Source organism: Primulina eburnea, chromosome 18 (genome assembly GCF_022965805.1).
Source record: "Primulina eburnea isolate SZY01 chromosome 18, ASM2296580v1, whole genome shotgun sequence".
NCBI lineage: Eukaryota > Viridiplantae > Streptophyta > Magnoliopsida > Lamiales > Gesneriaceae > Primulina > Primulina eburnea.
This window is the reverse complement of record NC_133118.1, coordinates 29,669,367-29,810,796: the sequence shown is the minus strand read 5'-3', so window position 1 is coordinate 29,810,796 and position 141,430 is coordinate 29,669,367. Positions and strand designations below refer to the sequence as shown.

The following is a 141,430-nucleotide window of genomic DNA, read 5'->3' as shown; positions in this document are numbered from 1 at the left end:
CCAGTGACTTCAAGACTTTCAGTATTTTGTAGGAGCACGAGAGCTTACGAGCATACATAAAACGGTTCAGCGTTGTGGTCATGAAATGCCATCTCCCACGTCTGGATAGACAAGTACGTTATTCTAGAAGAATTCCAGCTCGCGTGAGCTCATCAGCAGAAGGATCCAACAAACAACCCAGAGGACCACCGATCGTTGTACGAAAATTTTGCACTCCTCCACCAGTACCCGGACCCCATCAAGTGTCAATTCTGCCTTACCCCTCTAATAGGATTGACCCAACAGTGTGAAAGCCTGCTTCGGCCCAGTGACATCAAAATTTTTCAGGATTTTGCAGGAGCACGAGAGCTTACGAGCATACACATACAATGGTTTAGCGTTGTGGTCCTTGAAGTTGCATCTGCCACGTTCAACCTATTGATAAGTGCATTAGTTCAGGGGATCACTTTTGAGGTAATAAAAAGCCAGTAAATACTTATGATGAACTACATGCCCATATTGACAAGTACGTTTCTGGAAGAAGTCCGCCTTGCTCGAGCTCATAAGCGGAAGGATCCAACCAACAGCCCCTGAGGACCACCGATCGCGGTTCGAAATTGTTGCACTCCTCCACCAGTACCTGGACCCTGTCAAGTGTCTAGTTTTCCTTACAACTCTAATAAGATCAGCACAACAGTGGTTAAACCTGCTTCGCCCCTGTGACTTCAAGACTTTTCAGTATTTTGCAGGAGCACGTGAGTTTATGAGCATACATACAACGGGCCAGCATAGGTTCAACTTCCTTCGGCCCTGTGACATCAAGACTTTTCAGTATTTTGCATGAGCATGATTGCTAAAGAGCATACATAAAACCGTTCAGCGTTGTGGTCATTGTAGTGCCATCTGACACGTCCGACCTATTGATAAGTGCATTCGTTCCGGGCTCACTATGGAGAATTTCATGAAATCATTAATAAAAAGCCAACATATACTTATGATGAACTACATGCCCGAACAAACAAGTACGTTATTTTGAAGAAGTCCAGCTCACTCGAGCTCATCAGCATAAGGATCCAACTAACAGCCCCAAAGGACCACCGATCGCGGTTCGAAAATGTTGCACTCCACCAGTTCCTAGACCCCGTCAAGTTTCAAGAACACCAAGCGATAAAACTATTTTTTTATGGACGGGAAAAACTCATTTGAAAAATAAAGAAAGAATATTCTTCTTTTTTTTATTTTTTTTAGTAATATTTTATACAATTTTTCCATATCGTTCACCTATACCTATTCTTTTTTTATAAAAAAAAATATTTTTTAAAAAGAAAATAAATCTATAATGAATTAGGAAAGTCTTCCTTATAACTCTAATAGGATCAGCACACTAGTGGTTCAACCTCTTTCGGCCTGGGTAAAATCAAGACTTTTCAGGATTTTGTAGGAGCACTGAAAGCTTACGAGCATACATATAACCCGGAATGACAAGTACGTTATTTTGAAAAGGTTCAGCTCACCCGAGCTCATCAACGGAAGGATCCAACCAACAGCCCCAAAGACCACCAATCACGGTTCAAATATGTTGCACTCCTCCACCATTACTCAGACCCCATCAAATGTCGAGTCTTCCTTACAACTCTAATATGATCGGGCCATCAGTTGTTCAACTTGCTTAGGCCCAGTGATATCAAGACTTTTCAGGATTTTGCAGGAGCACGATTGGTAACGAGCATACATACAGTGGTTCAACATTGTGGTCATTGAAGTGTCATCTGCCACGTCCGACCTATTGTAAATTGAATGCGTTCAGTGCACACTATGGAGGATTTCTTGAAATCATTAATAAAAAGCAAGCATATACTTATGATGAATTACCTGCTAGGATAGACAAATACGCTATTCCTGAAGAAGTCCAGCTCGCCCGAGCTCATTAGCGGAAGGATCCAACCAACAGACTCAGAGGACCACCCATCGCGGTTCGAAAATGTTGCACTCCTCCACCAGTACCCGGACCCCGTCCAGTGTCGAGTCTGCCTTAAAACTCTAATAGGATTGGCCCTTTCAACATACTTCGGCCCGGTGACATCAAGACTTTTCAGGATTTTGCAGGAGCACGAGATTTTACGAGCATACATACAACGGTTCAGCGTAGTGGTCATTGAAGTGAAATCGGCCACGTCAGACCTATTGATAAGTGCATTCGTTCAAGGCTCACTATGGAGGATTTCTTGAAATCATTAACAAAAAGCCATCAAATATTTATGATAAACTACAGTCCCGGACAGACAAGCACGTTATTCTTGAAGAAGTCCAGCTCGACCGAGCTCAACAGCGGAAAGATGCAACCAACAAATTTTATACCAATACCGTACCGACATTTTTTGTATACCAAAAATCAGTATATATAAAATTTCGGTACATATAACTAGTATACCGATTATACCGAAATTGTACGATATACTGAAATTTCGGTCCCGTATCGGAATATATCGTTTTATAGCGAAAATATCTTACATCTTCTAAATTTTATAAATTATTGTTTTAAAATATTATATATTTTAAAAATTTATATATTTTTTCGGTGTTTCGGTATTCCAATATATATCCAAATTTTCAAATTTCATACCGTTAATGTACCGAAAAATTCGGTATAGTTACCGTACCTTACCGAAATTTTTTTCAAAAATATCTTATTTTAATATTTCACTTCTCCAAAATATTATTATAGACCTTCTTAAATCTCCACTTTACCTTTATTCTTAAATCTGCACTTTATCAATTTGTTTTTTTATCGAATTAATTTAAAATTAAGATTTTGTTATATCTTTTTATTAAGATATTATAAGTTGTAGCCAAATATCTTCAAAATCTAATATACCATGATAATTAATATTTTTTAATCAAATATAAAAATGTATAAATCATGAAGATAAAGAAATATACCAAATTCAAATAATACCCCTCCGGAAACAATTAAATATTGAAAATCATCGAAAGAAACATTCAACAACGATAGAGTAAGTCTCTTGTGAGACGGTCTTACGAATCTTTATATGTGAGACGGGTCAACTCTACCGACATTCACAATAAAAAATAATATTCTTAGCATAAAAAGTAATACTTTTTCATCGATAGCCAAATAAGATATTTCACGCACGATATTGATATGTGAGACTATCTCACAAGAGTTTTGTGGCAACGATATTATTCAAGTACAGCAATATTATACTTAAATTAAAAATTCGTACTTTATTATTGTTTTTTTAAAAAATTAGTTTTAATCGTCCAATAATATTCAATAAATGAACAAAATATTAATAAAATAATATTTGCAGCCATTGAATATATATGTATATATACATAAGAATTGCATGCAACTTATTATGATTAGGCGTTGATGATAACAAAAATATATACGTCCATCTATAGTGCTGGCATCCCTTTCACATCTACCCTTAATTATGGGGTATTTTATTTTTTAATCTTGGTCGATTATTTAATTAAAAAAATGACATCTTCATGTGTATTCAATTAAATAATTGATCGAAATTATTTTACAAATTTTCCCGATTATACAATGAGTCACTGTCAAAACAAATTACGATAATTAATAATAAATATGGTCATATATATGTATGTATGCGTGTGTGAAATAAAATAAATACGAAAATTTGAAATTAAACAGAGTAACATTATTCAAATTTATGACAGTCATCAGTCACAATTTTCTTTATCTTACATAACTTTATATATAATATATATATATATATATATATATATGTGTGTGTGTGTGTGTGTGTGTGAGAGAGAGAGAGAGATAAACTGTATTTTTGGTCATGTATGTTTGTTTTTTGCGATTTCGATCTCCTATATTATCAAAATTTATTCTTAGTGATGTTTCTTCTATTTTGACACTTTTTGCATTTTTAAATGGTAGTGTTAATATGTCACTACATACGTCAGTGTCAACCAATACGATTGACCGATTTTTGTCTATTTGGGAAAAAAATTTACTTTGACCCTGTTAGGTATTTGTAAAAAAAATAAAATAAAATAAAATTCAATAATTTTCCATTATATAAAATGGTAATTCCCAAATAAAATATTTATACTAGCTCTTCTTTAATTTTCATGTAGGAATTATTTAGCTACAAAAGATCGAAATATACAGGTCAATCATCATACAGTATTCCTAGAATTAAAAACAAAGGACAGAAATTGCAAAATTCATATAATTATTGTACAAATTAAAATTGCAATTTTCCCAAAAATTATATAGAACAAGAATTTTTCAAAAAAATTAAAAAGAGAGAAGCACATGCATGCAAACTAAACGATGTGATCCCTGTCTGGAGAGTTTGATTTACTCTGAGAGTGTGTGAATGGAAATGAAGGCGAAAGAAATCTCAAACTTCCAGGCTGGGAACTCGTCGAGTTATTTACACTCGATGTAGTCGGATAGCTCGATAGAATCGGAAAAGAGTCGCTACTCTTGATATTCTGGCTAGATTTTTCACTTCCATTTTGGTTTCCTGACGAGCTGGAGCCGGCTAAACCCGAACCGATTAGTGAAGTAAGTGCAGCAGCTAAGGCAGATTGGAAACTAGGGTCGGATGCAAGAGCTTTTGTAGCAGCTGCAATGGTGTCTGGTGCGTGATCCGATTGTTGAACATTAGGGTTTCGAATATTCTTTTGCATGAATGAATGGTAAAGGGTTTCATTATTTTGTGTTCCGAAGCTCAAAGAGTTTGGGGTAGTTTGAATGATCTGGTTTCCATATCCAAGTGTTCCATTATTCCAAGAAACTGGTAGAGAGTTTGATTCCAAAGAGCTGAAATTTAGATTTGTGGATGAGAATCTTGGAGGAATGTTGTTGGCTAGTCGGTTTAAATGTGGCGAGGAGGTTGAGGATGGAGATGTGAGATCGATGGTGATGGTTGGATATGAAGGGGAAGATGAGATTGATGTACTTGGAAGGTAAAAGGGTTTTGATCTCGAGTTATTTGGGAGATAGAAGTTTAGTCCGTTGAGATTCGCTGTCGATGTGGTGGTGGTGATGGACGACGAGCTTGACCCTAAACCCGAGGTTGACGAGCCGGACAGTAGCATGGAGACTGCTGCTGAGGTGGTGGAAGCCATGGCAGTTGCGGAGATAGGGAGGGGATGGTTGTGTGTTCCTTCGTATGTCGTGGTCAAGATGGACATGTCCTCGACGCATCTTTGCACCTTCAGGTTGAACACAAATGGTATATTTTAAATTTACAGTCATAAATCTTAGAATAAACAAGTAACTCACATTGTGATAGGACATGGAGCTGAGATATATTGTCGGCAAAGGTGTATGGTGGAATTAAACGAGGTGTGTGGGAGTTTTTAGGGGTTTTCTACGTAAATTTTGATATCTAATTTTATACTTTATTTTCATATTATTATCTCAAGATGTTGCATCTGGTACAAACATAAGATCACTTGACAAACTTGCATTAATATACCTGTTTTCTCACGGGACAAGATTGTGCAACCGTGCAACGATAATATGCTCGCGGGCATGGGTTCCCTTTCGAAATCTTTTGTCCATATTTTCTCCATTGGCATCCATCATTCATCTACATGCCATGATTCGAATGTATATTTCATATATCCACAACACATGTAACTGAAAAAACCATATTTAATCTTACTGTTGGCGTGTCGCATCTGTATCGAACAGAAACCCTAGCTCGTTTAGCATGATTTTGCTGCAAAAGCTCATCATCTCCACCATCTGATCTCGAGTTCTTCATGGACTTATTAGGCGACCACGTCGTCGTGTCACCTGTTTCTTTCCTCACTTCCTCCAAGCTATTCTCAGGGCTAGGATATTCGACTTGTGATGACGTTTTAGGAACTTCAAACTTGCATTCCAGTCCCAGTGCCAGTCCTTCTTTATCACCTTCACTATCCTCCTGGTGTATTCTTTCATTGATTGGCATTTTACGGGGACCATCTTTCGTCGCTTCGCTCGAACTTCTTCCCAGGGAAAGTGATACAAATTCAGATTCTTCCAGCTGATCATTACTTGCAATTGAATCTGCATTAGCACTTTTTTTAGCCTCTTGCTGATCAATGGCTTCTTTGTATTGGTTCTGTAAAGTCTTGTAATCCTTCAGAATTCGATCCAAGTACATTCGGAGCCGTTGATTCTCTTCCATAACTTCATCCATCTCAGCTTTGGCTAACTGAAGTTGCTCCATCTGCTACCATAATTTCAAATTAATATTTTGCTCTCAATTCTGAAAATATGATATTACACACTTAAAGAATTCTGCAGCTATCTATATATATATAACCTGTTCACTTTTGACTGATGAAGCTGTTCTTGATTCAGATTTACCAGGTGATGATCTCTCCTTTTTAGTTTCACCCTGCAATAGTTTAATATTTCGTTAGAAACTCGAAATCTTCCTTGCATAAATTGCTACGAAACTTGCTTTTTTCTTCTTTTATATTTGGTTTCTTTTTGGTTCACTAGTTATCTTTATTTTTTTTGTAATCTTGATAATTTGTTTTGCAAGTTTAGTTTTGCCAATAAAAGTATTAACTTTGCATTTCACACGTCAACACCACATATAAAATGATTAAAATTATCAAAAAAATAAATATAATAGATTAAAATTGAAATTTATTAACATACAGAGAAGACTAAAATCACAAAAAGACAAATATATATTACAATTTGCGATTTTTCCTAATTATCCTCCACAATTGACAAAAGATTTCATCAAACACCCAAAAAAGAAAACTAACAATAAATAAATAAAATAACATTCTTAAATGATTTGTAAAAACTTGTAGCCAACCACTTAATAAATCAATTTAAATTATATAAGAAAATGTAGTATATATTATTAGTCTTATGAGAAGCCAGCTTCGAGTAGTTCCTATCATAATTAATGAAGTCTCCAAGTCTAAATATTAATTATCAAGTTGCATCTGATATTTATTAAATGGTCAAAGGTGCATACTGGAAGTTTCAAATAAAATAAATTGACTTGGAAATTTTGATTAAATGATGTCAAATTTAATAGTAAATATCAATTTAATTATCTGTTTTAACTTAATAATTCATGTATTTTTTTGTGAAAACATCATTGTTTATAAATTTGGCATGACTGGTGGTCTACCCCTGGATGCTAATATGCCTCATATTAAGCTTCGCCGACGACTCGAAAAGTTCGACGTCGAACTCGACATATTAAACACAAGTTTTCTTGAAATTATTCACCGCACCGGCTTCACATTATATTCTTTCATGAAATATCAGAAGTTATAATCATAATCGGTTCCCGCAATTTTATCGAATATTTATGAAACGAATCGAAAAAAATACATTATGCAAATCTGTTATGTGTTCTTTAAAAATATAATTTAGCATCAAAGTAAATATATATAGGTTCTATATCTGTATATGAATACATATTGTTATATATATAATATAGTTGCTTTCTTACCTGCTTGCTGTGATTTAAATTCATGAGATTAGGTGATTCTGGCTTTAATCCATCGTCATTTTGAACCCTTTTTCCAGCTTCAACCTAATATATACACGTAATTTATGGCAGATATATGTAAGATGAAATAATAAATAAAACTTACATATATCTTTTAAATTTCTGTGTCTCTCTTGAATCAAAATCTTTTTGAATTAACTTCAAAAAAAATATAAATGTATATATTATTACATATCTTGTCCTTAGATTTGTTTAACCATCCGAATTTCCAATTTGCTATATGTAACAGATCAAAGATGCAAAAACATATATAAGAACTCATGCATCAAACTCGATCTGATTAATCCGCAACCGAATAAACAATTGAAAACCCTCTTTTTTTGAATCTGTATGCATCCAACAAATCTGATCACAAGGAAAAACAACAAAAACACATGATTTAAGCGTTTAGATTCATCGAAAGTACCTGATCATGAAGAACGGTATCGTCTCGAAAACTTTCATCATCAGTACTGCTAGAAGCTGCTTTGTTCTTCTCCTCTTCCTTCACCACAGTTAACTGATCAAGAAGAGATTTATTATGCAGAGAAGTCTCCATTCTAATCGCACCGCGCGCGGTGAGTGTTTTTTCTTTTTCCAATTTGTGTGATCTGAAGAAGAACAGCAATAATCTTGTTTTTTTATATAGGGTGGCTGCAGTATTTGACTTGCAAATTCAAACTAAATGGCTTCATCCACCACACTTGTACAAAATGTCAATCAAATTTAAATAATTTACCATTCACTGTCAAACTCGTACACACTTTTAAAAATACAACTTGAAGAATTCAACTTCAACGTTTAAGTCTTTAAGACAACATGTCAATTTATATAAATAAAATAGATATATAATTAAATCATAATGGTAATTAAAGAAATATATACATTTATATATATACCACTAGATCAGTGATTAATTAGTATAATAATTTCTAGTTTAATCGTCGATTAACGTAAACACGTCCTAATCAGGCTCGTATTTGAGCTGATTTCTTCGTAACAAGCAATACAGTGTGCATTCAGATTTTTCTAGTTAATGAAAGTTTTTCAAAACAAAATTGTAAACGACAATGAATTATAATATTCGAAAAACTTTTGATGTAATCAAATAATAAATATAAAACATATTCTAAATAAAAAAAAATTAAATAGTAATACTTGTCTTGCCATAAGAGGCCAAAAGTATTAGTTAAGTTTTTTTATTAATTAGTTAAGTATTAGTTAAGTTTGCATAATCAAGATGTTTAAGTATTAGGTCTAACACCGATTCGAAGCTCGATTAAGATCTAATATTATGTTTAACAAAATGTTAAAATCTTTTGGGGGCTGTTAGAATTAGGTCTAATATGCAGAAATATATGCATTGCTATAACATTTACATAGTGATCAAGGGGAACCTTAAAAAATCATGGCGTGCTGAATTAAATTTTTTAAACAGGTACGACTTAACTACGTACGTTGATCTAATTTTTTTCATCGAAACTTCGGGCTTGGCCACGAAAGGTCGCCCCCCACCGCCGTGTAGGGTGGTTGAATAGTTCGAAAAACTCGCAAAAGTCGGTCAAAATTGTCCTCCCATCGCCGGAGGGAAAATGGTATTAGGGCTGATTTGTTCTTGTGACAAGTCAAACGTTGTATTGTCTTGATGAGGGGTTCGTTGTCCCCATTGGTTAATTTCTAAGCATTGACCTTAATTTATAGGTATATATTTTCCCAACAATTACAGAGTTACTTGTTGAACTTATCTTAAAGTATTGACTGCGGGGCCTCAAATGTGAATATATTTTTTAAGATTTTTTTAAAAAAAAAATCATTTTTTAATTATAAAATCATTATGTCAGCAAGAAAGACTAATTATGGTAAATGTAAGGGTTTCTCCATTAATTATCTTGTTGAATATTTAATTAAGATGAATTATTAATGTTGTTATATAATCGCGATACGCAATTAAGTTTGACTAATTACATTCGAATGAGTTTATAACTTTATATATGAAAATGTAATTCACAGATAAAATTGGGTGTTGAGGTTTTAATAAATAATTAAAGAGTAATCATGATCTGTGTAAAAGTTTTCCCCTCCATACTTTATGGAGATTAGATCTTCAAATTATTAACATGACCCATGTGATAGATGGTATAAATGATTTAAGTTAGAGAAATTTGCATTTTTGGTTTCATATGTTTGTTTTTTTACGATTTTTATCATCTGTGTTGTCGAATAGTCTTAATTCACTAATATTTTTATTTTGAAATTTTAATTTTTTTTATGACATGATGTTGAACTGTTAATTCATGTAGAACTGAAAGGTTGTTATTTTATCAAAAGTTATAGCTGGTGATAATGATGCAATTTCAATCTTTTAAACTGCATAGCAGCCAAACATAATAGTTCGATCGCTCTACCTAATAGAAACAATTAATGCACCTCAATTATCTCTCTCCCAATAACTGCAATCAATAGGAATTGAACTCATAGCCTTGACTCTGATACCAATTGTAGGATCGAGCGCTAGCCGTTTTACTAAAAATTATAACTTGTGGTAATTTTGTAACTCAAATCTTTTAAACTGCGCAGTAGTCTAAGCATCATAGTTCAATCGCTCCAATTATTGCACCTCAACAATGTGTATAATGTCACATCAACACTTCGTCTCCCGAGTAAATTGACTAAAATAGTCAAAATTGAAAGATATTTGATTAAGACTCAAATTTGATAATATAGAAGAGTAAAATCACAAAAAAAAAAAAAACATACATATAGGAATAAAAATGTGAATTTTTCTTTAAATTATAACAAAAAAATACATGTATATAATTCATATTTTAAATATTTTTTAATATAAGTTGACATTTAAAGTAAAATATATCATACTTATTATAATTTTCAAACATGCTATGATAATTGCATGACTAGGGAGAATAATTGATATATATACAAGGAATTTCAACACCTATGATATGGAAATAAGATAAATGTCTCTTAACAATGTCATTTGTAAAAAAACAAAAAAAATTAAAAAAACACTCTCACGAGTCAATTTTGTGAGACATATCTCATATTTATGTCATCCATGAAAAATATTATTTTTTATGCCAAAAGTATGAGTTATTATTGTAAATATGTGCATTGTTAACTCGTCTCACATATAAAAATTCGTGAGACCGTATCATACTATAAATAAATAACTTCAATTTGCAATAAACATGGATTAGTAATTACTCCGTGAATGGAATTAAAACATAATTTACGATTGAATCACCTTGAAATTCTGGATAATGAATAACTAATTCGTGCAACCCTTGGAAGTTAGGAAGTACCAAATTTAATATTTTGTCATTTATTATTCCTTAATCGCATCAATTAATCATCATAAATTAATATATATTATACGCAACATGTGAACGTGTGACATTCAAGGCTTCAAAACCAATGCAATCTAACAAGAAAAACTCAAAAGAAAATATTAGAAGATAATTAACAAAAATTATTATTCATTAAATATACATTATATTAACAAATTAAAAAAATATGCTTAGAAATTTGTCGATAATATATCGCATTTTGCAAATGTCAACGACAATACGATTTATTGTTTTTCACTGGCAACAAACATCTCACTTTTAGATTGAAAATATATTTTATCTGATCATAGTTGATTAGTTGTTCTTATATGTATACTGCAATTATGATAGATTATATTTATCTCCTTGCGATTTATGTTCGTTATATGTGTTGTATAAAAAATTTATGAGTCTTAGTTCACTATTTTTATTTTTAAAAAAAATTGGTTATTTCTCCGATGTGGATGTGGAGTTTGAGTAGGTATTTTTGAGACGGTCTCACGAATCTTTATATGTGAGACGGGTCAACCCTACTGATATTCACAATAAAAATTAATACTCTTAGCGTAAAAAATAATAATTTTTCATGGATGATCCAAATAAGATATCTGTCTCACAAAATACGACACATTAGACCGTCTCACACAAGTTTTTGTCGTCGAGGTTTCATGTATAGTGACGTATAACATTTCTAGTTTGAAAAAAATTTGAATTGTCGAAAATTGAAAGTTACTCGGCGAAGACCAAATTTTGACAATTTAGATGATCAAACTTATAAATAAACATAAATAGATCACCGAAATTACAAAAGAATTATATATTCTCCGATGAAATTAATCACTCTATGATAGATCATGGACATGTAACTCGTGTCACGTCATCAGTACTCACATAAATGTGTATAGTTGTGTGCAACATTTAAATATATATATATATATATATATATATATATATATATATATATATATATAAATTTATGATGCATTAAATAATTTTTTTCAATTGATTGGACTAAAATTTGTGGCGTGGCGGCGCTTAACGAATATATCTATGGAGTTGAAAAGGTGCGGCTGAAATAGTCAACAAGTCTGAAGAATTAAACTAAATGAACCATGTGAAGATAGATAGAGGTACTAATATTCAATTTTTCAACTTTCATTCAATATAATATAATATTATATCATTATGCATAACATTGTCAAAATTATAAATAAATGTACAAAATCGGTTTCCAATTAAAAATAGGAAATATACACTTGTTTCTTATAGAAAATAAGTTTATATATATATATATATATATATATATATATATATATATATATAACGCTGATACGCTACTACCTTTATTCCCAACTCTCCGGCCACCATCGGCACCGATGGTCGACACCGTAGGTTTTCTGAGGTATCGGAGTTTTATAAAGATCAAAGTAAACAAATAAAGAAAAAAAAGGAAAAAAGAGAATACTATTTTATGAAAAAGAATAATAAATAATTAAGGAAAACAATGAGGACGAGAAAAAATAACGATACTATTCTTTTCAAGGATTTTAACATTTTCACCGATATTTCAGTTTTTTTAGTGGGAAAATTGATTGTTATAATTAGATCTCGAATATGTGAAATCTTGATATCAGATAAGATATCAGATGAGCTACAAAATCATTAGAACTGTCCATTTTTCTTACTATAAATTCATAGACATGATAATACCGGCACTATATGATATCATATTTGAGTTTAGTGGGTTGCTCGGGATCGAACCCGGAAATAGTCGGATGGAGTAGATAATTTCTTTGTTATATTAGATAAAAAATTGTACAATTTATACATTTTTCTAAATAAACTCAACTCAATTTTTTATTCATCCCAAGTAATATTTTTAAGCTTCTGTATAATAATAAACTCAGAGTTGTCCACCAGCCTTATTTGACAACACATTAAAAGATGAGAAATTCGAATAATATAATTAGTATATATAACTAACTCGATTTGGGTAAATAAACTGGTGAGAGCTTGGTTGTGTTTATATATGTAGAAGTGGCATTCACATAATACATCAACAAATTCTCTTGGAAACTGCTTATTATTTTAGCATACCAAGTATCAATTGCATGTGGGGTCAAAAAACTCGTGAAAATTACATTTTTTGTCGTATAATTTGCGAGTTTTTCATTTTTGGCCTTATTATTGGTCAATTCATAAATTTAGTTTATTAATTTATACTTTTCTTTTTTTTTTCCTCTAATTTTAGTCTTTTTTTTCACTGAATTCTAATGTATCTAAGATGTTCATTGGCCTGTTGTCAATTTTTGGCGTTATTTCATCATTTTTCAACACCGCGTTAGTACTCCGACAAAAAATGACTAAAAAAACAATGAACCAAACTATTTGTGAGCTATTCGAAGCTCGATTTGATAAAAGCTCATTTGAGCTCGTTTAATGAGGCTCGTTAAGATAAACAAATCAAGCTCGAGCTTTACAATATTCGGCTCGTTAGCTCGTGGAGATGTTCGTTGGTAAGTTCATGAGTCATCTCTTAAATGAAAATAATAATAGTTTTTATACTTGATTTATTGATTTTGCACATTACTTATGAAATATATATATATATATGATATGATCCGGGTAAAATGGATGAGCAAGGTCGGGTGCTCCACCGGGTCAAACCAAGAATTTATAGTGTTGTTTAGGAAAATGAGCAAGGTAGATGGCTTCGATCGTGACCTGCAAACAATGAAAGGAACTCGTGAATGGGCGCCGGAAGGGTGTCCGGCGTGACCACTCCGATGCTTAAGTCAGCAGGGTTGTCGAGAGGGAAACTTAAAGCAATATATATGGATGCTTGAGAGTGAAGAAATTTCAGACCTGTAATATGTCAACGATACCTGCTATTTGAAGAGAAGCTAGGGTTACCTTGATGCGCGTGCTCACCTACTACTTGTACCCTCGGACGTTGACGGCCTGTCGGGTCCCTTTCTACCCGATAGCTTCGTGGGTACTCCAATAATAAGGGACGTTGACTGCATGTCCAGTCCCTTTCTTCTCCATATTTTCGGGGATACGTTCAGGCAAAAGACGTTGACTTCCCGCCCAGTCGCTTTCTTCCCTACAATCTATAAGATCTTCTAAGTAAGTTACTCGAGTATTGAGCCCTCGGCTTTAGCATGAAAACCCGGTCCCTAGTTGCCCGGGAGGTAAGTAAATACCCGGTCATGCATGAAGCGCCCAGTCGCGTGGGTAACAATCGCCCTCCCGGTTTCTATATGGGCTACTCAATGAAACTTCCCGGGTCCTCCATGACCCGGGCCTTATAGGGGTATCACCACCCATCCCTAAAATAGTCGGGCTAGAGTCTCACTCGCTGTCCCGATTGGTGTGAAATAATTCACGGTGTATAATAGCATCGGAGCCTTTAAATATCCCGTAGAAGAGATGTCACGCCTGGATAATTTGTCTCCTGGACCCGAATGAATTGTTATCCAGCCTCCCTGGATATTGCATTCGTTATAATGAGATGCACCCACAATTAATTCCTACTAGGAAACGCTCCACATCTCGAGAGATGGATAAGTCTGACACCTCGACAGCTGTGCACGTCTTTTCACCTCCCGGCACAATTTCCAAAACTTATCTCAACCGTTCAGGCATCTTGAAGATCAACGGTCATTATTAATTTGTCCTTATTATAAATAGTGCCTTACCGATCCGCCATCATACCAGCAAAGTGTTGTTAGGAAGATACAATGGCAGGTGCTAGCAATCCCAGCGTCCCTGATCTGGCGGAAGAGTTCATGAATGCATCTACGGAGAGGCATAAGACGGAAATAGAGGAGGAGGTCTTTCACAAGATTCTTGCCTTCTGGGAGGCACTGCAGGAGTTACAGCTTCTCTACTACTGCGGTGAGGCTAATACTCCTCGGCTTCTGGCGAAATTGGAGAAGTATCGGGAGTATCTAAATATTTCCGAGTTGGGGGATCCTTTTGAAGAGGACCGCATGTACGAACTGATGCTTCGAAAAGAGAGGAACACTCTCAACGATATCACTGACACCAAGGGCTATGAAGGAAGGGCTACACGAGAAGTGAGACGTTGGATGTTCCTGTGGAAAGCCTTCGTAGAGGAGGCATATTTCGATGTAATCCGAAGTAATTTCGTTAAATAAAATTATTATCCGAGTTTACTGTCTTTGCACCACTTTATCTGATGCATATCCCACGGGCTGCATAACTCGACTGACAAGATTAACTAATAATAAGTAACGAACGGAGACGTGAGGATTTCGTATTTAAAGCAAAAAGGGCGCCCAAGCTCCGCATCTCTCGGGTTTGCAATAATATGCCGGGACCTCGAATCTCCCGGTCTGAAGATAAAATGCCGGGGCCTTAAACCTCCCGGACTCAATACAAATATTTCCCCGCTTACCCGGATGTCCCGATTGTTATGATAACAGGTGTAAGCCTTAACTCCTTCCTGGAGACGCTTCGTATTTCGGGAAAGAAATAAGTCTAACGCCTCGATAATCACGTGTGTCCTTTCCTCTTCTGACGATTAATACTTTAGTACCTCGATATTCGTAACAGTCTCTTCGCCTACCTCGATAATAAATGCTATGTGCCTATAAATACAGGAAGGTAATGGAAGGTAAGAGATAACATCTTCGACATGGCAAGTTCGAGCGAATCTACGGTCTGCAGTGGCATCTACGTTCCAGCGCCCAATACCCTACCTCCTCATATGGAGGATCTGAAGAGGACCATTGAGGAGTTGGTCCTGTCGAAGGTGATGTCCACTTGGCATAAGATTCAAGATCTTAATGCCACGCTCCGAGAGGGTTTGGCCTTCACTCGGGCACAAAGAGCGGTGGCGAGGAGGTATAAACGAGAGCTCGAAGTCAACCATGTTGCCGAGCTAGCTACTGATGAAGTCCTGCTTCCTGCGATGCTGCTGAAGGAAGGGCATCAACTGGAAAAGATTTCCTCCTCTGAGTCCTTTAACATCGCCCAGTCTCCTGAACTAACCCACTGCATCCATGAGTGGCAGCATGTTGTAGGTGTACTAATAATTGGTGCTAGACATGAGCGATTTCTTTATGAATAAAATCTATTTACTTGTTTCATTCTCTTCTTCTCATGTTAATCCATAATAAATCGAGTATAATTCGTAAATACGCGATTGAATCACCCAGAACAAAAATCTCACCTACTTTAAACAAAGCATTAGAGCTTTGTTTGGAAGAAAATGTCGGGGCCTCGAATTTTTCGGACTGAAAATAACGTGCCGGAGTCTTAAACCTCCCGAACTTAGAATAATATGCCGGGGCCTCAAACCTCCCGGACTTAGAATAATATGCCGGAATAATATGCCGGGGCCTCAAACCTCCCGGACTTAGAATAATATGCCGGGGCCTCAAACCTCCCGGACTTAGAATAATATGCCGGGGCCTCAAACCTCCCAGACTATTCACGTGGTATCCGGATGATATACAACTCATCATTAAAACCTTCACCGAATGAGAGCGTTCCGTATTCCTAGATGTATCAGTCGGGCGTCTTGGTAACCGTCAATGCCCCCTTCACCTTCTTAGCACAATTTCCAAGGAATATCCTGACCGCCCATGTGTTTAGATTCGATGGCTTCGATTAACTTTTTCCTTTGACTCATAGAGGGGACGATTCCGCTGGCTGGGACCCTTGTATTTCCTCCACATTTAAAAACGTTCACCGCTGGCTTGGATTATACCTACCGCAATCGCTTGGCCACTACTCGAGCGCAAAGAGCCAGAGCGAGGAAGTATATCCGAGAATTCGTAGTTGACCGGGTGACCGATCTGGTTGACGATGAAGTTCTGCTGCACATGATGCTGTGGAAAGAGTGGCATGCCCTGGAGAAGATAATGAAGCATGAATCCTTCATTGACCTCCGCATTCACGAATTAACTAATTGGATAACGGAGTGGCAGGATTCTGTATCTAACATAATGGATCCCATAACTTTTCGCCGCTACTTTATGTAATAGAAATTTTATCGACTCCTATTGCTTTATTCTTCTGCAAATAAATCTTATGCCAATTTATGCGGACCGAATCAATAGACTTACAGTTATTTGTAATAACCCGATCCCCCTGAACTTAAAATATAATCCCGGGCTATGAAACAAACTTGCCGGGTTCTCCCGAACCTCCCGGCCTATCCATACGTCATTACAACGACACGTGTTCATCTATCCCAACGGCTAGTAATGTTTCGTATTCCGAGGAGATAAAACATCATGACATCTCTTCTGTGTAACTGTCTTTTCGTTCTGCCCGTCGCGACTTTCGAGGCGCATCGAAACCGCACACGTGTTCACTCAATCGACGGTCCCGACCATTCTCCCATCTCCTATATATAGCGACCCTAGGTTTCTCGAAAAGTACTCTCAAATCACCATTGTCGGCGAAGCCCTTGCCAATTCTTCTCTTGCAGTTTCCGGCGCTTGAAGCCTCCCTATTCCGACGATCTTCTGCCACTTCCGCCCTAAATACTCGTAAGTTTTCTCTTTTCCTTATGTCTAATTCTACTTCTTCTACTTCCGGGGCCAATGCCCGAGGTTCGTCAGGGTATGAATCCGCCGCCCTTCGTTCTGATTCGTCTCCTTCTCCTACTTCTCGTCGCCCTTCTACCCAGACTGTCCGAGAACCTATAAGCTTAAAACCCCAATCTTCTTCGAGACCTTCTAAACCTTCTTCTTCGGGCATATCCCGGATCCCCAAAAAGGATAAGGGTAAGGGTAAAGCCCGGGCTTCCGACCACCCTTTAACCGAGGTCCCCGAGATTCCCTGGTTCTCATCTCTGAAAAGCTCCTTGCGACCCGGAGCAGAGAAAGAACTTCGAACCTTAGGGGTCATTCCCTCTTCTTATCCTATCCTCATACCCGGATCTTCTGACCGGGCAGATCAACCCCCCTCGGGTTATATTACCTTTTTTCGGGACCAGCTTCGCAATGGTCTCCGATTTCCCATTGCCCCGTTCTACATCGAGGTTGCAAAATTCTTTGGTGTACCTATTAATCCATTTCATCCCAATTCTTTCCGGATCATGGCTTCGGTTTTTGTTCTCTTCCGTACGCATGATCTGGTAATAAATTCCAAAGTTCTGCATTACTTCTTTATTTGTAGATTAGGAGATAATGCCTTTTCCCTTTCTGCCCGGCTTAATGCCCGCTTTCTTGATGACATCCCTTCCTCTCAAAAGGGGTGGAAAGGAAGATATTTTTTCATTCGTCTCCCGGGTTCTCTCGATTGTCCAACCGAGTTCCTCTCTTCTCTTCCCCCTCAGCCAGAACTTCCTCAGACGTACAAATCTGAAGAGTTTTACATCCGAAGCCTCGCCCTGGTAGAGGGTAGAAAGTTTTCTTCCTCCGTCCTTATTGCCCAAGAACAATTGGTTACTTATCATTTAAGTGCCCGGGTTGAGGACCCGATTGACCAAGTGATTGACGAAGTTGCTGGCTCGGGCCTTCAACCCGGTAACTTTCCTTTATATGTTATGCGATTCTTCCCTGGCTTTGTATTTGCATTTGGATTTTACCCTTTCCTGCTCTTTATGCAGATTTAATGGAAGAGGCTTTTGCCAAAAGATGGGCAGCCGAGAAGGCGGCCAAAGAAAGGAGGATGGCGGCTCGGAAGGCTGCAGCAGAAAAAAGGGCTGAGGAGGTGGCAGCTCGGACAAAGAAGGTGTCTCGGGCAGAAGTTGAACAGAAGAGAGCGGCGCCCGCCTCTCGGGAAGAAGAAAAGGACCTCCTGCCCCTCCGCCAGAGACAGAAAAGAGTTGCGACCACCCCGGTTGTGACTCTTTGCGAAGATGAGCAAGTGGGAGACCAGGCTTTCTCCCAAACGAATCAAGCGTTTTCTCTTCCGCCTACTGATCAGGCGCCCCTCCATAAGCCCTCCCAGGAGTCCTCCCAGGAGCTTCTTCCAGAATCCTTCCAAGGGCCCTTGCCAGGGCCCCTCCTCCCTTCGCAGCCCAGCGGGTCTGTCTTCTTCGCTGAAGGAGCCTCCCGGGTCGGGGCGGACTTCCTTAAGCAAATGCTCCTTCCTACTGATCAAGCCTTCCTGAAGAGCATGCCGCCAACCCCTCGATGCCTGGATGGTTTGAACAAGCTTCTGGCTGTAAGCTTCTTTCTTCCCCTCTCTTCTCTCTCTTTTTTTTTTTTTTACCTTGCCAACCCTGCCTTCTCTTTGAAAAATAGGGTGCACATATGTTAATGTCAGCCTATGAAGAGGTGTCCTCCTTAGCTAACCACCAGGCTCCCCAACTCCGGGTCTTCCAAGAGACGCACGAGCTTATTCAAGCGGAGCTTGCTCAATTGAAGGGATTCCATTCAGAGACAGTGGCAACCCTTCAAGGCTCTGTGGAGTCTGCTCAGGCGGAGCTGGCCAAAGCCCGGGAAGAATTAAATGAAAGTCATATCAGGGAGGAAACTCTTCAAAGGCATCAATCGATTCTTGATCGCAAGAACGCCTCCCTGATAGATGCCATAGAAGAACAAATGTCCCGGGCTGAAAGAGCCGAGAAGGCTCTAGCCGAGTCTGAGCGCCAAAAAGAGCAACTGCGGACTTCCTTCCTGGAATCCTCAGAATTCAAGGCGGCCGTTGAGGATCGAGCTTATCCTTTCTTTAAGACCGATTTCAAAAGATGCCTTCAACAATTCCAGGAAGCCGAGCTTATCCCCAAGGATAGAGCCAACTTTCCAGACTTCGGGCTAGCCATTGCATCCCTTGCAGGAGCCGGGGTGGGAGACAATGAAGGTACATCCGAAGAGGAGGAAGGGGAGGAAGAAGAAAAACCTGGGGAGGGGGAAGCAGAGCAAATAGAGAAGCCGACAGAGGAGGAGAAAAAGCCAGAAACCAGCCCTGTGGCTATAGAATAGGCTTGTAATCTTTTTATTTTTAAGTTCATTCTCTGTCTTTGGGCTTCGTAGTAATGCGATTTTTTCCTTTCCTTTTATCCTTCTTCGCAATATTTATAAAAATTCAGCACTCGATCCTTATATGATCAGGATATTCTTGTTCTAGCAAATCTCACAATTTTACAAGTGTTGAGAACTAACCAAGATACCAAATTATGTGAACGGGTGTTAGCCTTCCACACTTTAAATGGATATCTGTGATGTAAATGCTTGAAACGAACGGACGCTTAACAGGATGTAGTGCCCTGGGTTTATGAAGAGCCAAGGTGCGGAACCTTAGGCCGGGGAACAGGTCCCGGGACTTTGGAATGGTCGAGGTACGGAGCCCCGAGCCAGGGAGTAGAACCCTGGGCTTATGTAACACTAAGGTGCGGAACCTTAGGCCGGGGAACAGGTCCCGGGACTTTGGAATGGTCGAGGTACGGAGCCCCGAGCCAGGGAGTAGAACCCTGGGCTTATGTAACACTAAGGTGCGGAACCTTAGGCCGGGGAACAGGTCCCGGGACTTTGGAATGGTCGAGGTACGGAGCCCCGAGCCAAGGAGTAGAACCCTGGGCTTATGTAACACTAAGGTGCGGAACCTTAGGCCGGGGAACAGGTCCCGGGACTTTGGAATGGTCGAGGTACGGAGCCCCGAGCCAGGGAGTAGAACCCTGGGCTTATGTAACACTAAGGTGCGGAACCTTAGGCCGGGGAACAGGTCCCGGGACTTTGGAATGGTCGAGGTACGGAGCCCCGAGCCAGGGAGTAGAACCCTGGGCTTATGTCTCCTCAGTTTTACGCAATATCACTTATAGTAGGCAAAAGTATGAGGAAAATGATCCTTTATTATTTCTTCAAAGTGAAAATTACAGCTGTACATTGGCTAAGCATAATATTTCTTCAAATGAAGTACATTCCAAGGTCTCTTAAGAAGTTTACCCTGAGCATCTTCTAGGTAAAAGGATCCTGAACTGACTCTCTTAATGATTTTGTAAGGCCCCTCCCATCGAGCTTCGAGCTTGCCCACGTCCCCAGCTGGATTAACCTTCTTCATCACCAAGTCCCCTATCTGCAAGTCTCGAACTCGGACCTTTTTGTTGTAGGATTTCATGACCCGGTTTCGATATGCCTCCATCCGGATCATGGCTTGGTCCCTCTTTTCTTCTAATAGATCCAGTTCCAATGCACGGCTACCCTCATTGTTGCTCGGGTAAGATTCTACCCGGGCAGATGTTTGACCGATCTCAACAGGAAGGATGGCCTCAGATCCATACACCAAGCTGAACGGAGTTTCTTGAGTAGGTTCCCAGAGATGTAGTCATGTATGCCCATAGTACACTGGGTAATTCTTCTACCCAGTCCTTCCCTTTGCCTTGCAGTCTGGTCTTTAAAGCCTGCACAATGATTCTGTTTACAACTTCTGTCTGCACATTGGCCTGAGGGTACGCAACAGAAGTGAAAGACTGGGTGATCTTCATTTCCTGGCACCAAGACGTTATTTCTTTTCCTTGAAACTGTCTCCCATTATCCGAGATCAATCGCCGGGGTATGCCGAAGCGACATACTATATTCTTCCATAAGAATTTCAAAACCTCTTGCTCGGTGATTTTAGCCAAGGGCTCGGCTTCCACCCATTTGGAGAAGTAATCCACAGCCACCAACAGGAATTTTTTCTGGGCCCGAGCAACTGGAAATGGGCCGACTATATCCATACCCCACTGATCAAAAGGACAAGATGCCCAAATAGGCTTCATAGGAGTGGCTGGGCTGTGCTAAAAGTTGGAATGATGTTGACAGCTTTCACAAGTCCGAACCACTCGAGCCGAATCATGGTGAAGAGTCAGCCACCAGAACCCGGCTAGCATCGCTTTCCGAGCTAAAGATGTTCACCCCAAATGCTCACCACAGCATCCTTCATGAATCTCTTGAAGAACATAAATCTCTTCCTTCCCGCTCAAACACTTCAACAATGGTCCCTGGAATGATCTCCTGTATAAGATATTATTTAAGAGAACAAACCTGGGGGCTTGTCTTTTTATTTTCTGTGCTCGAGCTCTCTCCTCGGGCAATTCATTGTCCCGAATGAATTTGATCAGAGGGGTCATCCAAGAATCCTCGGGTATTGTCAACATTTCTTCTTCTTCAATAGTTAAAACTGCTCGGGAAACAAATAAAACCTCCCGGGTGCTGTCTTCCGACAAAGAAGCAGTCATTTTTGCTAGGGCATCAGCCTCTCCATTTTCTTCTCGGGGTATCTGTTCGATGCTCCAATCCACAAATACGACTGCCTGGGCTTTGATGAGATGCAAATATTTGAGCATTTTGTCGTCCTTGACCTCATACATGCCCTTGATCTGCTGAGTAATCAACTGTGAATCGGAATACAATATAATCCTAGCCGCTCCAATTTCTCGGGCAGCCCGGATGCCGGCTAGAACAGCCTCATATTCTGCTTCATTATTTGTTACCCGGGAACCAATTTTGACTGCCAATTTAATCTTCTCTCCCGATGGGGAGATTATCACGACTCCTACTCCACATCCAACCAGGCAAGAAGCCCCGTCTACAAACACCCTCCATCTCTCTTCCTCAGCAGGTTGAATCATCTCAGATAGGAAATCGGATAAAGCCTGCGCTTTTATGGCCAACCGGGGCTTATACTCAATATCGTATTCCCCCAATTCCACATTCCATTTGATCATCCGCCCGGATACTTCAGAGTGAGTCATAATTCTTCCAAGCGGGCTGTTAGTAAGAACGATAATAGGATGTGATAGAAAATAAGGCCGCAATTTCCGGACAGTCACAACTAAAGCCAGGGCCATCTTCTCCACTTCACTATACCGCAGCTCGGGACCTCTTAGGGCGTGACTGACATAATAAACAGGCTTTTGATCCGAGCCTTCTTCCTTTATTAAGACAGAGCTGACAGCATATTCAGTAGTGGATAAATAGACAAACAATTTATCCCCGGGCTCAGGCTTTACCAGAACTGGAAGCTCGGCTAGATGCTTTTTAAGATCTTGGAAAGCCTGCTCGCACTTGTCATCCCATCCGAACTTTTGGGCTTTTCTGAGAACCTGAAAGAAAGGATAACTCCTGTGGGCTGACCGAGATATAAACCGAGATAGAGAGGCAATCCTCCCGGTCAACTTCTGCACTTCTTTGACAGATCGGGGAGAAGGCATACATAAGACGGACTTCACTTTTTCTTGGTTGACCTCGATCCCCCGCTCTGTCACTATAAAGCCCAAGAACTTACCACTCTTGACTCCGAAAATACATTTAGCAGGATTGAGCTTGACTCCATAAGACGTCAGAGTGGTAAAGGTTTCTTCCAAATCAGCAATAAAATCCATCACCTCTTTTGACTTTCCCAGAATATCTATCCACATAAACCTCCAGATTCCTTCCCAGCTGCTTCTCAAAGACTTTATCCATTAAACGCTGATATGTGGCCCCTGCATTTTTTAACCCGAAAGGCATCACAACATAACAAAATGTACCTCCCGAGGTGATAAAACTGGCCTTGTCTTGATCATTTTTTGCCAAGGGAATTTGATGATATCCCTGATAGGCATCCATGAAACTGAGCAGCTCGAAGCCTGAGGTGGAATCCACCAACTGGTCAATCCGGGGCAGTGGGTAATGATCCTTGGGACAAGCTTTATTGAGGTCTCGAAAATCGACACACATCCTCCATTTCCCGGCGGCTTTGGGTACCAGCACCACATTCGAGAGCCATGTAGAGAAATTGTATCTCCCGGATGTGGCCGGCTTGCAGCAACTCTTTCACCTGTTCATCAATAACTTTGTCTTTCTCGGGACCAAAGTGTCTCTTCTTCTGTTTGATCGGGTGAGCTCCCGGGAGAGTGTTTAATTGATGCTCAGATATCAGGGGTGAAATCCCTGTTAGTTCCTGCTGGGACCAGGCAAACACATGAATATTAGTCTTTAAACATTTAAGTAAACTGACCCGGGTGGATATATCGAGGTCTCGGGCCACCCGAATCTGTTGGCCTGGTCCTATCTCCACAGCTTCCTGCTCTTCCTCTGCCACAAAGTGAACTTCTCCTTTCTCCACTCCACCCTTCCAAACTTCCTCCACCCTGGGTTTCTTCCCCTCCTTTTTCGACTTGCCCTGATCTGCCCGGATACCTTCCACATAACATTTTCGGGAAGAGGGTTGATCTCCACGAACTTCTCCCACCTGGCTTCCCACTGGAAATTTGATCTTTTGATGATAAGTAGATGCTACTGCCCTCAACTCATTCATGGCCGGTCTCCCCAGAATGATATTGTAAGATGATGGGCAGTCCACCACTGTGAAGATGGTCATGACCGTTTTCTTGATGTCCCGGGAGCCTAGAGTGAGTGGCAGAACAATTTCTCCCTCCGGATAAACTGCATGTCCAGCAAAACCAAAAAGGGCAGTCTCCACAGCTTCCAACTTAAACCCTTGCAAGTCCATCTGCATTAAGGCATCTTTGAAAATCACATTGACTGAACTGCCGGAATCCACGAAGACTCTTAGAATGTCGTAATTGGCCACCCGAGCTTGGATAACCAAAACGTCATTGTGGGGCATGTTTATTCCCTTCAGGTCCTCCGGGCCAAAGCTGATCACGGCCTCGTTCCTCCTAGATCCTTCCACCTCCAGACACTCCCGCCTACTTCTTGATTTCCTGGCCCGATTTGAATCTCCATCGGTGGATCCTCCCGATATCATCTTAATCAATCCAGCAACAGGGGACGAAGGGCTCCTCTTCTCAGGTTCTGGCTCCCTCCTCCTACCCATATGGTTTCCCGGGTTGTTTCTTGAGTCTACTCGAGCATGAGATACTGGCGGCCGGGGGGTCCAAGGTGGACCTCTCGACCTTTTGGTGTACTGGTCGTGCCCCTGATTGGTGGGTGGGACATAACTTCTTTTCAAAGCCTTACAATTCTCGGTGCTATGCTGACACACACCATGCCTGGTGCAAAATCCATTTTTCCCGGGTTGGGACAGCTGATGACTGGGAACCGGATCCCTACTGCATTCCTGCACTTCTCTTTCACGGATAATTTTCAAAGGCACATGCGGGGAAAAGTGCCCTGGATTACCCCGCCGTGGTCCCCTCTCCTCGGGCTTAGGTGCCCGGTCCCCTCTTTCCTTCCTGATGGCTTCCCTCTTTTGTTTCTGGGCTTCTTCCATATTGATATACTTCTCTGCCCGAGACAGCAAATCCTCAAAATCTTCAGGCACTTTTTTCGTTAATGACTTGAAAAACCCACTCTCTTTTAGGCCTTGAGTGAAGACAGTAGTTTTTGTCTCTGCAGCACAAGTTGGCACATCCAAAGCCACTTTGTTAAACCTCTTGATATACATCCTCAAACTTTCCTCCGGTCCCTGTCTCACTTCGAACAAACTGAAAGCAGTTTTCTTATACTTCTTACTGCTGCTGAAATGGTGTAAGAAGGCTTTCCGAAAATCCTCAAATGATTTAATATTCAATGGAGCCAATCCATCAAACCATCTCTGAGCTGAGTCCACCAGCGTGGTTAAAAACACTTTACACTTGATCCTATCAGTGTAACAGTGCAGCATAGCCATATTCTCGAACCTGGCCAGGTGTTCTTCCGGGTCCTCGTTTCCATCATACGCCCTTACTTTAGCAGATTTAAAGTTTCCAGGAAGAGGTTCCCGGATGATAGCCTCAGCAAACGGGCGTCCTTTGACAGACGCTCGAGAAGTTCCACGATTTTCCAGCTGTCCTTCCAAGACTTTCATTTTCTGTTTTAACTCCAGCATCTCCTCGGCTATCGTGTGACTTAGAACCAGCAGAGGATTCCTCCACTTCTCCCCTCTTCTCCTCCTCCCTCAATTCCTGCTGCTGCTCCTGCTCTTTTTCTGGTTCCTTCTCGAGTGGTATATCATGGTGGGAAGCTTCCCGCCTAGCCATAGCTCTCTCTACGGCTTCATTAATGCATTTATCAAACTCCGCTGGAGTCATAGTGATAAGATCGGGAGGAGCGTCCTCTTGTCTTGAATGGTTCGCGTCAACTCCCTGGACCCGGGAAGTGTTCTGGTTAGTTTTCCTCGTGTGAGCTATATCAACGCCTTAGTCTCAATTTCCCACAGACGGCGCCAATGATATGATCCGGGTAAAATGGATGAGCAGGGTCGGGTGCTCCACCGGGTCAAACCAAGAATTTATAGTGTTGTTTAGGAAAATGAGCAAGGTAGATGGCTTCGATCGTGACCTGCAAACAATGAAAGGAACTCGTGAATGGGCGCCGGAAGGGTGTCCGGCGTGACCACTCCGATGCTTAAGTCAGCAGGGTTGTCGAGAAGGAAACTTAAAGCAATATATATGGATGCTTGAGAGTGAAGAAATTTCAGACCTGTAATATGTCAACGATACCTGCTATTTGAAGAGAAGCTAGGGTTACCTTGATGCGCGTGCTCACCTACTACTTGTACCCTCGGACGTTGACGGCCTGTCGGGTCCCTTTCTACCCGATAGCTTCGTGGGTACTCCAAGAATAAGGGACGTTGACTGCATGTCCAGTCCCTTTCTTCTCCATATTTTCGGGGATACGTTCAGGCGAAAGACGTTGACTTCCCGCCCAGTCGCTTTTTTCCCTACAATCTATAAGATCTTCTAAGTAAGTTACTCGAGTATTGAGCCCTCGGCTTTAGCATGAAAACCCGGTCCCTAGTTGCCTGGGAGGTAAGTAAATACCCGGTCATGCATGAAGCGCCCAGTCGCGTGGGTAACAATCGCCCTCCCGGTTTCTATATGGGCTACTCAATGAAACTTCCCGGGTCCTCCATGACCCGGGCCCTTATAGAGGTATCAATATAATATATATATATATATATATATATATATATATATATATATATATATATATATATATCTATATATATAGTTTTGATACGTTGCACACCCACAATGCATACTTATGTGAGCACCGATGAGGTGACACTCATATATCTGATGTAATGGAAAATATCAAAATTGTACATTTAATAAATATGTGATACCTCATCGGCGCTCGTATAAAATATATACGGTGTAGGTGTGTAACATATCAAAAGTCTGTATATATAATTATATGTTTTGTAATAAAACATGGAAGCAACAAATTGTCTTGACCATAGGTATCAGTGCACAATTAATTCATTAATCAGGTCAATCTTCCTTTTTAATTAAGAGAGAACGGATACCTTGGAGGCACTATCGATCTCATCTAGCTAATTTTCAAGATTATCTACATATAATAACAATCAAGGATATACTAAGGAATTTTGACAAAAATTGCCGACTTAAATAAGCTGGACTATTAATATTCAAATAAAAAATGCTAAAATTCGAACATTTTATTTTTTTAAAAAAAAGAACATTTTTAAAAAAATTACATATATTATACTATAGGATCAATGTCTGTAAAATCGAGCGCTTATTCATTCAATACCACGGTCTGATGACTCTCCTGGTAGAGGCAATATAATTATGGCATCACAACAATGATCTCTCTAATAATAATTACACTCTTTACAATTCATGAGAATCAAGCCCGTAACCTGACTCTGATACCAATTATAAGATCAAATGTTTTTCGTTTTACCAAAAGTTATAGCTGGTGATGATAAACTAACGGTACAATTTTAATCTTTTAAACTGTACAATAGCTCAAACTCCATTATTCGATCACTCTCCTAACAAAGACAATTATTATACTCAACATCGTCTCTACATATTCGTAACTTTATAATGTTCAAATACTTTTAGAAACAACTCATCACAGTGCAATTAATTGAAAACTGAAATATAAATTGTCTTAAAAATTTAATGTACCACATGATGAGGAGTCATTAAATAGTTGGACTTTCCCCTAGATTCTTGGCAATTATGTATGAATCGAGTGGGGTAACGTTGCTATTATATTGAAGGGGGTCAAAGGTATAGATTTTACTAGAACCACGATGTAAGAAATCCAAATAATTGATATGAGTTGTATCTATGTGGAAATAAATTATTGTAAAAACTTGCTTGAGACGGTTTCGCGAGTCGTATTTTGTGAGATAGATCTCTTATTTGGATCATCCATGAAAAAATATTACTTTTTATGTTAAGAGCATTACTTTTTATTATGAAAATCGGTAGGGTTGACCCGTCTCACTAATAAAGATTCGTGAGACTGTCTCACAAGAGATCTACTCATAAATTATCTTGCGAAATATTTTTTTTATGATGTCTCATATTTTGTTTTTCGAAAACAAATGTGTGTGTAATATTCGAAATATTTTATATGTAACAATTTACATGATCATTTATTGATATATCTTGTTAAGATTACATTTGAATTATCATTATGGCCATTTTAGCTATAGTTGTAAAGAATTTTCCTTCTTGGTCAATATGGTCACACAAATTAAGTTTGTCTTATGCAGTTTACCTGATTAACGTAATTTACGAGTTATTATGTTAGCTCGTATGTTTACCTAGTGTACATCAAATGATAACAGCGAGTGTGGGTTCTTCGACATAAAAAAGAAGAACTTTTTAGAAGTAACTCAAAGTTTGTTGTCTCAAAAAAGTTTATAGAATGTGGTGAAAATATGAAACTTGTGTAGATTTTCTCATTTGACATTTCTTTATCAGAAAATTGAAGGGAAGTTAATTTTTTGGCATGTAATTTGAATGTTTTCATTTTGGTTATGTTGACGATCAATTCACGCTACTTTTCCGCCAGAAAATGCTACAACATTTTTTTGTGTGACGGTCGTCATTTTTCGGTGTTAAATCATAATTTTCTGGTGCCACTTCATTATTCCGGTGAAAAAAGAGAAAATACAAATTATTGGACGAAGGCCGTAAATTGACCGAAAATATGACTGAAATTAATTATATTTGAGTAAAGTCACCGCCATTCAAATGTCAAATGCAACTCGTTATACATTGATTCCTTTAATTACTTACAGTTGGATTGCACGTTACCTAAGTCAAAATTAATTATATTTGAATATTTATGATGACCTCATTTAATTTAAAATTGCTAATTTTAATATATCCAAATATGATTATAAGAAAAAACAATTATGGGAAGTATAGCCTTGGAAAAATAATGTTTTTTCCATATGATTTATATATATATATATATATATATATATATATATATATATAAACTGACCTTCAAACATTTAATAAAAATAAATATCAAACAAAGATTAAAATTCGAAAAGTTTATATATTGAAATATTAATCAAATGGAGGCTAAATTTTAAATCTTTTCCAGAAATGTGATGCATCCAATTTAATTTTACATAAAAAAAAAGATTTAATTTCTGTTTATTTTTACCTGTTTAAAAATAAAACTTTGACGATAAAAAGTCTACTAATTTTCTGCTGAAATCATTAAATCTTCTATAAAAACAAGAGTAGGTCTCTTGTGATATAGTCTCACGAATCTTTATCTGTGATATGAGTTAACTCTACCGATATTCACAATAAAAGTACTACTTTTAGCATAAAAAATTATGTTTTTTCATTGATGACACAAATAAGAGATTTGTCTCACAAAATATGACTCGTGAGACCGTCCCACACAAGTTTTTGCCTATAAACAAATGAATATGACGTAATAAATAAGAATTGATTCATGCCCTTCTTTTTTATTATTTGTTTCATTATTATAATTACTCTACTTGAAGGTTTGATTTGGTTAATAATAATAATAATTATTATTATTATTATTATTATTATTATTATAATAAGATTTGATCAGATACAAGTCCACCTTCAATTTGTCATGATACATGTAACACATTAATATATTTTCACTTACATTGACTTTCTTCAGATTTGTACCTTTCCAATTTGCAAATTGTGAATGTGTACGCATATGAATAATATGTTCGTTAACATATATTTTGGTTCCTCCTAAGTTCGTCACATCTGGACGGATCCAAACATATTTCAAAATAAGCCGTAACTCTATAAGAGTCAGACCCTATCATTAGGCAAGGACACGACTACCAAGCACAACCATACGAGTACGAGAATGAGCCCATGAATCCTCAATAGAGCCGATCCCCTCAGCCCGCATCTACTAGAGGCCCGAGCCTTGACGCGATTAGGAGATCTGAATATATTCTCATTAATGGATAAGGCGTCCCGTTAAATGTGGGATTCGGTTATACAATTTTAATCTTAATCGGCTTGTATATTTCAGATTTAAGAAATTTTTATCGTTTTTTTACGGAAGCGTTGATGTGACACGACATACATCGGAGTCATGTAGAAACCACATAAGCGCCGTATAAGTGTCACCCCAACGATACATGGGCAAAACAACCAGAATTGAAAAAAATAATAAAAAAATATCATAATGTTGAAATTTGATAACATAGATGTAAATATAAAATATTAATATAGTATTTTTCAGTGTATAAATACTTGTTTTTATATAATTTACTTGAATATATTTTGTGTTAAATAAAGGGCAATTTGGAGAAAAATACATCTGCACATGATTTACTTAAGATTCAGTACCTATCAGTTTTTTTTTCTATTTTAGTACCTAACAAAAGACCAACTTAGTTTTTACTACATGTTTCATGCATTTTTACTTTTTACCCTTGTAATTAATAAAAAAATTTATATAAATACCTATTTTTGTTGGTTATCTACTCTTTCCACTCATCACTGATGCATTTGGATGATATGTATATTTAATTTAAATATTTTTTATTTTAAAAAAATAAATTCGTAACTAAGGATTGAACTTTTTGAAATACTTAGTTTTACTTACGAAATACTTAATTTCAATTTTAAAATACTTGATTTAGTAAATGAAATACTCAGAATGTGTATTAAAATAATGGATATTCGAATATGCAACACAAGTTAACCAAATGATCTCATTTCCATCCAAGATGCATTTGGATGACACGTTCATTTCATTTAATGATTTTTTTTATTGTTAAAAAACAGATTGCAACTAAGCATTAAAGTTTTTCAAGTACTTAGTTTTACTTGCGAAATACCTAATTTCAGTTTTAAAATACTTGATTTGGTAAATAAGATACTCAGAATGTATATTAAAATACTAGATATTTGAATATACAACGTAAGTTCACCAAATACTCGCATTTCCATCCAATATGCATTTGGATGACATGTTCATTTCATTTAATTATTTTCTTTATTTAAAAAACAAAAAAAAAATTCGCAACTAAATATTGAACATTTAGAAGTATTTACTTTTATTTGCGAAATACCTAATTTCAATTTTAAAATACTTGATTTGATAATTGAGATACCTATAAAAGTTAATAAAATACTGGATATTTTAGTAGGCAATGTAAGTTCACAAAGTGATCACATTTTCATTCAAGATGCATTTGGATGACATGTACATTTCATTTAAATATTTTTTTATTTAAAAAAAAAACAAATTCGCAACTAAGCATTTAATTATTTTCAAGTACTTAGTTTTACTTGCGAAATACTTAATTTCAATTTTAAAATATTTGATTTGGTAAATGAAATACTCAGAATAAGTATTAAAATACTGGATATTAAAATATGCGATGTAAGTTCACCAAATGCTCACATTTTCATCCAAGATGCATTTGGATGATATGTTCGTTTCATTTAATTATTTTTTTATTGTTAAAAAAACAAATTTGTAACTAAGCTTTGAACTTTTTCAAGTACTTAGTTTTACTTGCGAAATACCTAATTTCAATTTTAAAATACTTGATTTGGCAAATGAGATACTCAGAATAGGTATTAAAATACTGGATATTCGAATATGCAACGTAAGTTCACCAAGTGCTCGCATTTCCATCCAAGATGCATTTGGATGACATGTTCATTTCATTTAATTATTTTCTTTATTTAAAAAAAGCGCAACTAAGTATAGAACATTTTGAAGTACTTACTTTTATTTACGAAATACCTAATTTCAATTTTAAAATACTTGATTTGGTAAATGAGATACTCAGAATGTATATTAAAATACCGAATATTCGAATATGTAACGTAAGTTCACCAAATGCTCGCATTTCCATCCAAGCTACATTTGGATAGCATGTTCGTTTAAGTTAATTGCTTTTTTATTGTAAAAAAATAAATAAAAAATCAACTAAGCATTGAACATTTTCAAGTATTTAGTTTTACTTACGAAATACGTAATTTCAGTTTTAAAATACTTGATTTAGTAAATGAGATACTCATAATGAGTATTAAAATACTGGATATTCGAATATGCAACGTAAGTTCACCAAGTGCTCGGATTTCTTTCTAAGATGCATTTGGATGACATGTTCCAGGACTTTTCAGCAGCTATAAAGCTTTGAAAGAGAAAAATAGGTTTGAAACGAATATTTGACGATTTCCAGACAATGTTCTTCGAGAGAATAGCCTCTGATAGGAACGAGTAGCATAATCCGTGGATTTACAATTTACATAGAAATATGAAGTCGGATACCCGTCGATAGTCATAGTCCAGTAGGCCGAAATAAAATGACATGCAATTCACCCTTGATAAACAATTAAAGAGATTTAATTACTTCATTGAGTTGAATTAGTTTGACATAGCTTGAGAGGGCATGTTCAATTGGATAGGAAATCTCTTCTAGATCATTGTCGAACGAATTAAGTAGATTAGCAAGAGGTAAGTGAACCGAGATTCTCCAACAAATTCATTTATCATTGAACTTTAATCAATCATTCTAGCTTATTTATTTTATCATTTAATCCTTGAACCATTTCATTGAGTTTTTATTTAATAATTATAGTAGTAAACAATCATCTGAAGTATCGGTGCTAAAAACTGAATAACTGAGAATAATAATTGAGAAATACAGTCCTTAAAGGAACGATATTCATACTTTTGTACACTATATTATTACTTGATATCGTGCACTTGCGATTATTTCGAGCTTGAATATTATTAATTTTTACTAAAAAATTTACAATGCAAGTTTTGTTCGATCACTAAGCATTGAACAATTTGAAATACTTACATTTACTTGCGAAATACCTAATTTTAATTTTAAAATACTTGATTTGCTAAATGAGATACTCATAATATGTGATATAATACTGATATTTGAATATGCAACTTAAATTCAGTCATGGTTGGTTTTTCCAACTAAGATTTATTAGAATACTTATTCATGTCATTTAAAGAAATGAACACAGTTCATTACTGATCGTGGAGTAAGAGTAAGTTGTTTGTAGATCAAAATAAGCACTTACTTTTAATAATAGTAGCATACTTGTCCCGGAGTAAAAGTAAGTTCTTTCTTTGTATACCGAAATAAATTTTTATTTTTATTTCATGAGGAGTGATGAACAATATATTTGTTAAAATTTCAATTGCATTGAAATTGCATCATGATGCATATTAGAAATATCCAGTATTTTATTACCTATTCTGAGCATCTCATTTATGAAATCAAGTATTTTGAAAATGAAATTAAGTACTTATCAAGTAAACTAAGTACTTTAAAAATTTCATGCTTAGTTGGGAATCTGATATTTTTTTTACAAAATAGATATTACATGAGAAGGATATGTCGTCCAAATGCATCTTTCAAGAAAAGACAAACATTTGGTAAACTTACGTTTCATATTTGAAAATCCAGTATTTTAATACCTATTATGAGTATCTCATTTATCAAATCAAGTATTTTAAAATTGAAATTAGGTATTTCTCAAGTAAAAGTAAATATTTGAAAAAATTCAATGCTTAGTTACAAATTTGTTTTTTGTTTGTTACAAAATAGATATCACATGAGAATGATATGTCATCCAAATGCATCTTTCAAGGAAAGACCAACACTTGGTGAACTTACGTTGCATATTCGAATATCCAGTATTTTAATACCCATTATGACTATCTCATTTATCAAATCAAGTATTTTAAAATTGAAATTAGGTATTTAGCAAGTAAAAGTAAGTTTTTAAAAAAATTCAATGCTTAGTTACTAATTTGTTTTTTTTTTACAATAAAAAAATAATGAAATGAACATGTCATCCAAATGCATCTTGAATGGAAATGCGAGCATTTTGTGAACTTACGTTGCATATTCGAATATTCAGTATTTTAATATTCATTATGAGTATTTCATTTACCAAATCATGTATTTTAAAATTGAAATTAAGTATTTCGCAAGTAAAAATAAGTACTTCAAAAAGTTCAATGCTTAGTTGTGGATTTTTTTTTTCTTTATAAAAATAAAAAAAATATTTAAATGAAATGTACATGTCATCCAAATGCATCTTGGATGGAAATGCGAGCATTTGGTGAACTTACATTGCATACTAGAATATCTAGTATTTTATTAACTTTTATGAGTATCTCAATCACCAAATCAAGTATTTTAAAACTGAAATTAGATATTTCGCAAATAAAATTAAGTACTTGAAAAAGTTCAATGCTTAATTGCGATTTTTTTTAAGAATAAAAAAATAATTAAATTAAATGAACATGTCATCCAAATGCATCTTGGATGAAAATACGAGCACTTGGTGAACTTGAATTGCATATTCGAATATCCAGTATTTTAATACCTATTCGGAGTATCTCATTTACCAAATCAAGTATTTTAAAACTGAAATTAGGTATTTTGCAAGTAAAACTAAGTACTTGAAAAAGTTCAATGCTTAGTTGCAAATTTGTGTTTTTAAAAATAAAAAAATAATTAAATGAACTGAACATTTTATCCAAATTGATCTTGGATGGAAATACGAGCACTTGGTGAACTTGCGTTACATTTTCGAATATCCAGTATTTTAATACCAATTCCGAGTATGTCATTTACTAAATCAAGTATTTTAAAATTCAAATTTAGTATTTCCAAGTAAAACAAAGTATTTCAAAAAGTTCAATGCTTAATTGTGAATTTTTTTTAAATACAAAAATATTTTAATTCAATGTACATGTCATCCAAATGTATTCGGGAATGATGAGTGGAAAATGGAAATAGAAGGACCAACAAAAATAAGAATTTATATAATTTTTTATTAGTTAAAAAGGGTATAAAGGTAAAAATGCTTGAAACATGTAGTAAAAATTAAGTTGATCTTGTGTCAGGTATTAAAATACAAAAAAAAACTTATGAGTACTGAATTTTAAGTAAATGATTGACAGATGCATTTTTCTCTAAATTACCGTTAAATAAATTTGGCTTATTTTTATATTCATTATTTTTTATTTTTTTATTTGGTAGCAGATAATATTTTTTAGGATTTAACAGTGACATTTTTGGAAAACAACATTGTTGCCACTTTGACATAAAATTAAATTAATGGGTTTATGCTTATTATATAATAATAATAATAATAATAATAATAATAATAATAATAATAATAATAATAATAATAATAATAATAATAATAATAATAATAATAATAATAATAATATGCCATAATTAAAATATGAAATTACTAAATTCACCCTTCTTACACACGTAAATCGTTATGGATAATGGTTCAAATCCGGCCCAATTTAATTTTGAACTCAAATCTCATATAAATGGGCTCTCCTTAAGGGGCCCAAAACGAACGAGGCCCATAACTTATTTGGCGATGGGAAATGAAACTAACGAACTGCCACTTATTGGGAGAGCTGAATTGGAAAAAACATTCATCCATATCCAATTTTGTCGTAAAATAATCAAATTAAATCATAAAGTGTGGTGCCCAAAATTCCTGTTCCGTTCAACTCGAATTAGAAAACATGTATGGATCACGGGGTTTCAGGATTTTGAAAAGCGAAGCGCCCCAACATGCTTTCAGGAATTGGTTCGGCACGTGTAATTCTTCGAGGTACTTCAAGAGACTGTGTTTTATAGTGTTTTTTTTTTGTTGGATTTTCGTCTGTGGAATTTGGTGGAAAGATGAAGTTTTTATGGGTTCTTGTTGTATTTTAAGAAATGGGATTGCAGGTTTAGATGTTATGAATGAGAGAGCAATGTATTGATCCATTGTTAAGTTGATACTTGGTAAGTTTCGACAATATTCGTTTGCTATTATTTTTCTAACTTCGGGTTTATCAGCTTAAACGAAGGCACCCACGGAAAATTTGAAGTATTCTGGTGGCACTGGCAAATGCTATTGTTGTGTGGTAGCGACAATTATTCTTTTGTTGGATGACAACAAAATAGAAAAAGAGGATTGAATCTATAGATGATGTGGGATGGTGAAGTATGGAAATGTATGGAGGGCAATGCTGATTTACGTGGTTACGCTAAGTTTCTTGGTCGTGTTGGACTAATCTTCGTGTTCTTATGAGTTATTGTGATTTTGTATAACCTGTAACAGGTTCTTTGATTATTTTAAATCTTACATACGCAATATACTTTATTTTTAACTCTGTAAGTTTTTGTCTGGTTAAATTCTTAGTTTGTGAAGAAACTTCATGCTATCTTATGTACAATGCAGATTCGTTCATACTTTAAGTTTTGTTTGCAAGAAACTTCATGCTATCTTATGTACAATGCAGATTCGTTCATACTTTAAGTTTTGCCACCGTGAAGGTTGAGGAGATATCAGGTGCTCGGCCGGCAGAAGTGATGAATTTAGGTATGTAACACGAGTTCCAAAGCAGGGCTCATTTAGTTGTGAGTGCGAATTTCTTTTGATGACACAAACAAATTTGTGCACCAAAAAGCAATTACATACATTTATATCATCCTTTAGTGAATTGCATTTTCAACCACTATTTGATTAAAGTAGGTATTGTTCTCGATAAATGAACCAAGTAAATTCCAGCTTGCTGTCAATTACAAAACAACATGACCTTACTGGTTCTTGGATTTTTAGCGCAGGGGAGTTGGACTAGAACTTCTAATTGGAAAACTATTGTGGATCCGTTGAACGGCGAATCTTTTATTAAAGTTGCCGAAGTAGATGAAAAGGGTATACTTGTAAGTCCCTTGGTGCCAAATGTCATTGCATTCCTTTTTCTTGTTTTAACACATCAGAATTTATGCAGCCTTTTGTGGAGAGCTTGTCCCGGTGCCCCAAGCATGGTTTACACAATCCTTTTAAAGCACCAGAAAGGTTGCGTAAGATGATTTTCCCCTCTTCTGTACTTTTTTTTCTTCATTTGTCTTAATCAAAATTGCTTGAACTTCTAGACTACTGCCTCTCTTGTTTAGTGGCATGATCTTGTAGGATGTTATAAAGTGCTATATTTATATTTGATTTCAATTGAAATAATTCCAATTTCCCCACGCCCCAGGTATCTCATGCTTGGAGAAGTAACAGCAAAAGCAGCCAACAAGCTCTCTCTTCCAGAGGTAAACTACTTCTATCTTAGAAAAATCATGTGTTGTTCCCAATTATAGGTTAAACTTTTGAGATTTTACCTTTACTAGATCGTTAGTCTTGTTTTGCTCCTAGGTTTCGGACTTCTTTGCTAAGTTGATACAAAGAGTGGCTCCGAAAAGTTACCAGCAAGCCCTTGGTGAAGTTGTAGTTACTCAGAAGTTTTTCGAAAATTTCTGTGGTGATCAGGTAATATGGTACATTATAACTTTATAGTGTAATTTAATCTTGAGGAAAATGTACGACCACTTCTGTTTAATTTAGTTTTACTTATTTACTTTTGATTGTTCGTGTAGATGTTGTGGAGCATTTAATCGATCGTTGTATGAATGTTTTTATCTATTTACTTTGATTTAGATTCCCAGTGGCATTTTATGACATTTTTTTCTTTTGCTTTCTAGATTTTCTGAATTCATTAATACTTTGAGATTAAAAAAGAGTATTTTAGATTGGAGAAGCTTAAGAATTATTTGCAGTGAAAATTATAAATCAGCACTAAGATAATTCTTACTAAAACATGTAAGTAACCTTGTGTTCGATTCATCTTGCAGGTTCGTTTCCTAGCTAGATCATTTTCGGTACCTGGAAACCATCTTGGTCAGCACAGCCATGGTTTTCGGTGGCCTTATGGTCCTGTAAGTCAGTTTTCATGGAAATATTCTCGAGATTCAACTGAATGGATGAGAAAATGTCACCACACAGTGTGTACTGATCAAATAAAAAAAACATGTGGCACTCTTAGAATCGAGTTTTCGTAGACCTTCAATGGATCAGCTCACTTTCTATTTTTCTGAAAGCCCATTTCTTGATAAGTGGTCATTTGAAAGTTCTTATGCATCAGGTTGCAATTATTACTCCCTTCAATTTTCCTTTAGAAATTCCTGTGCTTCAGCTGATGGGTGCACTTTACATGGGGAACAAGCCTCTGCTTAAAGTCGATAGCAAGGTAAGCCTGATTCTGCTTTTACAAATTTTAACATATTTGGTATTCTTATTTTCTATTTGATGATGCATACTTGTTCTGCTGTTAATATGGTATTATTTTTTATATACTTGTCTCAAAGGTCTGCATAGTTATGGAACAAATGATTCGACTACTCCATGATTGTGGATTGCCTATGGAGGATGTTGATTTTATAAATTCTGATGGGAATACAATGAACAAACTCCTCATGGAGGTTAGCTCATCATATGGCCAAATCAGTGTGGTTCAATATTTACATTTTTATATGAGCAGCTAACTGTTTGACATTGGTTGGTTTGTCGGATGAGATGATAAATGATTTATGACATGAGGATAATAAATTGAAAGTTATGGATTATATAATTATTTTAAAATACTTCTATAATTGTAAAACTCGATCTAAACGATGATGAATCAAGGATGTACAATCTTCTCCTTCATGCTAAATTGTGCCTTCATGTATCATTTTTAAATTAATTAGAACATAATTTGCATGAGCCATAAAATATGTGCTATTCAACTATCTCTTCTCTGAACTAAAATCAACCGAATCAAGGGGAAAAAATCAACAGAGTCTGGAATATAAATATTTCACAAATCAAAATACAATAGAAAAAATTGAAATGTCCAGATTGTGCTTATCATCACGAATTGTAAACGATAATTACATGCCATAATTTGAAATCTTAGGTGTTCATTTTAGCCTTACATTTCCGATGACATACATTCCCTTTTTTTCTCCCAACTAAAGCACTAATTGAATAATATATCATCAGGCGAAGCCACGGATGACTCTCTTCACCGGCAGTTCAAGGGTGGCCGAGAAATTGGCTATTGACCTCAAGGGTCGTATCAGGTTGGAAGATGCTGGCTTCGACTGGAAGGTTCTTGCCCTGATGTTCAGGAGGTTCATGACTTTTACCTTCTTTTTTCTTTTGAAAAAGTTCCATATGTTTCTTCACAGAGCAGCCAATTTTAAGATTTTTGTTTTCACATTTTATGTGTTGGATCTCTTTTATCCACAGGAAGATTACGTTGCGTGGGTTTGTGATCAAGATGCATATGCCTGTAGCGGTCAAAAATGCTCTGCACAGTCCATGTTGTTCATGCATGAGGTAACCTCAATCAATCTGATGTTTTTCGCTTCTTATCGATGATTAGATAATTTAATGCCTCTCTTGTTATCTAATAGTTTATTTTGTTGTTTGTTTCTTATCAAAAAAAAAATAGTTTATTTTGTTGAACTCGATGCCTTAATTAAATTGGATATACTTCTTTGTTGAATCATGCAGAACTGGTCTAAAAGTACATTGGTTGATAAATTGACTGATCTTGCTGCTAGAAGGAAACTCGAAGATTTAACAATTGGTCCTGTCCTTACTGTAAGTTTCTATGTTTTTCCTTTTTGTTTTTTATTGAGTTCAAAAACTTTGCATAAGACAACACGGTATCTTCTTTTTCATCTCAGTTCACAACAGAAGCAATGCTCGATCATACAAACAAATTGCTTAAGATAAAGGGATCGAAGCTTTTATTCGGTGGTGAAGCTTTACAAAACCATTCTATTCCAGCAGTATATGGTGCCATCAAACCCACCGCCGTATTTATTCCACTCACAGAAATATTGAAGGACGACAATTATGAGTTGGTAACAAAAGAAATATTTGGTCCGTTCCAGGTAAGCATTTACAGTGTTACATCCAAATTCTTGAGCATTTTTACTTTAGTTTTATCATGCGGAAATTCCGCCAAGACAATGTCTCACGAGTTGGCCAACAAATCTGGTTGATGCGTTATTATTTTGTAGATTCTCACGGAATACAAACAAGACCAACTTCCTCTGGTATTGGACATTCTTGAAAGAATGCACGCGCATTTAACAGCTGCGGTAGTTTCAAATGATCCTCTGTTCTTACAAGTAACGCCAAGCCCCTGGGTTCTGATGACAATTTATATTTTTCTTTAGAAAAGTTGTTTTTGTTATGATATAATTTTTGGACTAGTTTATCAAACCTTATTGCCAAACTAGTATGGTTACAACTTTTTTGTGCTACTAGAGTTGATCCTGTAAAAGGAGAGCGGTTCCTAGAACTGCAAAGTTCTCTTGGGTCTGTCCCTATCTACAGTTATCTCTGATGGTTGATGTTAAACTATGATTAAGCGATTTACGTATTCAAATCCTTCTCGTTCGACGCTGTCACACCCACTTTTTATCCACTGTTCTCATTGTTATCATAATCCAACTGTCAACCTAGCATAATCAGTCTGATAACTTAACCTTTGAATCACATGCAATATCAAGTATATTTGACTTGTAACTGTACAGGAAGTCATAGGTCATTCGGTTAATGGAACTACTTATGCTGGTTTGAGGGCAAGAACAACTGGGGCTCCTCAAAATCACTGGTTAGTAAAAAACCGAGTGCGAAATTTTCAGTTGTGTCAACTCATGTTTTCACATCGTGAGGATCATAAAAACGAGGATATTTTGCAGGTTTGGTCCGGCCGGTGATCCTAGGGGTGCAGGGATAGGGACTCCAGAAGCTATAAAGCTCGTTTGGTCGTGCCACCGGGAAGTCATATACGACTTCGGCCCTTTGCCAGAAAAATGGGAAACTCCGAAGGCAACTTGAAGGAAGATGGAGTAGATTTGAATTTCTATGTTTTTGGGTGAATTTTTTTTGGGATTGTGTATGTTTTAGTTTACTTGTCACTGATACAGAATTAGTGGGACAGAACATGTGCACAAAATTTGAAGTTTCGAGAAATTAAACACAAACTTTAATGAATATATTATGATTTGATTATTTATTTCTAAAAGTAATTTCATGAACTATTAAATCCTAAAAAAATCATTTAAAATTATAAAATTCAACTATATTGAAGCCATAAGTGCACCTAAACGTATAACATATAATTTTTAAAATCTAAGCTAAATTAGTTTATTTTTTAAAAAGAAATTGATATATTTTCTTCAATAATTTATAATTATTAGATATTAGTTTTGTTTGGATCAAAATAATTTAATTAGAAGTTCAATTTGATTATTTAATTAGAAGTCAAATTCAATTAGAAGTTAATTAGAAGTCTATCAAGTGCATCAGATTAATTTTTAAAAAAACTGATCACAAAGTGCTAAAAAAAAAAATATCATGGGAGGAGAGGTTGAGATCGTGGCATGAAAAGCGATGAACATGGATTATTGGGGGAGTGAAGAAGAACCGCACATGTGCTGAGAAGAAAAAGGACATCAGCAAGCACAAAAAAAGGACAATTCTACTCACAAAAATATGCAAATACTATATACTGATTTTCAAGATTCAAACGTTAGTTTCTAAGCATTTTAGTATATTTTCTAGCATTATAGGTCTTATTATTTCAGATTTCAGCAACTTTATATGTTAGATTTTTATGTCTTGTAAATCCTTATCGTTTATTGAAAATATAAAAAATGTTAGGTGTTTATTCTTCAAATTCCTAGTAGTTTTTTTTTTTTGTTTTGGCGTCATATTTGTTTAGGAGATTAGAACCGACGGTCGAATTTAGAAGTCACTTTCATTTGATAATTTAGAAGTTAGATATTTCATTGTTTTTATACAAATCGGTGCATTTTTACACTTGAGTCGTCTGCAAATCTCAAATATTGTGTAGACAAGTTTATAACAATTTTTTAATTAAAAATATATTGCATCACTAATTTAAATAAATTTATCGTCTCATTCTAGGTTGTATTTCTTAGCTCAACGTTAGAGCAACAGATTCACTTCAAACCTAGAACGCCGCCGCCAACGCCGCCGCAGTTCATCTCTGAATCATACGAAATCTTCTTTAGTTCTATCCATTTTCTTTCGAATATGTCTTTGTTGGAGTTAATTACAAAAGCTTCGTCGGCTAGCACTACAATGTCGGAGCAAGAGTTAAGCTATCCAATTATTCTTAATCCGGACCCTATTATTCTCAGCTTAAAGCCAGAATCTGAGGACCCGAAATCTAAACGCCCTATAAAAAAGATGACGGGTTGGGAAATTTCTCAGACAGATAAGGAACTTATCGAATCAGGGGAAAAATTCTGTAAGCAACTGAGAAGGAAGTTGAAGAATGCGAACCATCATGGTAAAGATGAGTTCTTGGAGCTCGTCACTTCTTATTTAATGAAAATTGGGGAGAAATTTGGGATTTCGATTAAACTGGATCAGTTGGAGGAAGGGTATGCCTGTAGGTTGATCGAGAAATTGGGGCGATCAATGGGTAGAGATGTGAGGAGTTTGATTCTGGAGGCTTGTGTTGTTTTCGAGGTTTGGGGTGTTTTGGAGAGTTTGGTAACTAATGGCCTTGTGGAACATTCTTGTACTTCAAATTTGGTTAATAATTTGATTGAAAAACGAAAGTCGAATTTGATTGATTTGTGTGTGAAGCATTTATCAGGTATACAGGCTTATGAGTTGATGTGTATTTTGAAGTATTTTTTGCTGCTGCCTGATGACGGGTACGAGAGTTTGGTCTCAGTGAGGAAGGATTGGGAGAGTCAGGCACTGCTAGCAATTGAGAAAGCAAGTGGTAATGGAGTTAGTGGCAAACAGAAGAGCTTGGCGAAGGATGCTTCGCTTCTGGTCATGCTGGCACATGATGGATTTTCGGTTGCAGAATTGTGCTTGCATAGTTTATTTTCGTCTCGGAATTTGGATGAGGTAATCTTTTCAGCTTGTATTGGCAAGTTGAATGGTGAGGAGTTGAAGGCTTTGATTCGATACTTGGGGAAATGGCTTAGGAAATATGACAGATTTCCTCAAGTGGTCCCTTGTCCGAAGGCATCGTCAGCATTGGGCTTAAAGGTTTGTGATTGGATCCCGACGTTGGAAAATATCATAAAAGGTCTTAGCTTGGTTGTGGATGAGCATTTTTCTTCACTGGCTTTGCAATCCGAGTTTCGTGAGGAGTTGAGATCTTTTGAGGGAGTTGTTAATTCATTAGCTTCTGAAGCAAGGCTTTGTGGTACTTTGGCAATTTTAACTGAAAGATTATGATTTGAACGGTATGTTTTCGAAAATTGCTTTACTTTTAAAAGCCTCTATTTCTGCTTTAGTTCTAAGCTCGTACATTAAGCACTATTGTTTTTTGTTTATTATATTTGAGTTCTGTTTTAGTGTCTTAATCACCTCCATTTTGTACTCTGTAAGTTTGATATCTTCTTGCAATGATTTTGGTGCAAACTTTTTAGTTTATATAAAACAGAGTAATTGTGAACGCAATGTTTGATTTTGATGTTCTTTGTTGTTTGAAAAACTTTAGTATTGAAATAAATGCACATATTCTCAATCCGCTGGTTGAATGTTAGAACCTATTTATTGATGAGTATATTGTGAGATACATCTTATGCATAAACTAATTGGAAGAGCTAAAAAAGGCTAGACATGCTTATGTTTTATTTGGTCCCAGTTTCCCAGATCAATAAGGAACCAAAACATTTGATCTAGTTTGCATCTATCTAATGGCATAATTGAATTCGGGTTGTAAGCCATTCTCTATGTTAAGAACTCGAACCAATTTGTATTTGGACCTTTAGCACCGGTTAGTTAAAAATTTGGACCATTTGCAATGTGGTCCCTCGAGAACTAAAACTGGATCAAAGAGTTCATGTAACCAAACATCAATTGTCTCGTCAGGAGTCCTTTTACATCATCTTTCTATACAAGTACCATCTTGAAAAGAAATATACACGGAATGAAGCCAGGAAAAAATTCTTTTCATCTGGAGTTCACTTTCTCATCTTCCCATACAATTATCATCTTGAAAAAGAGGTATACGTGGAATTAAGCCAGGAAAGAAAAAGAAAAAGAAAAAGCAACTTATTAATTGTAATGAGCTAGAGAAGATTCAGTGCAGAAGTGATGCTAAGGGAGATAGTTAGATAAAATCCATAAGATGTCTATAAGTTAGTGACTGCAAACTAATGAAGCCAGTGAGTGCAACTAATAAGGATGAAATTCACTTGCAGGTTCTCTAATTTGCTTTGCAGCATCATGAAACAGAACTAAATTTCTAGTGCTGCAAAGTTGGCAGATGTTATATAGTATTTACATGAAAATAACTTGGTCATAGAAAAGTTTTCTTGCTCAATATCTACCTCGGTCCATATAGAATTATTTGGAAAGGAACGGGGCATCATTCTTAATGACAAAACCATCTTCTGCCTGATGCTGCGAAGAGTCTAACCGGAAATTGTTTTATGCTTAGAGAACTCAATCTGCGATCTCTATCCAGTATTCTTACTAGCAAATCCTTTGAACAAAATTTTCCTTCTTTTCTTGCTGAAACCGAATAATCTTTTTCCAAAGATGTTATCTTGTAGTAACTTTTCACCCTTTGTTTTATATGTTCATCTAATATGTAAATTGTTTTCTTGTCAATGCATCGACTGTTTTTTAATATTTGGCTATGTTGACCTCATTTTGCAGTCTAGAAGCATCATCCATGCAGATTTTGGCTTTCTAATTCTAACAACTTTGATATCCACAACTGCAGCATTTGATTCATCAGAAAGCTGATATCAAGGAATGACAGAGAGAAACTGAGACGAGAGCTCGTAATCAGTTGTCCGAATATCAAAATGCGGAGGACCCGAACCCATTTTTTCTCCTAGTTTTTGGGATAGTAGTTCAGTTCATCGTAATCCTTTGCGTTTGTGTTCCATACAGTTTGTGAAAATTGGCTTGTGCTATCAAAAATCAAATTTCCCCAAAAAAATTTACCATTACTAGTCATAGCTGAGTGGGTAACTATGTAGTTTTAGTTTGAACATGTATTTTTGTAGCTGGTTGTTTCGGATGTTAGCCGGGCTTAACATTCCATCCAAAATGCATTAATCCATCATTTTTAACTGTAGGTGCATATCCTAAATGGTATGTACATTTTAGTTGGCTCTTGCGCTAGAATCATTGCATGAAGATGCCAAACTCGTTCAGTACAAAAACCGAGGTTAGTAAGAATGACATCGAAACACAGCAGACCAGAAACAGAATTCAAATACAAGAAAGAACACATCCCTTTGCTTAATGTACTATGCTTAAAACTAAATCCAGAACAGAGCCAGTCTTGTAAAAGCAAGCAGTTTTCAATCACTTTCCAATGTGCCAGCACCACAGCGTATCTCTCTCTGTTCAAAAGAACCACACGAAGCCTTGTTTCAGAAGCTAAGCTACTACCTAGGCGAAATCCGCATTAACCGAAGAACACAAGGCAATTGCAAACCTTCAAGCTCAAAGCTGATGATGCCTTTAGCCATTTCCCAAGTATTGGATCGAAGCCTTGACTCGTCACCATTCGACTTGCCGATACAATCTCAAAATATCACCTCATCCAAAACCGAAGATGCAAGCACAACTATGTAATCGAAGATCCATCATGTGCCAGCAGCAGCCAGCAAGACCAAAAGCGACGGCTCCTTCGCCAATTCCATTTAATCTGAACTTCATTTATCAATCAAATTATGAACTGATTGAACTACAAGAATGTTCCGGTGAGACCATTGATCATGAAACTCTCCAAAAACACCCTCAAACCTCAGAAACAATGTGCCCACAAGTAATGAAACATGATAAAGATATGCACATGTATATACAACCAGCTCGAATGAAGACTTCGACATATAACATATGAACAATGAATCAATCAAATGAACAGACAAAGAAAGAGCAAGAGAGTAATTGTGTGACAATGTATTTTAGGTAGCACGAACAGTTGGAAAAACAACTAAACAATATTTGTACGAGTACATACGGTATATATCACTAATAATACTGAATCCAAGCTATCTATTGTACAGTCATCAAGCTAAAATCTGGTATTGTGTCGAACTTGATCACAATCACCATTGATACCCTTACACTAAAATGCATAAAAAAAATCACACTATATATATTGCCATCTATCCATCTAGCTGTGTATCATCATCACCCTGATCTGGAATTAAAGTCGTAAACTTAAATCCAAATACGGATGACGAAAGCCGGCCGAATCTATAGAAGAGTAGGATGAAGCATATTCTTGATCTTCACCATCCACAGCTGGAAAATTCAAATCAAAACCTCCGGACTCCTCCTCAGCGGCGGCCTTCTCCCAATGACATCTCTTGTGTCCACCCAAGGCTTGGCCACTCGAGAAGACCCGCATACAGATGCCGCATTTGTGCCCTGCAATCATCTGATTAGTATCATGAGTGCTGTCACCTTCTATGCTGTGTTCCTGATCATCGACATTATTCATCGCGATCGCGTAGCATCCCTTCACGTTCTTGTGGCTTGCTCTATGCCCCCCCAAAGCCTGGTGAGAGACAAACACCTTCTTGCAACTAGAACACTCGAACCCTCGATCATTATTGTTGTTGTTGTTGTTATTAGTATTATTGTCCAAATTGTAATAATAATAAAAATCGAAATGCTGCTGCGGCGACGTCCCTTGGTTAACAGTGCAAGCAGTAGAACGAGACTCGTGATCATCATCTCCGTTAGCCAGAAGCAGAAGACACGAGGCCACCTCATGATCCTCCTCAGTCACTGCGGAGGAATCTTCACTGTCATGATGGCGGCGGAAGTATGGCGGTGGGTTGATCCCCCTCCACTCTCTTTCCGGATGGCAGCGCATGTGCCCGAAAAGGGCCTTCCACGACCAAAACCTCTTACCGCACTCAGTGCATGGCCTCGTGATCTTCGGGGCTGCGGGGTCGGGCTTTCTTATGGACTTGGAGACTCTGGAAGCTGCTCCGCCGGCCATAATCTTGGACCGTTTATTTCTAGGGTTTTGTTTGGCGAGACCAGTGGGTACTTTTCGTAGAGGAGACAAAGAAAACATCGTCGTCGGTGGATGGAAATCGGAGATACGGTTATCCATGATGCTCTGTGGAGTGGCGTTGTGGAGGTGGAAAAATGGTGTAAGAATGGAGGAGCGGGGCGGTTATTGTTGTTCTTCCTGCAGGGTAGTTACGATGTTACCGTTAATGGTTGTAAAATTCTATCCTCAAACTTCGTCTTAATCCGTAATTAACCAAATTCGAAATTAATCCCATTTAAATAAAACTAAATTTCCCATATTATAGAATTTATATATTTTTATTCATTAAAAATTAAAATAATATTAATTATGTGTAGTGTTACCCCATACTAATTATTATGTTAGTTCGGGCATAACAAATTTGTTCCGATGCAACTATTGTCTCCACAAATCTAGGGGTGGGTACGGTACAATGTACATCGTACCGAATTACGGTACTGTATACCGTACGGTAAATATCGATATAGAATTTTTCCATATCGATACCGATACCGGAAATTCTTTCGATATGAAAAAAGTCATACCGGATACTGTATCGACACCGAAAATTTTGTCAGTATACCAGAAAAATGTCGGTATACCGCAAACATTTTCGGTATACCGATATTTTTTCGGTATATCGAACTTAAATTTTAAAAAAAATAATAAAAAAATTATTTTCGGTACGATATCCCGAAAATTTAGTACGGAATGATATCGTACATTTTTTCGGTAATTTTCGGTATTTTTTCAGTTCGATTTTTTGGTATTTCGGTATTTTTTCTCACCCTCGAGTTTTTAGTTTAAATGTATTTTTAGTTTAAAGATTAGGAGCTCGGGATAGGCCGAGGAGACAAATGCTATATAATGACGAGGTTAAGTTTTTGTCGATTTTTCGCTAATTATTTAATAAAATTAGAGAAAGTAGAAAAATATTAATGTTTAGAACATAAACTTTGTGAATAGCCTATAGGAAATATTTTATCCTAGTATTTTTTTACCCATAATTAATGTAGAATATTAGCAAATTCATGTTAACTCAACTCCAAGTGAACAAAATATTTTTATAATTAAATCAGTGTTCTAAAAAGCGTTATGATATAAGCGAGAGGTCACTAACAACCTAACACTTAGGCGATTTTTTGCTTCAAGCATAAATGTCTAATTATTCTTGTTATCTCTGTATTTATGCAACACTTTTTTTTGCATCAAATTCAAACTCAAAATACATGACATATTCCTTTATTTCATCCTATACAATTTCTTCTTCGTGAAGTTCTATTACAAAATAGAGAATTAGTGATGTACAAATAATGTAATATATATGTATGTGTGTGTGTTATCCGCTTAGGCGGTCATAGGAGGATTTCAAATCGACTAGGCGGTGGCAGTCTATTAATGCGGAACAACCCAGAGGAGTCTCGTCTTTGGAAAAATTGGGATGGTGGATGATCGTCTAACGCAAATGCGGTCATAGATGACGCTTTTTAGAACACTTAATTAAATAAACGACCATAAAAGAAATTATTAATTGGATAAAAAAAATTTGTAAATGAATTATTATATTAAACTATGTAAGGTCGTGTTTTGATTGGAAGATTTGGATTTGGGAAAGTACATGGAGAGGTGATTTGAAATAACTCGTATAGAAGTGAATTTGAAATTCACCTCAAAGTTTGGATTTGAAATTCATTGTGAAGCGGATTTTGCCAAACAATTCAATGAATTTGTTATTATGGATTTGAAATTCATAATTGCATATTAATTAATCCAAATGCAACGTAAAGTTATGTTTGTATCGATGAATTTGGATTTGTGGGAGAACGTATCTAAAATAACTATGTTGATGAGTTGATTTGTGAATTTTAGCAAAAAAATGTACTTAACTTACATAAGATATTTCAAACCAATCATTCTAATATTGAACTGAATAAATACAATGAATTCGGGGCGTAGAGTTGAAATAAAATCATTCAATTCAAACACAACATAAAGGAATTGTGATAATTTCTGAAATTGATTGGCCTTTGTTTTCAAAAAATTGGGGGAAAATTAATAGGTTTACAGAGAAGCAAATAGAGCTCATTGCTTAGTTCTTAAAAACAGTTTTGTTCCTCATGGAAACTGTCAAACATGGACAGTTTTCTTTTGTGTTTTGTCCATGGATAAGGTTAATAGCTCAAATTGTAGGTTGTAACTCGAAAATGTTTTCGATCGTTGATTCTCCTTGCATGCTTGTCTTATTCTCCACAGCAACATGCGTTCTTAAATTGCACTAGTAGTTGACGCAAAAGAAGTTTTCTTTCTCCATAAGACGAAATTGTTATGTATCAATGTACTTACAGTTTCATGGCAATCGTCCATAAGATACAACGACTAAAAATCTAGATATTGCAGCACTAGAATCTCTAGATATCAACAAACTGAGTATGTTGAGAACTTTCAAATCATATAAATAATAAAGAAACAACATGAAATCAAAAGAGAAAAAATCATCCATAAAAAACAAACTGTGTATGTTGAGAACTTTCAAATCAGATAAATAATAAAGAAACAACATGAAATCAAAAGAGAAAAAATCATCCATCAAACGAATACATACATACATGGATTATTTATACCAATCCAATAGTTGGAATGAAGAATCACAATATATGGAGGAAGCTATAGCCAAATGACATGTTCATTCAACTTATGTGGTGTCTATGGAACCAAAAGACTTGATTGAATCATCAAGAGATACCATATAGATGACAACTCGAAAAATCGGACACAACTTTTCATGAAACAGCACGTCGGAGGTTGAGACACCATTGCGCCCATCTCATTGTCTAGAAAATCCAGGTAGTTCGGTGTTTGGTTTCGAGTTTTCTTTATTAGGACTAGTGCACTTACGCACGCAACAACATTGTATAATATTTCTTATAAGAAATAGTGAGGGACTACACTGTAATTTTGATATATAAATTAAAAAATAAATTGAAAAATAAAATAATAAAAAATGATCTCGGTGAGAATCGACTATAACCTAAACACAAAAAAACAACGACTCTATCCACTGAACTATATGTAACTTACATTAAAATTTTAACATTTTATTAATATATATAATTATTAAAACAGACCATGATACCAAAATTAGTTATTCTAAGTTAGGGGTGAAAACGAATCGAATCGAGCCGAATAATAGTAAAAAAATCAAGCTCGAATTCGGCTCGAAATAGGTATATTCGAGTTCGAGCTCGATTCGAAGTTCGATAATTTCAAATATTTGGGCTCGAGCTCGGCTCGAAATGAAGTTCGAGTTCGAGTTCGGCTCGAAATATTCGAATATATTCGTGAACTATTCGAATTATTGCTCGGATATTAAGGTTTGAAAGCTCGAAATGCTCGAAATATTCGAAATGTATATATATATATATATATATATATAATTATATTATATTAATAAAATATTAAGGCTCGCGAACTATTCGCGAGCTATCGAACAAAATAATTTGGGCTCGAGTTCGGCTCGAAAAAAAGTTCGAACGTGTTCGAGTTCGGCTCAAATTCGATAAGTTCGAATACGAATCGAATATTTATCGAGCCGGCTCGAAAAACTCGCGAACATGTTCGGTTCGTTTGCAGCCCTATTCTAAGTGTCTCAAATTTAATAAATAATAAATTAGTATAGATATAAAATAAATGATAAAGTTCAAATTTTTAAAAGATTTGTGCCTTTTTTTAATTTTTTTTTAGATTAACCTGAAATTTTAATTCATCTGCCCGTGTGTAATACTCACCGGCCGCGAGATGTTTTCTGCAACGGTACTATAAATAAGTTCCCCAGAAATCTAGCAAATGGAAAAAGGTGCGGCCTTTTCAATTTCCATTTCCCAGAATCCAAATCCAAGAGAAATTCTAGGTCAAAAGGTTTGAGCAATTCTGGCCATCCATTCTGATTCACAGAAATTGATGGAGTCTGCTGAAAGAAATGCTTCGGAATCGGCAGATTTGCAGAAGCCCAGTGATGGAAAGCTGAAATTGAAGCGGAAGAAAAAGGAAGATGAAGAGTTGCTGATAGAGGGATACGCCATTGATGGATTATCAATTGCAGGGCACGAGACTTGCGTGATTTTCCCCAGTCTCAGCTTGGCGTTTGACATTGGCAAGTGCCCGCAGCGCGCCATTTCCCAGAAGTTCCTCTTCATCTCCCATGGGCACATGGATCACATAGTAATTTCTCTGTTCATTCCTCTTTTTCATAGTTTTTTTTCTTGTTTAATTTTTCTTATGCTATTGTCAATTCACTATAAATTTTTCCCAAGTTCCTTAGGTTCTGGGCATTAAGAATTTTAGCCAGTTTATGGGTTTTGGCTTTTGTATGATTGTGTCTTGAGGATCTTAGGGTGCAGTTGAGCTCTTGAAGTTGAATTAACTGGTTCAATAATATATTACTTGTTTGTGAGTTGAGATTATATAGCTATGGGTTGAAAGATTTTGAAATGAATTTGAAATTTGTACTGTAGTTTGTTAGATAGATAAAACGAAGTTATCAATTTTAAATCTTTTGGCTGCCCAAGCGATTCTATATTTCAAATTCTATAGTATGTTGTTTTGAGATTTGAATTTCGAGATTGTTTGCAAAATCCATCATTCCAGCGGCTCGTAAATCTTTTAAGTAATTCTCGTTTGTTAATGCGTATGGAATGTACTGTAGTTACTGTACTGTGTGTGGTCAAGGGATATATTATCACCCAATATTTAATTCAGCAGGATTCTATTTAGTTTATCATTTTTACGGAGGAGAGAGCTTATTGTTATTGTCACTTTGTTTTAGGGAGGACTGCCAATGTATGTTGCGACTCGTGGCTTATACCGAATGGCTCCCCCAACTATTTTTGTGCCAAAAGTTATTAAGGAGAATGTGGAAAAGATTTTTGAAGCTCACAGGGCTATGGACCAGTCTGAGCTTAATCATACTCTAATTGGTGTGGATGTGGGTAATGCGGCACTACTAATATGATGTTTTGTTCCTTTTTAACTTTCCCTATGCAGATACATTATTTTTAACTCTAATTTACAGGGGAAGAGTTTTATTTAAGACGAGACCTTAAAGTGAAAGCATTTAGGACTTATCACGTCATTCCAAGCCAGGTTTTCCTCAAGTCCCTCTGGCTGATTTGTAGTAGATACTCAAAATTGTTTAGAAATTCCAGGGTACTTATTGGATTGATTTTGGTCTTTGGCAGGGCTATATAGTTTATTCTGTGAGACAGAAACTTAAGTTGGAATTTGTTGGGCTTCCAGGAGAGGAGATAAAGAAACTGAAGCAATCAGGTGTGGAGGTTCGTCTTGATAATTGTGTGCGGTTTAAATTTATGATAAAAATACTCGTCACAGAGACCATAATCATTATACGAAAGCTTTTAGACTATAAGTTGTTCAGTTATTACTCACATGGTCTCATTTTCAAATTTTATGTTTGCTGGTTAGATTCTTTTTTTTGCGTCAAACCTTATTTTACCCTTTTTTTCCTGCAAAGTTCAAGCATGATGCATCAAGCTTAAGTTAAGAAGCTTTCTTTCTAATCAAATTCTTTTGTAAATGTTGAAATAATTTTCTCGAAGATCTGATTTTTTTCCTCTTGAGAAATTCAAACGATAATACTCTTTCTTTTAAATTACTCTCCACCACTCACGTTCAATGTGAACTATGTTGTGCTCGTTGCCTTTTTTAAATATAATTAAATCTGAAATGTTGTTTTGTATTCGAAAATCCAGTTTAAATTACTTCTGCAAAAATTTTAGTGCTTGCTTATGTTACCTGTTCTGAAAGTATGCATCCTTTTGATGAATTTTGAATTGATCTTGTTTGACTCCGTTAGCACTGTTTATTGGCAGATTACAGATACATATACATCACCCGAGATCGCATTCACTGGAGACACTATGTCAGACTTCATCATTGATCCTGACAATATTGATGTTTTGCGGGCAAAGATTCTTGTTGTGGAGGTACTAATTTTCAACTGCCCACAGATATCTGCGATTTGAATCATCCAAGTGTTATATTCTAAAAGTAGAATATAACTATACCGTCTTATCTCGTTTGGTTCGACGATTTTGTTGCTTCTGGAGTTTAAGGTTTCAGTCCAAAAGTGTTCAATACAGCTGCCAGAGATGTGAAGATGGCTGGACAATTAATTGCCTTCCGCATCGCATGCCCTTAGGTTTTTCAATACGGTTATGCTAATTAAATTGCTCACCCAAATATTGAGGAAGAACAAGATCAAGAAAAGTAAAAGAGACTAAAATCTTTGAATCTGTGCTATATTTATATAAATTTCGGATTAATTTTGTGCATTTTCCTTGAAACAATGTACAGTCATAAGTTATGAACGTCGAAAGGATGTGAGTTAGCTATTGACAGAAAACTTCTAAAAAGAAATTGTACCGGTAAAATATTCATTTGAAATTTCAGTGGAGAAAGTATAGGGTATTATTTCCCATAACTTAATGGAAGTGAGTCACCAAATCTACGGCTTTGTACTTTAACAATTCTTTTCAAGATTCCGTCGATTTAGCTGTAATAATGGATTTTAATTCATTTTTTTATGTCTCCGAAACTATCTTGTAGAGCACCTTTGTTGAGGATTCTACCACAGTGGAGGGTGCAAGAGAATATGGACACACTCATTTATCTGAGGTTAATCTTTTTCACTTCCTTTGTTTCATAGCCCAAGTTACTTTGATATTTCATCAAATGTCTGACTGGAATTCCGTTGCTCGTTTATTATTGCGCTACTAGATAATCAAGCACGCAGATCAATTCCAGAACAAAGCCATTCTCTTAATCCACTTTTCAGCTCGCTATCAATTGAACGTAAGTGTCTACAACAGTCATGAATTGCACTCTCTTGATGATTCTAGTAGCAATCGGCACAACCTGTGTACATATAAAGACTACATGTTCAAGTGCTGCTTAAAATCTGGGTCAATTACATTGTTGGTTTCGCATTGATTTCCAAAAAATATGGCTTCTCAGGTCATCGAAGAAGCTATCGCTTCATTGCCGCCCCCTTTGGCAGGACGAGTTTTCGCCTTAACAAAAGGTTTCTGAACTACAAGAAAAAGGTTCTCCAAAACTAGCATTTCTGGTATGATTATTCCTTAAAATATAGATATTATTTTCTTGTATTAGTCATCAGAAAATACAAGTTTTTGTCCACATATAAATCTTATTTCACTTATTCATGAATCCTTGTATTTTCTTCTTGCTTGTTTGCTTCAGTTGACAGAGTCGAGCTTTTGACCATGTTTTCATGCCCCAAGAAACCCTCGTATTGCATTATCTCATTTGTCACAACATGGTACATTGGTTATAAATATTACAGTTATGTGAACTTTTTTTAATTTTTTTATTATATGTATTTGTATAAATTTTACTATTTGAATTTTAAATGTATTATAATTTATTTTTATACAATTTTAAAAACTGACTTTTCTAACAACAACAAAAAACAAGTAGGCTTTATGTCAGACGAATGGACTCGCTCCATAATTAGAAGAAAAAAAATACTTTGGACATAACAAATCATATTTTTTTATGATTTCGTTCGGGTAAGAAATTTGACTCATAAAATTAATTCGTGAAACAGATTCATATAAATTTTCGTGTAAAAAAATTGTTTTGATAATAAAACGGTGTCGCTCTTGAGCTGAATATTTAATGTGGTTGATTAGAATTTTAGGCCATCTCCAACCCATAAATTTATTTCGGTGCAGTTTCTGCACTAAAATAGTGCAGTTTCTGCACCAAATATAACATTCATCTCCAACTCATTTACTTCACATCTTACATTAAAACGTATATTCCTAGAAATTCTTTTTGTTTACCTGTTTATTTATAAATTTAACAATATAATTATAATTAATGTTAATATTAGTATTAATTATTAAAATCAGGAAATCAGAAAAGAAAATTGTGGTTCTTAAACGATTGATAAGTAGATAACGACCGTACGAGATCTCGAATTCGAGACCCAAAGTTGTGATCCCCTCCCTAAAAGGTTTATATATTTTTTTTAAAATTCAATAAATAATTTTTCTAAGGTTCCAGTGCCAAATTAATCCAAAAAATTTTGTGCTAAAAGTCTAAAATAATTACAATTTTTTTTTAAAAAATTCAATAAATAATATTTAATTATCATTGCCGCGTGAGAGAAGCACAATGCCTATTAGTTATTATAAATAGGAAGGATGTGTATTTCAAGAAACACACTCAAATTCACATGGCTTCGAGTGCTTCCAACTCTTTCATCGCTCGTTACATGGATATCGAGCCCGCGAACCATTCATCGTCGTCTCCGACTACAGCCGCAAAACAAGCGATTCGATTCGCCAATCATGTACAAGCACGATGTTTTCTTGATCTTTTAGCTTGAGAATCATGATATATTTTATAATGTCACTATGTGTATATGTACATTTTTTGTTTTTTGGTAGAAATATCAAGAGTTTGGCTTATTGTCTATGAACGGGTGTGGGGGAGATCATCCTATAACTCCCATTGCTACTATCGAAACTCGAACATATCCGGAGGCCGTGACACCGGCGATGGCCACCCACTGCCTCAACTCCGCCATATTCGACCTGAAATCGAACCCTCCTCCCTTTGATTCCGGAATTATCCGCCTCCAGGTGTGTATTTGTCCACACTGAGAACAAATTCTTGAGGTTTTTTTTATGCGTAGTATCATATGCAGTTCATACGTAGGATATTCAAGAGTTGGGGTTGGATTCATTTTTGTGGGTTACATGCCACGTGGTTGGTTCAGATTGGATGATTCATAATCCAATCCTGTTCCTTATCCGACACCAACTGCCTATTCCAATGGATTCTAATCATCAAATCTATGATGCAGTTTCTGTTGTAGAAAATTGTTGATTAATGTGGTGAAATTTGAACTTTTGGATAATCGATCTGATGTTAGTTTTCACTAAAATACGAGAGACTCACATGTTATAATTATATTAAGATACAAAGATAATGACTTCAAATGTAACATAGATTAAGTCGGTTCGTCCTATCAGTGGACATGTTTGTTTCAAGTTTGTGATTGTTTTCATTGAAACCTTATTGTCTTGAACTTGGGATTGTTGTCAAATGATCAGATTTAGCATTAGACTCGGTGAGAAGATATTGTTGTTTTATGTAAATTTTATTTTTGATTAATTATTAAAATTCTATGTAATTTTAGAGGGAAATTTCTTGAACCAACTACATTAAGAAAATTATTTATTTTAAATTTTTTTATTTGAGAAAATATTTTATTTAAACCCATGTTATCTACTAGAAAAATAAAATTATAAATAAATAATATACAATTATATAATAATTCCAAGCTGGTTTGGGCTTATTGTCGAAATCGCCATACGATTCTCTGATCCACTGGGCCTCTATGCTCTTGGCCCATTATTTGCCTCTGGGCTGAGCTGTGCTTTACTGGCTGTGGCTGCGTAAAGGTGCCAATCCAGCAGCAAATTGGGGCGCTTGATTGGCTTCGATCCCAGACGCAAACCCTTCTTCCCCGCTGTTTTTTCTCCGGTCGTGATTCCAGCAGCGTCCCACAAATAGATCACCCGTCCAATGGAAATGGCCATGCTGAGCAAAATCATGAACAAAAGCTGATCAGTGTTGCTGGGTTGGGTTCTGCGGTGTTCTTCCACAATCTGGATCCATTCTCTTTGGATCATTGGCGTTCCATTAAAAGGTGAATGCCCATTTTAGTTTCTTCTTTTATGAGCAAAGTTGCATTGTGTTGGCGCATAAGCGGAGTTAGCCTGATACCTTCGAGGTTCATTTAGTTAATGAGGAAACAATTATACAAATTCTGAAGTAGCCATCATCGTCCATTATAAGTTTAGGGATATTCAAATATGTCTTGAGTTGGCCGCCGAATTGGATTTTAATGTATTCATGGTTACCAGTGAACTTATGAATTGAGTAATAGTAAGTTAGTAACGTTTTACCATGCTGGACAGTATATTTCTGACTCCAATTGGAAAAAGGGTCAAAAACAATCTTTATTAACAAAATTTACATCCATATAATATATAATAGCTAGCTACGTGGGAATCAATAAAAGGTACACTAATTCCCTTTTGAAACAGTGGCATAATGGACGAATCTGATGTTCAGCGGAGAAATTTTGAGAGCTTCAAGTAGTTGGAAAATTTAGTATTAGAATTAGCTTAATCGAACAGAAGTGACAAATTTGTAAAAGATTGAAAATCTACATAAATTATATTGTTTTATCTTCCAGCTCCCGAATTTTAATTGTGTTTATATTTCTCTGAAGGTTCTTATCCAAAAAATCTCCACTAATTCGTGCTTATGGTGCAATTCGATTTGACGCAAGATCTAATATATCCTATGAGTGGAAGGCTTTTGGTTCTTTTTATTTCATGGTCCCTCAGGTATATCAAGTTCTTTTCTTTATGGAAAATTACTTGTTTCAGTATATTGTCAATGAATGGAAAGTTTGTGCAAGAATGTAGGTTGAGTTTGATGAGTTTGAAGGAAATTCAATGATTGCGGCAACTATTGCATGGGACAATGACTTGTCAAGGACATGTAGAGAAGCGATTGTCGCACTTGAGGCAACCATGTGTCAGGTTCGACCTATTCTTCCTTCTTTTTATTTGATCTTGGTTATTGTTTCGTAGGTCCAAGGTATCATTTCTAATTATTCTTTTGCAGGTTTCCTCCACTGTCCAGAGATTAAATGGTGATACTCCTCTTACTGTTGTACTCCACCAGACTCATGTTCCTAACAAAACATATTGGGATTCAGCTGTTAAGCGAGCGTTGGACAAGATAAATGGGAAAAGTTCATCACTAGTTAAGGTTGTAGATTGTAATATTCATAAAGTTTTCGACAATAAAACTTTTGTGTAAATTATGTTTATGAGTTCTAAATTTCTTCCTGGAAGTTGTGACATTGGTTCTCTCTTCTACCATCATTTATTGACCTAACTTCGTTTTCTATACATGGTTCAGCATTGATTGGTTCACACATTCATCTTGAACATACAGGTTGTTCTTGCACGTAGCAGCAGAATACTGACTACATCAGAAATTGACCCCTTAATGTGGTTGACTTGCTTACAGGTGTTGTTTATGTGTCTGATGCAATTTATTGTAGTGTGGCCGGATAAAATACAGATAGAAGTAATGCTTAGTACGGATGCATAACGAGTGTAGGTTGAAGGAGATAATGCGTATCAGTTTTATCTGCAGCCTCCTGAGTCACCTGCTTTCATTGGAAACACTGTGAGTAATATTACACTCTTATTTCTTTAAAAAGTAAGGTCCCTTTTTCATTTTGATTTATCCATGCCCCTGTCGATCTCAACTATTAGTTGATATATGAGACATTGACTGATTTTAATGAGTTTTTAGCTTTACAATTGTACTGGATATGACTGCAAAATTGGATAACTGAATCATTTCAGGTAGTTCTTGGCTCAAAGATCAGTGGATTATAGTGAGATATTATCGTAATATTTTCATGGTTTAAATAACTTCTTGACAGATATTTAGTATAAAATATTTGTTCTTGTTTACTGTTTTTTTCATACACGTGGGAACAAATGGCAAGAACCAAGAAGATTAAAGCATGTTCCTATTTCTTTTACAGTACTAGAGAAAATGCTGATTTATGGCCTTGAAATGTTAATTTTCAGCTTTAATAATATAGGGAAAAGGTTTTTGAAATGTCTATCACCGGACTAGCAAGTTTCAATCCTGGTTGAATACCTAGCACTTAAGTAATTGTTGCAACATGTAGATGCTCAAAAAAGTTCCAGGATTTTCATTTACTTACTTCTTTGTGCACCACATGAAAAGAGTCGAATGAATTGTGAAGCCAGGCATTGGACTTCTTACATTACTTATGCACTTCTTGAATAGCCAGAGCAACTATTTTATCGACACCGGCTTAGCATTTGCAGTGAGGCTTTGGCTGCAACGCGAGCTAGAGGTAGATCAGAGTCCCTAGATTTACAAGCAGGACTTGATTTACTTTCCAGGTTTTTCTCATCTTAATCTCCACTGAACCAGGTGTAATCATGTAATTTTTTTGCTCTGATTGTCTAAAACTTTAGGTTAACCAAATCTCAATTTCTCTATTGGTATGTAGCCCGAAAGACCATCGTGAATTTGCAGTGGTGCGAGAGTGTATAAGAAGAAAACTAGAGGTAAGTGATGCATGTACCATTTGCGCATCTCCATAGTGTAACACTTCTGTGAGTTGATTTGCTCTTCCCTCTTGAATTCTTATTTTTATATTTAACATTGTTTTATTTCACAATCATGCATTCTAGACTGTATGTTCCAGCACCATAATAGAACCAAAAAAAGCTTTACGGAAGCTTCGACGAGTTCAGCATCTTTATGCTCGATTGACTGGCACACTACGGAAAGAAGATGATGAAGTATGAACTTTTAGTTCCACATTCTCACATCTCTAAATAATTCTAGGTGACAGATGACCGGCTGTTTCATATGTTTAGAAAATCTTTTCCTCTTCTTTGAGCAGGACTTGAGACTGCTATTTTTTGTTTTCAGTTTCAGATTTTGTCTTCTCTTCACCCAACGCCTGCTGTTTGTGGGCATCCTATGGAAGAGGCACGAGTTTTAATATCAGAAACTGGTACCTTTATAGCTATACCACTGATGCTTTTTGACTAGCTTTCGATATTCTCCTTTCTGATTCTTTCTCATTCCTCTTGTTTGCGTTTATCATGTTTTTGTGCTCAAGAATCTAAGATACAATAGTTTCCGATCAAAAACTAAAAAAGAATCTAAGATACAGACATTGGATATTAGAGGCATTAAGAATATTATGTCATGCAGAAATGTTTGATCGAGGGATGTACGCAGGCCCTGTTGGATGGTTTGGGGGTTCAGAGAGTGAGTTTGCTGTGGGTATAAGGTCTGCCTTAGTTGGCAAGGTGAGCATATCTGCCACTGTTCCATTGATTGCTGTATCCTTTATAAATTTTCAAATCCTCAACCATGATGCCATTTCTATAATCTAAAAAACCTTCCCTGAGATTATTCTTATTTCAGCGCAACAGGTCCACTAGCATCTTGTTATAGTTCACATATTCTTAGGTCCATTCATCGACTAAATCACAATATTAATTTATATCACAAGGGTGTTGGTGCATTACTGTATGCTGGAACTGGGATAGTAGATGGAAGCAATTCGACCCTGGAATGGCAGGAACTGGACCTGAAGACCTCACAGGTTTGTTTTGAGAAACTACACCATGATTTCCTAGTGATGTTTCTATAATCTTTTTACGAGTAAACTCATTCTGTAGTATTGAAAACTATTTAATTTTCTGTAGTTCACCAAATTGATGAATTTTGAGGCTCCTCTTATAGCAGCAATAAGGGAGAAAATAGAGCTGTAATGCAAACGGTTAGTAACTTCAAAGTACCTGTCTTCACCATATAGTTAGTGACATTGATCGTTATCTTAGTTTTCAATCTTTCATCAGCAGCTCAAGTGCTTCTGAACTTTCAAAAGTTAGTGATTACAATATTTGAGTCAAATGAACATATTTTTCCGATACTTTGTTGATTACAGATATCAGTCCTGGAGAGGATATCATTGTCTTGAAATGAAACTTCTTTAACCAGCAAGCAACACTTGCTCACGAAAATCGGCTCTGTTTTTCATTCTTTTTTACCTTTCGTGCATATTATTGTTTTTTGTTTGCTGCTGTTACTTGATGAGTAACGAGGCACGCATCCATGTATATAGAGAACAAGAACGATGGAAATGATATGTTATGATCAATACACCGTTTATTGATTCTTGTACAGTTTTACAATTATTGATTCTTGTACAGTTTTACAAGGTTGAGCTGTAACAGAGCCTATATGCAGCTTCCAATTTGGATGGTTAAAATTCTTTCCATACACCAAATTTGCTGTTTCATGGTTGAGTCCCATTCCATTTTAATAAACGGCCCTCGACCAAGTTAAATCCGGTACCCGAAACTTTGTTTCCAACTTAAATTCCAAGCACTCCAATCCAAGTATCCGGGAAGTATCTGCTAAATATTAGTAACATATAAGCATTTGACATGATATATCTTTGTGTTTGTAAGTATCCATACATCATTTCTCTGGTTCATTGTGGTACTTGGACGAGGTCATAAATCCCAGGTTCAAGACGCAACAATCGTAAATCACACGATTCTACCCACTGTCTGAAGAATGAATATCCTATCAAAATAAGCATCAGAACAAACATTTTTATATCTTTTACCCATCTTTTATCTAAGAAGGATCTGATTCCAAAAGAAGCCCACCAAAATTAATAAAAGGTGAAATGCCTCACAAGATCCATCTGTTCATCTTCTTGTTAGTGCTGTGCACTAAACTGGAAATAAAACCAAACATGCACAAATCGTAAGAATTGTGTGCTTCAAGCAAAAAAAACGAATCAAGGAATAGGAAAAACTCCTATGATATTAGTTCTACTCACAAACCATAATCCTAGCATCAACTAAAAACGATGCTATTAGGATTGCCAAGAAAAATAATAATCAATTCTAAAACGAAGGACGTCCTTCGTTTTATTACGCGCGGTTTGTTACCGAGTTTTCATCTTTCCCATGGTTCATCGATTTCAAAAAACTTATTTTTTAGCTCGAACTTGGTTTCACATTTGAGGTATTGACAATGGATGTTTGAAAGAATAAGAACCAAAATGGACAAAGTGGATGCTCTGTGCAACTTTTGACAAAAAGGGGCGTTGTGTTGGCCATGGTTGACGAGAGCCGAATCGAGTTCTTAAATTGTAAAGTGTATATATCACTATTTTACATAGGGATAGGATATATGCTCCAAGATCTAGGAAAATTAATTATTAATAATAACTCTAATTTAGTGTATTTTTAGTTACATGTGATACACTTTCAATGAAAATCTTGAGTTTTCGTTTATAAAATTTAATATTTAAAAAGAAATCACAATAAAATACTATATATATGCAAATTGATATCTTATTGTTTACATGTATCAAGATCTTAAGTTTGAGACGAGTATCGGATTCAAGATATTAAATTTAGAGTATGTCTCTTGTGAGACGGTCTCGTGAATCTTTATCTGTGAGACGGGTCAACCCTACCGATATTCATTATAAAATTTAATATTTTTTCATAGATAACCCAAACAAGATATTTGTCTCACAAACTACGATCCGTGAGGGTGTCTCACACAAGTTTTTGCCTTAAATTTATACAATAATAAAAAAATCATACAATATATCACACATTTATTGCAAAATTTGTACTCAATTCTCCAATTCCTCATATTATATATATAAATAATGTGAAATTATTTTTAAGATTTAATAAATTAATTAAGAAAACTTGAGAAGAGAGAATAGAATCCAATCTCCCTTTCCCTCTCTCTCTCTCTCTCCAAATAAGCATTGTTCAACCAAAATCTCACTAAAAACATTTTCTCATTGCATACAACTGCCGTAACAACTTCCATAACAACAAGGGATGAAATGAACCATGGTGACGCCGGCCGACAACCATCAGCCGCCGCCTTCTGACCATCCTAAACCACCCTCCCCCGTCAGGAAGCTTGTGGTGGAAGTAGTTGAGGCGAGAGACCTTCTGCCCAAAGATGGCCAGGGGAGCTCGAGTTCTTATGTTGTCGTTGATTTCGATGGCCAAAAGAAGAGAACTTCTACGGTGCAAAGAGACCTCAATCCGGTTTGGAATGAGGTGTTGGATTTCATTGTAACAGATCCGAATGGAATGGAGTTTGAAGAGCTTAACGTTGAGGTGTTTAATGATAAGAAGCTGAGCAATGGGAATGCGAGGAAGAATCATTTCCTGGGGAGGGTGAAATTATATGGGACTCAGTTTGTGAGGAGAGGGGAGGAGGGATTGGTGTATTTTTCGTTGGAGAAGAAGAGTGTTTTTAGCTGGATAAGAGGTGAGTTGGGTTTGAAGATTTATTATTATGATGAGATTCCGGAGGAGGAGCCGCAGGGACCACCTCAAGAGCAGGAGCCTCCGCAGCAGGAGCCTCCGCAGCCGGTGGACGAAGTGATGAAGAAGCCTGTGGTAGTGGTATACGAGGAGCTGCCTCCGATGCCATATCCGGGTCATGTACCTATGGAGGGGCGTGGGCATTCCCCGCCATTGGTCAGAGTTCACGAGGCTCCCCCGGAAAGCAGACCGCCGATGGATAATGGGCCTCCGATGGTATTCCCGCCGGACATGAAGAGAATGCAGATGGGAGACGGGGCCGTCGGGCCTATGTCAGGAGAGAGGATAAAGGTACTTCGGAGACCTGCTAATGGTGATCACTCCCCGAAGATTATTGACGGGAAGCTCGCCGGAGACACTTCCGGCAGAATCCCGGCGTATGATTTAGTCGAGCCCATGCAATACTTATTCGTAAGAATAGTGAAAGCCCGCGGGCTCTCCCCGAACGAAAATCCACACGTGAAAATCCGAACGTCGGGCCATTCTGTCGTGTCTAAGCCCGCAATCACTCGGCCCGGCGGCGGCGATCAATCTGCCAAGTCCGGAGTGGCAGCAGGTGTTTGCTCTTGGCTACAACAAGGATGCCCCAGCGAACTCCACGCTTGAAATTTCCGTTTGGGACGGAGCATCAGATAAATTCCTTGGCGGGGTGTGCTTCGATTTGTCTGACGTTCCAGTGCGGGACCCACCGGACAGCTCACTGGCCCCACAATGGTACCACCTCGAAGGCGGCACCGCCGCCGATGATCAGAATAGAGTTACCGGTGACTTGCAGCTCTCCGTTTGGATTGGCACGCAGGCTGATGATGCATTCCCAGAATCTTGGAGCTCAGACGCGCCGCAACCCTTCGTGTCGTACACTCGAGCAAAGGTATATCAATCTCCTAAGCTATGGTATCTAAGAGTGACTGTAATTGAAGCTCAAGACCTTCACATAATTCCAAATTTGCCCCCATTGACTGCCCCTGAGATTCGGGTCAAGGGTCAGCTCGGGTTTCAGTCAGGTCCGAACCCGAAGAGGGTCAATGAGCCACAACACCTCCACATTTCACTGGAACGAAGATTTAATCTTTGTTGCAGGTGAGCCCCTCGAAGATAGTCTCATCTTGCTAATGGAAGACCGCACAGGCCAAGATCCGGTGCTTCTGGGGCACGTCTTAATCCCTGTGGGGTCAATTGAGCAACGAACAGACGAGCGCCACTTGCCTGCCAAATGGTTCGGATTGGAAGGTGGTCCGGGAGGGAGTGGTTCCTACTGTGGAAGGCTGCATTTAAGGATGTGTTTGGAAGGAGGATACCATGTATTGGATGAAGCAGCCCATGTTTGTAGTGATTATAGACCCACAGCGAAACAGTTATGGAAGCCCGCAGTTGGGATTTTGGAGCTTGGAATTCTTGGTGCCCGAGGATTGCTGCCTATGAAATCCAAGGGCAATGGTAAAGGATCCACTGATGCTTTTTGTGTGGCCAAGTATGGCAAGAAATGGGTCCGAACTAAGACCGTTGTGGATAGCTTTGATCCGAGATGGAATGAGCAGTATACTTGGCAGGTATATGACCCATGTACGGTCCTCACAGTCGCGGTGTTCGACAACTGGCGTATGTTTACTGAAGGTGGGGAGGAGAAGCCCGATTATCGAGTTGGAAAGGTGAGAATTAGGGTGTCTACTCTAGAGAGCAATAAAGTGTACATGAATTCATATCCCTTGATGGTGTTGTTAAGAACAGGGTTAAAGAAAATGGGGGAGATTGAGTTAGCAGTTCGGTTTGCTTGCCCTTCATTGCTACCGGACACTTGTGGAGTATACGGACAACCACTGCTGCCACGAATGCACTACCTCCGCCCACTTGGGGTGGCTCAGCAAGAGGCATTGCGTGGCGCTGCCACGAAAATGGTGGCTGCTTGGTTGGCTCGGTCAGAACCACCACTAGGACCGGAGGTCGTAAGGTATATGTTGGATGCAGATTCTCATAGTTGGAGCATGAGGAAAAGTAAGGCGAACTGGTTTCGGATAGTTGGAGTACTTTCTTGGGCAGTGGGGTTAGCAAAATGGCTGGATCACATCCGGAGGTGGAGGAATCCGGTGACAACTATCTTGGTTCATGTTCTTTACTTGGTTCTAGTTTGGTACCCAGATTTGGTTGTCCCTACCGGTTTCCTATACATATTCTTGATAGGTGTCTGGTACTATCGGTTCAGGCCAAAAGTCCCAGCCGGCATGGATATACAGCTGTCTCAAGCCGGGACAGTTGATCCAGATGAACTGGATGAGGAGTTCGATACATTTCCCAGTTCAAGATCACCTGATGTCATCAGGGCTCGTTACGATAGGTTACGGATCTTGGCTGCAAGAGTTCAAACAGTTTTGGGTGATTTTGCTACACAAGGTGAAAGGGTCCAAGCATTGGTTAGCTGGAGGGATCCCAGAGCATCAAAGTTGTTTCTTGGCGTATGCCTTGCAATTACGATAATATTGTATGTTGTGCCGCCTAAAATGGTGACAGTGGCCCTCGGGTTCTTCTTCCTCCGCCACCCCATGTTCCGGGATCCTATGCCTCCGGCTAGTTTGAGTTTTTTCCGGAGGCTTCCTAGTTTGTCCGATAGGTTACTTTAGCATAGTTTGAAAGCAATCCCCAAAATTGATTTTAGGCCGCAGAATTTGTGGAAGTGGTGGGGAAGTATTGCAGGTGTGGAACAGCTTGTTTAGGCACTTTCTTGAAAAGGGTTTTGATTAATAACCTCGGAGGAAGTGAAAAGGCTGAGGAATTTATTGACTAAAATAGTTGAATAAAGGAAAAGGGGTCGGAAAGTTGGGAGTGGGAAGAAAATTGGGATGCAATTGTGCGAGATTAATGGAGGGATATGATACGGCTCAGTTTTTTATGTAATTATGTCCCCCAAAAGTATTGGCATTTGTTTTATTCTAACAATTTGTTCATATTCCGTGATTTGAGGACCATCAAACAAAATATTATTTGACTTGTGCTTGTTTAAAAACAATCGAGTTACATTATCATAATTCTTTACTCGCCATGCACGGCTAATGGTCGGATTTGATAAAAGCTAAATTTCCAAGGGAAAAAGTTCAAGTTTTTCCTGCCATTGAGCATTGGAGTTGCAAGTTCTATTCAAATGATGAAATTTCATCTGTTTCTTTACTTCAATTACATGGCTCAGTACCCAGCAAGCAAGTAATCGTGATTCAATCATATGTATACTAGCGATTTTGGCACACGATGCACGCAGCCTAGCTCCCAGTAAGTCTATACTTCATCGTTAGTGTGCAGGAGGAACTTATCACAATTTGAACGCATAATGTGACTACTAGTTGGAAATGTATATGCAAATTATCGTCAAGGAACATAAGAAGGTGACGAAACAAAGGAACAGAGATCGGAAATCTACATATATTTGACAGGATCATAAAAAACAACTGCCTATATGTACTGGAAGGGAGCATACCTTAATGTAATGAGATGTCATTTATCAACAAATGAATCAGAAAACAACCTAGCTTTCTCTCCCACCAAAACATGATTTGAAATGGAGCTTATTATACAGTTCAATGGGGCAGCAGCAACACAGGTAACCTGAAATCACATTTATGCACATTTTCTCTACTGTAAACAAGGTATTCATTGGATACCATGGATACTTTCAAGCATCCATGAATTTAAAAAGCCAACCCCATACAAATGAAAAAATAAACGTACTAAAGCGTGTTATAATATGGATATTGTGAAACCTGCCGTTCATATACAATTCTTTAGACGGGACGGAATAGTACTACTACCAAAGCAAACAAACATTGCAACAGAATGTTAATAACGACCTAAAAAAACATCTCAACACTAGAAAGAGTAGAAACTACTTTAAGAAAGCATATTTCAATAAAAAAATTTCTCGAAACATCAGAAGTAAAATGTTTATGGCATATTATGATGGGAAGCCTGAAGAAGTCCATCACGGATCTGAGTAGCTACATCACGAACAGCACCAGGTCCATGAGGAATGAATACAGCAGAAGACTTGGAACTAGCACCTATTTCTTTCATCGTGTCAAAGTATTGGGTGACAAGTACCATATCCATAACATCCTTCGCAGTGGTACCAGGAACGTTAACCGAGAAACCGAGCACGCTGTCTCTTAATCCGTCGACAATTGCTTGACGCTGGCGAGCAATACCTAAACCAGCGAGATATTTAGCTTCTGCTTCACCTTCCGCTTTCTTGATTTGCAGAATCTTTTCAGCCTCCGCTTTCTCATTAGCAGCCACCCTCATCCTAGAAGCTGTAAATAGTGAAAATAATTTTTTATCTTGTTTCAGAGAATATAATGATGTCCACATATGATAAGAATAATGAACAGACAAGCAGGCTTTTATCCAAATAACAGATCTTATAGTCGACCTGCATTGATCTCGTTCATCGCCCGCTTAACACGCTCATCAGGTTCTATGTCGACGATCAGCGTCTGAACGATTTCATACCCATAAGCAGACATCGCCTGCAAGCAACCATCGCAAAGATTAGTCTCTCAATTTCAAGAATTACATTCAACCATATCAATTAGCATCATTGAAAAAGTGGCCTCACCTTTTCAAGTTCATCTTCAACAGCCCTAGCAATATCAGTTTTCTGCTCGAAAGCATCATCCAGATTGAGTTTTGGAACACTTGCTCTAATTACTGGATAACAAGACAAACACGATCTCTTGATATTGGTCAACTTATACTTTAACAAACATGTAAATAATAATCAAAATGAATACCGGTAATCATAACTATTAGCAAGGGCAGAACAGAGCAGTACCATCAAAGACATAAGCCTGAATTTGACTTTTTGTGTTGCTGAGTTTGTAAAAAGCATCACTTGCCTTATCTGCAAGTGCGCGGTACTGTATTGATGCCACCACATTCACAAACACATTGTCCTAATGGCCAATTAATATTTAGACAAATCAGTATTGCCATAATCTTGGTTTTGGTAGCATCGAAACTTGCTTTTAAATTTATCGCCAAAAGGTTTGATACAGCAAACAGACCTTTGTCTTGGTCTCACACTTCACATCTAATTGCTGCAGCCGGAGCGTGAGATGCCCAGCCAGCTGGCTTCCAAGAAACCAAGGCAGACAATGGCACCCTGGCTCTAAGACTTCATCAAACTTTCCAAATGTCTCCTTAATAGCAACAGTAGATTGGTCCACTTGAATGCAACAAAATAAATTTCCCATTACCTGCATACAGTAACAAATTGATGATGCAAAATTCTGGCTCCTCCAAAAAAAAATTCCAAACGATTGCTAGCTCATGACAAGATAATAATTTTATTGAAACAACTCATTACACAATTTATTTTACAACGAATTCCAACCCTTGTGTGTTGATAATTCTCCCTATGGATCAATACAATTCTTGCTTATATAAACCAACAATCAAACAATATCAAGAAAAGCGCTGATTGAGAAATGAATCGTAAGTGTCATACATAATGTGTACACGTATCATGGCATCAAATATGTCGAGATCAACCTCACACACATGTAACAAAAAAAGATTGGTAAACGAATAACGTAAATCTTTATCACTTGAATTTCAAGTGTCAAAATAGAACAACCACATCTGCATGATCACAAAACAATCAAGAACTCAAAATTGGTTAAGCAAGAACAGCAGAAATTTCACCCACAACACACATCAAATAAAACAAGAACCCAATTACCACGGAGTCTCAGGATTTTGACTGACCTAAAAATCACTCCAGAGTACAAATTAATCATGATACCACAAGAGAGAAACGTAAAGATAGTAGACTAACAGATGTTTGAAGAAAAGAGGGGCCACAGAAACTACCAGAAAAAAAAAGTGGGCTTCACGAAATATCTGCGAGTAATCGCTAAGCACCGCGTTTGGCACCTCTTTAATAGAAATTCTCAGTGAAATTCCGTAAAATTTGGTCAAGAAAATTATATAAGTTTCAAAAATGGTAAATATTAGTCACAAAAATTGAACTCATAACTATAAGTCAAAGGTAAAAATTTGTGTGTGACAGTCTCACGGGTCGTATTTTATAAAACAGATCTCTTATTTGGTTCATCCATGAAAAGTAACACTTTTTATGCTAAAAGTATTGTTTTTTATTGTGAATATCGGTAGGATTGACCCGTTTCACAGATAAAGATTCGTGAGACCGTCTCATAAGAAACATATTCTAATCAAATACTCAAATATTTTACAAATCTGGAACATTTACAAGCTTCTTTCCTTATTTGTTTCATATATTTTTATTTGGAAATCTTCGATCATGGGCTCCAAAAAATGAGTTCATTTTTGTCACATTTATCGTCGGATCAAAAGTTAAAACCACTATTTTTAAAACTCTTTCCCACGATCATAAACTCCAAAAAAAAACTAACTTTTTTTTTTCTGGATACCAATATCCAATCACACATTCAATTAAAAAAATGAACCAAGATCTTAGTTTTGAAAGTTACCCCAAGAATAAACCCTCCCATTGTAGGTGCTTTTAGTCTATTTACATCACACTAAAGTCAAGATAATGGAATAAAATATTTTGGATTAGAGGACACTAAATAATAAATATGTATAAATAAAATTATACATAATATTTAAACAAATAGGAGAAAAAAACTCATTCAGTGCTGACCTATTTTTAATAAATTAGGTATATTTCAAATTTTACCAAAAATTTTAATATATATATATATATATATATATGAAGGCAAAAACTTGTGTGAGACGGTCTCACGAGTCATATTTTGTGAGACGGATATCTTATTTTGGTCATCCATGAAAAAGTATTGTTTTTTATGCTAAGAATATTACTTTTTATTGTGAATATCGATAGGTTGACCCGTCTTTCAAATAAATGAATGTTTATTGTAACTACTCTTATATGAATGTTTATTGTGAATATCGATAGGGTTGACCATCTCACAAAAGACCTACTCATATATGAATGTTTATTGTAACTACTCTTTTTTTGGATGTCCCAAATTCAAATCCCTCAAAAATCTTCTATTCTTGAACTTGTTATCTAGCTCTCAAGTTTGCAGTTTACTACAAATATCATATACATGTGTTTACTCAGTACATACACGAAAAACCGTGGTTTCTCGTCATAAAAAAAAAAAAAAAAAGAAAGATGTTATCATATTAAACTCTAGTTTAACATAAAATATAGTAATAGTGCTAACCAAGAAATTAAAATTTTATTTACTGGGAAGCTTATGCAGGAACTTTTATTCCAGTGACAAGCACCATATCCATAACACAATCAAAGACTTGGAATAATTAATATTTTTTTCTGATATACTTGTTTCCAATATAACTATAATATGATTTTTGATAAATAAAAAATACATTTCTTCTCAAATTACAAAAATTCTTTATTTTTTATGTGATGGGAGAGTCAATGATCACCGCTCATCGAGTATTCATTGGATAAAACATCGAATTTAACACGATATTATGCAAATTACGTCAATCGATCGAACCACATTAAAAAAATCCATATTGACAGATTCGGAAGAGAAAATGTTGGTAAAAAAATCGATATCGTGAGTATTTGATCTTGCGATCACCTACTCGGCCACCTCATTGAGGCAAAACAAATATGTTTTTAACTTAATAAAAATAATACAAATCTAATTTAATAAATTTGTATATTCTATCATTACCATATCCTAATAGACTAATAAAAAAAAAATATCTTACCATTGTTGACTTGTGTAACTTTTTTTATATTTTATTTAAATAATATCACTGAACTAAATTGTTTCAGGACCATCTTTTACATAACTATGTTATCAAGGCACACACCACAGTTATTATAATACATTGATACGTACAGTACAGTACAGTACAGTACAGTACAGTACAGTACAGCATAAACTAGGCCATTGCAATGGCAGTTCAATGTAGAGTAAAAACATATCATGTCATATTCAGAACCTTTTTATCGTATCATAATTAACAAGTCCGTGTTCGTAAGGGGTCGGCTTCATAGCGTGGCATCAAGTGAAGCATAGGCAGTGCCATATGGAGAGATCACGTTACGCGATGAAGGCATACCTGCGACCACATCTTCCTCGATGCCACACTCATTTGTTCCTCGCCTGATCTTGAAGTATCCGTCCTGCGTATTAGTTTCAATCATCAAAACTTGTATCATGTTCGACAAAGAAAATGCATGTGTAATACGTCTTCCAATATATCCTTGGATTCAAAGACAGAATCTATTGAGTCTTTAGGTATGATAGAAGATTCATTAAGTACAAACTAATATATGAGAGCTTTTATTCTGTTAAAGCGACTAAATAAAGATCTCAAGGGTTCGATGGAGATAACTTACATCACCCCAGCTTCTGTTCCACTGGTTTGCTAAGAGCTACATAAACAAGCGAAAAGTAAGCATAGCATCCATGTGTAACTTGCAATTAGAACGTAGATGTTGGAAAAAAATAAGACAGTAAGTACCCAGTAGTCCTCGCCATCGTCTGTAGTTCCCCATCCTATTAGCTTCACAGCATGGCCACCCATCTCATCACCTGTCACATGTTTGTAAACTCCTGACTTGTAATGAGCGAAATCCTGCAATTAACGAAATTTAGCGAGACCAAATATAATTTTGCAAGGGAGAAAAAGGAAACTAGGAAAAGAAACTTATGCTTTAGAGGATGCATGAAAACACAAATCATTGTTGAAGAATTTTCTTCAGTTCAACACAGAAGAGAAAAAATAAAACTCAATGTTTATACACTAGGATCTTAGGTGTATATGATCAAGCTTGAATCAAGGTTTTATTTCCCATGATACACACTTAAACTTTCAGACTCTGGTTATTGCGTAGACAGCAAAGAATAACAAATAAATTATCCAAGAAATGGATCGTTTGAACAAAAAGAAACAGATTTTTCATTCTTTTACCTCATAGACAGTGAAAGAAACTTCAACTGGTCCATTCTTGTACACTTCCGTCATTATACTATGAGGGTCGGAATTTATCCTATATGCACTGACACTGAAGTGTTTTGACTTTTTCCAGAGTAGATTCTCTTTCTTGCACTTCTTCTCGCATTTGGGGGTGGGATATGCAGGTTCGCAACCAGGATGGGAGCATCCAGTATTGTCAAAGTAAGGGTCACACTGCCAAAAATACCTCATTAAGTGTTCGAGCAGACAAGTATGCCATATGTAAAAATTAATATTGATAGCAAGAGGAGACTATGCATGAGATACAAACAGAGAGCCACCGCTGAAAGACATAATTCAAATACATATTCAACACAATCGTTAAAGGCACGAGCCAAGGCACACGCATTATTAAAGCCTGGTACACTAAAGCATAATGTTCTAGACATACACATCATGAAACATCTAATATTTATAGACATCATGAAACATCTAATATTTATTTCACAAAAAACGAATATTTATTAGCTTAAAAGCAAAGTTTGGGTTAAATATGGGACTCAGATTATAGTGTATCGTGAGCACTTATGGCATGCAAGCTTCACGGAAGAGAGATGCTTTGGACTATGCCTTTGGAGCAAGGGCTGCTCCTTGCTGTGTCCTGCCCTGGGCACTTCTAACAGCTATATGTTCAAGTAATCTGAGACTATTTTGAACACTGTGACTCACTCTCTCACAAGAAACATACCTCTGAAGTCACCACACCAGAATGGACTAAATATCGCCATGCTGATATGGGGTAGCCTCCATCACAACCATCACCACACAGAAAGCCACAGCATGATAAGAGATCATTGACTGAGAGTGTAATGTTCTACAAAACATAGAATGACCACAACAGATGTTATTGCTACTATTTGATAAATTATAATAACATCAGATGTACATAAGAGAAGAAGCTAGAGGGCTCGTCAATAACCATGTCAAACTGAATGCAGAAGCGATCAGAGAGAGATTCAACAGCACCAAAAGCCCAACATGAACCGCAATGCCCCTAAGTAAATAAAAAACCAAAAATTACTAGAATATGCATGCACCACAGGATAAATAAACAAGCAAAAACTTATCAAAAAATAGAAACAGGTTACCTGATCTTTGATTTCAGATATTTGCATGGGCACAAACAAAGAAGAGGTGGCAAAGTGACAAAGTAACAAAAAAGGTTAGCGACTAGTAAATGAAACACAACTAAATAGGCGTCAAGCAACTAACCAAGAATGTCTGCAATTGTGCTACATTGAGGCCAAGCTGTGCGCGCATCAAACATTGTCGGCAACTTCAGAACTCTTTCGTGAGTAACAACTGGAACACTTTTCAAATAACCTTCTGGCGTTGGTTTAACCCCGAGAAGGTGCATAAATTCACTAACCTGGAGATCAAAATGATAATATCATCAGCTTAGTCTCTCATCATCTCAATATCCTTTCATTTTAGACAGTGAATAGGTCAATTTTCTGAAAATTAAATAGATTAGAGTAACCAAATTCTTCATCCAATGCTTCAACACTGAAACTCACAGTATAATTGGCTAGTCGAGGATTCATAGAAGCTTTCCATCCAGCATGAGCATCCTCGTTAATTCGTTGAACAATAGAGTCCTGAAAGGGAAATTTGCAGCTCAAAACTGAATGCAAAATGACAAACATTTCCCCTTATGCGAGTAGAAAATTACCTGAAGAATCTTATGGTGAAGTTTCAGCTGAGGAATTGGCTTCCCTGCAATGACCTGCTGTAGCAGAGTTCAGGAGAGAAATTCAAAGGAATTTTAAGGCTAATTTTCGACACATCAGGGCTCATTGCCAAGACAGATGCACGTATCCTATGCACAAAAAATTTGTATTTGCAACATGTACAAAAATCACGAACAAGTAATGCTGTACGAGGCAGCTTTTAGAGCTAGCTCAAGCTCGTGGCAGAACCCAAAGGGAACAGCAGAAAATCATCAACTCTTGACAAAGAGAAAGATAAATAAGAATAAACAAACGCCATTCTTCAGGATCTCGGTTCATGCTCAACCAAAAACCACAAACTTTACATGAATCAACGGGAGGGACAGAAAGTAAAAAACCTCATTAATCAGACTATTTACAGCAGTGTCAGCCACCCCTGCAAGCGGAACTAACAGCCCCATCACGTCAAAGAATCATTCTTTTTTTCCAAAATTTACATTTAATTCTTCTAAATAATGATATACAGTAACCAGTCCCAAACTCCAACTCAGTAAATTTCCAAGTCCTGAACACAACATGGCCTTTAAAAACGAATCTTAAACATGGAATCACGGAAAGCAATCGAAAAATAGCTGAGAAACATAGAAAACCGAATATTAAAAGTACCTGAACAGCTAAAAGAACCCCCACAAGCAGCCGCAACAAGCAGCTTATCCTAGCACCGATCATCGCCGCCATCGATCCTTTCTAAAGCAGTAATAACAAAGCCTCTGAGCCCACAAAAAATCTGGGGAAATGAATGACTCCAGATGCAGATTGGGCACCTCTCTATTTATGGATTAGTCTCCGGTGACTTAAAGGGCACTGCACAGAAGGATCGAGCTGATTGGCCCAATGCCCAAGGCAAATTTCCAATATTATTTTCAAGATTATTATATTAATATTATAATTTGGATGCTTTTGAAAAACTCTCTTCAAGAATAAACTATGTTTTCCAAGATACCGAGGGAATCGAATCCATATCCACACCAGTCTTGCTCTTATCGGAGTAGCTCTCCTTAGAAAACACAATGAAAGTTAATAATTTTTGTAAAGTAATATTTTTTTACTAGTTGAAATAGAAATCTGTTTCACTAAATTTATGCAAAGAAATCACGTAAAAATTTTGTGATCTATATAAATTATTTGATTCTCAAAAAAAATAAGAAATGATGTTAAATACGAGCAACCTCAATCTCCAGCATAATAAGATGATACGATAATGTTTAGTTCATGGAATGAGACGATAGATGATGTTAATACATAGACGATAAATTATATATACCAATAATATAATGATTTATAACTTTAATTATTTTTCAAACTTGAGTTAATTGTAAGAACGAAAATATATTTAATTTTAATATATTATGTGATTATATATAAGATAAGAAAATATAATCATACTATAGTAACTTTTGCTTTGTAATTTTGTGTTAAACTTTTCCTTGTCACGTTTTCTCATTACAATAAGAATGATGGGAAAATATATATATATTTTGAACAGATTTTAATATATAATTAAAAACAAATATAATTTGTGTAGAGATCTTTAGTTTTATTTATTTATTTATTTTGATTACGTGAAAATTCGCATTCCTTGTTTTTCGGTATGCACTTAATAAATCTATTTTAACGCATTTTATTTATTTATTTTGATTACGTGAAAACTCGCAGTTCTTGTTTTTCGGTATGCACTTAATAATCTATTTTAACGCAATATCTTGCAAACCGCGTTGATGGCAAATTTATAATGAACATCTATGGTACATGGGAAACGAAAAGGGGAAAGCCTTCGTCTCATTTAATTCTGAACAAATACTTCTGAGACAATCACTGCAAGTAAACAAACTAACGATAATGGTAGGCAGCACTGGTAGAGAAGCGGATAGGTAGAAACCGGGGCTTGGATGCAATCTTAGCCCGTCGTCTGTATCAGCAATCAAGCATTCTTGCTATCTCCGTATTACACGCTGTCTTTCTCGTTTTCGAAACCGCTCCAGCATGAGCTCATCGGTGGCAGCTTGTCTTCGAACCACAGCATCTGGAGCTGGATCAGGGTGTTTGGATTCCACACCGCCGTCATCTTTACTTTTGTCCTTGTGCGACTTCGGATTATCTGAGAAAAAAATTGAGTAATGGTGTTATTACAGACTCGTACACCCTGAGCATCCATCTTTTCTGATTAATGTTACTATAAACATAGCTATTGTATCAGGTACGCAACATCGAAATGAACTTGTCCTTTTCGGGACCAGATTTTGCTACCAAGCGATTGCCAGCAAGGCTAATATATTAAAACTCAACCGATATACTAGATATTTGAACAAACGGTCAACAACAGTATTCAAGCGGAAAAGGAAGTTCCGAATCATAGTGAAAACACACAGGTAAACGTTGCGGGTGATGAATCTGTCTGTACATGCTTCTGCATAATGAGTGATGTGAGGAAACTTGAAATTCACCTTTTCTAAGTTTTTCAGCATAGTCCTTGCCTCGTTGAGAAAAGTCAGCACTGAAACTTGAGGGGATGCTAGACTCTACTTTAGAACGACCTGCAAGCCTCTTCTCCTGTAAGAGCTTTTTGGCAGCCTCTGTTTCCTCGATATTTTTCAATTTGTATCTGCAAAGAAGTGACAAGTATGAGCAAACAGCCAAACACCCAATATCAACAACTGATTGAGCAAAGATCGAAGAGTGCGTGCTGAGGTTAACATTTGTTTCTCTCCTTTTGAAGACCCAAGCACTTCTAAAATGGGAAAACACCGTAAAAACAAAATTTCAAATTTTCAATGGTTGATGGTAAAGTCCCTTCATCAGCCAAGTCTGCCTGCCAAATGTTTTTCCCAATTAGAATAAAGGTTTATTGAAGGTCAATTTTTCACACGTTTGGTGGTACTTCCTAATCAGTGTCTCGGTTTAGAATGACACCAAAAGTGCAACCAACACCATAATTTTTTTATAAAATTGGAAGATATGCTCGATTGCATGGGAAATATATGGCAACCAAGGAAAGCTTCCCCGGTGGTTTTTTCGTGTGCTTCTCTCTTTCTAGGGGGGGCTAAAGGATTTATCCCAAAAAAAATTCTTCAGAATATCCACGTGAAGAGAAATAATTTGACTCTGGCCACGAATCAAGAAGCGTACTCAATGGAAAGCTGAATTTCAGCAATTCCCGTGGTCCACTGAGTAGAGCTTTCTCCCGAATTTCGCCTCTTCACCTGAGAAAAGTTGAGAATACATGATGTTTGAATATAATCCACAGCGTGTGATTACACAAAAATATTGAAAAGGAGGACAGAGGTTTCTATTTCACGAGGGTATGAGTAGGGAAAGAAATTTCTTCAACTGGTACAGTTACAAAGAGATGCACAGTGCTTTCTCCTCAGGCTTGAAATTACGTAATCTAAAGTTCAATGTCGACTTTTAATATGGGCCCCCTAACAAAGTAAACGCCAGAAGCAGACAGAAATGGTAGCTTAACATATTGCTACTACTTTCTCAAATTAACAAACCCGCTGAAGCAAAAGGTTAAAATACAATGTATAAGCCAGACAAACTGCTAAATTGCCAGCGGACAAACAAGTCAAGAACTGAGATGCCTACAGGCATTGGCCATTGAGTTACATGACCAGACTCGGTCTCCTAGGGGTACTTCTATGTGGAATAAAAAATTATGGCACCCAGAACACAGATAATTTTTCGTAAGTGAAAATAGGAACCTGGACTCATTTAAGGTTCCCACCAACTCGGATATTCTTCTATCACGTCTTCTTGCCACCTTAGATCAGACTGCTAACATTGTATACGATCAAGTCCATCAACCATAGAGAGATGATCAACTATATCCTAGAATCGCTTTTAGCTTTTAGAGTAATCAGGCTCATGCCAAACAGACTCAGAATTTTACCGTTCACCCCCTTGTAATACCTTCTGCCCAACAAACACACCACTACCTAGCCATCCCGTCTCTAGCTTGATGAGAAACATACTTTTAACTTAGCTATACGTTGAGTTTCTATCCAATTTTGGCACAAATTTCTTTAAACTTTAAAAATGAATCAGCAAAGATTCACAATCCCAAACAATGCAACAACAAAATTTCTAACTAATGATATCCAAAGAAGATGACTAGATCGTCTTATTTGTAAAATGAAATGGAATTAACAGGACAGCAAGATAAATATTCCACTCACTTCAGAATAAGGTTTGGTAATGGAGTCATGAAAAGAGAATATTCATACGGGTAGCGAGCTCTAAGCTTCATAATGCAGAAATCTTGCTGATAACCACTATATGAAAAAATCCAGAGAGAAAAGCACATCCACAGGAACATATAAATATAATCCACCAAGGACAACAGGGTTTGTAGTGAGAGCAAAGTTGCAATTAACCAAAGACTACAAGTGATGATCCAATAACTTGTGTTAGCAACAAATGTTCATTGGTGCATGAGAGATGAGTAGACAATCAGTCTGATACTAAAACAAATAGAAGAATGGGGCAAGCAAACTTGTCAAGTCACTTACTTTAAGATGCTCTGGGATATCATATAATTCATCCTCTGCACGCTTAACTTCATTTTCGGCAGGATTTTCCAAGTCAACATTATTTCCCTTTTTCTTTGCCAATTCTTGTTCCACATATCTCAACCTGCATATTAGATTCAGAGCAATAAAATTGAACAAAAGTAAATACACTGGATATCACATCAGAAACACTGGATTGATTGTTTTATAAATAATTAAAAGATCACAAATTTTTTTAGAAAATTGGAAAATTTCAATTTCAGAGTTAATATTTTTATATTCCATACATATTCTTCTCACCAAATTTAAAGTATTAAATTCCAACTTCATTCTCATATAACTAATGAACAAGCCATGTGTTATAACTTGGTCCGAATTACTTGAAATCAAAACAACATTCACTGTCTTACACGGAAACACATAGCATGACCCTTAGATAGTGAATATTTGCCACATTAGAATACAAGATAGCTGCTGCTGCACCACCCTATGTATCCTTGAAAACAATGAAAAGTAATTACCATGTTGATTCACTAGTATCTCCGTCAAAATTTGATAAGTAGAAAAAGGAAAATGAATTTCCTCACTTTCATGGGCAAAAAGGGTTTCAATGGTTTGTGACTTTGTACAAATCCATTTTTATAATCTTCACATATGCAGCCTCAATTGCTCTTATCATCCATGCAGAGAATATGCTCATTAAGCTTTTTTCCTCTTTAAGTGTAAAAAATGAACTTCGTGGCTTTGCCACCTAGAGCAAAAACCATTCTTCATAAAAAGCCATTATTTCGTCCCATACTCGTTACAAACTATTCAAATTGCAAATCAAAACAAATTATTGTTGCTTCAGAAAGAACATGATAAAAGGCAAAGTAATTGAAATCATAAAGCAATTGCATTGTATAAAAACGCTTAATGCCTTAAACCCCGTAAGAAGTTCAAAGAGTACACGAGGAGAAAATACATACATATTGGGGTCCTCCTCCATGACAGCAGTTTCCTGAGCAAAGGTGTCCTGCAAAACCAAATCATCCTTCTCTCCATCACCTTCACTCTTATCATTTACTTTGTGAACCAAACCACCGGCACTGCTGTTGGAAGCCACACCACTTGCAGCCACAGACGTTGCAGGGATGGGCAATGCGGGTATTCCAGATTTCTTCTCCCTTTGCTTCTGCAGGTATTTTACCTCCTCCAGCGCCAAAGCTAATCTAATTGAATAACCATCCATCAATCAATACTCTAAGCGTGAATAAAGCAGACAATTTATGGTTTCATTCCATTTTGGGCCATTTTCCAAAAGAATGTAAACTTTATTTAATAAATCCCTGGGTTAAGTCTGTTAAAGGCGTAGTTTTGAGGCAGTCCACACCTTCTGCGGCATCAGCTACATTACTTGGAAGATGTGGCCGACACATGACAAGTTAAAGAACCCATGGCAAAGACATGTTCGGGGCAAATAACAACCAAATATCCAATCACTTGGAGACAATGTACTAGAGACGTAAGCTCGGGGCAAATCGCAACAAATAACCCTGATATGAAACTATTTTATAAAAAATAGCACCTTTTTTCATGGTCGGGATCTTCATCTTCGACCTCTAGACTTCTTTTCCGAAAGTTCTTTGCTTTCATATCTTTCAGTTGCAAAGACGCCACAAAATCAATTTCCGTGCTCTCCCCCGATTCGTATGTATTCCGCCTTGCCAAATCAAGCGACTCCTGTTCGATCAATACCGGGTAGCATATGCCATGAGCCGCCGCCAGAGTACCTAGAAAACTCACCCCGCTGCTCAAATCAAGAAAGAGACCCCGAAGAGAGCGTGGACAGAGGAAATAAATTTGAGCTGGCTTTTATTTGTGTTTCAGATGGGCCTTGATCTATTGGGTCTTCTGTATTGGGCTTTTACTTCTATATTTTAAACACTAATTAATATATAATCATGAACGGGCTCGATTCGAAGATTTTTTTCACAAAATTAATATATAAAACTATCTTATAAAAAAATTATTTGTTATTAAAATACATTTATTTTAATATAAGGGTTTTGCTTTTATTTTTATATTCCATATGAACTATAAATATAAACATTTTTTTAATGTGTTTTTGAATCCCATTTCGGTCGGTTTTGGAGTTTTTGAATATCGGTTTCGGTTCTCGGTTTTGTGTACTGGAATCCGAATACCAACCGACCGCATTTATGAATTTATTAGTTAGTCCCTATGTTCCGCTTTATAGTTTTAGTCGCAAACTGTATTATATATGAATTATTACATATCTAACATTTCAAAATTAAACTAGCGGCCCTAGCGTAGCTAATCTTTGCACAGAAAATCAGCGCTTTCTTCCTCTCTCTGAGTTTGACGGTTTTGTGTTCTATTTGACAGACTTATGATTTTTCGATTTTATGTTTCTTTTTTTGGATATGAATGGAGATCGCCTGTGGTGTGGTTGTAGTCAAATTGAGTTTAGGGTTTTTTTTGGGGCTCAACTTATTTTAGCTTTTTATGTTTTGATTGTTTGAATTGCATTTGAATATGTATTAGATTGCGACACTCATCAAGCATGCTATGATTTGAATTTGAATATGTTTATAATTAATAAGTTGAAAGATTAGTTTTTTTACTTTTATATATATTAATTAACCGAACAACGAACATCAACGGTCCATTATATACCAAACGAAACGACCGAATACAATGTTCGGTTTGGATACATTCAAAAGTCACCGAACGAAATAGATAAATTAAAACAAACGACGATGAACCCCTAGTTCGAGTCATGGAAATAATGCAGTGGTAAGACTGAATTTGAATTCAATTCCATTAGATCCCCTCGTTCATTTTGCTATACACGTGACATATCGCTAGTCGCAACATTGAGCTGAGTAAAAACAATTAATATTATCTGTAACACGTAACAGTAACCACGTTGGTTAAGTCTGTACGAATCTCGTTCAGCAATGTAAAAATCAAATTCTGAAATATTCGGTATGTCTTTTGTTACGTTTCAGACTTTATATGAGAGGGCAAAGTACATATATTTAAAAAATTATCAGCATGAAGTAATATTTTTCCAATGACCCAATAAGATATATGTCTCACAAAATACGACATGTGAGATCGTTCTTACACAAGTTTTTTATCTATTCAAACACCACCAACTCCAATAATTTGACCACTCGTTAAGAACAATAACTGCAATTTTATCCACGGACCACAAAGAGATATAAAGTCATGACAACAGAAAGTGGAAGAATACAAGTTGTCTCGTCTCATTCATGTATTTTTCAAACAATTCTACACACCTAAAAAATGTCTTCTAATTTTCACCATCTTCTCTAAAAACAGATCAATCCGACTCATACCCGATTCGGGTTCGGCCTCATTTCGATCGAAAGATGAACTAAAACCAAACGGGTGCAGCTAAGAATCGGGAATGACCTTGTCTATAGTGAGTCGGATTAAATTTTATAGTTGGAATAAATCAATTATTTGTAATATCGAACGTCGCTATCATTTTCAAGGAGTGATATATAATGTAAGCAAACACGAACATGGCCACCATTACTATTTATGTTTAAAATTGAACATAGCTGTCTTTATATTTATATAGACACTACGCCTTGTTTGGTGAAACAAATTAATGTCCAAAAAAGGATGCCAATTTATGTAATATTTTATGTATTTTTCATTTTGCCAAACAATGATGTTAAGAGCCGATTATACCTTGTGTATTTGTGTAGTAGAAAATACTATAAATTAAAATTGGACCATACGATAAAAACAGGCCAAAACTGGTCACGAACCGGTCCGACCGATCCCCAAATTTTAATTTAAAAAAATCGTTTTTTTCCTTTAAAAAATATTTTTTTTTATTTTTTGATTATATATATATATATATTATTTTGATTTTGAGCATTATTAAAAATATTATTTTAGTAACATTAGATCTTATTTTTATTTATTTATTTTTAATATATATATGTGTGTGTGTTGTGTGTGATAAAGTAGATAAATCGAAACATGATAACTTGAGCTGGTATACCGTTTAAAAAATTTGAGTGGCATAATTATAACTAAATTCACTCTAAATATCGAGTACTAGGATTATTATTATTATTATTATTAATTTTTCTTTTTTTGCAAGATGATGTAATCGTGGATCTCTTGTTAATACCATTAATTATTTTTTTAATTCTTTATTTTTGGAAATTATAGAAATTAATTTAGAAGGAAAAGAAAACACTTTTCGAGTCAAAACTGAATGGGTCAATACATAATTTGCTAGGTGTGTAATGGATGAGTTTGGGATGGTGGTGCACGCAAAAGCCACTAACTTGTTAATATTATCAAAAAAATTATAAATGCACTTTGACTTTTTAAACTTTTCCTTCGTCGTATAATTAGGTGTTATTATTTTGTCATCGGTTAATTTTTAGATACGTGAAATCCTTTCAAAAAAAATTTATTTTTAATTATTTTATTGTCGGTTATTTTGTTTTTCGAATAAAAATCCATAAAACTGATTAAAAATAGTGTTTTAAAAAACACGTTTAAACTCCGTTTAAACACGTTTAAGTTTGAAACTCGACAAAAACATCCAACTTCAGAGCGTTTGAGATAATTATAATTACATTAAAGATAAAAACATTTTTAATGTTTAAACATGTGTGAATCTCGCTTAAGTTTGAAAAAATTGGAGCTCGACATCCACGTTTCATGACTTTTAACGATTTTTTAGAACCTGATTAAAAAAAACATGGAATATTAAGTCTCGTAAAGGCTAACGTCAGATATCATCAGCCACACACTTTCTTGCCATTATATTCGTCTTTTGTCTTCTTCTTCTGGAGCACCATCTCATCTCTCGCGCCGGTAGTTCTTTGGAATTTTGCGAAAAAAAATTATAATATCAAACAGGAAACGCGAATTCGATCTTCTCTTTTGGATAATAAACGTCAAATCTTCGTTCTTTTCCACCCAGAAAGAAGTGAAGAATTATGATACCTTACTAGATATTCTCCTTCAGAACCGCCGGTGGATTTTTCCTTGTTCAGAATTTGAAATTCTGGACATCTACAAAAATTTCGGAAGAAAAAGTGAATTTTTGCTGAATAAAGTGTAGAAAGATGGAGGATGTCACGAGCAGCCGTTGTTCGCACACTTCCCATATCACAGAGATCATCATCACCAGCTTCTTTCGTCATAAAATTTGATTCCCATTTCTCGAAATCCACAGCGGGAAAAGGGTTTGTTGTAGAGATTCAAGGGAAAGATATAAATTAGAAAAAAGTAGTTGTTTTCGTGCCGGTTCTTGGAAATCTCATTATCGTTATACTGCTTGAAGTCAATTTAATCGGCCATGGCGGATTGGATCACCAGTGATACAAAGAAGCAGACGCAGAAACGCAAGAGGCCTTGTTGCGATCGGCCTCTCGATCCAATCCTCGCTAAATCAGGTGCAAACTCGTCTTCCGGTATTTGATTTCTTTGTTTTTTTTTGTCTCCTTTCTTGAATTAACTCGCTTTGACTTATTTATTCTATTTTTTGAGAATCTTCATTTTTGTTGAAGGTGTTCTTCGATCCAATACTCAGTACTCACGGTGTTTGCAATTCTCAACGACTAACCATTTTGTTGACTTTTTTTTTTTTAAAAAAAAAGAACCATTTTGCTTCTGTAATAGCCTATCGAAAACGACTGTAATATTTCTCGAATTTTTGTTTGAAGCTATGTTGTGAATGGTTTGTTAGCTTCAGTCAAGTCTAGTATCATTGTCTGATGTATTTCGAGTCTGCTTTGTGGCCAGGATCCGGTACCATGGTTAGTTTTGGAGCTGTTGGGGTGAACAAATCAAGAAACTCATATCTTTACTCCTGTGACCAAGAAGAGATCGTAGACGAAGTTTTTGATGAGTATTTTAACGAAACGGAAAAAAGGAGTCGCCTCTCAATCGATCAAATCCAGTTTCTTGAGAGGAGTTTTGAAGTAGATAATAAACTCGAACCAGAAAGAAAGATCCAGCTAGCAAAAGAGCTCGGCGTGCAGCCTCGACAGATTGCAGTATGGTTTCAGAACCGTCGAGCACGTTGCAAGACAAAGCAGCTGGAAACAGATTATGAGATATTACTTGCAAGCTATGATAGCCTGAAAACTGACTATGATAATCTTCTCAATGTCAACGATAAACTAAAAATGGAGGTGGTGATTAGTTACTCTCGAGTTTTACGTTCTTATATCATATGACATGTTTTCTAATGTTTGTTTTTTCTTATAGGTTCTACACCTTAAAGATAACAAGTTTGTTTTATGTAATGAGAAGCAAAACTCACAAATTTGTGATGCTGAAGAGTTTTCTGGAATTCTGCTGGAAAGACACCAAGAATCCAATGTGTCAGTAGTTGGTGATAAGAACAAGAACCATAGCTCGGCCAGAAGTAATGTAACTGATACAATTAGTCCATGTTTCTCGAATATGATAAATTCACCTCTCACGGAATCTGGTGATTCTTCACATGCTTTTGAGCTTGATGGATCAGAGTTTTCTCCAAGCGAGTACTGCCTGTCACCTGCAAATTCCAATTACCTTTTGTTTCCAGCTGAGGAACATGGCTTTAGTTTCTGGTACTGAGCTCCATAAGGTGCACTTCCGGGACTTCTCTGTCATCTGTTTTCACGTGTAGCATATTCATTACAGCATACAAAGTATGAATAATATCCCATCTTTAGGACTCAGAAAGTTGTGTTCCTGTCCTATGTTAGAAATGGCTCCTTTCATTGTGTTCTTTTGTTGTGTTGTGATTTTGACTAGTTTTCTATATGGTTTAGTGACAATCTTTATAAACGCCTTTGGATTATGTCGTCGTGCAATTGAATGCTAGAACGATTTATGTTGATGTGGCCTCTTCATTCCTTGATTTCTTTGATACATATCTTTGTTACGTGTAGGAATGACCACAATTTCGAAATCGACAGTTCAGAACCAATGCTTCCAGTTTGGAGCGGAAACCATATTGCTCAGAGACGTCAACTCCAATTTGCAAATGTTCCAATTCCAATTCTTGTCAAAATCTATAAAACGTTCAAGAAAAATTCAGTTTCTTTCATTTTCTTTTGGAAATAAATTAAGTTGTGAAACTCTGTATATTTAATCATACAATAACTTTACAGAAGGTTGATTTGGATCTTTCATTTTCTTTTGGAAATAAATTCAATATTGTTTGACAGTGATTTGAAGTACACTGTTGTTATCCATGTTTGAACGGTTTTGATTGTGATTTCACAGGATGATGTTCTATTTCATTTCTTGGAAAATTTTAAGAAATGATCTGATTTCATTTCAAATCAGTGCCAACAGTACAACTTAATTCCATGAATGATCAAAACTGGTTTCTTCCATCCAAAACATTAGATACAATACAAAACAAAAATAATCTACAAGGCAATGTGAGTACCAAAGAGAAAATGCACATTCAACTTGAATGTGCGAATACAACTCAGTCCGATGAACACGAGAATCATAATCATAATACCCACGAGACAATGGGTATCAGGAAAAAAAAAAATCATTGGTTTAGCATGCTTCTAAAACGATAGGTTAACTGATAATTAGCAATCAATCAAGATTTATCGGATGGAGACTCCACAAATTCACTCATACAAGGTGACATGACCTCTTGCTCCAAAAACTGAAGTACTTGTTGCATCGAGGGGCGGTCATCTGGATTAGCATCAGTGCATTCTGCTGCTATATCTACGATTGCCTCTACCGTCTCTACATCTGCATCAGCGCACCTTTTATCCAACATGTCCTCCAATCGATTCTCTCTCAAAAGGGTGTTCATCTGTACATCATTTTAATGTGAAATGATTAAGCTTTTCTACCACAATACAGTTATACAGCCACTAACAGTCTGATTTTGCTGCTTCTGATTTTATACATTTGCTGGTAACAAGATTGAAAAAAGGTTGGCTTGACATACCCAACCAACAACATTTAATCCACGCCTGACAAAGGTCGGATCAGTGGGGCGTTTTCCGGTTATGAGTTCTAGCAGTAAGACGCCAAAGCTGTAGACATCCGACTTCTCTGTGGCTCTTCCACTCTGCAGATATTCTGTTCCACGTTTAAATAAAGAACATGATAAGTTTTGTTATTGATGAGGATTTCGGGAAGGGTTTTGAATTTTCTTCAAGCAAACATAGTACCATAACACCGTTTCTTTTTAAAAAAAAACTTTTGTAGAGCAATCGATGATCGCTAGTCATGAGACTCAGAAATCTTAGTGCATTAAACACGTAGAACAAACCTGGAGCCAGGTAACCAAATGTTCCTGCAACAACAGTTGTGACATGAGCATCCTCGTCAACCAACAGTTTGGCAAGACCGAAGTCCGAAACATGAGGCTCAAGGTTCTCGTCGAGTAGTATATTGCTAGACTTTATATCACGATGAACTATTTTAGGGCAGCAATCATGATGTAGGTAAGCTAATCCTCTCGCAGAACCGGTGGCGATCCTTAATCGAGCAGCCCAATTCAAGGATCTGTTCTCTACCCAATATTCTTCTAAAAGCCACGCAAAAAGTCAATGAATAGCATATAATCTTTCTTACAAGTAACTATTTGACTTAAAGTTAGTGGTTCGAGGAGAAAAGTTGAAAGCATACCATGCAAGAAATCGTCTAAGCTACCCATGGATAAATAGTCATAGATCAAGAGCTTTGCCGTGGGAAGCCTACAGTAACCTCTGAGGTTGACTAGATTAATATGCTTGACGCTACCTAAGATTTCCAGCTCCCTCTCGAAAACTTGATCTGAACCTTCTCGTGTACGATCGACTTTCTTGACAGCAAACGTTCCACAATCGTTCATAACCATTCTGTACACAGTCCCAAATCCTCCAGCACCAACGATATCCTCTTCGTTAAGGGATTCAATTTTTTCTACTAGCTCACAAGAAGGGTATGGAAGATCACCATGGAAAGTGATAAGCTTGGCACCTAGAAAAATAAAAAGAAAAACAAACCATGAAAGACCAACTAGAAGATTAAAAATTTTGCAAGATTATTATAGGAATCTTTTTTACTTGGTTCTTTGTAGACTTGCTTCTTCACTTCGGTATATCTCTTAATAGCCCTTTCTTTCTTTGACAGCAACCAAATCCAGAGAAAGCCAGAAAGCAAAATAAACGCAAGGCCTAACGCGGATATTGCACCAATCACAGCTCCTTTGATGAAGTGGGAGGATCGTCCCTCAGGCACTGGATAGAGAAGCATATTCTCAAAATGGGAACCTTAGAACTTCAGTTTAAAGTCAATAATTAGGTTGCAATCACATTGTCAAATGATGATGTTAATACCTACTGCTTCATCGCTGGCAGCATGAGGCAATACAGCAGGGAATCCTAGTGAGGTTCGGCATGGCTTGCCTGCTTGTCGGCCACAGAGATCTAAGTTACCAGTAAACCTGTGCACGAGCATAGATATGCAGATCAGTGTCAAAATCTTCAACTTTACCTAAGGATGACAAAATAAGAAAGTTCTTGTTGGTGAAAACCAACGAACATAAGAAAAACAATCTGGTTGCTCATGAATTTGATGATCCAATAATAATTTGCCATAATATTTCATTTTCAACTTACGGTAAAAAGGGACTTACGACGAGTTTCCAAACTTGCTTAGCACTCCAACTTCGGGGATTTCACCTGACAAGAAGTTTGTAGACAAGTTCCTGAAGAAATTAATTAACAGTGTCAAAAATTCATAGCTTTACCTTAACAAATTTGCCTAAAAAATAAAAGCACATAAATGATGAAAGCAGTACCAGTCAACTTACAGATATTTCAATCTGGTTAATCGTCCTAACGAAGAGGGTATGGCACCTCTAAGTGTATTGCTAGACAAATCCCTGTATAACGATAATTAATATCGATCACTCGAACACTTTAATCAAACAACAGGGCTTGTGATTAACAGATGAAACGATACAAGGTTCTTACAATATAGTCAACATAGAAAGGTTTCCAATATTTGAGGGTATGCCTCCTTGAAAATAGTTAGCCCGAAGATACCTACATTAACAGTTTTAATTTCAAGAAAATGGGTAAAAAGACAAATTGAAAAATATACAAAACATAACTAAGAAAATGAAAAAGGGGGACGCTTTTCCACTTACAGAGCTCTTAGTTCGGAACAATTTGCAATTTCATAGGGAATGAAACCATGAAGACTATTCTGATGAAGTGCCCTATGTTAATGAATCAATGAAAATATAATCAAAATACGCAGTAGCACCAACCTTTGAATAAAAACATATAATAATAATTATGGAACTTACAATCTCTGTAACCGATTGAGTTTACCAATGATAGGAGATATAATCCCCTCAAACTGCATATATGGCAAGTTTCTACAAGTAATCACACGGAACTTTAAGCAAGATTGGAACAACCCCATAGGACAAAAGATTAAAAAAAAAGGAAAGAAAAGAAAAAGAAAGGCTTGAACACTGATAAAAGAGCCACACACATAGATATTACTCTTGAATCTTGAGTGCCACAAGAAATACCAATCCATTTACAAGGAGAATCATCAGAATCGTTCCAGTTTCTCAGAAAATTCTTGCTGTCATTCAAACTGTTCTTCACTTCCAACAATGCAATCCCTAAGAAAAACAAAAAATAAAAAAAAAATTAAAATGGGAACAAACCCATCAAGATTTACCCTTTTTAAAGAGAAACTGCACCAAAGATTCGATTTTTCCTTCAAAAAAGGTAATAAAACGAAGTATCATACCATCTGGAGAGAGAGCTAAAGAGCATTCACGCAAAAGGGTTGCTGCCAAAGCAGCTGAGAAGAGCAAAACGAAATAACACACTTTCATTTCTCAGATTCAAAATGTGAGTTTCCTGTGAATCTGCACCTCAAGACAAGGTCTGAACTATGTTCTGAGCAATTTTACTCCAATATTTTTCTTTCAAATTTTAGTTTTAAATGGAGAAGAAATGCGACAAAGAAATGAAGAATGATAAAAAGCAAAAATAATGATAGGTTTTTGGAAGTGGGCAAAGGTATAATTACACTGCGTTTACTAGTAAAAATCTATAATGATTAGGCACAAGTCTAGATAAGATTTTAAGTTGAAGAATCAAACACGGTAAACAAATCGAACATATTTACAATTTTTTCGAGTTTTGTATTTGAATTTATTGAGCTCGAGCTAAACTCGAACAAGTTCGAACTTTTTTCGAACAGAATTCGAGCCAAAATTATTTAGTTTGATAGTTCACGAGTAGCTCAAGAACTTCAATATTTTATTAATATACTATAATATATGTATATTCCGAGTCTTTCGAACTTTTCGAGCTTTCGAACCATCATTCTCGAACCTTTATGTTTGGGAAATAGTTCTAATGGCTTGCAGATATATTCGAATATTTCGAGCCGAACTCGAAGAAAAAAATTTAAAATTTTCGAGTTTCAAATCGAGCTCGAACTATAATATACTTCATTTGAATCTTAAATGTTTACTAATATTCAACTTGATTCGTGTACACATCTAATTATTCAAACATCGTTATGGCTTTCTTTGATGTTGATTTTTGGGTTCAAGATTTTGAGATACTAATAATTCTCTTTTTTATATAATTTTTAAACGTTATAAGTTTTTCTCAATTAAAGAAAAATTCATTATAATTATTCTTTTCATCTTAAATTTGATATTTTCATACTTAAATAAATTGTCATGGCCAATATTATGACATACTTATGTGTTCATATTTTTGATAATTTCAAAGCCTTTTTTATAGGATATATCTTAAAAATATTAATTTTACTAAAATATGTACAAAAAATTTTAAAAAAAAATTAGAGAAAATTTGTAAAATAACATCGATCAACTATTTAATTAAAAAAATGATCTTTTTATATGTATATCAAATACGCATAAAGAAAATATTTTCTTAATTAAATAATCGGTCGAAATTAAATTAAAAATAAAATACACAAAAAGTTATCCCCCAAAATACAAACCAAATATCAAGCAAAAGCCTCCAATTTTCTGTACATTTTTTAAATTTTTATTGATATTTGAGCCATGAGACATACATAGCCGTTGCCGTTCAGTTGAGTGGAATTTAACAAACAATCGCGCTAGATTCTACGTGAACTACACTGCCTCTCTATGGTAAGATCCATGTAAAACAACCAATGGATAAAAGTGTGTCTGGCATTCGAAATGATGGCGCGTGAGATTGTTTATTAATATTATTACAAAAATAAAATCCAAGCTGCAGTTCCCCAGCCAAGCAAAATTTTGAATGGAAGAAATAGTTTTAATAAAAACAACTCACGCGCGCAAATGGTTGCGTTCGGTCTTCGGGGGAATAATTTTGAAATTTTACCTTTAGAAATATATTCAGAAGAAATTTTCTAATATTTTATTAGTAAAAACTTGTGTGAGACGGTCTTACGGATCTTATTTTGTGAGACGGATCTTTATTTGGATAATCCATGAGAAAGTATTACTTTTTATGCTGAGAGTATTATTTTTTATTGTGAATATGCGTATGGTTGACCCGTCTCACAGATTGAGATCCGTGAGACGGTCTCATATAAGACCTACTCTGTTTTATTTGACATAACAAGTTATTTTATGTGAGAAAATTATAATTATGTTTGTAGATATCAAATTTGAATATAAAAAATGTCTAAGTAATTATTTTTAAAATTATTATATTTTAGATTTTATAAGATAACCATATAATATAATGATAGAATAATCAATGAAATTATGAAAAGTTCGTGCCATGTTGGTTTTTTAGGGAATAGTTTTGTATCCTATAATAAACTTTTTTCCCTTCCTAATATAAACCAAAAATCCATTCATCATTTGATACATTTAAAAAAAAGACTCAATTTAAAAAATATATACATCGAAATCGGAAACAAAATCAAATATAAATGTTTATTATTGAGATGAAAATAGTATATCGGAACAAAACGAAGTGTGTGTTTATACACACACACATATATGTATTATTGATGTCTCCTAAAATCGTTGGGGATCCAAGCACATCTCTGAAATTGGCTTAACTCGTTAAGGGTTATGCATCGTATGGACCAGAGTTCTTAAAAGTCAGAGCTCGTATTCTCTTCAAAAAAAGACCGAGCTCAAGAACATATCAAAGCGGCCAAGCCCGTGGAAATTCTGACAAGACCGAGCCCACGGACCATTCCTTAATAATATGCTCTTTAATTCATTTTTTAGTAGTTTATTTATTTATTTATGATACTTATACAAATTTTATAATTCTTTTTAGTAGTTTGAAAAAACATCATTGAAGATCTTTGAACAGCCTCGAAATGTCTTTGTATTATCTTTCCACCATTCCAAAACATTGAAACTTGAGCTGAATTTTACAAAAGGATCAGATAAGTATTTTTTCCACTTTATTGGTTATTTCAACTTGATTATGAGCTTTTTTTTACTCGAGTAATTTTCAAATTAGTAGTTCAGTTTAATCGGTTCATTATTATATATTTACATCAATATATCGGTTATCTAAAATATAATAATTTATCATTTTAAAAATAATTACTTCAATATTTTTTATATTCAAATTTGGTATCTACAAACATGATTAAAATTTTCTTACATAAAATTATTAAATAAAGAGCTGTCAAAATATGTTAAGTAAGGCGGATTTACAGACCTTGCCGCATAAAAGATGTTGGTTTTAGGGGTGGGATCGGGTAGAGACCCGTCCCGTAATTATCATAGCCAATCCCCGTCCCGATAAAAATTGGGAATCTTTTTTTTCCACAATCCCGTACCCGACAAGTGTAGGGACCCGAATGTTCGGGTTCCCGAACATTCGGGATCCTGTTGGGTAGGGATGTGATATCCCGAATTTTTTTTTTTGAAATCTCTCGAGACCTTGAGATGGAAGATTCTTGGGTTTTCTTCTCTATGCCTTGCAACGCCGCTGATGCGTGCAACGTGAAAGATCAATGTGAATTATAGGGTTGATTATTCAATTTAAATATATTGTGGATGATATTCAAGCCCAAACCCAAAATTAAATATTCATTTAACTTAATTGTTAATGATACTTATAAAAGGACTCATAATTAGTTATAAGATAATACCAAATCATATTCATGATTTATTTGTTTTTAAATTATTGTCTAAAAATTAGACTTATATTATTTAACATAAATATATCACTAAATTTTATTTTACGAATACTTAGTTGTTAATTGGGGTGTTACAATGTTAATTATAACTATATTATTAATTAAAAATAATATAAAATTTAATAATATTTTTTCGGGTCGGGACGAAAATCCCGTCGGGAGGAGATTATATACCCTACCCTTCTCCCAAAATAAATCGGGACGGGAAAAATCCCGAACCTGTGGGTCAGGAAATTTGCGGGAAGGGAATGGGATGGGAATCGGGTAGGGTCGGGAATTTCGGGTTTTTAGCCAGCCCTGGTTGGTTTGGTTGGCAAAATCACGACCAACCAAAATACGGGCCGACCAATCTTGTACTTAAAAATTCAATGCAAAATTAGAAAATCTCATCGAGTCAGCACACCCCATGACATAAAATAGGTCACATGCCCAAATGGTGAGCCAATCCACCTATCCCACCTAATAGCGAGTTGTGATAGTTCATCAATCGGCTCGAGTAATTGATTTGTTTTGACCATTCTAAATGCACATGACATTCTTCCGAATATATTTCTAAAGGCAAAATTATTCCCCCGAAGACCAAACACAACCATTGTAATGTCCGAAAATTAATCACTGTTCATTAACGATTATTGACTTATAATTTAACGTGATTATTGAAGGGTCAACGAAGACACGATTTAAGATAATGTACGGCCATTTATTCTGAATTTTTGAATGTGTTGCCGAAGCAACACCGCACCCGCGCTCATGGTTAGACCGCACTCGCGGTCGTGCTACTGGAATTTTGGGAATTGATACAGTAGGGTCACCGCACCCGCGGTAAGAAACAAGACCGCACCCGCGGTGCCAACAAGACCGCACCCGCGGTCGTAGTTTCTGAAAATGGATGTGGATCAGTACGCTGATCGCACCAGCGGTCCGGAATGTAGCGCACCTGCGGTGCGACATGTTTTGCAAAGATGAGGCCACCTCGACGTATGCATGCATGGATATATACATAGTAGGATTCCTTCGAAAATTCAGTATGAAATCGAGAAAGGGTCGAGGGAAGTTTAAGAAAAATCCTTACGCCTTTTGTGAGAAATCCGTCCGTCTGATTTTGAATCCGACTTTGGTATTGAGTTCCTATCGACGTAGGCTACAACTGGACGTAAGTTTTACTACGTTTTGACATGTTTTAGAATTATGATACTGTCAGAATTGAATGGAACTCATATATGTTGTTCTTGACATATTAGACATCATAGAATCGAAGTCAGATTAAGAAACGGATTGATTATGGAATTCTTATGAATTTTTAGGGTATATTGATTTATATCAGACAGATTTGAATTGTGATTGGATCACGAATTGTATTGGATATGGATTATGGATTGTAACTGTGATCTGAGGATTTGGTATTGACGGGAATATTGAAATTGTACCGTTATGCCGTTGATTTTGAATTAAATCAAGATTGATCAGATTGTTATTGATTTGAAATGTATATTGACATGAGATTATTGATATTGTCATTGCCAGACAGACTGTGAATTCAGGACTTCGACTGAGCCAGAAACCGATGAAAGAAAGTTATAAGTCAATGTGGTACTGGGAGATCGACTTGAGTCGGTTTAGACTTGAGTTTCCCTAAATCACATACTTTACTTTATTGTATTGATATTTGCATTGATTTGACTGATGTACTTGTTCTCTGGAATTATAAATAGCAGGTATCAGATGAGTAATCTTGTGACAGAAGTTCCTGATAGTGGTGGGATCGCCACGGGAACATTGCACGATGTCACAAGATAGTATAGAAATCTTGGGACGGAAGTGTCTGACAGTGGTGGGATCGCCACGGGCACATTGCACGATGTCTCAAGATAAGGATATTAGCGATAGAGCTACAGTCCATGACGGTTAGGTCAGGACACCGGATGTTGGTTATCGAGTAAATAGGATTGGAATTCTTCTATTACGGAATTCGATATAGGAACACCATATTTGGTTATATCGAGTAATAGGATCAGAGTTCCTTCTATTACGGAATTCGATATAGGAACACCACATTTGGAAACCGGGATCCCTAGACTAGGATTGAGTCTAATCTGAATTGTAGAATTGTAATTATGTTTCAGATTTTGATACATATTACTGTTACCTGATTACATGCTTTATATTTGTTTATATGATTGCATGTTTCGTTGATTTATACTGGGATTTATTCTCACCGGAGTTATCCGGCTGTTCTTGTCTGTATGTGTACATGACAACAGGTGGGACAGGTTCAGGGTCCAGGAGATGAGGAAAGATCGTGATTAGAGTGGAGGCTCCGGACTTGGATTAGAGATAGGGTCGGACACTTGACATTAGCTGTTTAAACCTTAGTTGAATAAATGTATGTGGTACAGGATTTGTACTTTTATATACTGAGAAGTGTATATGTATGTTTTATGTCACTACGTTCCGCATTTTAAAAGAAAAAAATTTTAGACCATGTTTTATAATTGATTAATTAGTCCCAATGATGATTAAGAACTTGATTAGCGTCCGGGTCCCCACAACCATTTGCGCGCAGGTTATTTTTATTAAAACCGAACACAACCATTTGCGCGCAAGTTATTTTTATTAAAACTATTTATTCCAAAAAATACACCTATGCAATCCGCCGCCAAAAAATTTTGCTTGACTCGAAAACTGCAGCTTCGATTTTATTTTGTAATACTTTTAATCTCGCGCGCCATCATTTCGAATGTCGTTCACACTCTCATCCATTGGTTTTTTTTATATTGATCTTACCATATAGAGGGAGTGTATATCACGCAGAGTCTAGCGCGAGAGTTTATTAAATTCCACTCACTGAAGACAACAGTTAATGAGATCCTATCTATGTGGGCACTACACTCTCTTCATTTCAACGGGTAAGATCTTGCCATACATAAAATTTCAAAAAAAAAAGTGGGTCCTATATATGCATTGACAAATCTGGCCATCCATCCTATCATGAGGACAATACCCACATGGGTAAGATGAAATAAACGAAGACAATGGCTATGTATGTCTCATGGCTCAAATATCAATAAAAATTTAAAATTGTAGATAAAATTGGAGGCTTTTGCTTGATATTTGGTTTGTATTTTGGAGATAAAAAAAAGTTTTTGTACATATTTTAGTAAAATTAATATTTTTTTTAGTATATCCTATAAGAAAGGCCTTTGAAATTATCAAAATATGAACACATAAGTATGTCATAATATTGGCCATGCCAGTTTATTTATGTATAAAAATCTCAAATGAGAAGATTAATTATAACAATATTTTTCTTTAATTGAAAAAAACTTATAAAGGTTAAAAATTATATAAAATATAATTATTATTATCTCAAAATCTTGAACCCAAAAATCAACACCAAGGAAAGACATAAGGATGTTTGAATAATTAGAGGTGTAAATGAATCGATTTGGATATTAATAAAAATTTAAGACTCGAATGAAGTATATTATAGTTCGATCTCGACCCGAAACTCGAAAATTTTAAATTTTTTTGATCGATTTCGGCTCGAAATGTTCGAATATATTTGCAAGCCATTCGAACTATTTCCCAGACATAAAAGTTCAAGAATGATGGTTTGAAAGCTCAAAAAGTTCGAAAGACTCGGAATATACATATATTATATTATGTTATATTAATAAACTATTAAAATTCGTGAGCTACTCGTGAATTATCAAATAAAATAATTTTGGCTCGAGTTCGATTCGAAAAATTTTTGAAATTGTTCGAGTTTAGCTCGAGCTCGATAAATTCAAATACAAATAAAAAATTATCGAACTGTCTCAAAAAACTTATAAATACACTGGATTCATTTACAATCCATGCTCGATTCTTCTTATCTAGACTTGTGCCTAGTCATTATATACCTTTGCCCACTTCCGAAAACTGATAATTGTTTTTGCTTTTTATCATTCTTCATTTCTTTGTCGCATTTCTTCTCCATTTAAAAGACAAAAATATTGGAGTAAAATTGCTCAGAACATAGTTCAGACCTTGTCTTGATGTGCAGATTCACAGGAAACTCACATTTTGAATCTGAGAAATGAAAGTGTGTTCTTTCGTTTTGCTCTTCTCAGCTGCTTTGGCAGCAACCCTTTTGCGTGAATGCTCTTTAGCTCTCTCTCCAGATGGTATGGTACTTCTTTTTATTACCTTTTTTGAAGGAAAAATCGAATCTTTGGTGCAGTTTCTCTTTAAAATGGGTAAATCTTGGTGGGTTTGTTCAAATTTTAAATTTTTTTTTTTCTTTTTTGTTTTTCTTAGTGATGCGATCCTAGTGAAATGGGTGAGCTGGGTCGGGTGCTCCACCGGATCGAATCAATAATTTATAATGTTGTTCAGGAAAATAAGCAAAGTAGATGAACTTGTGAGCTATAGCTTCCACTATGACCTGAAGAGAAGGAGAGGAACTCGTGAATGGGCGCCGGAGGGGTGTCCGGCGTGACCACTCCGATGCTTAAGTCAGCAGAGTACTCAAGCAATAAAACCAATGTAGCCAAGTGATGGCTGTGATATTGGTGTGAATGAATGAATGAATGTAAATGTAAAGAGAGAACCTGCTATTTATAGTAGAAAAAGTAATGATGACCTCGTTCTCCGTGCTACCTACTAATTATAGTAGGGCGGCTGACTGTACCCTATATCCTGATACGTCAATTCATATACTAGTCATATCTCGTCTATCTGATTTTGTCAACCCATCGGCCTGGTGTCAGAGATAGGGCAGTCACCCACACCCTATTCTGCTAGTATACTCGAGTGCGGTGCTCATATCGAGGTGGCCCGGGTAGAAAGTTCCCGGGAGATTACAAGAGCCCGGGCCTGTGACTGCCCGGAGAGTAGAGTATGGGCCTTCACCTGCCCGGCTCCAGAAGAATCCATCTGCAGACTCACTCGGATTTGGGAATCCATTTGATATTCCGGGTCATCCATGACCCAGGCTCTTACAGGGGTATCATCACACATCCCTTAAATAGTCGGGCTAGAGTCATACTCGCTGTCCCGATCAGTCATGCTTGGATTCCCAAAGAGATAATCAATCTTGTTCTATAAAAGCATCGGGGGCTTCATGTCTCCTAGAAATGAGATGAAATGTCGGAGTCTCGTATCTCATGGACTTGAGATAAGATGACAGAGTCTCGGGTCTCATGGACTTTAAAATAGATTGTCGGAGCCTCATATCTCCCGGACTTAGGAATGGTCGAGGTGCGGAGCCTCGAGACAGGTTTGAGAACCCTGGGCTTCTAAATAACCAAGATGCGGAGCCTTGGGCCGGGGAGCAAGTCCCAGGACTTGGGAGTGGTCGAGGTGCGGAGCCCCGAGCCAGGTTTGAGAACCTGGGCTTATAAATAACCATGATGCGGAGCCTTGGGCCGGGGAGCATGTCCCGGGACTTGTGAATGATCGAGGTGCAGAGCCCCGAGCCAGGGTACGGATCCATGGACTTAATAGATAACCAGGGTGCGGAGCCCTGGCCTTCATAAATGGTCGAGGTACGGAGCCCCGAGCCAGGGTACGGACCCCTGGACTTAATAGATAACCAGGGTGCGGAGCCCTGGCCTTCATAAATGGTCGAGGTACGGAGCCCCGAGCCAGGGTACGGATCCCTGGACTTAATAGATAACCAGGGTGCGGAGCCCTGGCCTTCATAAATTGTCGAGGTACGGAGCCCCGAGCCAGGGGACGGATCCTTGGACTTAATAGATAACCAGGGTGCGGAGCCTTGGCCTTCATAAATGGTCGAGGTACGGAGCCCCGAGCCAGGGTACGGATCCCTGGACTTAATAGATAACCAGGGTGCGGAACCCTGGCCTTCATAAATGGTCGAGGTACGGAGCCCCGAGCCAGGGTACGGAGCCCTGGACTTAATAGATAACCAGGGTGCGGAGCCCTGGCCTTCATAAATGGTCGAGGTACGGAGCCCCGAGCCAGGGTACGGATCCTGAACTTAATAGATAACCAGGGTGCGGAGCCCTGGCCTTCATAAATGGTCGAGGTACGGAGCCCCGAGCCAGGGTACGGATCCCTGGACTTAATAGATAACCAGGGTGCGGAGCCCTGGCCTTCATAAATGGTCGAGGTACGGAGCCCCGAGCCAGGGTACGGATCCCTGGACTTAAAATAGGATGTCGGGGCCTCATACCTCCCGGACTTAAGATATAGTGCCGGATGCCGGGGCCTCATACCTCCCGGACTTAAGATATAGTGTCGGGGCCTCGTGTCTCCCGGACTTTCAAGATTTTGCTTCTCCTGCTATAATAGTTTAAAAACCAAATTACTAACCTGGAAATATTGAATCCAAATTCATTTTCGGTAGAGTGGAACTTCTCTGGTTGAGCTAAATTAGGTGACTAATATAGCTGTATGCTAATGAGTGCATAGAAAATGTTCTTCCATGCCAATCCGGGATAGCTGCTGAGCTTTGAGCCCATATAAAACCCACATAAAATCTGAGTGCCGAGCTGGTCGGACTTGTATGTTTGCCCAGCAGAGTTGGGCTTACTGAGTGCCGAGCGTGAGGTCGGACTTAAGTTCTGAATGGAAACCATATCTACGTCTTGAACTCACTTTCCCACAGACGGCGCCAATGATGCGATCCTAGTGAAATGAGTGAGCTGGGTCGGGTGCTCCACCGGATCGAATCAATAATTTATAATGTTGTTCAGGAAAATGAGCAAAGTAGATGAACTTGTGAGCTATAGCTTCCACTATGACCTGCAGAGAAGGAGAGGAACTCGTGAATGGGCGCCGGAGGGGTGTCCGGCGTGACCACTCCGATGCTTAAGTCAGCAGAGTACTCAAACAATAAAACCAATGTAGCCAAGTGATGGCTGTGATATTGGTGTGAATGAATGAATGAATGTAAATGTAAAGAGAGAACCTGATATTTATAGTAGAAAAAGTAATGATGACCTCGTTCTCCGTGCTACCTACTAATTATAGTAGGGCGGCTGACTGTACCCTATATCCTGATACGTCAATTCATATACTAGTCATATCTCGTCTATCTGATTTTGTCAACCCATCGGCCTGGTGTCAGAGATAGGGCAGTCACCCACACCCTATTCTGCTAGTATACTCGAGTGCGGTGCTCATATCAAGGGTAGAAAGTTCCCGGGAGATTACAAGAGCCCGGGCCTGTGACTGCCCGGAGAGTAAAGTATGGGCCTTCACCTGCCCGGCTCCAGAAGAATCCATCTGCAGACTCACTCGGATTTGGAAATTCATTTGATATTCCGGGTCATCCATGACCCGGGCTCTTACAGGGGTATCATCACTTAGGGATTGCATTGTTGGAAGTGAAGAACAGTTTGAATGACAGCAAGAATTTTCTGAGAAACTGGAACGATTCTGATGATTCTCCTTGTAAATGGATTGGTATTTCTTGTGGCACTCAAGATTCAAGAGTAATATCTATGTGTGTGGCTCTTTTATCAGTGTTCAAGCCTTTTCTTTCTTGTCCTATGGGGGGTTGTTCCAATCTTGCTTATAGTTTCGTGTGATTACTTTTAGAAACATGCCATTTATGCAGTCTGAGGGGATTATATCTCCTATCATTGGTAAACTCAATCGATTACAGAGATTGTAAGTCCCATAATTATTATTATATGTTTTTATTCAAAGGTTGGTGCTATGCGTATTTTGATTATATTTTCATTAATTCATTAACGTAGGGCACTTCATCAGAATAGTCTTCATGGTTTCATTCCCTATGAAATTGCAAATTGTTCCGAACTCAGAGCTCTGTAAGTGGAAAAGCGTCCCCCTTTTCATTTTCTGAGTTATGTTTTGTATATTTTTCAATGTGTTTTTTTTACCCTGTTTTTTTCAATGTGTAAGGTTTAATTTCTTGAAATTAAAACTGTTAACGTAGGTATCTTGGGGCTAACTATTTCAAGGAGGCATACCCTCAAATTTTGTAAACCTTTCTCTGTTGACTATATTGTAAGAACTTTGTATTGTTTCATCTGTTAATCACAAGCCCTGTTGTTTGATTAAAGTGTTCGAGTGATCGATATTAATTATCGTCATACAGGGATTTGTCTAGCAATATACTTAGAGGTGCCATACCCTCTTCATTAGGACGATTAACCCGATTGAAATATCTGTAAGTTGACTGGCACTGCTTTCATCATTTCTGTGCTTTGATTTTTTAGGCAAATTTGTTTTAGGTAAAGCTATGAAATTTTGACACTCTTGATTAATTTCTTCAGGAACTTGTCTACAATCTTCTTGTCAGGTGAAAATATGAAATCCCCAAAGTTGGAGTGCTAAGCAAGTTTGGAAACTCGTCGTAAGTCCCTTTTTACCATAAGTTGAAAAGGAAATATTATTGCAAATTATTATTGGATCATCAAATTCATGAGCAACCAGATTGTTTTTCTTATGTTTGTAGGTTTTCACCAACAAGAACCTTTTATTTTGTCATCCTTAGGTAAAGTTGAAGATTTTGACACTGATCTGAATATCTTTGCTCGTGCACAGGTTTACTGGTAACTTAGATCTCTGTGGCCGACAAGCGGGCAAGCCATGCCGAACTTCACTAGGATTCCCTGCTGTATTGCCTCATGCTGCCAGCGATGAAGCAGGAGAATGCTGGAATTTTGCATTGCTGCTAGAATGCTGGAAATTCGGGTTCTCACAGTTGTTGCAGGAACATTTGGTTACCTGGCTCCAGGTTTGTTCTACGTGTTTATTGCAATAAGATTTCTGAGTCTCATGACTATAGCTCTTGCTCTAATGACTGACTGACATATAATTTGTTTTTAGTTTCAAAATTTTGACTCCATCGTGTGATTTCTTGAATTCCTCCTCCGATTATAACAAATTCATTTCTTTATTCGAACAAATTCACTAAACAATATATTTTAAATATCAATTAGTTATTTTTGAGTCATTTTTTCAATTACTATCTCGAATACAAATCTTCTAATTCAAATAAATTTGATTACTTTGATGGATTTATGTTGGATGCATTTGTTCATTTATATAGCTACAATGATAGTAATGATGTATTTAAAATACAAGATATACGCTCATTTGAAATCCTTTATCTTAAATTTTAAAATAATAATTTGGTCCAAGAATTTAAATTAGTCCAATGAGCTTGGTAAATGGGAAATTGTGTGACAAACTCATGGTCTCAACACATAGAACATTCATCAAGTGGACCATAAACATCTACTACATGTAGATGGATCATAAACATCTACTACATGTAGATGGACCACAACATTAAGTATGACACATAAAAAAACTCCAGATAATAATATAATTAATTATTTTGCAAAAAGGTCGAACCACTGATTGAGCTGAGCATCTCCAGAATCACCTGCAGAGCCACCACCATCTTTCACTGCATTAGCATTTATAAAATAATTATCCACGAGATCAATACTTTCTGAATTCCAAAATTATACAAAATATCTTATCTAAAAAATAGGTCCGTCAACAAACCAAGATACATCATATATATATATATATATATATATATATATATATATATATATATATATATTATATATATATATATATGATTACAAAAAAATAACACAAGGGAACAATATATATAACCAAGAAAGTTAAATGTTCATAAAGCATCTTAACATTGATATGGAAAACAAGATCACCCAAGTTTGGTTTATCATTTACCGAGACATTTTTCAAACAACGACATTAAAAAAAACACAACTCGTAGCAAAATTTACAAGCGGAACCAACAGTAGGAAATAATTTCAAGATATATTTGTGCATGAGATTGCATTACCTTAGTTCCCCCTCAACCCACTCGGGAACCCGAATTTTGCGACCCTTCCTCGGTTTCCTCCTTGGCACAGACGTGTGACTAGCGGCTGTATTTTTTACTGAAAATGTAAAGTGTGAAAAATCACAATGACTTTCACCTAAATACAAAAGAAGGTAGAGAATAAGCAATTATATACCAAATTTTTTCAGCTTTCGGAGTGAGAGCTGTTGATTATTGACGAGAGGTACCCAAAACTCATCTGCCAAATGAGTAGGTATTAAAGCATACCCTGCACATCCAAAACTTTCGCCATAGCTGTTTTGCAACACAAAAAAATTTGTAACTTCGTCATCAATCCGAATCCTTGCATTTCCCACTATCACCACCACATGCCCATCTTCATCTTCACTAGCTAATTCATTTTCAGAAGGTCTCATATATATAACCTACAAAAACACTTTTTTCTGTCACTGAAAAAATTTGAAAATTTTCTAGATTTTTATGGTTACAAACCTGTTCATATTCACCAAATGAGTTGTAGACTTTGTCCATGCTCGCAACTATTGGGGTATGGCAAGCATATTCAAATGCTTCTCCAGCTTCAAGATAGAATCGTCAGTCTTTTTCGCTGAAAAGATGATAAGAGATATAAGTTTCATATAAATGTACAAAATTTATGTATTATTATCCATATTTTCTTACACATCGGCAAGAACGAGAGTACAAGTTTTTGATAAGGGGATTCCTGTATTGGCTAGTAACTATGAGACCGAAGTCTATGGCATATTGAAACACATAATCCATGGAAGCGTCACCTCTGCCAAGTTCGTCCTTCAATTTTTCCTCTTCGTAATACAAATTGTACAAATTTTCAAAAACATCTTGTACGTCCAAAAAATATTTTGTGGTGCCATTCGCTTCTAACTTCAATTTCTTGCAGTTCATTTGTATGCATGTCACTCCTGCTATAAAGGCACATGAAAATGTTTTTTTGTTTTGATTTCTTACATCACTCAGCCACTCTTTGAAAAAGTTTAGCTCAAGGATTTCAAAATCAGAATATCTTTCTTGAAGATATATGCATATTTCTGTATTTAGTATGTATCTGCGAAATAATAAAAAAAATAGAGGTTAATATTAGCGATTTCATTAACTCTATATTACAATAAAACAAAAAAACTGAATAAGATAAAAAGGAAACTACTTGTTAATCATCGTAGAGCTTCACCGAGCCAGAAGAAAATTATTTTACTACGAAGTCGTTCCTCACGATTTTAGGTATTAAAGACCTACTCAAAGGAACGGCTTCGTAGCAAAATAATTTTCTTCTGATTCGGTGAAGCTCTACAATGATGAACAAGTAGTTTCCCTTTTTATCTTATTCAGATTTTTTGTTTTATTGTAATATAGAGTTAATGAAATGTTAATATTAACCTCTATTTTTTCTTTTTGTTTCGCAGATACATACTAAATGCAGAAATATGCATATATCTTCAAGAAAGATATTCTGATTTTGAAATCTTTGAACTAAACTTCTTCGAAGAGTGGCTGAGTGATGTAAGAAATAAAAAAACACATTTTCATGTGTCTTTATAGCAGGAGTGACATACATAGAAATGAACTTCAGGAAATTGAAGTTAGAAGCGAAGGCACCACAAAATATTTTAGGGACGTACAAGATGTTTTTGAAAATTTGTACAATTTGTATTACGACGAGTAAAAATTGAAGGACAAACTTGGCAGAGGCGGCGCTTCCATGGATTATGTGTTTCAATATGTCATAGACCTCGATCTCATAGTTATTAGCCAATGCAGGAACCCCCTTATCAAAAACTTGTACTCTCGTTCTTGCCGATGTGTAAGAAAATATAGATAATAATACATAAATTTTGTACATTTATATGAAACTTATATCTCTTATCATCTTTTCAGCGAAAAAGACAGACGATTCTATCTTGAAGCTGGAGAAACATTTGAATATGCTTGCCACACCCCAATAGTGGCGAGCATGGACAAAGTCTACAACTCATTTGGTGAATATGAACAGGTTTGTAATCATAAAAATCTAGAAAATTTTTAAGTTTTTTCAGTGACAGAAAAAAATGTTTTTGTAGGTTATATATATGGGACCTTCTGAAAATGAATTATCTGATGAAAATGAGCATGTGGTGGTGATAGTGGGAAATGCAAGGATTCAGATTGATGACGAAGTTACAAATTTTTTTGTGTTGCAAAACAGCTATGGCGAAAGTTTTGGATGTGCAGGGTATGCTTTAATACCTACTCATTTGGCAGATGAGTTTTGGGTACCTCTCGTCAGTAATCAACAGCTCTCACTCCGAAAGCTGAAAAAATTTTGGTATATATTTGCTTATTCTATACCTTTTTTCGTATTTAGGTGAAAGTCATTGTGATTTTTCACACTTTACATTTTCAGTAAAGAATACAGCCGCCAATCACATGTCTGTGCCAAGGAGGAGACCGGGGAAGGGTCGCAAAATTCAGGTTCCCGAGTGGGTTGAGGGGGAACTAAGGTAATGCAATCTCATGCACAAATGTCTCTTGAAATTATTTCCTACCGTTGGTTCCGCTTATAAGTTTTGCTACGATTTGTGTTTTTTTTAATGTCGTTGCTTGAAGAATGTCTCGGTACATGATAAACCAAACTTGGGTGATCTTTTTTCCATATCAATGTTAGGATGCTTTATGAACATTTAATTTTCTTGGTTATATATGTTGTTCCCTTGTGTTATTTTTTTGTATATATATATATATATATATATATTGGTTTTTTTGGGTTTGTTGATGGACCATATTTTGATAAGATATTTTGTATAATTTTGAGAATTTAGACAGTATTGATCTAATGAATAATTATTTTATAAATGCTAATGCAGTGAAAGGTGGTGGTGGCTCTGCAGGTGATTCTGGAGATGCTCAGCTCAATCAGTGGTTCGGCCCGTTTACAAAATAATTAATTATATTATTATCTGGAGTTTTTTTTATGTGTCACTTAATGTTGTGGTCCATCTACATGTAGTAGATGTTTATGGTCCACTTGATGAATGTTCTATGTGTTGATGCCATGAGTTTGTCACACAATTTCCCATTTACCAAAGTCCCTTGGACTAATTTAAATTCTTGGACCAAATGATTATTTTAAAATTTAAGTCTTAAGATAAAGAATTTCATATGAGCGTGTATCTTGTATTTTAAATACATCATTACTATCACCGTAACTATATAAATGAACAAATGCATCCAACATAAATCCATCAAAGTAATCAAATTGATTTGAATTAGAGGATTTGTAATCGAGTTAGTAATTAAAAAAATGACTCAAAAATAACTAATTGATATTTAAAATATATTGTTTAGTGAATTTGTTCGAATAAATAAATGAATTTGTTATAATCGGAGGAGGAATTCAAGAAACCACACGATTGGAGTCAAAATTTTGAAATTAAAAACAAATTAGATGTCAGTCATTAGAGCAAGAGCTACGTGGATATTAAATTACATTCACAAGTGGTAGGCCGCCACTACAAAAAAAATTAGCAGTTAGCGACGGTTTTTAAAAAACCATAACCTAATTTTGCGACGGTTTTGGTATCCTTTGTAGAGCAATCAATGATCGTTAGTCATGAGACTCGTATTAAACACGTAGAACAAACCTGGAGCCAAGTAACCAAATGTTTCTGCAACAACAGTTGTGACATGAGCTTCCTCATCAACCAACGGTTTGGCAAGACCAAAGTCCGAAACAGGAGGCTCAAGGTTCTCGTCGAGTAGTATATTGCTAGACTTTATATCACGATGCACTATTTTAGGGCAGCAATCATGATGTAGGTAAGCTAATCCTCTCGCAGAACAAAACTGTATTGACCCAAATAAGAGATCCGTATCACAAAATACGACCCGTGAGTAGGGGTGTTCAAAGTTCGGATAAAACCGAAAAAACCTAAAAAACTGAACACGGAACCGAAATCCGAATTTTGTAATTCGGATATAAATGTTAAAATCGAAGTTTATTTGGTTCGATTTCAGATTATATATGTCAAAACCGAAATTTCATTAAATTAATATGTTTTTATATATATTATATATTTTGATATGATATTTAGTGAATGAAAAACCATTTTGAACAATTTTTAGTAGATTGGTATTTGTTAAATTAATTTGGACCTTATATTTAAATATCTTACTAAGAAAAAGTTAACATATTATATTTTACAATATATTTATATTATTAATTTAAATAATAATACCAAAATCATATCCTTTCTATAAAGTTATAATTATATAATTAATACTTTTAAGCCACTTTCTTTACTTTTATTTGTAAGGTAATCTTCTAATTTATAGATATTTACTTATGTTTGTGCGCATAATATTTCTAATTTCCCGAAATCTCCTATTGACTGTTGATCTTCCGTATTTTATTTTCCCCCATTTGAATCTGTTGTTGTTCGATGCTTCCTTCCTCTTCTCAAATTTCAAAATTAAAGATTTACTTTTGTCACTTATAATACATATTTATTGATATAAGTTTTCATTCACTAAACTTTTAAAAGTATAATTTTTCATGTAAAATAATTGTTGTTATTTTTAAATTTTTAGATTTTTTTAATCTAGGAATGATTCGATTATTTTAAAAAACTAGATATAGTAGAGATAGATAAGTTACGATTTATTAAAATATACTTTTTATCAAATAAAAGAGTGAGTCTCATGTGAGACCGTCTCACGGATCATAATCTGTGAGACGGGTCAACAATACCCATATTCACAATAAAAAATAATACTCTTAGCATAAAAAGTAATACTCTTTTATGGGTCACCCAAATAAGAGATCCGTCTCACAAATAATACCCGTGAGACCGTCTCACATAAGTTTTTTCCCAAATGAGTAGGTTTCATGTGAGACCGTCTCACGGATCACAATCCGTGAGACGGGTCAACCCTACCCATATTCACAATAATAAGTAATACTCTTAGTATAAAAAATAATATTTTTTCATGGATTATCCAAATAAAGATCCGTCTCACAAAATACGACCCGTGAGACCGTCTCACACAAGTTTTTGCCTTCTTTTAATAGAATATTATTATTTTTAGGGAAGATGCACACAAATAAAGGAAGGAAAGAAATATTTTTGGGAAAAATTATGGAAGCATAAATATTACGAAGTTGGAGACATACAATTGTATCCTTCTATAAAGTTATAATTATATAATTAGTACTTTTAAGCCACTTTCTTTAAATATCGTTAGAATAAACACAATACACATTTGAACTGAATCAAAATAAAATGAGCTTTAGGTTTTTTTTAATAAAAAAAACCGAAATGAGATTAGTTTGCATGTAGAATTCCAATTAATTTTTTCAAGGAATTATCAAGGAATAGAAAATACGCACATGAGTATGTTTTTCTTTGATTTCTCATTTTACTAAGTCACTTCTCAAGAAATTAAGTTCAAGGATATCAAATTCAAAATGTCGTTCTTGGAGATTGATAGATATTTCTGCTGTTAATATGTATCTGTTAGAGAATTAAAAAAATAAAGGATACTATTAGCAATTTCAGTATCTCTTTATTGCAATAAAATAAATTGAATAAGATAAAAGACAAACTACATTTGAAATTCTTTGTTTTATTTTGTGACTCTTTTTGTCTATTACTTAATGCTTTTGTATTTCTTTTGGTAGTTGCACTGTTTTCATTTTTTTGGTTGCAGATTTGATGTAGTAAGGAATTTTATATTAATTGAGACATTTATCCATAAATGAGTTGTGTATTGTTGAGTAGATCTATTGTGAGACGATTTCATTAATCTTTATCTGTGAGACAGGTCAATCATATCGATATTCACAATAAAAAGTAATACTTTTAGCATAAAAAGTAATATTTTTTCATGGATGACCCAAATAAGAGATTCGTCTCACAAAAAATACGATCCGTTTTTTTCCTGTACTATTTTGAATTTGACAACGCCAAGATTATTATGTATTGATCTGCTCATAAAATTCAAAGACTAACAATAAACATTAACGAATAATAATAATAATAATAGTAATATTTTAAGATAAGAATACAATGCATACTATTGTTCTATCTTAAATTTTATTGATTTTGGTATATAATATGTGTGATTTATTTATTTATTTTAAAGTAAACATAAAAGGTATGAGTTACTTTATGATTCATAATGGGTAGAGATCAATATCTTGTCAAAAGAATGATTGTTTTTTTCATCATATAATATATTTTTCAGTCTTAGCTACCCACCACACAAAATTGCAAAAACAACCTTTAAACCTTTTGAAAACCCAAAACTACTGTATTTTACAATATTATTTATCACAAAAACAACTCCTATGAGACGGTCTTACAGTCAATTTTGTGAGATTAATGTCCTATTTCACCTGAATTATAAAAAAAATATTATTTTTATGTTAAAAGTATTACTTTATATTGTAAATATAGATCGGTCGACCCGTTTTACAAAAGACATTGTTATTATTATTATTATTATTATTATTATTATTTATTCCTTATCTTTTTCTCCATTATCAATAGCAGTGCAAGCGAAAAATTACGGAGATATTTTAGAAGAAATTGAGATATATAGATTAACTCAAAGGTAGAAATTTGCTAGGTTCGAAAATGAATTTAAAAATTTTTTAGAGCTATAAAAACTCGTTCTTGAATTGTTCAAAAATTAATCGAGGAGCGAGAGAGATTATATCGAGTTCGATTTTCAAACCCCGAGAAAGCCACTCAAAATAATTTCATAAAACTGATTAAATATTAAAAATCATTCAAAAATATTTCAAGTCTAAATAGTAAAAATAGCTCGATTGAAGTATTTTATCAAATATTTTGTATGCAAGATTTTGTTATCTTGTCAAACAAGCAAAATACTTTAATAATGCATCTCCAACAGTAATAATAAGTAAATGCAATAAAGGTTTGCGTGAAATCTTCCTACGTAGAGTTAATTTTTCTGAAATGGTTGACCAACTTATTTGTCAGAACTGATTCAATCTGGATGGTGTCTAGCCAGTTTAGCGGATTATTTCACCCTGTCTGCCTGCACGAGAAAGAAACGGCCCGGATCACTCCACATGAGTGATCCGGGCCCACCACCATTTTTAAAAAAAAAAAAAAAATTGGCTCGGATTTTTCCGAGCCGTTAGATCTATCCTGCGGACAGTTAGCTGGTTGGTGTCTATCTAGTCCAACTAGATGTAAGGCCAGTAACATTTCTTAATTATAATTATAATTAGTCGTTATTAGGGAAAAATGATCAATATGAAAATTGTAACCCTTTGTCATTTTCCATAGAATCAACAATCACCTGCTTTAGATTTCTTGTTATTTTTGTTATTTTTAAGGCAAAAACTTGTATAGACGGTCTCACGAGTCGTATTTTGTGAGACATATATCTTATTTGAGTCATCCATACAAAATATTAGTTTTTTATGTTAAAATTATTACTTTTTATTGTGAATATCGGTAAAGTTGACCCGTTTCACAGATAATGATTCGTGAGACCGTTTCACAAGAGACTCACTCTTTTTTTAAAATTTTTAGATTTTTTAACTCTAGGAATGATATTATTATTTCAAAAAACTAGATATAGTAGAGAGACAAAAATTTGTGTGAGATGATCTCACGGATCGTATATTGTGAGAGGATAAAGACATCGATTTTCTTTAACTAAGGTTTTGTGTGAGATAAAAACTTATGTGAGATGATCTCACAAGATATCAATCATGGATGGTTTAAAGAGATCGATTTTCTTTAACTAAGGTGTTGTGACATTGACTAGACGGAATTTTAATATTCAAATAAGACAAAAAAAATCACGAGGCCAGCCAAGTAATTTTTAGCTATCAACATAATTAAATAAAAAAGATAGAAAACTAGGGTTTAGTTCATCTTATCCATGTGGGCATTGTCCCCATGATAAGATGGATGACCAAGATTTGCCCATACATATATAAGACCTACTTTTTTTTTTAAAATTGTAATACCTACGTAGGTAAGATCTCATTAACCGAAAACTAGATCAAATCAAGTGCATTAATGGAAACTTCTTTTGTAGCCGGAAACCTATTTTGGGTTTATATCATCCTACTCATGTGAGCATTGTCCTTATGATATGGTGGATGGCCAAGATTTGCTCATACATATATAGGACCCACTTTTTTTTTCCCGATATTTTCTATTGATTCTTGATCTTCCGTATTTTATTTTTTCCCCATTTGATTCTTGATACCTACATATCTTTACTCCCGTCTGACTCTCTTTTAAGAATGTACCTCCAAAATTTCTAATTCAATGTAAGGCGAGTAAAAACATGATTAATGATTCTACATACCTTTCTAGTGTATATATTTCTGGTGCAATACAACTGCGAAATGCCTGCATTCTTTCTCGGGTTTTGCATTGACTTCTGTATGTATGCGTAGAATTAAATATATATCCATATTCATATCAAATAAATGTTACTTATAATTTTAAATATAATTTTAAAATTCGACATCTCATTTCATTCTCAACTTACCCACCAACACCTTGTTACATTAATCACACTATATAAATAACTTATATCTATCAGTACTCGTCTTAGATATTGACGTCTTACGATCATCTCATGTCACGTACCAAAAACATATATATGATCTTAAATAATAAAAAAAACTAAGGGGGGAGGTAGTTAGATACTATGTATTATCAATTAAACATTTCGAAGTAGGGTTATTTACATTTTGGATGTTATAAAACTGTAAAAATTACATTAATTTTCCTTACCTTATATGTTTTTAATAATTTAAATATAATGATTATTTCATTGTATGATATAAGACAAGACATGGGAGTATTTGCACTGGTTAATTGATATAAGTTGTCCTCCACGAATAACAAGTACTACTCATAAACAGTTTGCTTTTATTTAGGTTGGAATTTCGAGTAAAAAAAACCCTTTATATTTATAAATATTCGTAGCTAAAATTTTATATGAAAATCATTGAGTTGAGAATCCCTATTGTGTGAGGACCTTTTTGCGATTTAGCTTTAGGCAAAAACTTGTGTGAGACGATCTCACGGATCGTATTTGTGAGACAGATCTCTTATTTGGGTTGTCCATGAAAAAGTATTATTTTTTATGCTAAGAGTATTACTTTTTATTGTGAATATGAGTAGTGTTGATCCGTCACACAGATTAAGATTCGTGAGACCGTCTCAAATGAGACCCCTCCTAGCTTTATTATACAAAAGAGAAGAGCGTGCACATAGGGAAAGAAAGAGATTGCGCAGAGCTTTCCATATATAACATTTTCTTATAATAGTGAATCATTTGTCTTTTATCTCTTTCGTTGTTCATTTTCCGTTTTATTTCTCAAATTCTTCAGATTTGGATGCAAAGTTTGAACTTGCATTCATAATTCATGCATTCCCTTGATTTTCAAAAGTTTTTTAATCGGTATTATATTATTCAGATAAATCTTTCAAAAGATCTTTCGTAACGGGAGGCCGCGTCGTTTTCTATAGCGATGGTTTTCAACAACCGTCGTTAATATAGCGACGGTTTTTTTATGAACGCCGTCGCTTACTCTAGCGACGGTTTACATACAAACCGTCGCCTAAGTTAAGCGATTTCCTATTGATTCTTGATCTTCCGTATTTTAGTTTTCCCGGATTTCCTAGTCGCTAGTTAAGCGATTTCCTATTGATTCTTGATCTTCCGTATTTTATTTTTCCCCATTTGAATCTCTCGTGGATCGATGCTTCCTCTTCTCAAATTTCAAAAGCAAAGATTTAATTTATGGAGTTAAAATAAATATTTAATGAAATAATTAAAATCTAAGGTCCAAGAAGTTTCATGGTTGTCTTTTGTTACTTTTTTAGGACGATGGTGGTGAAGTTACTCTTAGGCGTGATGACGATGATTACATCGGATCAGAACGAGCACGTGAAAGTGAAGATTGATCACCTTGCTTAATATCTCCAGAAATTACGTCCTACTGGTTGGTTCCGTTTGTAAGTTTTGTTACAAGTTGCGTTTTTTATGGGGTATATTCAATATAGGAAATTTCATTACTTTTGATAACTTTCATGGATTTTAGTAATCTAGAGGTATTCAACATGGATTTTTGTATACTCTATAAAAGTTTTGGGGTATCCAAATTAGGATTTGTAGATGTCACGCCCCGAAACTCGGGATTGACACCGACGTCGCTCATCAATCACAAAATCGAAAAACGACCAGCCTCGTAGCACAGTATAAACCGAAACCAGTTTATTTCATAAATTCGCAAAAACAACCATTGTCTTTACAACTGAATAAATTGAATAAATTGCGGAAGCGTTTACAATTAAAATAAACCTACTAAAATTTTTAAATCTTTGTAGCATAATTCTCGATATTTAAATAACTTCACCAGCCCCAAAATTGATCTGACTCTTCTTCTTCAACCTGTTCCTCTGATTTATCTTCGGATTTATCTGGGAAGGTTGTAAGGGGTGAGTATTTTGGGAAATACTCAGCAAGTGGGGGTCGTTCGAGTACACGACAACATGCATATAAAATTCGAAATTTTACCCACACACACCATGCATAATTTGACTCATACCACATTCATATCATTGACCTGGCATTGAGATTCCTCTACTTTCAATGGTTTACTGACGTCAGTCCCTAATTTTTATTCCTCTAAGGGGGCGAGGCCGAATCGGTTATATCCCCACCGTATGAGGGTCATATCATAGTTGGGATTCCCTCCCATATCAAGTTGAATCCTCACAGTGTCAACATAAACTCATGCACAAATCATAACCAGAAGAGGTAGAAGGAGAATTGTACTCGACCGAAATTTAATAAAACCGAAAACTCATGCACCGAAAATACACACTTTAAAACAAGCCCACTTATCTTAAATCTTGATGAGAAAAACGTGAAAACCTCGGGGTCCTTGCACTGGAATTTCGAAAATCCCTCTTCGGCGGCGGAACTGCGGCAGCGCTTCGCGGCTCTCGAAAATCCTAAGAAAACTAGGAGAGGAGCTCGAAAATTTGGTGGAGAGAATGGTGTGATTTTCGAGATACTGAGCACTCCTATTTATAGGGGTTGGCTGCTATCCTGATCGTGTATCAAATCGCGTTTGAATTCTGAATCAAATCTTCATCTAAAATCGTGATCAAATCTACATTTTATTCTTTATCCTAAATTTCGAAATTTAAGTATATATCCCAAGGATAATTTCGAAATTTATGCCTTGCCCAGCCTGCAAAATTTCGACTTTTGTGTCTAATTCCCAATATTCGGTAGGCTTTTTATTTCCTAAAATAATAAAAATTATATTTCTTAAATCCCACAAATTTGCTTACTTAATCCGAAATTATTAGTATTTTTCCACAAATAAGATTTTGGTCATTTTCCTAAAATTCTGGTAGTTATATTTTTCCCAGTCTGTATTTTATATCGCGTAGACTTCTCTATATCTAATGATTTTCGAAAATCCCTAATACTCCTTCCAATATTTCGAAAATCCCATGGTATTTTCTTCAAGATTTCGATATCCAATATTGGGTTATCTTCTACCTTAAATCTTTATCCAGGTATGTCAAATCTTAGACATATATCCGGTACGATCCTGCATATCTCAAATTCCAAAAATACACGATATTATTTCCAATTCTTGAGTTAATAAAAAAAATATTGTACACGTTAGAATCATCCAATCTAAAAATTACAACTACTAACACGATAAAATCGAGATCTTGGATTTTAGAGTAGAGTTGTTAAAAGTAAAGTGATATTCAAATTTGATTTTGAAGACTCTATGAAAATCTATAAGTATCCAAAATTTCAATAAATTTTCCATGATTCTTATAGATTTCTTTATGTACAAAATTTAAAACACTAGGTGCAACAATTAGAAATAAAAAATTCTCTTCTACTCACCCTAGAGATTTTGGTAGACTTTTATCAACAAATTTTTGCACCCCATATCGGCGGCCGCTCTTCTTCCTCCTGCACAATTTCCTTCAAATGTATTATTCCCTTCTTCAGTCACGATTTTTTTTTGTTATTGTACAAATTCAAGTTGACTTCTCAATTATTATGGTGTTTCATTTTTCTTTTTTCCTTGTCAACTTGATCATGATTATTTATCATAAATCTATATAATTTCACGATTTTGTCTACACATTCACACAAAATCCTATTGAGAATAATTCGATGCACACAAACCTAATTTCACAATTGTATCAAATGTCTCACTAAATTAATAATTTGTAAGTTTAAATATCATGTTTTTAATATACATTCTTCGCAAGGAGTGTCGTTCTGATGAATTTTCAGTTGAAACCGAGATTGAAGTTCCACCATCTTCATCAGAACAAGTTTACGAAGATGACAACTTTGGTGAATTATTCGATACACAAGAACAACAATGGACAAATGCTAATGCATGGAGAGATGCTATAGCAAATCAAATGTGGAGCGATGTTGATCATATTGTCAATATAAGTTAGATTTTATTTAATAAACTACTGTTGAAATTTTATCAAATTGTCATACTATTTTGATTTTTTAATCTAATATTCACAAAAAGAAATTGTTCTATATTCTAAATTTTTTGATTAATTAATAGTTTATGTTGAATTGGTTAGGATCGAGAAGTTCAATTTTGAGTTCTAAATTGACTAGTGATTCATTATTTGTTTTCACAAATAAAATCTATTTACATTTTAAATAACTTTTATTTACATTAATAATAATAATAATATTTCAAATGAAGAGTCTAGATTGAATATACCCCCATAAAAATATTACAAGAGTCATGGATTTTCATATGAAAAGTTAACAGAAGTCTACAAAAGTCTTGCAAAAAGTCTACAGGAGTCTATGGAATTCTGTTTAGAAATCTGTGAGATTCTATAAATGTCTGTCAAATCCACAAAAGTCTCTTATTAAAAAAAGTCATTAAAAGCCGTTAAATCTCTAGGTTGAATACACCCATGTTAATGTTGTTGCTTTAAGATAGTCTTGGTTAGGGGTGCGGTTTTGCGGTTTTTTTTTAAAAAAATTCAAACCGAATTGCCAAATGCAGTCGGTTAGTATTTTGAAAAAATAATCGCGGTTTTACATGAAGAATTAGTATTACGGTTTTTAGCGGTTTTTAGTGGTTGCGGCCGGTTTACGGTTTTTTTTAATGAAAAATATTAGAACATATATTTTAATTTATTTGAAAACAACAACAATATAGTGTCTTCAAATATAAATTATAGTTCAAAGCATATAAAGATAAAAATAGATAAAACAATAATCAAGATTTAAAAATAAGTTAATAATTTAACAACACAACATACTTATAACAAAAATGACATTTATATTACTTTATCATTTTCCTACTTTCAAACTTCAAACTAAATATTATAGCAAAAGAAATAAATAATCTAATAAAATATTAATATAGAATAATTAAGAAGAAGATAAGTTCTATTTGTAAAAATAATAATTTTGAAAAGAGTTGAGATTTAATGAATGACAACTTCTTAATTTGAATATAGTATTTACAAATTATTATAATTCTAGGCCAAATATTATGACAAGCGGTTTAAGCGGTGCGGTTTGATGCGGTTTTTGGCAAAAAAAATAACCGAACCACGTATGCGGTGCGGTTTACGATTACTATTTTTAATCGCGGTTTTTTTTTAAATATTATGAAAACGGTGCGGTGCAATTCGGTTTGGACGGTTAATAAAAAAATTTGATCACCCCTAATCTTGGTACCCAATAAACCAAACTTGGGATTTTTATTTATATACTTAATTACAAAATAATATTAATTATATAAACATGTATCTATAAGAAAATTGATTCCACAAAATAATCTTAATTTAGTATAATATAATAATAAAAATATAGGGATTTTTATTTATATACTTAATTATATAAACATATATCACAATGCTCAGTCATTTTGGGATTTTAGTTATTTCACCCGTAAATTTAGGGTTAATATCAAGTTTATTCGTCTTTTTTGCTATTTTTTCATGTTAAATTACTTCGGATTAATTAATTTAACCGGAAATAAACAAGCTTTACAAAAAAATAATTTTTCGGTACTTCGATTTAGCTAACTGAAATAAACATTGAAAAATGTGCAATTTTTAATTAGCTAATATTAATAAAATAATATTTGAGTAAGTCTCTTGTAATACAGTTTCACGAATTTTTATCTTTGAGACCGGTCAATCCTACCGATATTCACAATAAAAAGTAATAATTTTTCACGGATGACCCAAATAAGATACATGTCTCCCAAAATACGATTCGTGAAACCATCTCACACAAGTTTTTGTCATAATTATTTACCCCACATGTTATGACGTTAGAGTAAGTCTTTCATATAAATGGAACAGGCAATACAAAATCAAATACGGCGAGTGGAGACGAAAATAGAGGACGGGAATCACGTGAGATTCTGCCAGGCTGTGGTGGGTCCCGTATTACGTGGGAGCCGTTGAAGTCATTCCCAAATTGGTTAAATTATTCCGACATGTGAAAAAGTTATATATATTTAATATGAATTGGAAACATTTATATGACATATTTAAAAAATATTTGAAAAAATTCTTACATTACTCATATTTAATCTATATAAAAATTAAGAGTGGATCTCATGTGAGACCGTTTCATGTATCATAATTTGTGAGACGGGTCAACCTTACCCATATTCACAATAAAAAGTAATACTCTTAGCATAAAAAGTAATATTTTTTCATGGGTGACCCAAATAAAAGATCCGTCTCACAAATACGACCCGTGAGACCGTCTCACACAAGTTTTTGTCAAAAATTAATATATTTTTCAACGTTTCTAAAACTTGATAGAGGTAATATTAGTAAAAAAATAATTTATTATTAAATATAGAAACAAAGTTTTTGTTACAGATAAAGAGTGTTTTCTTTCTTCAAATTCTCATTATATTTAAATAAATAATTTAATCAAGTATCTTATTAAATTCAGTATGTTTCTTTAAGTGATACTTAAATGAGCTGGTAACCTTGTTTAAATAAAAGATTTGTCTCACAAAATTGACTCATCAGATCGTCTCACAAAATTTTTTGTGTATTTAGATTTGTATAATATAACATTTATTACTAACAGTTTTTATGGTATAATCTTAAAAATTGAAATAAATGTACTATACTATGAAGTTTAAGTTTACCAAGTGGTTTTTTTAATAGTTTAATTTAATAAACCATGGTTATATATATACAATTTGTACGAACATCTTAGTAACATTCATAATGAATTTCGGAATAAATTTTCGTCACTAATAAATTATTTTGGGATATTTAATGACTAAGAAAACCTATATTTACAAAATCTCAAATTATGTTATTTAATTGATTTGATTTAGTATGGGATTCACACAAATCTTGGTTGATTCCATCAAATTTTGTCACACATACATGAGGTACATTAATTTTTTTAAAATCACATATGTGTGTGATCTTGTCCATCCAAACCATGTGGGACAATACCTTCACATTTAACATCGAAGCTACCACAAATCTTCTTTATTTGTTTTATTTCCCGAAAAATTCAATGAAACGAAACTTATTTACATTAAAAAATATTAAAATATAATTTAGTAAATATCGATATATGAGCAATGAAAATAAATCAGATAATTACCACTAAAAATTTAAGGAAAAAAATATTGGGACATTTTGTTTTGTTTTTTTTTTTAATTTTCCGACGTACCACAAAGTTAAGGCTCCAACGGTCCACCAATGATGTTCGAAGCCTAGGCCGTAAACCTGATTCATCCTGAATCAAATCAAATCCGCTCCGCTCCCACTCCCGATTGCCCTTTTCTTCTTCAATCTCTCTCTGTATTACCTCGCCCCGTTCAGATTTTCATTTTCTACGTATATGAACCTACTTCTGGATCCACTTTCGTCCACTGAACCCATGGCCCCCGCTGCCGCTGCTCCTCATTACTCAGCTTACGCCGCCAATCCAACACCCACCAACCCCGCTGCCCACAATCACCCACCTTATGTTGAGGTACTTTCTCTAATACCCATCTTGGTTACAACGAACTCTTCTTTCTCGTTTCTTTCTTCGATTTGTTAGTTTTTTTTTTTTGTGGGTTTTAACTATTTTTTTCCGTAGATGATTACTGCGTCTATAGCGGCGTTGAATGAGCGGAACGGGTCGAGCAAGAAGGCTATCGTTAAGTACATAGAGTCTCATTACTCGAACCTGCCGCCGACTCACTCAGCTCTGTTGACTCATCACTTGAAGCGGTTGAAGAACAGCGGCCAAATTTGATGGTCAAGTACTCTTACAAGCTCCCTAGATCTGGTGTTTCATTACCCGTGTCTACGAACGGCGCCGTTCCTGATTCTGCTGCTTTAGTTTATATCTTAATATTAGTGTCCTTAAAGTGTCTCTGACAACCCTCGTACGAGCGGTTTTCGCTTCTCTTCTTCATTTATTCGGGAAATCAAAGAATATTCAGGTTTACCTATTGGATGTGTGTTTGGATGATTTGTATGTTTCTGCTTTTTTTCAAAAATCGATTGGGGTTTCTCTGTTGTATTGAATTTTCTTCTGATTCGGTGCAGGGATAGCGAAAGAAGAGGGCGCAGTAAGGAACGGCGCATCCGTAAAAGCTATCGTTTGAAGTCGTCTCCTGTAATTTCGGACTCTCGTGAAGCTGATAATATGTCGCCGCCATCATTCCGTGAAGTATGAAATTTGTTCCTTTCTTTCTAATCCATGTTATTGTATCAAAAGAATCACAAAATTGGACTCTTCAGTTTGATCTGTGTGGTTATTTCATACTAACATACTTTATTATCGAACTTTATGTGAAAAAATGAATGTCAGAAACTAAGATTTGGTTGGTTAATCGTCTCGACAGTTTTGTGATTATTGTATGGAACCACTGAAGCCTGGTCGGCGTAAGATGTATGGTGACCGGTGAGTCACATATCTGAACGCAGACAAACTAGTTAAACGGAGACATCTGGCGGAATTAGCTTTGAAATTTTTCGATGACGACAAGGTTGGACAAGCTATTTGTTGTATTAACAGCCGTGATTTTAATTTTTTAAAATAAAATTATATGTTATGCGATTTTTCTGCTTTCTGCAGTCGACCAGTTAAGGCCAAAGGAATATATTTGTTTGTATCAACAAGAGGTAGGATTTTGTTTGTCTTTCATTAATCTTGACCGAAGAAGTTTAGTGGTTGGCTTTTGTTACTTTCTTTAGGGTGATGACGATGAAGTTACACTTCGGCGTGATGACGATGATTACATCGGTTCAGAACGAGCACGTGAAAGTGAAGATTGACCCCTTGCTTACGGTATAATATCTCGTGAAATTATTTCCTACTGTTTGTTCCGCTTGTAAGTTAGTTGTGTTTTTTTAATGTCGTTGCTTGAATAATGTATTAGTGTGTGTTTATATACACACACATATATATGTATTATTGATGTCTCCTAAAATCGTTGGGGATCCAAGCACATCTCTGAAATCGGCTTAACTCGTTAAGGGTTATGCGTCGTTATGGACCAGAGTTCTTAAAAGTCAGAGCTTGTATTCTCTTCAAAAAAAGACCGAGCTCAAAAACATATCAAAGCGGCCAAGCCCGTGGAAATTCTGACTAGACCGTGCCCACGGACCATTCCTTAATAATATGCTCTTTAATTCATTTTTTTGTAGTTTATTATTATTTATGATACTTATACAAATTTTATAATTCTTTTTAGTAGTTTGAAAAAACATCATTGAAGATCTCTGGACAGCCTGGAAATGTCTTTGTATTCCCTTTCCACCACTCCAAAACATTGAAACTTGAGCTCAATTTCACAAAAGGATCAGATAAGTACTTTTCCACTTTATTGGTTATTTCAACTTATTATGAGCTTTTTTTTACTTGAGTAATTTTCAAATTAGTAGTTCAGTTTAATCGGTTCATTATTATATATTTACATCAATATATTGGTTATCTAAAATATAAAAATTTATCATTTTAAAAATAATTACTTCAATATTTTTTATATTCAAATTTGGTATCTACAAACATGATTAAAATTTTCTTACATAAAATTAATTAAATAAAGAGCTGTCAAAATTAGTATGGCGGATTTACAGACCTTGCCACATAAAAAATGTTGGTTTTAGGGGCGGGGATCCGTCCCGTAATTATCATAGACAATCCCCGTCCCTATAAAAATTGGGAATATTTTTTTTCCACGATCCCGTACCCGACAAGTGTAGGACCCGAATGTTCGGGATCCCGAACATTCGGGATCCCGTCAGATAAGAATGTGATATCCCGATTTTTTTTTTTAAATCTCTCGAGACCTTGAGATGGAAGATTCTTGGGTTTTCTTCTCTATGCCTTGCAACGGCGCTGATGCGTGCAGCGTGAAAGATTTATGTGAATTATAGGGTTGATTATTCAATTTAAATATGATTGTGGGTGATATTCAAGCCCAAACCCAAAATTAAATATTCATTTATCTTAATTGTTAATGATGATACTTATAAAAGGACTCTCTCATAATTAGACTTATATTATTTAACATAAATATATCACTAAAGTTTATTTTACGAATACTTAGTTGTTAATTGGGGTATTACAATGTTAATTATAATTATATTATTAATTAAAAATAATATAAAATTTAATAATATTTTTTCGGGTCGGGACGAGAATCCTGTCAGGAGGAGATTATATACCCTACTGATGTTCTTCTTCTTCTAACAATTCTTCCTCGCTCTTATCTGAGATGGATTTGGTGGGTGAGTGATATGGTTGTCACTCAGTAAGCGGGGGCGGGAATAACTCCAGTTATCGAAATCATTTTCATACAGAAACAGCAATACGAATAATATACAGAAATTATTATTTTCATAACAGAAATTAGTAATCACTATTTATTGATCAGTATTCAGTATTCAGTAATCAGAAATTTAACAAGTACGCACTGAGCACGTTCGTGAATTTCATGGCTAAACTGATATCAGTCCCTATATGTTCTCTTATCTAAAGGGTGAGGCTAGTAATCAGTAATCAGTAATGTTACCAGTCCCCTATATGTTCTCTACTCTAAAGGGTGAGGCTAGTAATCAGTAATCAGTAATGTTACCATTATTTCACTAGGTTTCAGTGCTTCCAAATTCAGATATTAGAAAGCGATCATACAGAAACTTTGTTTTAAAACATAAATCATCAAACTGGATTCAAGATACTTATACATATGTCCACTTACAGTAATTTGCTGGAGAGTTTCGGTTGAATTCTGGAAATAGGCTTGCTCTCGCTACTGGTTTCTACTGCCCGAGAATAAGCACTCTCTTATCTCAGAAAAATTCAAGTGATAACTCAATATTTATGTATCACCAATTCAGAGATTTGAGGGTGTTATATATAGGACAAAATTCTGACTGTTAGCCTCCCAACTAATGACCATAATCTGCCATTAACAACCTTTATTCCGTGTTAAATGCTTCAGTTACAAGTCATATGCTGAATTAGTAACTGTTTGCTGGAATTTCGTGCTTCTGCTGCTGGATTTTATATGTTGTTGTTGCTGGATTCTAATATGCTGGAAAAATACCAGCTTCTGCTGAAATTTTGCATTGCTGCTGGACCGGAACATTTGGTTACCTGACTCCAGGTTTGTTCTACGTGTTTAATGCACTAAGATTTCCGAGTCTCATGACTAATGATCATTGATTGCTCTAGAAAGGATACCAAAACCGTCGCAAAATTAGGTGATGGTTTTTTAAAAACCGTCGCTAACTGCTAATTTTTTTGAAGTGGCGGCCTACCACTTGTGAATGTAATTTAATATCCACGTAGCTCTTGCTCTAATTACTGACTGACATCTAATTTGTTTTTAATTTCAAAATTTTGACTCCATCGTGTGGTTTCTTGAATTCCTCCTCCGATTATAACAAATTCATTTATTTATTCGAACAAATTCACTAAACAATATATTTTAAATATCAATTAGTTATTTTTGAGTCATTTTTTCAATTACTAACTCGAATACAAATCCTCTAATTCAAATCAATTTGATTACTTTGATGGATTTATGTTGGATGCATTTGTTCATTTATATAGCTAGAATGATAGTAATGATGTATTTAAAATACAAGATACACGCTCATATGAAATCTTTTATCTTAAATTTTAAAATAATAATTTGGTCCAAGAATTTAAATTAGTCCAATGGGCTTTGGTAAATGAGAAATTGTGTTACAAACTCATGGCCTCAACACATAGAACATTCATCAAGTGGACCATAAACATCTACTACATGTTGATGAACCACAACATTAAGTATGCCAAATAAAAAAACTCCAGATAATAATATAATTAATTATTTTGCAAAAGGGCCGAACCACTGATTGAGCTGAGCATCTCCAGAATCACCTGCAGAGCCACCACCACCTTTCACTGCATTAGCATTTATAAAATAATTATCCATGAGATCAATACTTTCTAAATTCTCAAAATTATACAAAATATCTTATCTAAAAATGGGTCGGTCAACATACCAAGATATATCATTATATATATGATTACAAAAAAATAACACAAAGGAACAACATATATAACCAATAAAATTAAATGTTCATAAAACATCCTAACATTGATATGGAAAAAAGATCACCCAAGTTTGGTTTATCATGTAGACATTCTTCAAACAACGACATTAAAAAAAAAAAAAGCACAACTCGTAGCAAAACTTGCAAGCGGAACCAACAATAGGAAATAATATCAAGAGACATTTGTGCATGAGATTGCATTACCTTAGTTACCCCTCAACCCACTCGGGAACCCGAATTTTGCGACTCTTCCTCGGTCTCCTCCTTGGCACAGACGTGTGACTGACGGCTGTATTCTTTACTGAAAATGTAAAGTGTGAAAAATCACAATGACTTTCACCTAAATACGAAAAAAGTAGAGAATAAGCAAATCAAATATATACCAAATGAGTAGGTATTAAAGCATAATACCCTGCACATCCAAAACTTTCGCCATAGCTGTTTTGCAACACAAAATAATTTGTAACTTCGTCATCAATCTGAATCCTTGCATTTCCCACTATCACCACCACATGCCCATCTTCATCTTCACTAGCTAATTCATTTTCAGAAGGTCCCATATATATAGCCTAAAAAAACACTTTTTTCTGTTATTGAAAAAACTTAATTTTTTTTTAGATTTTTATGATTACAAACTTGTTCACATTCACCAAATGAGTTGTAGACTTTGTCCATGCTCGCAACTATTGGGGTGTGACAAGCATATTCAAATGCTTCTCCAGCTTCAAGATAGAATCGTCTGTCTTTTTCGCTGAAAAGATGATAATAGATAAGTTTCATATAAATGTACAAAATTTATTTATTATTATCCATATTTTCATACACATCGGCAAGAACGAGAGTACAAGTTTTTGATAAGCGGGTTCCTGCATTGGCTAGTAACTATGAGACCGAGGTCTATGGCATATTGAAACACATCATCCATGAAAGCGCCCCGCCTCTGCCAAGTTCGTCCTTCAATTTTTCCTTGTCGTAATATAAATTGTACAAATTTTCAAAAATATCTTGTATGTCCGAAAAATATTTTGTGGTGTCTTCCGCTTTTAACTTCAATTTCCTGCAGTTCATGCCACTCCTGCTATAAAGGCACATGAAAATGTTTTTTTTTTATTTCTTACATCACTCTGCCACTCTTCGAAGAAGTTTAGCTCAAGGATTTCAAAATCAGAATATCTTTCTTGAAGTATAGAAAATAAATGCGTAATATTAACGATTTTATTAACTCTATATTACAATAAAACAAAAAATCTGAATAAGATAATTTAGAAACTACTTGTTCATCATCGTAGAGCTTCACCGAATCAGAAGAAAATTATTTTGCTACGAAGCCGTTCTTTTGAGTAGGTCTTTAATAAAACCGTCTCACGATTTTAGGTATTAAAGACTTACTCAAAGGAACGGCTTCGTAGCAAAATAATTTTCTTCTGATTCGATGAAGCTCTACGATGATGAACAAGTAGTTTCCCTTTTTATCTTATTCAGATTTTTTGTTTTATTGTAATATAGAGTTAATGAAATCGTTAATATTAACCTCTATTTTTTCTTATTGTTTCGTAGATACATACTAAATGCAGAAATATTCTGATTTTGAAATCTTGAGCTAAACTTTTTCGAAGAGTGGCTGACTGATGTAAGAAATAAAAAAAAACATTTTCATGTGCCTTTATAGCAGGAGTGGCATGCATAGAAATGAAGGAAATTGAAGTTAGAAGCGGAAGGCTCCACAAAATATTTTTTGAACGTACAAGATGTTTTTGAAAATTTGTACAATTTGTATTACGACGAGGAAAAATTGAAGGACGAACTTGGCAGAGACGGCGCTTCCATGGATGATATGTTTCAATATGCCATAGACTTGTAATCTCGTTCTTGTCGATGTGTAAGAAAATATGGATAATAATACATAAATTTTGTACATTTATATGAAACTGATATCTCTTATCATCTTTTCAGCGAAAAATACAGACGATTCTATTTTGAAGTTGGAGAAGCATTTGAATATGCTTGCCACACCCCAATAGTTGCGAGCATAGACAAAGTCTACAACTCATTTGGTGAATGTGAACATGTTTGTAATCATGAAAATCTAGAAAATTTTTAAGTTTTTTCAGTAACAGAAAAAAGTGTTTTTTTATGTTATATATATGAGACCTTCTGAAAATGAATTAGTTAGTGAAGATGGGCATGTGGTGGTGATAATGGGAAATGCAAGGATTCAGATTGATGACGAAGTTACAAATTTTTTTGTGTTGCAAAACAGCTATGCCGAAAGTTTTGGATGTGCAGGTTATGCTTTAATGAGTAATCAACAGCTCTCACTCCGAATGCTGAAAAAAATTGGTATATAATTGCTTATTTTCTACCTTATTTCGTATTTAGGTGAAAGTCATTGCGATTTTTCACACTTTACATTTTCAGTAAAGAATATAGCCGTCAGTCACACGTCTGTTCCAAACCGGGGAAGGGTCGCAAAATTCGGGTTTTCGAGTGGGTTGAGGGGGAACTAAGGTAATGCAATCTCATGTACAAATGTCTCTTGAAATTATTACCTACTGTTGGTTCCGCTTTGTAAGTTTTGCTATGAGTTGTGTGTTTTTTAATGTCGTTTGAAGAATGTCTCGGTACATGATAAACCAAACTTGGATGATCTTTTTTTCCATATCAATGATAGATGCTTTATGAACATTTAATTTTCTTGGTTATATATGTTGTTCCCTTGTGTTATTTTTTTGTAATCATATATATATATGTATGATGTATCATGGTTTGTTGACAGACCCATTTTTAGATATGATATTTTGTATAATTTTGAGAATTTAGAAAGTATTGATCTCATGGATAATTATTTTATAAATGCTAATGCAGTGAAAGGTGGTGGTGGCTCTGTAGGTGATTCTGGAGATGCTCAACTCAATCAGTGAATTGAATTAGAGGATTTGTATTCGAGTTAGTAATTGAAAAAAATGACTCAAAAATAACTAATTGATATTTAAAATATATTGTTTAGTGAATTTGTTCGAATAAATAAATGAATTTGTTGTAATCGGAGGAGGAATTCAAGAAACCACACGATGAAATTAAAAACAAATTAGATGTCAGTCAGTCATTCGAGCAAGAGCTACGTGGGCGATGGTTTTAAAAAATTAGCAGTTAGCGATGGTTTTTTCACCTAATTTTGCGACGGTTTTGGTATCCTTTGTAGAGCAATCAATGACCATTAGTTATGAGACTCAGATTAGTGCATTAAACACGTAAAACAAACCTGGAGATAGATAACCAAATGTTCCTGCAACAACAGTTGTGACATGAACATCCTCATCAACCAACGGTTTGGCAAGACCTAAGTCCGAAACATGAGGCTCAAGGTTCTCGTCGAGTAGTATATTGCTAGACTTTATATCACGATGTAGGTAAGCTAATCCTCGCGCAGAACCCGTGGCGATCCTTAATCGAGCACCCACCCCAATTCAAGGATCGGTTCTCTACCCAAAAAGTCAATGAATAGCATAGAATCTTTCGTAAACATACCATGCAAGAAATCGTCTAAGCCATAAGCTTGCCCATACATACACCCACGTACCATTAGGGGTGGGCATAGTTTGGTTAAAACCGAACCAAAAATTCGGTTTAAATGGTTCGGTTTTTCGGCCGGTTTACGGTTTTGATCCTCAGAAAACCGAAATAACCGAACCGGCCATAATATTTTTCCATAGACTTTTTTGTATTGTTGGCTAATAAATGTGCTTTAGTCATGTGACAAGTCCAATATTGACAATTGAAATTTCAAATTTTTATTGAAACTCATATTGTTAAATATTTGAGATTTGAGATGCAAAATCTATGTGCATTTTGGAGTTAAAGATAAATTCACAAGCATTGATTCCTATTTCTTCCTACACGACATTTTCAAAACCGTGCAAGAAAACCTAGCTATTTATTTCATTCATCTATCAACTACCTGCAACTAATACAGATGTACTCGTTCGAATTAAATATAAAGTTTTTTAACATTTTCCATAAATAAAATTCATATAATTGTTATTTTACGATCAAAGAAAAGTTGGTTAATTTGTCTTTTTTGCTATTTTTTCATGTTCATTTAACCGGAAATAAACAAGCTTTACAAAGAATTAATTTTTCGTTACTTCGATTTAGCTAACTGAAAATAAACATTGAAAAATTTGCAATTTTTAATTAGCTAATATTAATAAAATTATATTTGAGTAGGTCTCTTGTGAGACGGTTTCACGAATATTTATCTGTGAGACATGCCAATAATACCGATATTCACAATAAAAAAAAATAATTTTTCATTGATGACCTAAATAAGAGATCCAGTGTCACAAAATACGATCTGTGAGATCGTCTCACACAAGTTTTAGCTGTAATTATTTACCCCAATATGTTATGATGTTGGAGTAGGTCTTTCATATTAATGGAACAGGCAATACAAAATCAAATACGGCGAGTGGAGACGAAAATCGAGGACTGGAATCACGTGAGATTCTGCCAGGCTGTGGTGGGTCCCGTATTACGTTGAAGCCGTTGAAGTCATTCCCAAACTGGTTAAATTATTCCGACATGTGAAAAAGTTATATATATTTAATAGGAATTGGAAACATTCACTCAAATTTAGGTTGATTTCATGAAGGGGCAATATCTCATGATAGAATCAATGATCCAAATTTTGTCACACGTATATGGGGTCCATTAATTTTTTTAAAATCCCATATGTGTGTGAATCTTGTCCATCCAAACCGTGTTACTTTCCTTTAGGATGATGATGATGAAGTTACACTTCGGCGTGATGACAATGATTACATTGGTTCAAAACGAGCACGTGAAAGTGAAGATTGACCTCTTGCTTACGGTATAATATCTCCAGAAATAATTTCCTATGGTTGGTTCCATTTGTAAGTTTTGTTATGAGTTGTGTTTTTTAATGTTGTTGCTTTAAGATGGTCTTGGTACCTGATAAACCAAACTTGGGTTATCCTTTTTCCATATCAAGTTTTTAGCAGGACATTGCTTATATTGACAGTTCTGCCGGTTCAACGTACTTTTGGGATTCCTTAGTAACATAATGTTAGATGTTTTATGAACATTTGATTTCTTTCCTTGTGTTATTTTTTGTAATCTTATATATGATGTATCTTGGTTTGTTGACGAACCATTTTTAGTTACGATATGTTGTATAATTTTGGAACTTTCTTAAGGTGTAGAAAGTATTTTTCTCACGGATAATTATTTTATAAATGCTAATGCAGGGCAAGATGGCTTCCCAGCTGATTCTGGATACTCGAGTGAGGGCCCTTTTACAAAAATAGTACATCTCCAAATTGTTGTTTTGAATGAAGCAACTCCCAAAGAGTTGTCGAAGATCTGCAAGGAACAGGTAATTTGTCTTTTATCTTATTCAATTTTTTTTATTGCAATATATAGATATCGAAATCGCTTACATTAACTTTTTTTTAATCTCTCACGTATTACATATTAACAACATAATTATCTATGTATTTCTAAGAACGATATTTTGAATTTGATGTTATTGAACTTAATTTTTTCGAGAAGTGACTTAATAATGTGAGATATCAAAGAAAAACATACTAATGTGCGTTCATAGTAGGATGACATGTATAGAGATAAACTGCAAGAAACTGAAGATAGAAGCGGCTGACACAACAAATTATATTTTGGGTGTACAAGATTTGTTCGAAAATTTGTTTAAAATGAATTACGATAAGAAAAAATCTAATGACAAACGTGACATTTCAATATGTCATAGACCTCGGTCTCGTGGTTACTAACTATTACGGGAAATACGTGTTCAAGAACTTGTTGTCTATCTGTTGTAAAATGTGCAACGATATATGGAATATAATACATAAATTTTGTTCATTTATATGAAACTGATATATCTTATAATCATTTTAGCCTTCTAAATATAGACGATTGTATCGTTCACATGTATTGAAGCTAGGGAAGCATTTGAATCGCTAGTCATACTAAATAGTTGCGGGCGTGGACAATGTCTACGAATCATTTGATGATTATAAACATGTTTGTAATCATGGAAGTTTAGAATTTTTTTTTGTTTTTTCAGTAAACAAAGAACTTCAGTTTATGTACATCGGACCATTCGAAACTGAATTAGCAGACAATGTCATGTCGTTGTATTAGTGGGCAACACAGGGTCCAGATCGATAATAAAGTTACATATCTTTTTGTGTTTCAAAACAGTTATAGCAAATGATTTGGATGAGGAGCATATGCGTTAATATCTACTCACTTAGGATATGAATTTTGGATACTTATTGTCACTGATTAAGAGCTCTCTTTCCGAATACTGAAAAAAATATGGTCTATATTTGCTTAAAATGTAAAGTGTGAAAAATCACAATGACTTTCACCTAAATACGAAAAAAGGTAGAAAATAAGCAAATGTATACCATATTTTTTTTCAGTTTTCGGAGAGAGCTGTTGATCACTGACGAGAGGTACCCAAAATTCATCTGCTAAATGAGTAGGTATTAAAGCATACATTCCACATCCAAATCTTTCGCCATAGCTGTTTTGTAACAAAAAAAAATTGTAACTTTGTTATCAATACGGATCCTTGCGTTTTCTACTATCACTACCACATGCCTTTCTCTAGCTAATTCAGTTTCGGAAGGTCTCATATGTATAACCTAAAAACCTAAAAAAACACTTTCTTCTGTTACTGAAAAAGCCTAAAAATTTTCTAGACTTTTATGATTACAAACATGTTCACAATCACCCGCAACTATTAGCTGGTGTGACTAGCAAATTCAAATGCTTCTACAGCTTCAAGACATATGAAAGATACAATCGTATGTCTATGTGGCTGAAATGATGATTAGAGATATCAGTTTCGTATAATTGCATAAAATTTATGTATTATGATCCATATTTTCTTACACATTGGTAACAATGAGAGTACAGTTTTTGAAAAGGGGGTTCCTCCACTGGTTAGTAACAACGAGACCGAGGTCTATGTCATATTGAAACACATCATCCATTGAAGCGCCACCTCTACCACGTTCGTCCTTCAATTTTTTTCGTCGTAATACACTTTATACAAATTTTCAAACACATCTTGTACGTCCAAAAAATATTTTGTGGTGCATGCCGTTTATATCTTCAATTTCCTGCTGTTTATCTCTATACATGCTACCTTTGCTATGAACGCACTTGAATATGTTCTCATTTGATTTATCACCTTACTAAGCCACTCTTCGAAGAAATTAAGTTTAAATATATCAAACTCAGAATATCTTTCTTGGAGATAGATTTTTCTGCTGTTAGTATGTATCTGTGAGACAATAAGAAAAAATAGAGGATACTATTAGCGATTTCAATATCTCTATGTTACATTAAAACAAAAAAATCTGAATAAGATAAAAAGACAGACTACTTGTTCATCGTACAGCTTCACCGAATCAAAAGAAAATTCAGTCGGTCCTTAATTAAAAGATTGTAGTTTATATTAAATTAGCAAGAAATTATAATATCATTATACATTAATTCATACTAAAATTTTATTAAGATATAAACTAATGCACTACAAATTATATACGCATGTTACTAAAATGTTTGTACAAATTGTATATATATATATATAGCCATGGTTTATTAAATTAAACTAGTAAAAAAACCACGTGGTAAACTTAAACTTCATAATACATACATTTATTTCAATTATTATTTGGGTAATGTCACGCCCCGAACCCGGGAGCACGAATGATTATTTTATAAATGCCAGGAAAATTGATCCTGGAGATGCACAATCCTGGCTTCGAAGACCAGTGTGAGAGCCAGGTTTTCTTTAAAGTTGGAAACCTATTCCAAAATTAATTGCATTTATCATTCTTTTTCAAACAATTTTCCTAAAATTAGGGTAGACAATAAATTTAATATGAAGATATGCAGGATTTTCGTACAATACTTTTATCCTCCAGATATTTATTATTAGTGTTCTTAAAGTGTCTCTGACAACCTCAACTGTCCGCGTATGAAAACGAGTAGTGTACAATCGAGTTTTCAAAAACAAAAACATCATTGTTTTAAAAACACATATATAAGTCCACTTACCTTTATCTCGGTTTTATATAGTGAAAACTATTATTGATCATCTTCTAACATCAACGGCATATCTTAAGAATTATATTTCATAAAGAAATACTTAAATATCCACAAGTACACAATACCTAATGTATCCACATAAAAGACGATTATCATCCACGGAAAATACGTTGCTGACATACCAAATCCAACTACCTCAATGTATAACTCAATGTATTTGGGGTTATGAGACATATACAATACGTCCCAATTGGATAACTGTCCTACTGTGAGGTTCGAATTAATCGGGTTAGTCTATGGTATACTGATAGTGTTTCTCCCCGTATTCTAATACTATTAGATTATGTGAGTCACTTATATTTTTATGAAAGTTGACATATATGTCGATGAAACATTTGACTAAATCTTAAATAGAGAAATAGGTGTAACGAATAATCCAAATTAACCTATCACTCACACAATTACAATTTTCCTTTGATCTGACACATGCATGCACACACACAGATACTCAGATAGAAGTAGAACTAAATTGAAACATGCAAGAAACAAGACAAGAAAAGCAGGCAACTATATCCTGCATATCCTTAAATTTTGGTGATATCAATTTCAACATCATCCGCTGGCTTTGGATGGGAAAGATATGTCATCCCAGCATCAGGATTCACCAGTTTCCATCTGGGGTTGAAAAATGAAAGCTCATGTTATACATTTTATCATGACATTGATAGTTAAAAAACCGGATGAGTCGAATCGACGTAGTCGAATTTCGGAAACAGCAGCTAGCGTTATTACCTGTATCCTACAACCAGGTAATGGATTATGATAGAAACTTGTAATCGTGCTAGCATGTTTCCGGGGCAAATCCTAGGTCCTCCTCCGAACACTAAAAACGTCCCCGGCTTCGCGGGTTCCTGAGTAGAAATGGTTTAACTAGACTTTAGTAAATGAGAAGCTGATTGTTTGATATGTATGTCATTTCGAATTCTGCTTACATTCCATCTATCGGGGTTGAAGCACCTTGGATCCTCGAAATTTTCTGGATTTTCATGAATATACCTGACCCAGCATATGACCCTCCAACCTTTCGGAATTTTATATCCTGTTTCGTGATAGATTATTCAAACAATATGCTTTTTAATTGAAATTCATACTACTTTTTTTAGAAGAGAAGCTGTGTTTCTTGTTTTAGGTTGGCTCTGTGGGCAATTATAGGACTTTGATGCTATCTTATATCGAACTGCAACGACAATTAAATTGTTTTACCTTTGTATTCGACGTCGTCCTTAGCAGTGCGGAAAATAAATGCAGAAATGTTGGCCATTCTAAGTACCTCTTCCACCACCTGTTTGCAGAATACAAGAACAAAGTTTTCAGCATGAAGAGATTGTGTTCTAATTCATACTATGTGTACCTTGCTGGTATACTCGCATTTTGAAACGTCGTCATACGTGATAAATTCTCCGTCTAGCCTCTTGCTTATTGGTATATGTTCTTCCTGAATTTAGCAGGATACCATCTAATGAGGAGATTATCAAGATAAACAAGCATTGGATATTGAATTTTTTGTGATCATTTTACCTGAAGCTTTTCAAGAACATTTGGATACTTGGCAAGATAATAAAAAGCCCACATAATAGACAGAGAAGTGGATGCATAGCCAGCTACAACAAGGCTAACAATATTATCAAGAATCTCGATGTCACTCAAGTGCTTCCCCTCCTCGTCTTTCATTTGCATCAGCCCTTCCATTAGATCGTCTTTCGCGTTCGAAGCATTCTTTCTTCTCTTCTCCATCTCTTCTCTGAATATCGCCATGGCTTTATTTCGACACTGCCATTGAGAGACTATTTTAGCAAATGAATGCTTAGTCTCATACAAGACTTTCAAAAGTACTAGTAAAACTTCCTTGATAAAATAGCTTTGAGGAAACAAAGTTAATGACCTGGAGAGCGTGGTGAAATGCAGTTCCTGGAAGATTGATTGGTTGGGATCTAATCCCGTTCATCAAGCCCTTGAATAAATCATCAAGGGTATCCAAAACAGGACCGGGCTCGAATCCGGCAAAAAACTTGCCAATGTTTTCAAATGTTACCTGCAGAGAAAAAAGTTTAAGGTGGTTTCATGGTTTGATTGATCGCACTATATTATGCCAAAAACAAATTGTTCCTAAGCTGAAAGGATCATAATATATACCTTCTTGACTTCCTTATGAACAACAATCCTACCCTTCTTAGCCCACAATTCGAGGGAAGAAGTTATGCGGGGTTGGACCATAAGGGCGATCCGACGGAGTGCATCAGGTTGATTGATGCACCTCACTACAAAGCTTCGGACTCTAGCATGTGAATCTCCTTGTACTGATACAAGTGAGGTGACCCCTACTATTTCCGGGGTCGGCCACTCTGCTGTGAAGTTAGAATCCTTTTGCAATACAAATTTGTTCGCCGATGGGGTGGAAACTATGATGGATGGTGATCCGAAGAGATGCGTCCTATAGATTCCACCGTCTCCATACCTAAGCATTCAACATCAAAGACATTTAAGTAAACTTGCTAACAAGAATTTTCAAGCATTGCAACAGCTTTAAAAAGCAAGTGACTTATCTAAAAAGTCCTTACTTTCGCAGTTTAGAAGTGATGTAAACATCAGGCCTACGAACAATTTTGAAGTACCAAAGAAACGCCAGCATGTCTCCGAGAAATGGTATCCCCATATAGCCAGGAGGGAGCTCCCCGCCGCCTCCAGAACGGAGAAAGCGATGCGGCAGAGCATACCAGATATCATTCCAGTACCAAAACAGGCACCCTGCTAATGGCACAACACCGATAGCCAATGCCACCCACAAACCTGTTGCCATTTCGATCATTTTCTCAATCTCTCTTACGCCAAAATCGTAAAACTAAATTACTGTATTTATAGCATACTTGTGCTCTTGCTGCATCTGATATTCCCAGAAGATTATTCTCTCAAATTGCTGCCTAACAAAACAACAAACTTTTTTAAAAAAATCGAAGCATTAATTATATTTGCCACTGAGAGATTTTTTCATGCAAGATAGGAATGTCAAAGAATCAAAGTTCATGATACTTAAACGAAAAAAGACAAAGTGGAGCTTCATTGGAATCATAGCAAGGTTTCTATAGGATCATTTTGAGTTTTTTTAATCCTCTTTCCCTGATTTTTTGTGCCTGAAAATGAATAAATATTGCGTTGGTCTCCCATTGGACATTATGTACATATGATATGTGAATAAGACGAAAGATAATAAGCAATAGCAGGTCTCTTATGAGATAGTCTTACGAATCTTTATCTCTGAGACGAGTCAACCATACCGATGTTCACAATAAAAAGTAATATTCTTAGCATAAAAAGTAATACTTTTTCATGGATGATACAAATAAGAGATCCGTCTCACAAAATACGATCCGTGAGACCGTCTCACATAAGTTTTTGTCTAAGCAAATCTAATGAAGTAGAGATATTGTAAATTTATATTTGAAATGCATGACCAGAAATGTGCAATTATATATCGATTAATTTGAATTAAAATAAGATTTTAAAAAAAAAAATTAGATCAAATTGATCATTTTATTCTTCTCCATAAATCTATGTCCAAACAAGTTTGTTCTAGAAAAAAATGCATATTTCCAACTTAGCTCAAATTTAATTTTGTTGGTCAAAAACTAATTAACCTTAATTGTTTTTACATATTCTTTCACAAAAATAAAATGCAACCTAAATGAATACTTCCATTTTCTAGTGCTCAAATTGCAAGAGTGGAATATTCCCATATTCTTAATTTCAACACGACTTGTCCAATTCAGTTTAATCGGTTATTTTCAATTTGAAACTATAATTTTAAATATTTTATTTCCTTCTTACAAAAATTTCATATATATTGTTCATATGTGTCATCTGTTTGGAACATCGGTGATAGAAATAGAAAAAATATGTATACCATGCAATTAACTGAGAGTAGGTCTCTTGTGAGTAGATCTCACGAATCTTTATCTGTGAGACGTGTCAACTCTCACGATATTCACAATAAAAAGTAATACTCTTAGCATAAAAAGTAGTATTTTTTCATAGATGACTCAAATAAAAGATCGGTCTCACAAAATACGACCCGTGAGACCGTCTCACACAAGTTTTTGTCATTAACTTATATACACAATCTCGATATTTTCTGTTTATTTATGTAAAACAACTTGTGAAATTTGATGAAATTACCTAACAAATCAAGATGTGAGGCATGCAACTAACCAACTTCTTAAACATTAACGTACTCTCCGAATTACAAGTTTTTCAATATTAACAAGTCATATGTATTGTTTTCTCTTCCTCCACATCCAAATAACAAAATGGAAGCAATGAAAAGATATTGAAGACAAAGAAGGGGAAGAAAAAAAGAAAAAAGGGAGAGCAATGGAGAATGGTAGCCATTCTCCCCCTACCCGACGGACCCTTTCTTCTTCGTCCGAATCCCAATCCAAGAAACGCGGTGGATGGAGAGCCATCAAATACATTCTTGGTAGATAAAATTATTTAGATTATGTGCTTATTTCAAAATTTTGTATGATGTTTTATTAAGATTTTTGATGGATTTTGTGTGTGTTGTGTGGATTGGATTCTTGAAAGGAAATGAATCGTTCGAGAAGCTGGCTTCGATAAGCCTGGTATCCAACATAACGGTGTATCTACGAACCAAGTACAATTTGAGCGGGATATTTTTGGTAAACACGGTGATGATATGGTCTGGCTCGACGAACCTGTCGTCGATAGCCGGCGCCATTGTTTCCGATGTGTATTTGGGGCGGTTTCTTACTCTCCTGTTCGGAACCATTTTCACGTTGCTGGTATGGTATCGATCTTTCCATTATTAGAGTTTCTTTAGCGATAATTCTTGCAAAATGGCGCTGAATATATGTATATAACGTAGTTTTTTGGAGATAAGTGATAAATTTATGCTATTTCTTTGGGTTGGTTGAAGGGGGAGATTGGATAATTTATCAGCGTTAAATGTGTGTGTTTTCTTGTGATCAGGGAATGGGAGCTGTTACGATAACTGCTGGAATACCTGAACTCAGGCCACCACCATGCATCGAGGGGGAATATTTGAAATGTATCGAGCCCGAAAAATGGCAGCTTGCCTTTCTGTTCACAGGACTCGGGCTTGTGGCATTGGGTGCCGGTGGGATCAGGCCATGTAACATTGCCTTTGGCGCTGATCAATTCGATACGAAAACGGAGAAGGGGCGAACCCAGCTTGAGAGCTTCTTCAACTGGTGGTACTTTTCATTCACGATCGCATTGATCATAGCTCTAACGGGTGTTATCTACGTCCAGACGAACATCAGCTGGATGATAGGCTATGCTATCCCCACGGGCTGTCTTGCGGTCTCGATCACGATTTTCTTGGTAGGGACGCACACTTACATTTACAAAACGCCGCAGGGGACGGTTTTTGTGGACATGGCTAAGGTCATGGTGGCAGCATATCGGAAACGAAATATTGACTTGAATTCAGGAGATGGGATAGGGTTCTATGATGGTTCATCGGAAGCCAAGCCCGAGTCGAGTAAAACGATCAAGGTGAATAGATTCAAGTACCTGGATAAGGCAGCAGTGATAACTGATCCAAGTGAAGTGGATGCAAGAAATATGCCCAAAAATGGCTGGAAACTGTGCAGTGTGCAACAAGTTGAGAATCTGAAGTGCTTATTCGGGATCGCTCCCGTCTGGGTATCGGGCGTTGGGTGCTTCGTTGTGATGGATCAGCAGAGCACATTCGGAATCCTCCAATCCATCCAGATGAACAGAATGTTGGGGAAAAGCTTCGTAATCCCACCAGCCTGGATGGGGATATCGTCCATGATCGCACTCTCGATTTGGATTTTCATATACGAGCAAATATATGTCAAGAAATTCAAGAAAATCTTGAAGAAAAAGGACTTGAGAATGACTATGCAGCAAAGGATTACAACAGGGATCATCATGTCCATTCTGTGCATGGTCGTCGCTGGAATCGTCGAGAAAGAACGAAAAGAACTAGCTCTAAGATACGACAAATTGGATTCACCTCTACATGTAACTGCACTGCTGCCTCAGTTCATACTTTCAGGCCTAACCGAGGCGTTTGCGGCGGTCGCAATAATGGAATTTTTCACCGTACAGATGCCGGAGACTATGAGAAGTGTCGCGGGTTCGATCTTTTTCCTTAGCCTGTCGATTGCAAGCTATTTAAGTTCATTACTCGTGAATGTGATACATTATGTCACAAATGGCAGAGGAGACATGCCGTGGCTAGGGGGCAATGACCTTGACAAGAATAAGCTTGAGTACTACTATTTTTTCGTTGCATCTCTAGGAGTTCTCAACTTGTTATATTTCACATGTTTTGGTAGCAAGTTTGTGCTTTGCGGCAATGGTGTGAAAGACACGGCCGGTGAAGGGCCGGAGGGGGATTCTGGGGTTCGCCGGGCGGGTGTTTTTCTGAGTTACGAGTTGGAGGATCTAGAACGAAAATCAAGCTCGAACACGACTTGATTCGTTTTGTAGCTGCGGTCTGGTCCGCATGGGATATGTTGTTTCATGTACTTGTTTATGGAGCAAAATTTTATAGGTCTTTGATGAGTAAAATTGTGCTCATAAATGTATGCATATAATCATATACTAATATAAGGTAATATTTATGTATCAAAAGTATTGTAACTGATATCTCTTTTCGCGTCTTCCCTTTTTTTGTTCCATTCTCAAGTGCCTGAATTTATGAAGTCTCGTTTATGTGGTGGAACAATTCATTAATATAAGGCCGAGCCATTTTTTATTAACACAATGACACCAGGCCTTTATTGCAGCCGATGCTACTGAATTGAATGCTTTATTTTTTGTACCAACAATTAAGAATTGTTTTCCCCAACTCGCTGCATCAAAAACCAAATCACAAGCTTTAGATAAAGAGTAGGTCTCTTGTGAGACGATCTCACGAATTTTATCTGTGAGACGGTCTCTTATTTGAGTCATCCATGAAAAAGTATTACTTTTTATGCTAAGAATATTACTTTTTATTGTGAATATCGGTAGGGTTGACCCGTCTCACAGATAAGATTCGTGAGACTGTCTCACAAAAGACCTACTCTTAGATAAAAAAACGCGCGGTTCTAGTAAGATTTATAATATGAATATCTTTACGCTTTGCAGATACGTAAGGTGCCATCTTAGGATCATTTGATGTATGATGTCTAATTTTGGATTAATTATCAATTTTTTGTTCTATTTTTTTATCACATCAATTTGGTATTCTCGATGATATTCATAGTGAAAAATAATATTTTTAGCATAAAAAACAAAAAAATTCACGAACCAGACCGTGTCGAAAATCCGTCTAGCAAAAATTGAAACATGAAACGGTCTCATATGATTTTTTATTTTATTTTAAAAAAATCAATCATCGTTAAACCCGTGACTTAAATAGTTGTTTGTAGTATATTATAGTAGACTTTCACTATATCAAGTTAATGTTAAATTCATGGAAAACCTATTCAAATTATATAATTTCTACATGCATCATAATATTTAAATTTATCATTACTATTAATTAAATCCCGATACACTTTGCTTTCAACAATTTTTAATTTAACAATATCAACCATTAAGCAAACATTTGTGTCAAAAACTATTATGTTACTCTCGATGAAAAATTATTAAAATTATCAAAAACTGAAAATTACCTGATAAAGTTCGAAATTTAATAACATAAATGACTGAAGTCACAAAAATGCAAACATTAATTGTCAAAAATGAAAATTATCTAAATTTTATGGTGATATTCTAAATTTTTTCCAAAAAGTTTCCGTGACTTCTAATTTTTTTTTTTTATAATTATAATTTATGAGAATAGAAAAATCTTTCGATAGACGAACTCGCCACTGCCCACAGTCGTGCGTGGTTTCACAATCTGAGTCAAAGCTCGTGGCCCAGAGTAATCGACTTGTTATTATTTAATAAAACAAATAAAAACAAAATAGAAATTCCAAGAAAATATTCGATTTTGTTTCAAATTTGATCAATTCTCACCACGTAAAGATCATGAAATGTTCTTGTTTGAGAGTATTTGTATAATAAAATATTTTAAAATTTTAACTAAAATATTTCATTTAGTATATTTTTTAAAAACATATCCAAAACATTTAAATTAAAAAATTTAGAAACAATCGAAAGGTTATATTTTAATCGAAGAATTTGGATTTGAGAAAAGATTTCAAATAATTTAATTTTGCGAGAACCAAAATTAATTGTATTAATTAGTTAATAAAAAAATATAAACGAATAAATTTCAAATTAATGGATTTCAAAAACACAAAAACTTAAGAGTTGGATTCGTTATTTAGGATTTGAGATTCTTCGCTCCAAATCAATCGACCTACCATAAAACTCTTGTGAGATGATATCATTGGTCAATTTTATGAGAATAATATTTTATTTTGATCATTCATGAAAAATTATTATTTTTTACGTCAAAAATATTACTTTTTATTTTAAATATAAATATAGTTTATTCGTGAAATCGTCTCACAACGTACATGTGATTAAATACAAACTAATTATCATAATGTACACGTTATTATTAAAGAAATTGGATAATAGTCCAGATTTGAAGTCCAATCGATCACCATCTCGGCATATCTCCTAAGTTAGGGATGACAAATGTTAATATTATTTTGTTTAACGTTTTTTTTAAATAAGTTAATTATTTTAAATATTTTAGAAAATTTAAAATGAAATCAAAATTATAGATGCATTTCTTTTAAAGTTTTTTTAATCAATCTAATTATTTTTATGCAAACTATTTAATTTACCAAAATATCAAATAACATAAAGAAAAGTTACTATTTATGAAATGGAATTCATGATTAAATTTTGTATTAACAAAATGACAAAAACTTGTGTGAGACGGTCTCACGAGTCGTATTTTGTGAGAATGAAAAATTATTACTTTTTATGCAAATAGTATTATCTTTTATTGTGAATATCGATAGAGTCGACCCGTCTCATTGATAAAAATTCGTGAAACTGTTTCACAAGAGATTTACTCTAAAAAAATTATACTATTTTAGAATATTATATATTGTAGACACTAGACAATTCTATCCAAATATTTGTTGGCATATGAAAGGTTTGCATACAAACTGAGAAATGTCTAGTTGAGCACAATAACAAATTTGACACGACTCCAAGTGAGAATATATTTCCATGTGGCCTAATCATCATCACAAGTACACATTATGGAAAATGACAACTTATATACTTACTTTCACGTAGTAACGAGATCTCGTCGACACTTAACTAATAAATGTATAATTTAGATATGTTTCATAACATCTAATAGATAATTGTTACCTAATTAGTGGACATGAATATGAGCATGACTGGTGAGCAGCATATCAAAACTATATTTACACCGAGTGCCGTTAGTCCAAAATTGACAAATTTTGTTTTGATTTGGAGAATATGTTTGTTATAATTAGATTTTGAATCGGATACTCCATTTTGAATTTGGGATATTGATTCTAAAATGGCCTAAGCATCGACAAAATTAATTGACAACTTTTGTGTGATTAGACTATTACCCACATACTTGCATAAGATAACATTAGAGAAAGTTTAGGTCTTATTTGGTGTAGTGAGGATAAAATGAAAATATCCAACTAGTGTCTTGAGTGGGAAAAATTTAATTTTTGGTAGTATCAGAATATATTTTTGAAGGAACAATTGCAATTTGGATCATGAGTATTTCTCATTGTGATTTATGTTATCAAAAATAGATTTTAGATCCTTCATTTTGTAATCATGATATTTTTTTAGAGTGCTAATGTGATATTACATACTTCTGCATTTAATCTACGATATATTTGAAAAAAGCTAAAATTTAAAAAATAAATAAATAAAAACTAAGACTTTAAGTCAATATCAAGTATAAAAGTGATAAAGAGAAATAGCATCACCTTTTCCATGTATAAAATTCACACAAAAAAATTATCCATTTTAGACTTCAAACGTGAAGAAAAAGAGTAACTTTGTTGTCAAAATCATACAAAAACTTTTGTGAGATTCACAAGTTAATTTGTCAGACAGATCTTTAACCCGACCAAATGCATGCATAAAATTTAATTTTTTTATGTCAAAAGTATTCTTTTTCATTATAATTATGGATCGGGTAGACCTGTCTTACATATATAAATATGTGAGACCGTCTCAGAAGAACTCTACTTGTAAAATCAAGTATAAAAATGGTTTGATGAATTTTATTACTCTTCTACATTCCAAACTCTAAATTAATCACAACTGTTGGACTACAAAAAAATTGGGCATGACTAAATATAATTAACTTTTACATTATATTACACCTCATTTATAGTTTACTGACTAACATGAATCACATGTCACGTGTTAGCTTAAATTTTACTTTAACACGCATCGGAAGATAGCG

The 141,430-nt window shown here is 35.4% G+C and overlaps 15 protein-coding genes, 1 long non-coding RNA gene and 2 pseudogenes across 33 annotated transcripts; 11 read left to right on the top strand and 7 right to left on the bottom strand.

Annotated features, from left to right (window-relative positions):
* Window positions 1–4,130: 4,130 nt before the first annotated feature.
* On the bottom strand, window positions 4,131–8,193 carry LOC140819551 (WRKY transcription factor 72B-like). Of its 2 annotated transcripts, XM_073179687.1 has the most exons (6): window positions 7,933–8,193; window positions 7,467–7,550; window positions 6,306–6,380; window positions 5,658–6,209; window positions 5,469–5,582; window positions 4,131–5,202 (listed from the first exon to the last, which is right to left on the bottom strand). In XM_073179687.1, the coding sequence occupies exons 1-6, from the start codon at window positions 8,062–8,064 to the stop codon at window positions 4,306–4,308; spliced, it is 1,854 nt and encodes a 617-aa protein (XP_073035788.1). In that variant the 5' UTR covers window positions 8,065–8,193; the 3' UTR covers window positions 4,131–4,305. The 2 variants fall into 2 exon arrangements, with proteins under 2 accessions (XP_073035788.1, XP_073035789.1); XM_073179688.1 differs by lacking the exon at window positions 7,467–7,550.
* A 27,207-nt stretch (window positions 8,194–35,400) lies between these two features.
* LOC140819894 (probable aldehyde dehydrogenase) lies at window positions 35,401–40,870 on the top strand (annotated as a pseudogene).
* A 941-nt stretch (window positions 40,871–41,811) lies between these two features.
* Window positions 41,812–44,961, top strand: LOC140819729 (uncharacterized). 5 transcript variants are annotated; one of them, XM_073179911.1, is made up of 2 exons: window positions 41,812–43,111; window positions 44,602–44,961. In XM_073179911.1, exon 1 carries the CDS (start codon window positions 41,934–41,936, stop codon window positions 43,101–43,103), a length of 1,170 nt encoding a protein of 389 aa, XP_073036012.1. In that variant the 5' UTR covers window positions 41,812–41,933; the 3' UTR covers window positions 43,104–43,111; window positions 44,602–44,961. The 5 variants fall into 5 exon arrangements, 4 of the variants coding, with proteins under 4 accessions (XP_073036012.1, XP_073036010.1, XP_073036013.1 ...); XM_073179909.1 differs by having other exon boundaries at window positions 44,535–44,961; XM_073179912.1 differs by having other exon boundaries at window positions 41,812–43,115.
* Window positions 44,962–45,850: 889 nt separating this feature from the next.
* On the bottom strand, window positions 45,851–46,984 carry LOC140820004 (zinc finger protein ZAT2-like). Its single transcript, XM_073180298.1, has one exon. The coding sequence runs from the start codon at window positions 46,963–46,965 to the stop codon at window positions 46,045–46,047; it is 921 nt and encodes a 306-aa protein (XP_073036399.1). The 5' UTR covers window positions 46,966–46,984; the 3' UTR covers window positions 45,851–46,044.
* A 3,667-nt stretch (window positions 46,985–50,651) lies between these two features.
* On the top strand, window positions 50,652–54,309 carry LOC140820098 (nuclear ribonuclease Z). Of its 3 annotated transcripts, none has more exons than XM_073180416.1 (9): window positions 50,652–51,102; window positions 51,707–51,869; window positions 51,953–52,023; window positions 52,119–52,214; window positions 52,770–52,883; window positions 53,506–53,574; window positions 53,677–53,751; window positions 53,914–54,025; window positions 54,160–54,309. In XM_073180416.1, the coding sequence occupies exons 1-8, from the start codon at window positions 50,842–50,844 to the stop codon at window positions 53,986–53,988; spliced, it is 924 nt and encodes a 307-aa protein (XP_073036517.1). In that variant the 5' UTR covers window positions 50,652–50,841; the 3' UTR covers window positions 53,989–54,025; window positions 54,160–54,309. The 3 variants fall into 3 exon arrangements, with proteins under 3 accessions (XP_073036517.1, XP_073036518.1, XP_073036519.1); XM_073180417.1 differs by having other exon boundaries at window positions 53,914–54,002; window positions 54,160–54,291; XM_073180418.1 differs by lacking the exon at window positions 54,160–54,309 and having other exon boundaries at window positions 53,914–54,028.
* Window positions 54,310–55,125: 816 nt separating this feature from the next.
* LOC140819461 (isochorismate synthase, chloroplastic-like) lies at window positions 55,126–61,291 on the top strand. Of its 2 annotated transcripts, none has more exons than XM_073179565.1 (16): window positions 55,126–55,276; window positions 55,374–55,568; window positions 56,394–56,641; window positions 57,230–57,347; window positions 57,429–57,545; window positions 57,631–57,777; window positions 57,967–58,041; window positions 58,135–58,203; window positions 58,843–58,961; window positions 59,072–59,129; window positions 59,256–59,366; window positions 59,500–59,584; window positions 59,788–59,885; window positions 60,092–60,184; window positions 60,288–60,361; window positions 61,114–61,291. In XM_073179565.1, exons 1-15 carry the CDS (start codon window positions 55,160–55,162, stop codon window positions 60,351–60,353), a joined length of 1,716 nt encoding a protein of 571 aa, XP_073035666.1. In that variant the 5' UTR covers window positions 55,126–55,159; the 3' UTR covers window positions 60,354–60,361; window positions 61,114–61,291. The 2 variants fall into 2 exon arrangements, with proteins under 2 accessions (XP_073035666.1, XP_073035665.1); XM_073179564.1 differs by lacking the exon at window positions 61,114–61,291 and adding an exon at window positions 60,530–60,765.
* Window positions 61,292–62,314: 1,023 nt separating this feature from the next.
* On the top strand, window positions 62,315–66,536 carry LOC140818973 (protein QUIRKY). Its single transcript, XM_073178944.1, is given in 3 exon segments — window positions 62,315–63,488; window positions 63,490–63,963; window positions 63,965–66,536. Coding segments are annotated over 3 exon segments (3,099 nt in total). The 5' UTR covers window positions 62,315–62,474; the 3' UTR covers window positions 65,576–66,536.
* A 126-nt stretch (window positions 66,537–66,662) lies between these two features.
* On the bottom strand, window positions 66,663–68,931 carry LOC140818974 (hypersensitive-induced response protein-like protein 1). 4 transcript variants are annotated; one of them, XM_073178948.1, is made up of 6 exons: window positions 68,814–68,931; window positions 68,006–68,197; window positions 67,774–67,894; window positions 67,558–67,649; window positions 67,372–67,468; window positions 66,663–67,252 (listed from the first exon to the last, which is right to left on the bottom strand). In XM_073178948.1, exons 2-6 carry the CDS (start codon window positions 68,192–68,194, stop codon window positions 66,888–66,890), a joined length of 864 nt encoding a protein of 287 aa, XP_073035049.1. In that variant the 5' UTR covers window positions 68,195–68,197; window positions 68,814–68,931; the 3' UTR covers window positions 66,663–66,887. The 4 variants fall into 4 exon arrangements, with proteins under 4 accessions (XP_073035049.1, XP_073035048.1, XP_073035046.1 ...); XM_073178947.1 differs by having other exon boundaries at window positions 68,779–68,895; XM_073178945.1 differs by having other exon boundaries at window positions 68,709–68,858.
* A 2,023-nt stretch (window positions 68,932–70,954) lies between these two features.
* LOC140818978 (cathepsin B-like protease 3) lies at window positions 70,955–74,609 on the bottom strand. Its single transcript, XM_073178952.1, has 11 exons — window positions 74,291–74,609; window positions 73,627–73,683; window positions 73,472–73,552; window positions 73,167–73,323; window positions 73,043–73,047; window positions 72,874–72,948; window positions 72,643–72,768; window positions 71,910–72,128; window positions 71,460–71,573; window positions 71,335–71,370; window positions 70,955–71,118 (listed from the first exon to the last, which is right to left on the bottom strand). The coding sequence occupies exons 1-11, from the start codon at window positions 74,360–74,362 to the stop codon at window positions 70,984–70,986; spliced, it is 1,077 nt and encodes a 358-aa protein (XP_073035053.1). The 5' UTR covers window positions 74,363–74,609; the 3' UTR covers window positions 70,955–70,983.
* Window positions 74,610–75,372: 763 nt separating this feature from the next.
* LOC140818976 (protein COP1 SUPPRESSOR 2) lies at window positions 75,373–80,004 on the bottom strand. 2 transcript variants are annotated; one of them, XM_073178950.1, is made up of 6 exons: window positions 79,760–80,004; window positions 79,161–79,403; window positions 78,193–78,316; window positions 76,811–76,884; window positions 76,129–76,286; window positions 75,373–75,782 (listed from the first exon to the last, which is right to left on the bottom strand). In XM_073178950.1, exons 1-6 carry the CDS (start codon window positions 79,825–79,827, stop codon window positions 75,619–75,621), a joined length of 831 nt encoding a protein of 276 aa, XP_073035051.1. In that variant the 5' UTR covers window positions 79,828–80,004; the 3' UTR covers window positions 75,373–75,618. The 2 variants fall into 2 exon arrangements, with proteins under 2 accessions (XP_073035051.1, XP_073035052.1); XM_073178951.1 differs by having other exon boundaries at window positions 79,161–79,398.
* Window positions 80,005–83,004: 3,000 nt separating this feature from the next.
* LOC140819417 (homeobox-leucine zipper protein ATHB-20-like) lies at window positions 83,005–85,424 on the top strand. 3 transcript variants are annotated; one of them, XM_073179501.1, is made up of 4 exons: window positions 83,009–83,672; window positions 84,004–84,395; window positions 84,472–84,835; window positions 85,143–85,424. In XM_073179501.1, exons 1-3 carry the CDS (start codon window positions 83,558–83,560, stop codon window positions 84,823–84,825), a joined length of 861 nt encoding a protein of 286 aa, XP_073035602.1. In that variant the 5' UTR covers window positions 83,009–83,557; the 3' UTR covers window positions 84,826–84,835; window positions 85,143–85,424. The 3 variants fall into 3 exon arrangements, with proteins under 3 accessions (XP_073035603.1, XP_073035602.1, XP_073035601.1); XM_073179502.1 differs by lacking the exon at window positions 85,143–85,424 and having other exon boundaries at window positions 83,005–83,654; window positions 84,472–85,088; XM_073179500.1 differs by lacking the exon at window positions 85,143–85,424 and having other exon boundaries at window positions 84,472–85,088.
* A 136-nt stretch (window positions 85,425–85,560) lies between these two features.
* LOC140819413 (LRR receptor-like serine/threonine-protein kinase FEI 1) lies at window positions 85,561–89,268 on the bottom strand. 3 transcript variants are annotated; one of them, XM_073179496.1, is made up of 13 exons: window positions 88,990–89,268; window positions 88,723–88,858; window positions 88,532–88,603; window positions 88,370–88,441; window positions 88,194–88,265; window positions 88,031–88,102; window positions 87,854–87,925; window positions 87,555–87,661; window positions 87,282–87,455; window positions 86,863–87,195; window positions 86,504–86,758; window positions 86,177–86,310; window positions 85,561–86,038 (listed from the first exon to the last, which is right to left on the bottom strand). In XM_073179496.1, exons 1-13 carry the CDS (start codon window positions 89,075–89,077, stop codon window positions 85,814–85,816), a joined length of 1,812 nt encoding a protein of 603 aa, XP_073035597.1. In that variant the 5' UTR covers window positions 89,078–89,268; the 3' UTR covers window positions 85,561–85,813. The 3 variants fall into 3 exon arrangements, with proteins under 3 accessions (XP_073035597.1, XP_073035596.1, XP_073035598.1); XM_073179495.1 differs by having other exon boundaries at window positions 85,563–86,038; window positions 86,504–86,761; window positions 88,990–89,266; XM_073179497.1 differs by lacking the exon at window positions 88,194–88,265 and having other exon boundaries at window positions 85,563–86,038; window positions 86,504–86,761; window positions 88,990–89,266.
* On the top strand, window positions 86,572–128,378 carry LOC140819421 (uncharacterized). The gene is made up of 2 exons (XR_012115224.1): window positions 86,572–86,678; window positions 126,249–128,378. It is a non-coding gene; the product is annotated as an uncharacterized lncRNA (long non-coding RNA).
* LOC140820123 (uncharacterized) lies at window positions 96,216–101,223 on the top strand (annotated as a pseudogene).
* Window positions 104,166–128,378, top strand: LOC140819418 (uncharacterized). Its single transcript, XM_073179503.1, has 5 exons — window positions 104,166–104,219; window positions 104,287–104,531; window positions 104,610–104,706; window positions 105,070–105,824; window positions 126,067–128,378. Exons 1-3 carry the CDS (start codon window positions 104,181–104,183, stop codon window positions 104,692–104,694), a joined length of 369 nt encoding a protein of 122 aa, XP_073035604.1. The 5' UTR covers window positions 104,166–104,180; the 3' UTR covers window positions 104,695–104,706; window positions 105,070–105,824; window positions 126,067–128,378.
* On the top strand, window positions 117,979–119,321 carry LOC140819420 (HMG-Y-related protein A-like). Of its 2 annotated transcripts, none has more exons than XM_073179506.1 (4): window positions 117,979–118,270; window positions 118,379–118,727; window positions 118,834–118,957; window positions 119,133–119,321. In XM_073179506.1, exons 1-2 carry the CDS (start codon window positions 118,136–118,138, stop codon window positions 118,535–118,537), a joined length of 294 nt encoding a protein of 97 aa, XP_073035607.1. In that variant the 5' UTR covers window positions 117,979–118,135; the 3' UTR covers window positions 118,538–118,727; window positions 118,834–118,957; window positions 119,133–119,321. The 2 variants fall into 2 exon arrangements, with proteins under 2 accessions (XP_073035607.1, XP_073035606.1); XM_073179505.1 differs by having other exon boundaries at window positions 118,379–118,759.
* Window positions 128,379–131,370: 2,992 nt separating the features above from the next.
* Window positions 131,371–136,150, bottom strand: LOC140819416 (ent-kaurenoic acid oxidase 1-like). Its single transcript, XM_073179499.1, has 10 exons — window positions 136,019–136,150; window positions 133,560–133,915; window positions 133,135–133,456; window positions 132,884–133,033; window positions 132,520–132,771; window positions 132,353–132,436; window positions 132,205–132,283; window positions 131,934–132,040; window positions 131,734–131,852; window positions 131,371–131,616 (listed from the first exon to the last, which is right to left on the bottom strand). The coding sequence occupies exons 2-10, from the start codon at window positions 133,805–133,807 to the stop codon at window positions 131,526–131,528; spliced, it is 1,452 nt and encodes a 483-aa protein (XP_073035600.1). The 5' UTR covers window positions 133,808–133,915; window positions 136,019–136,150; the 3' UTR covers window positions 131,371–131,525.
* On the top strand, window positions 135,243–137,662 carry LOC140819412 (protein NRT1/ PTR FAMILY 2.8-like). Its single transcript, XM_073179494.1, has 3 exons — window positions 135,243–135,472; window positions 135,580–135,797; window positions 135,985–137,662. The coding sequence occupies exons 1-3, from the start codon at window positions 135,367–135,369 to the stop codon at window positions 137,485–137,487; spliced, it is 1,827 nt and encodes a 608-aa protein (XP_073035595.1). The 5' UTR covers window positions 135,243–135,366; the 3' UTR covers window positions 137,488–137,662.
* Window positions 137,663–141,430: the final 3,768 nt, after the last annotated feature.

Coding starts and splice junctions, on each gene's coding strand:
- LOC140819416 (XM_073179499.1), bottom strand. CDS start 133,807: ATGATCGAAATGGCAACAGGTTTGTGGGTGGCATTGGCTATCGGTGTT. Junction 132,772..132,883: donor CATTTCACCACGCTCTCCAG/GTCATTAACTTT, acceptor TCTCAATGGCAG/TGTCGAAATAAAGCCATGGC. Junction 132,284..132,352: donor AATGCGAGTATACCAGCAAG/GTACACATAGTA, acceptor TTCTGCAAACAG/GTGGTGGAAGAGGTACTTAG.
- LOC140819417 (XM_073179501.1), top strand. CDS start 83,558: ATGGCGGATTGGATCACCAGTGATACAAAGAAGCAGACGCAGAAACGC. Junction 83,673..84,003: donor AGGTGCAAACTCGTCTTCCG/GTATTTGATTTC, acceptor CTTTGTGGCCAG/GATCCGGTACCATGGTTAGT. Junction 84,396..84,471: donor ACGATAAACTAAAAATGGAG/GTGGTGATTAGT, acceptor TTTTTCTTATAG/GTTCTACACCTTAAAGATAA.
- LOC140819551 (XM_073179687.1), bottom strand. CDS start 8,064: ATGGAGACTTCTCTGCATAATAAATCTCTTCTTGATCAGTTAACTGTG. Junction 6,381..7,466: donor ATTTAAATCACAGCAAGCAG/GTAAGAAAGCAA, acceptor AAACTATTGCAG/GGTGAAACTAAAAAGGAGAG. Junction 5,583..5,657: donor ACAGATGCGACACGCCAACA/GTAAGATTAAAT, acceptor CATGGCATGTAG/ATGAATGATGGATGCCAATG.
- LOC140819729 (XM_073179911.1), top strand. CDS start 41,934: ATGTCTTTGTTGGAGTTAATTACAAAAGCTTCGTCGGCTAGCACTACA.
- LOC140819418 (XM_073179503.1), top strand. CDS start 104,181: ATGGACAAAGTCTACAACTCATTTGGTGAATATGAACAG. Junction 104,220..104,286: donor CATTTGGTGAATATGAACAG/GTTTGTAATCAT, acceptor ATGTTTTTGTAG/GTTATATATATGGGACCTTC. Junction 104,532..104,609: donor CGAAAGCTGAAAAAATTTTG/GTATATATTTGC, acceptor TTACATTTTCAG/TAAAGAATACAGCCGCCAAT.
- LOC140818978 (XM_073178952.1), bottom strand. CDS start 74,362: ATGGCGGCGATGATCGGTGCTAGGATAAGCTGCTTGTTGCGGCTGCTT. Junction 73,324..73,471: donor CTCGACTAGCCAATTATACT/GTGAGTTTCAGT, acceptor TTTGATCTCCAG/GTTAGTGAATTTATGCACCT. Junction 71,574..71,909: donor TTTCTTTCACTGTCTATGAG/GTAAAAGAATGA, acceptor CGTTAATTGCAG/GATTTCGCTCATTACAAGTC.
- LOC140818974 (XM_073178948.1), bottom strand. CDS start 68,194: ATGGGAAATTTATTTTGTTGCATTCAAGTGGACCAATCTACTGTTGCT. Junction 67,650..67,773: donor TCAGGCTTATGTCTTTGATG/GTACTGCTCTGT, acceptor CTTGTTATCCAG/TAATTAGAGCAAGTGTTCCA. Junction 67,469..67,557: donor TTGAAGATGAACTTGAAAAG/GTGAGGCCACTT, acceptor GGTTGCTTGCAG/GCGATGTCTGCTTATGGGTA.
- LOC140820004 (XM_073180298.1), bottom strand. CDS start 46,965: ATGGATAACCGTATCTCCGATTTCCATCCACCGACGACGATGTTTTCT.
- LOC140820098 (XM_073180416.1), top strand. CDS start 50,842: ATGGAGTCTGCTGAAAGAAATGCTTCGGAATCGGCAGATTTGCAGAAG. Junction 51,103..51,706: donor ATGGGCACATGGATCACATA/GTAATTTCTCTG, acceptor ACTTTGTTTTAG/GGAGGACTGCCAATGTATGT. Junction 52,024..52,118: donor ATCACGTCATTCCAAGCCAG/GTTTTCCTCAAG, acceptor GGTCTTTGGCAG/GGCTATATAGTTTATTCTGT.
- LOC140819461 (XM_073179565.1), top strand. CDS start 55,160: ATGGCTTCGAGTGCTTCCAACTCTTTCATCGCTCGTTACATGGATATC. Junction 57,778..57,966: donor AAAGTTCATCACTAGTTAAG/GTTGTAGATTGT, acceptor TTGAACATACAG/GTTGTTCTTGCACGTAGCAG. Junction 59,886..60,091: donor GGTCTGCCTTAGTTGGCAAG/GTGAGCATATCT, acceptor TTATATCACAAG/GGTGTTGGTGCATTACTGTA.
- LOC140819420 (XM_073179506.1), top strand. CDS start 118,136: ATGAACCTACTTCTGGATCCACTTTCGTCCACTGAACCCATGGCCCCC. Junction 118,271..118,378: donor ATCACCCACCTTATGTTGAG/GTACTTTCTCTA, acceptor TTTTTTCCGTAG/ATGATTACTGCGTCTATAGC.
- LOC140819413 (XM_073179495.1), bottom strand. CDS start 89,077: ATGAAAGTGTGTTATTTCGTTTTGCTCTTCTCAGCTGCTTTGGCAGCA. Junction 88,859..88,989: donor TTTAGCTCTCTCTCCAGATG/GTATGATACTTC, acceptor TGTTTTTCTTAG/GGATTGCATTGTTGGAAGTG. Junction 87,926..88,030: donor TTAACCAGATTGAAATATCT/GTAAGTTGACTG, acceptor TAATTTCTTCAG/GAACTTGTCTACAAACTTCT.
- LOC140818976 (XM_073178950.1), bottom strand. CDS start 79,827: ATGAAAGCAAAGAACTTTCGGAAAAGAAGTCTAGAGGTCGAAGATGAA. Junction 79,404..79,759: donor GATCCCGACCATGAAAAAAG/GTGCTATTTTTT, acceptor TTATTCAATTAG/ATTAGCTTTGGCGCTGGAGG. Junction 78,317..79,160: donor ATGGAGGAGGACCCCAATAT/GTATGTATTTTC, acceptor TCTAATATGCAG/GTTGAGATATGTGGAACAAG.
- LOC140819412 (XM_073179494.1), top strand. CDS start 135,367: ATGGAGAATGGTAGCCATTCTCCCCCTACCCGACGGACCCTTTCTTCT. Junction 135,473..135,579: donor AGCCATCAAATACATTCTTG/GTAGATAAAATT, acceptor GATTCTTGAAAG/GAAATGAATCGTTCGAGAAG. Junction 135,798..135,984: donor GAACCATTTTCACGTTGCTG/GTATGGTATCGA, acceptor TCTTGTGATCAG/GGAATGGGAGCTGTTACGAT.